Below are 144,179 nucleotides of genomic sequence, written 5' to 3' on the forward strand. Positions count from 1 at the left end.
TGCCTTTAAATCATGGTACATTTTATCTGAGCCAGGGTGGATAGAATATCGGGACTTGTGAGCTTCGTCCATCACTAGAGTTCTCAACTCTCCGCAGCGTGGAACCCAAATCCGGTTCTCAAAATATCGGACCCCGTCCGATCTGGTTTCAAGTTGCTTGTTCATGCCCCGCATGAGTTCTGATGGGAGATTATCATCTTTCAATGCTTCAAATTGCGCATCGCGAATCTGATCGGGTAAGCTGGCATGAATCGTGAGTTGCAATGCTCGCACTCGTCTGGGTTTATCTGTTTCTTTTCTGCTGAGGGCGTCGGCCACTACATTGGCCTTGCCAGGGTGATACTTGATGGCACAATCATAATCTTTAAGCAGCTCGACCCAACGACGCTGTCGCATGTTCAGCTCCTTCTGATCGTAGATATGTTGGAGACTCTTGTGGTCAGTGTAAATGGTAAACTTGGTACCGTACAAGTAATGCCTCCATATCTTAAGAGCAAACACCACAGCTCCAAGTTCCAAATCATGGGTCGTGTAGTTCTTCTCGTGAACCCGTAGTTGTCGAGAGGCGTAGGCTATAACCTTGTATAGATGCGTCACAGTGTACCTCAAAATTTTCCGTTCCCTCGGGGAGGGCTAGAATAGGGGCGCTGCAGAGTTTGGTTTTCAACAGTTGAAAAGCGGACTCTTGCGCGTCACCCGAATTGTACTTAGTACCCTTGTGAGTAAAAGCGGTGAGGGGTTGAGCAATCTTTGAAAATCCCTCGATGAAACGCCGGTAGTAGCCGGCCAGTCCTAGAAATTGCCGCACCTCAGTCGGAGTCTTAGGTGCTTCCCAGTTTTTGATGGCCTCTACCTTACCGGGATCGACATGGATACCATTCTCGTTGATCACATGTCCTAAAAGGTGAACTTTACGAAGCCAAAATTCACATTTCGAGAGTTTAGCATACAGTTGTTCCTTCTTCAATAACTCCAGAATTACCCTCAAGTGTTCTTCATGGTCAGCTTCGTTCTTGGAGTAGACGAGAATATCGTCAATGAACACAATCACAAACTTGTCGAGGTACGCCTTGCATACTCGATTCATGAGATCCATAAATACGGCTGGTGCGTTGGTTAGGCCAAAAGGCATAACCGAAAACTCGTAGTGACCATACCGTGTTCTGAAAGCCGTATTTGAGATATCTTCTTCGCGCACTCTCAGTTGGTGGTAACCGGATCGCAGATCGATCTTCGAGTAGTAACTCGATCCTTGAAGCTGGTCAAACAAATCATCGATTCGGGGTAAAGGATAACGGTTCTTGACCGTCACCTTGTTCAACTCCCGGTAGTCGATGCACATGCGGAAAGTCCCGTCCTTCTTTCGGACAAACAAGACAGGGGCTCCCCATGGTGATGAGCTAGGTCGGATAAAACCCTTATCCAACAAATCTTGCAACTGAGTGGACAGTTCCTGAAGCTCCGCCGGTGCGAGCCGATACGGGGCTCGTGCTATGGGTGCTGCACCGGGTGTCAACTCGATTTGGAATTCGACTTGACGAATAGGAGGGAGTCAGGGCAAATCCTCCGGGAAAACTTCCGGAAAGTCTTGCACAACCGGTATATCTTCAATTCGTTTCTCCTCCGCGGGTTTCTCAACAATCTGCGCCAAAATTGCCGGATGACCCTTTCGTAGATACTTTTGCGCCTTCATAAGGGTAATGACGCTGGTGGTCATGCCGCTTCTCTCACCTCGGACCGAAATGATCTCGCCGGAAGGGGTAGAAATGTGAACTATCTTGTCGTGACATATAATCTCCGCTCGGTTCTCGGATAACCAGTCCATGCCGTCAACGACATCGAAACTACTAAGCGTAAAAGGAATAAGGTCGATATCAAAGACATGACCTGACAGTTTTAACTTACATCCCGCTAGTACATGAGTCGTCACTATAGTCTTACCGTCAGCTAATTCAACAGGAAACTTAGCATCTAACGGAGTTGGAGTTAAGTCTAAGAGTTGACTAAAGGCTTTCGACACAAAACTCCTATCAGCTCCAGTGTCAAACAATACAGAAGCAAAACAATCGTTTACAGGGAACTTACCAGTCACCACGTGCGGATCATTGCGGGCTTGACCCGACCCAATTACAAACGCTCTTCCCTTGCCATTGCTTCCACCATTACTGCCACTTCCATTACCCCCATTGTTGTCGTTCTGTTTCAGCTTGGGGCAATCTTTTCTGAAATGACCTTCCTGCCCGCATTCAAAACATCCCTTCGTCATCATAGGTGGCTTAGGAGCACCCTTTTCCACAAGGTCTCCTCTACATTCTTTCGCTTGGTGACCCATCTTTCCGCATCTCTGACACTTGACACGGTCACACTGGCCAACATGATGATAGTTGCACCTGTTGCACTTTGGATATTTCCCAGCATATCCGCTCGAAACCTGCCCGCTACCGTTGTTGTTGTTGTTGTGATTCTGAGTGTTAAAGCTCCGAGTGGATTCGGGCTTACGGTAGTGTTGTTGCGGTGGGAGGTTCGAGGATGAAAATCTGGTGTTGTCAAACTTCCTCTTCCCGCTGCTCGGGTTGCTGTTGCTGTTGTTGTCGTTACTCGGGTTGTCACGGGCTTTAGTGGTCGAACCCCTAGGTGGTAACGCACCTTGGGTCACAGCCTGATCCGTCAGTTTGTGAGCTAAACGGATCGCTTGTTGTATCGTGGCTGGTCTGGAAGACGTCACCATGCCCTGAATCTGCGGTGCTAACCCATCAATGTACATTTCGATCCTCTTGCTCGGCGGATCCACCATCCGCGGACACATCACGGCCAACTCGTGAGAACGAGTAGTGTAGGCTTCGATTTCCGAACCCACCATCTTCAGTGACCAAAACTCCGACTCCAACTTTGAAATCTCTTCTCTCGGACAATACTCCTCTCGCATCATGTTTTTGAACTCCTCCCAGTTCATCGCGTTAGCCAGTTCCAATCCAAGGATCTGGACGTTCGAATTCCACTAAGTGAGGGCGGAATCCTCAAGTGTTCCAGCAGCGAATTTGACCCTACTGGCAGGGGGACAATTACACATCTCAAAGGCCGACTCGGCCTTCTCAGCCCAACGCATGAAGCCTATAGCTCCCTCAGTGCCCTTAAACGTACTGGGCTTGCAGTCAAGGTAGTTCTTGAAGGTACACGTTCCACTTGGACCTCCAGCTTGATTCTGAACGTGTGCGGCTGAAGCGGCTGCTGCATGATCGTTCAGCAGAGTTTGGAGTTCAGCTGCAGTCAAGTTGATGTTACCACGTCCTTGTCCAGCGTTTCTTCCAGCCATCTAAGTATTATCATCCCGAGATGTCGTCGCCTGAGGACACGTCCGAGTGTGCCTCTGGCTCAGCCGGTCCTTCCTCCGGTTCCTCTTCGGGTTCCTCCTCGGGATCCTCCTCAGGCTCCTCTTCGGGATCTCCTTCGGGTTCGGCCTCAGGCTCTGCCTCAGGTTCGGCTGTGTTCTGAGAAAGTTGCATCCGTAAGACATCGCAACGCTCTAGAGCTATCTCGGTTCGGGTCCTTGCTTCTTGGAGTTGCTCTTGCAAGTCTATCATCTCAGCTTGCATCTTCATCGTAATTTCATCTGTTGATCACTAGCCTCTTGCATTTCCTTCATTGCCGCTGCCGTGCGGGCAATCTCCTCCTTAGTCTCGGTTCCGTCTTTTAACAGTCCGGAAACGTTCGCTCTCGTATAGCGCATGTAACCAGCATCACGCTCCAAACAAGAAACAACAGCTGCGAGAACTCGCTCTACAGGTTCGGTTATGGGTGGTAGGGTGTTGGGATAAGCAGGGTGGTTCGGGTAAGGTAACGGGGGAACTTGTTCGCGATAGACCATACGTCTGATCATGTTAGGGTACCAATCCCAGCTAACGTCGTTTTCGTATATGCCTCCGGATAGGCGGTACCTCTTCGGTGCGGGAGCTTCGAGTTCCGGGACTACTCGGGGCGGCGATGCGGTAGGTATCTACGGTTCTTTCCCGTGAGCATGAGTCATCGGATCGGATGATGATGATGATGATGGCGGCGTCGACATTCCTTCAGGTAAGCCGTGTATGCGCGCGCGTATGAGTGAAAGAGGTAAAGAGATAAGATTACAAGACTACACAAATCTATGTAGTGCGTATCATTATAACTAATGGGTCGTCGCGGTTATAGTCTAGTATGCATGCAGCTTCTAGTTCGCTATAACCAATGGCTCTGATACCAATCTGTCACACCCTCAAAATCCACTAACGGAGTTTTACCGTCAGAGGGTGTGAACTAACAGGATCGGAATCATCAGTTATAATCAAACCATAAAAACGTTTAAATGAAAATAAGTGCGGAAGCGTAAAACCATAGAGAACAATGTTACGTCACGCAGGACGATTTAAAACCAATGATAACAGTTAATAGTAAGTTTGCACGGTTAAAAGTTTTTCAAGCAATGCATGTTCCTAAACCGCGCGCCCGCCTCGGCTACCTGAGAATAACATACTAAAAGTGTCAACACAAGGTTGGTGAGTTCACAAGTTATATAAAAATAAATCGTTTAGCGTTTGTGTTTAGCGTTACAGCGTTTTGCGTTAAGCGTTTTGCGTTACAGCGTTACAGCGTTTTGCGTTAAGCGTTTTGCGTTACAGCGTTTTGCGTTACCAGATAGTGTTATGTCAAATTATATATCGATAGGTAGCTAGTCTATACAGCAAGTATTACTAAGTGTTCGACACCGAAGCTGACTCGTTTATTAAGTGCCTTGTCACCAGGTCCTCCAGACCATGGTACGTGTTAGCCAAAATTACACCCGCTCGACCTCCAGTCGAGTTTAGCGTTGGGTGGGGTTTGTCAAACCCAGTAGTACTACTCAACAGTAACTCGCTATTCTAAATATTAACCGGTTCGATGTGTAGGACTTCAAATGTTCCGTTTGCCACTTAGCCTTTACAAGTGATATATAATTTATAACAAAATCTTAAATGCGTTGTGGAGTATGTTATCTCCCCCAAGTGAAAAGCGTTTGAAAACAGTTTAAAGAGGGGAAAGTGAAACTCACTGTTTGCGAAGAATTTCCCAAATTAAATCACCAAGATGCGCGTCACAGAAAAACTCTCTCTAGCGTTCTAAAACAACAAAGAGATTTTTCTAAGTGTCGGAATATTATCGAGTCTCTAGACCCGGCACATAATACCTAAGCACATAACATGTTTCGTGTTTCGTTTGTGAATTGTGTGTGACTTTAACATGTGTATTTGTGACACATTACATGTGTAAGCAATCATATACGTGTCATGTATTCATAAAGTACATCACTAGCAATTATTCCCCGTAAGGGCATTTTGGTCAAATCATGACAATTAACTAGCCATTATTCCCCATAAGGGCAATTTGGTCAAATTATGACAATCAATTAGCAGTTATTCCCCGCAAGGGCATTTTAGTCAAAACACGACAATTATCTTGCAATCATTCCCCTCAAGGGCAATTTGGTCAAAACACGATAATAAATTAGCAAGTATCATATTTCATGCATTTTCACAAAACTCAGCAGCTAGTTTCACCGAGACAGAAATTCTACTTAAAAGATTGTACTATTCCACCAATCATAGCATCTCAATTAATTTACCAAAAATCATCACAGAAGCATATATGTCTTAGGTTTCCAGAACATATTTTATTATATTTTTATTCCACATAGTTTTCTCACAATCATCAAATCATTACACAAACTCATAACAGTCAAATTCATGCGCAACAGAATGTTATTTGCAATTCCCGTTAAAAGAAAAATCCAATAAATGCAAGACCACTTGGGTTAGGTTCCTAACTCAATAATTCAACTTCCAGAAGTGGAACCAACCCAATTGGTCTCGTAGTTCATGAGATATAACATTTACAAAACAACCTAACAGCAGGTCTAACAGCTCAGCTTTGCACAACGGTTTTGTAAAATCATAAAAGTTAACTTCTACTTGTCCAAAAATTACAAATTTATACTTTATAGAAACTAGACTCAACCTAGTTTACAGTAGTACCAATAATCTCAACCAATTTTCACGTTTACACTTCGTTACAGTCACTTAAACATCATATAAACATTCTGTCCAGAAACTGTTTGCATCCAAACTCAACAAAATAACAATCTATGAACTATCATGCATTCATATAACCCTCTAGACTCCACAAACACCATCCATGCACATCAATTACCCATTACATACATTATTAGGGTTTTTGTTTGAACTCAAATCATAGACACAACAATCAACATGTAACAACATCCAAACTAGTTATCAAATCATCAATTAATCAACAACAATCATATTAACTACATATACATATAGAATCGGCAGCTAGGGTTTACAATTAACCCAACAAACATCAAAATCAAGTAATAAGAATGTATAGGATAATCAATTATACCTTCCTAGCTCCTAATTCTTCAATCAAAGCTTGAAATTGATGGTGTATTTGTGTGTGTATGTCGACGGCAGCCAAGGGAGCAAAGGGAATGGGGGCTGATCGGTTTTGAGTGGGGAAAGAAAAGAATAGTTAGGGTTTAGTTAATGATGTATTTATAAACATAACATGTTACATTCAAGTCCCTCCACTTCTAAGTATTACTTTTCTAGCCTAACTAACTTGTTTACATCTTGAGTTAACGTTTATAATCATGTTATCACATAACACATAAGTCTAACACATAATTATCACATAATTACTGTTTTGACGTTTTTCGTTTATTCATCAATCGTTTGCGTCAACTCGTTTGTGTTTCAGTGCAAATCCCGAAAGACTACGCATGTAGTAAGTGTTAAGCGTCATTTAAACTGTAATGAAGTGTGCGTTATAGATTCAATGATCTTTAAGTTTGAATTGACGGAGTTGAGTTAACGGAGTTAACCTGAAATTGACGATTGTCACAAACATTGTACATTTCTAGCAATCTTTCCCCAGAAGGGCAATTTAGTCGAAAACATAGCAATTATCTAGCAAACAATCACGTTTCATGTATTTTCACATAGTTCAGCAGCTAGTTTTATCAAGACAGATTTCTACTTCAAAGATTACACTATTCAACAGATTATAACATATCAATTAATTCACCAAAAATCGTCACAAAAGCATACATGAGTTAGGTTTCCAGAACTATTTTTATTGTATTTTTATTCCACCTAGATTTCTCACAATAACCAAAACATTACAGTAAACTCACAGCAGTCAAAATCATGCGCAACAGAATGATATTTGTTATTCCCGTTAAATGGTAATTCCAATTAATGCAAGACCAATTGGGTTAGATTCTTAACTCAATATGTTAGCTTCCAGAAGTGGAACTAACCCATTTGGTCTTGTAGTTTATGAGATATGATAATTACAAAACAGCCTAACAGCAGACCTCACAATTCAGACTTACACTTTAGTTTTGTAAAATAATAAAAGTTAACTTTTACACGTCCAAAAATTACAAACTTGGACTTTATAGAAACTAGACTCAACCTAGTACACTTTAGTGTTAATAATTTCGACCAATTACCAAATTAACATTCAGTTACAGTCGTCTAAACATAAACTTAACAATCCGTCCAGTGCCAGTTTACATCAAGACTCAACATAATAACAATCTATGAACCATAATCCATGCATATAACACTCTAGTCACTATATTTACCAATCATGCATATCAATATCACATTACACACATAGTTAGGGTTTTTCTTGAAAGTTTAAATCAAAGAACAAGTGATTATCAAACAACAATAACACAACTAGTTATCAATTTCATTAGCAATCATCATCAAGCATATAATCAAACCCTAACACATCTTAATCATCAATTTCGTGACTTAGGGTTTTGGATTAACCCATTCAATATCAAAATTAAACATATAGAACGCATAGGGGAGTTGTTAATACCTTCCTAGCACCTTAATTCTTCAACCAAACTTGAAAATCCTTGTATGTATGTGTGTGTAGTGTGACGGCAGCCAAGGGAGAGGGGGGGGGGGGCGATCGGGTTTTGGGAGGGGGAAGGGAGGTTAGGGTTTTTGTTATTATTTAATAATAATATGTTACACAATAGTCCCTCCTCTTTTAGTTATTACTTTTCTAGTGTAAACAATTAGTTCTTGCTTCTTGTGTTTAGCATTACACATAACATATCAAGTAACACATAAACCTAATACATAATTATCAATTACTTATTGTTTTGATGTTTGTCGTTTGTTTACCAATGGTTTGAGTCAACTCGTTTGCGTTTCGGTGCAATCCCGAAAGACTACATGCATAGTGATTATCAAGCGTCATTTAAAACCCTAGTTTAAATGTAATGAGATGTGCGTTATAGATCAAGTGATCTTAAGTTTGAATTGACGGAGTTTAAATTAACGGAGTTAACCTGGAATTGACGAGTGTCACATGCACTTAGTTTAATATAGTTTAATTATAAAACTACTTAGTAATACATTTTCCACAAACTCCTTGTGTTCGATATCCGCTTACCGCTATCTAATTAGTTGTATTCGGTTTATTTTTGAGTGAGTCTTCGACCTCACGTCAAATTTTGGCGCCGTTGCCAGGGAGTAGTGCGCAACGTGTGTTAGCTTTAGTAGTTTTTGTGTTATTTTCGGGTTTACACTGGTTGTGTTAGTGTGCAGGTATTTACAGGTGTATACATACTAGAGGCTCTAACAGGTCATCACCGCTAGTAATTGATCCCGAGATTGACAGAACACTTCGAAGAAACCGAGTCCTACTTAGGGGAATAAGCTTCTTGGTTCTCCAACCGCATCAAACAACATGGATTCACCAGTTCCTACTTCGGGTCAAACGATCCCAACTACACATCCACCAAATCCACCTCCACCTCCACCAATCACTACTAATATATCTACAACATCAAGTGAACTCCAACCACAAACCACAACCGAACCCATCAATGCCCAATTTACCTATGCAACATCATCCACATTGCCACCTATTACCAACCTTTTTCCTACATTTGGTGCATCGTCATCTCAACAATATCAACCACCAACCTTTCAACCATCACAATCAAGTTACCAATATCAACCCCAACCTTTCATGCAACATTCAAGATCACAAGGTGAAGGATATGGATATGGGTTTGATAGTGAATTTGAGGGGTATGAAGTGGAAGGTCACTACGTGGGAGGTGATGGAGGATAAATGGTAAATCCGGGAACTTTTAGTTATGGTCAATGGCAACAACCACCACCGGTTACTCAACAACAACCACCACCAGTTCAACAAGCTCAACCACCAGTTCAACAACCGCCAGTTATACAACAAGCTCAACAAAAACCACCGGTTGTTGTTAATCAACAAGTTCAACCGCCACCAATTGTTCAACAACCCCAAGGGCAACCTCAAGAACAACAATTCCAACCACAAATGCCCCAACCACAGTTTCAACAACAATATGCGCAGCCAAGGCCCGTTTATAGGCAAATGGGCCAACCAAGAGTACCAATGGGGGTACTAAGAATGCATGCAAGAGAAATGGTAAGGGGGATTGAAGCCCATTTCCGACCCATAATTACTAATAATCCGTCTCCAGTGGTTATCCCTCTCAATAATCAAGGGAGGACATTTGAAGTAAGAACAAATTCACTTCAAAGTCTTCCGAAGTATAAGGGTCTAGCAACGGAGGAACCTTACTTCCACTTGGAGGCATGTGACTCCATTTGCAACACAATTGGGGGTCAAGGTTTTACATCGGATGATGTGAATTTGGTTCTATTTCAGTTTTCATTGGAAGACAAGGCAAAGAGATGGTTTTATACTTTGCCTTCCGCGTCTATTTATACTTGGGCCAAAATGCAACAAAGATTTTTAGAAGAATTTTACACGGCCCAAAAGACCAATGATGCGAGAAGAAGTTTGAGAACCTTCCAACAACAAACGGGGGAAATGTTTCATTAAGCATTCGAGAGGTTCAATATGATGATAAAAAATTGTCCTCATCATGGTATTGCGCTTTGGGAATTGTTAAATGCGTTTCATAAGGGTTTGAGTATGGAGGATGAACGAGATTTGCGGTCGATCACTAATGGTACATTTGGTACCAATTATGAACAAGATGATTGGGCGTATTTGGAACAAATGGCGGTTACCTCAAAGAGAAAGGCCCAAACCGGAAGAAGAGCAAGATCGACGATTGGTAGACCGCAAGTGCAAGCCGTGGAAGAAGGAAATGTACAAACCACTAATCAAGTAATCAATGTTTGTATAAATTGTAACGAATTGGGTCATGCAACGGAGGTATGTACGGTAGGTCAAGCACCGGCGGAAGAGGTGAATGCACTTCAAGGGGGAGGTGGTAGAAATTACAACATGAACTCCAACACCTACCACCCCGGGTTAAGAAATCACCCGAAATCTCGTTATGGAAATCCGGCCACTCAATCTAACCCGAATTTTCAAGGAAGTCAAAGCAATTATGTCCCTCGCCAACAATATAATAACCAAGGTAATTATCATGGCGGGAATAATCAAGGATTTCAAGGTCAAGAGGGTGGTGGTCAAAGTGGGTCAACGGGTCAAAGTTCATCGAGTGGAAATGAGGTTATGGACATGCTCAAGGTGATGCAACAAGACATGCATAGGAGAAATCAACTTGATGAAATTCGCATGCAAAAGGATGAGGTCCATGACAAAGCCATTCAATCGTTGACCACTCAAATGGGTCAACTTGCAACCGATGTGGCGAATTTGAAGAAAAACAGCTCGAGCCTAAAGAAGGGGAACAACGTTCATATCAATGCGGTAAGTCTTTTACCCAATTTTGAAATTTCGAGTGTTCAAAGTGATCCAACACCACAGTTTGTTGAGAGGGTGGTGGAAGATATTAGTGATGAGATTAAAAATGTGGGTAATTATGAAACAATTTTTCAAAATAACTCTGAATTACAACCAAATGAAAAATCTTTTTGTGAAAATTGTTCTTGTGATAAATGTTTAAATGACAAATTAACCAAAATAAGGGATGAGAGGGTTGATAATAATATTATCCCGAGTAAACTTTAAGACCAGGTGTGCCCCTTTTATCAATCCAAATTGGTGAATTTAAAACTAATCGGGCACTGCTAGATCTTGGAGCTTGTGTTAGTATCATGCCTGGTAGTTTATATGATCAGTATGAGTTTGGTCCGCTACAAAAAGTAAACACCACCGTGGTTTTAGCGGATCAAACCCATACACTTCCCCGAGGCATGCTAAATAATGTGATGGTACATGTGGATGATTTCTGTTACCCAGTTGACTTTTTAGTACTTGATTATGCTAAAAATGTAACTAACACGCAACCCACTGTCATATTGGGTAGACCCTTCCTTGCCACTTCACTTGCAGTGATTGATTGTGCCAAGGGGACACTAGGAATAAAGTGTGGGAATCGTGATAAACGATTATTATTATTTGAAAATAATACTAACTCTTTTGTTGACAAGGAAAGCCTAAAGACGGATTTTGTTAAGAAGTGTGTATCCTTGAGCAAGGATCACACGAAAGGAGTGTCTTGTGATTGACAGGTTAGTTGAGAAGAAAGAAGTTGAACATCAACTAAGTGAGAAGGCGGTAGAAAAAGGTAGCCGACAAAAAAAAAACGAAAATGAGACATCCACCTAACCTAAATGATCCATGGTGGAGGATGAGGATGTTCGGGCCTGACCCTGGTTTGCTGGAAGACTGGCAACAATTGATTGAAAATGAGCGTGCTTATAACGAGAAAACTGCATGAGAGTGGGCCAGTCACCCACCTTGAATGTTATAAAAGTTTCAAAAAGGTGGTAATTGTACATTTTGTATATTTTAATTTTTATTTTGCATTATGATTTCTAGTTTGTTTGTTATTAGTGGTAATTTAAGCTACCATCTTAGCAAAAACCAAGTATGGGGAAATTCTTATGGATTTCTCTTCGACACTGTGTTGGGAACAACCCGGGTTTTTCATGGAAGGAAGTGGAGTTTTACTTAGTAGTGTCTTTGTTTTTATTTTCTCAAAATCATACACTGGGGACAATGTATCCCAAGTGTGGGGATGGGGGAATTGGAATTTCCATTTTCAAAATTTTCAAAAAAAAAGGTATTCCTTTTTCAAAATTTTCAAAAAAAAAAAATTAATTAAAAAATTAATAAAAAAAAATCAGAAAAATAGAAAATTTTTTAAAAAATGTGTTTAAAGAAACCGGAAAGTGGTAAGATGGCGGGGTAAGGTTTTGGTCCCTTTTCATGGTCACAATTCCCTAAATAACATGTGCCAAGTTGTTTTTAAAAGGAGATTATGTAGTTTTCTAATCAAGGTTAGCATGTTTTCGGTGTAATAGCTTGCATAACACGTTCGTTTACACTTGAAAATTGATAAAGTAAGGCTTGGTGAGAAGGTTAATATTCTCCGATATGACTTGTACAATTAGTGCATTTCAAGATCTTAGCGTGGCATGAGTGCAAAAGTGATAGGGGCACTTAGGTTAAGCCTCGTCTGGATGAGCGAGAGTGTGGGTTTTGGAGAGTTGGGGCCTCATACATTATACATATGAGGATGGTTATGTGAGGGGCGGAGGGTTGGTTCCTTTAGAAAACCTTATTGGGCCTATTCTTTTATTTAATCAACCCCGATGTTATATTGCGAAACGATCCGACTTAATAGGTTTCTATGTAATTGTTTTAGTATTTATCAGTTAGAGATGTGAATCATTATGTTTATCATGCTAGTATGTAATGTTCAAGTATTATACTAGAGCAACCAAGAGGCGATTTTGGAGTGCAAGAACAATATTTTGAGTGTGGTAATCATTAAAGACTCGTTTTTTATTCATACGCAAACTATAATCGAAGGAATGATGAACTGAATCATGCTCGGCTAAACTCCTTATTGTTTTCCCTCGGATTGTAAGGTTTATTTATGAATGTTTTGTTGAATGTTTATGCAATTTCTGAGATAATTATTGATCTTATTGATTTCATTATTATGGTGTTTATGTATTGGTTAATAGATTGTTAGTTTATCGAATTTGTGTTCTAAACCGTCAGTTCTTGGTGCTTTAAGTAATCGAGATTAATCGGGAGAGATTCGGGGTTGGATAAACTAATTGGTTTTTGAGTGATTACCTTGCGTTTTATAATCCAAGTACTTGATCCTCAATTATCGCAATCGTTTACATAAACACGAACTTTATTTATTGTTCATCTCAGTTAAACGTTAACTTTGACATTCATAGAAACCTAAAACCGAGGGAAGGCATATTGTCTCATATTGATTAAAACTCGTTTATTGTTTTAGCTATTTTTACAAAACCCACAACCAAATTTTTGAATTTATTTTTTGCACTTAGTTTAATATAGTTTAATTATAAACTACTTAGTAATACATTTTCCACAAACTCCCTGTGTTCGATATCCGCTTACCGCTATCTAATTAGTTGTATTCGGTTTATTTTTAAGTGAGTCTTCGACCTCACGTCAAACACCCAAAGTACCTTAATTTGAGCCCAATAAGTAAAAAAACTTCTCTAAAAAAAAATATGATGGAATTTGGTAAATACAAATTAAGGTTTGATAAACAAAAATAACTATTTAAGAACTTACATAAATCGTTAAAGCTTCTAAATAAAGGTAAAGACTTCAGATATGAAAATTGTGATCTGAATTAATTAGATCGCTAAAGTACATTTACAAAGTAGTGATTACATCGAAACAGAAGACAAACGAACAACAAGTTATGTCGCTACCCCCTTTTGAATTACGAACCCCGATATTTTAAAAGCTACATTGGCTGATTTGAATCAAACTCTAATTCGAAATATAGAAAATAAAGGATAGTCATTTGTTTTAAGGGCCTCCTAGTGATTACATATGGTGATACGGGGACGGGAATAATATTGCCTACAATATCTAGGTAGAATGAAAGCATGTGGTAGTTAAATATGATTAGCATATGATCATTTGTTGCGACTATTTGTAATAATTTGTTAGTCATTTTTTCGATATAGTGTTTTAAATATAGTTATTTCAATTTCACATCATATGTGTTTCAGTTCAGCTCGGTTACTTGAGATATAACGCACCTACAAGATTCAAAAGACATGCCATTACAACACTAATTGTGTAACACTATTTGTGATGGTGTGATTAGTATACCAACCTCACTATTCGTTCAATACCAAATGTGATATGAGGCATATATATGAAGGCGTATAATCAGGGCGGATTTAGATAGGGTTTAGAGGATAATCATGGACAAATTTAGGTAGGGTTTAGAGGATGGTTTGGTGGTGGTTAGGCCCACTTCCAACCTTCAAAAACAAGATTGATCAATTAACTATAAATTGTTTGTAAAATTAAATTACCAATAGTTTCAAAAACAAATTTTAGGATACCCTTGAACATTTTCTTTTAAATCCGCTAGTACATACCATCCCTAATATATGACTTATTTAGTGGATGGTTGTGTGGTGGTTAAGCCCAATTACAATCTTGTGATTAAAAAAAACTTATATACAAATTTCGATCACTTATGTGTCAACATATACTTATATAATGCATTTTAGCTTATAGCTTGAATACTATGTATTTTTAGAGTATATCCACACATGACATTGTTTGAATTTAAAAAACAAAAATTACAAACCATTTCCTCCATTAGAGTGATATCATCTTGACATCACTAGTTTGTGAGTAATAACAAAAAACCAACAATTGAGAGTATATCCCACTCACAATAATTCTATACTAAATAAAGAAAAAAAGTAGGTGTTCAGGTGCCAATTTAAAATAAAGACGGATATTAACCACCCAAGAAGAAATAATTTTTTTTTGTAAGTTAGTTTAAAATCTAGTGTTGCATTCAAAGTTGATAGTATAAAACAAGAACCGATGTGTTGCACTCGTGATGTTATAATAAAAGTTTGGATTATTCTGAAACATATGTTTATATAAGACAGTGTGTTACTAGTCGTGAGTGGGGGTGCTAGCCCCTCACTTGCTGCCACCGTGGTCAGGTATACCACAACGTGGTGAAGCGCGACCATAGCAGAGAGAGAGAGAGTGAGTTGTGAAGATATATTGAGATTTTGCAAGGTAGTATTTGAAATATAAAATTTTTTTACGACAGAATATCGTTCACTTTGTCATAAATTGCAAGGTAGTCCATGTACTATAAAGATTTTGCAAGTTGTATGTATAAATTATACATATTTAGATTTACTTTAATAAAATATGGTATTATAGTTTTAAAAACTCATAAGAGATAAAAAGAAATATAAAATATGGTATTATAGTATAAAGATTTTGCAAGCTATGTATTATAGTTTTAATTTTACCGTAAATTTTTCTATCTATGTTAGTTTACAAATTTAGAAAGAAAAGATAAAATAAAAAATGAAAAATTGTTAAAGCCTCCGCTCGTCCGAACTATAACAGACCCAAATGACTTCAACAAAGACTTTATCCAGTATTCAATAAACTTCTAATAAATGTAAGATAAAAAAATAATAAATGATGAATTCCGATGTAACTTTAGGCCTTTAGCCACAACTAGAGGTGCACAAATCGTTTTTTTTTTTAAAACCGGTTCGGTTATTAACCGGACCGGTTTTTTTCGTCCCGGAAAAAAACCGGTTCGGTTAATAACCGGACCGGTTAATAACCGGTTTTTGTATGTCAAAACCCTAACCGGTCTAACCGGTTAGGACCGGTTTAGAAACCGGTTAGAACCGGTTAATAAACCGGTTTTTTTATTAACCGGTTTTTTAATAACCGGTTTTTATGTTAACCGGTTTTTTTTTTTTTTTTTTTTTAAATAACCATTATTTTTTCACAGTATAAACAAACCGGTAACTACAAGGCAAACCGGTAACTACAAGGCAAAACGGACTGACCGAAGCCATTCTTTGCTTTCGTTGTTAGGGTTCTTTGCTTGGAAGATTAAAAACACATAACTTTCATTTATAGTTTTTACATTAAAAATACAAACATTAAATCGTTATCGCATATTCGTAACTCAAAAATACAAACATTAAAGAATGCTTAGACACGATTACATGAACAACTTGCTGTTTCTTACTCATTATTTGCCTCCATGTTTGCTGTTTCTTTAACTAATTTTCTTCGCTACCCGATCCCGAGCTATTCCTTAGGTAATCGTCGTACGCGGCTTCTTCATCGGTCATTGGTTGAGTGTGTCCTTGATTGACCTCGTCTTCATACAAGCCCGCCTCATACTCCATTTCCCCCTCGAGTGAGCGTTGATGTTGTGCCCTATCTAAAGAGTCCAAGTAATCCTTGTAGCAAATCGACATCTCTATAGCTGGTGGAGTGAGTCGAGTCCTCCTAATCGATATAACCCTGCCAGAAACAGAAAAAGCAGACTCCGAAGCTACCGTGGAAGCTTGGACCGTTAGTAAATCTTTGGCCATGGCGGCGAGGATCGGAAACTCATCCTCCTTACCTCTCCACCAAGCCAGCAAATCAAGACTTCTAAATTCATCCGGAGTCATGTGTTTCACAAAGTTGGTACCACCATACCTTCCAAGTTCACTGCTTGGGGTGTTTACCTTTTGACGTTTACCGGCGTCTTCCCAAATCATGTAGTACATCCCCATTTCAAGGTCGGTTTGGGATTGGGATTGGGCAACAGCTCTTAACGAGTCATGAATTTGGGAAGACGACCCGTATTTTGTAAGGTAAACATCATACATGTTTGACAAGGTGGTGTTGAAAGCATTCTTTAAAGTTTGGCTATAATAGGGGTTTTGATCGTCGTTTAACTCTAGCTCATCACAAATTTTTTCTATTAAAGCTTCAACACCACCAACATTGATGCAAGGGTTTAACGCAGCAGCACATGTCAAAACAGCGGGTAGTTCTTGAAAATATTTTCTAAATTTTTCTTTCATTTTTACACCCATATCAAAATAAGGTGCACCCCTACAATGAAGTTCACTCAACTTTGTGCACATGACAGCAATTTTTGGTAAAGCAATGGGGCTTGTTGGATAGTAAACCCCGGATAAACTAGTTGTGCAAGATTTAAAAATTTGAAGGACCTCCGTAACGATCTCAATCAATAACCAGTTTCTAGGATCGTACGGTGCACATTTACCCCTACTTGACAAAATTTGATGAAACGCAATTAATGATTCTTTTTGTTGGATGGCTTTCTCAAACATATCACAAGTCGAGTTCCATCTTGTTGGACAATCCCAATTTGGCCCCAACCATTGACAATTAGCTTCTACACAAAATTTTTTGTATCTTGAAAATGTTTTATTGTTGCTAAAAACATCTCGTAACATTCTTTTAAAATTGTTTCTTCGCGTTTCGATCACGTTTAACCCATCTTGCACGGCCAAGTTGATAATATGTGCAATGCATCGGCTATGAAAAAACGCTCCATCACAAATAGGTTTATACTTTAATTTTAAATGGCCAACCGCGGCCGTATTGTTGGACGCGTTATCAAACGAAATTGAAAAGATTTTATGTTCAATCTTGTATTGTCGAATGACTTTATCCAAGAGTTTAAAAATATTTCTACCCGTGTGCGGGTAATCAAACAATTGAAACGCAACCGTTCGTTTCATCATTTGCCACGACTCGGGGTCAACCCAATGAGCCGTCACACAAATGTATGAGTCGGGCGAACCATGAGGTACCGACCACACATCCGTTGTTAAGTTTACACCAGTTTGTAAGTTTGAAAAGTATGAAATTAGTTCGGATTTAGCGTTTTTCCATGCTTTAAGACAATCTCTTCTAAGGGTCGAACGACTTACGTGTTGGTAGCGTGGTTGAACATACTTTTGCATCATCTCCGTGAATTGAGGGTTATCGAAGTGGTTGAAAGGAAGTGTTTGTTGAATCACAAAGTTTGAAAACTTTTGACGTACCGCTTCAAGGTCGTACGTAAACACCGCTCCTTGATTCGTCATCTCCGGCTGCGAACTACTTCCCGATTCGTCCTTCAAGGCCTTGGCAAAGCGCCTTTGTACATGCGCTTTTAAAGTGGAGTTTGCATCTTTGCCATAAAACTTCAAACAATGTTTGCATCGAGCTTTTTGGCTACCGTTAGACATTTCGCATAGGTCGAAATGTTGCCAAACATCTTGGTTTCGTTTCGTGGGGATGACCCGAACGACCGTTTCTCCCGTGTTCGAGGCACCCATGTTGACGGATGAAGCAGCACTTTGGGAGGCCATGATAATCGACTACGAAATAAGAGCGTATGGAGTGGTAATGTGGTATAATTGAGCGTGAGATAACAAAATAATCGCGTATGAAATAAACGTTTAGAGCGTTTGGAGTTGTATAATCGAGTGTGATCTAACCAATACCCAACCTAAACTATATATAGATGTTTGTGGGGGTAAAATGGTAAAAAAAAAAACGTCAAAAAAAAAAACGGCCATATAGCCGTTATACAACGGTCAAAAACCGGTTTTTAACCGGTTAACCGGTTATGGAGAAACCGGTTAACCGGTTTTTCCACAACGGTCAAAAACCTGTTTATAAAAAAACCGGTTAACCGGTTTTTCCATAACCGGTTATTAAAAAAAACCGGTTTTTTCCATAACCGGTTTGTTAACCGGTTTTGGCTCTAAAACTTGTAACCGAAATACGAACCGGCGGTTTGTAAACCGGTCAAACCGGTTTTTAAAAAACCTGTTTTCGTAAAAACCGGTTTCCGGTTTAAACCGGCAAACCGGTTTCCCAACCGGTTTTTTTGACCATCTCTAGCCACAACACATAGTCACACATTCTTATCAACTTTAACAAAAGTTTTCTACTTAATACGGCATTTGATTAATAAAATAAATTGGGACCCACCATAGCAAGTTGCGCATATGCAGCAACACACAACAGTTGGATAGCACAAGGTGGACCCCTTGATGTTTGGTCATATTGACTCATCCTCTTTTACTCTAATGATGCTACATATCACCATGAAGGGATATTACAACCTTTGGGCCCCCACCCATCCATCATTCTTTTATGTATTTGCCCTCTCAAAGGATGCAAGAGCCAATCATATTATTATCTCATCTCCTAATTTACATTTTTGCCATCATTCGTTCCTTTCATATGTTGTTCATTACATAGGACACAAATCAATCCAACCCTCTAAATCTAAACAACTCAACATGTTTATAAATGAAATCTAAACGGTTGAGTTCTCGTTTTGGTTTTGACGGTTTATCTATTAAAAGTTCCATCTAGTTTAAAACTTGAAACTAATCGTTTAACAAATCAGCTCAAACCGTCAACACATTGAGTTTGCCTTTCTCCAAAACCGTAGTTAGGAGTTTAACCTAAAATTCTCATAAAATCATAAAAGTCACACAAATTAGATCATAAACACACTGACAAAACCAAATAAAACTTTAATGGTTAGATTATATATTTTTCGAAATCATTTTCATGCAACATCTCATATGGATCGATTTCTTAGCCGGAAAAAGAAAAACAAAAAAAGAAAATAAAACTTATGGTGAAGAATAATTAATTAGCAAGTGGTAATAATCTTTCATCCTTCACAAAAAGAGTCTCAAAAGCTTGGTTTCACTACAAGAAGATTCCTCCGTCGTTGTCTCCGACGCATCCGACGGCGTCACAGCTCTCCGATCACTATCAGATGACGTCAGCCCAAGGTTCAGATCTTCTGGCCTCAGTTTCGACCCATCGAAGTTACAGTTTACCGCTTCAGACGAATCATCATTCTCCGTCATCCCATGCGTAGTAGATCCGACCGAAAACAACTCCAGCATCGCACTTATACTTCCTCCACGTAGGACTGTCTCGACCGCGAACTGACACACATGCCAGTTCCCGGTCCAGAGCAGTCCTACTGCTCCGTTGACCGGGTTGACCGTACGGCCACATGCTTCAAATAATAAAGACTGAAATAAAGCTGAATAAAAAAAAGTATAAGATAAAATACAAAGGAAATCTAATCAAAATAATATTTTTTTACTGCAGTAATAATATTATTATTAATGCAGTAAACTCTAACTAATATATTCTCTCTCATAAAAAAACGATCAGTGTTAATTAAATTAATTAAATACCTGGTCGTTGGGAGTCTGGGACGGAGGAGAGGAAGGACATGAGGTCGGCACGGCCGAAGAATTTAGCGACGAAGACGGTGGCGTTGGCTTGAGCTTGAGGGGTACAGATGCCCTGGAGGCTATGTCGAAGAATGCAATTATCGTTGCAGCCTTTGCGAAGAACTCGGCAGCCATTGCAACTCATGGTGGATCATATAACAAGTTTAAGATTGTTGTGATGATATTGGACAGGATGGGTTATTGATGGAAAGTGTGAAAGAAGTATGTTCAGGAGAATTAGGATGGGAAATGGGGGGATATATAGACTAGGGAGTTTGGAAATGATTGGGTCGTTTGTTGGTGGATACAAATTCGTATAAAAGTTAAATAATATAGTATGGTTTTTAGCATTAAAAACCAATTTTATGTGGGTAAAACATTTTATAATTATTTATAAATAATATAATATTTAACAAATTATTTATTATAATAATCTATGATAACAAAACATGTCTAATGATATACCAAACTAGCACTTTCGTTAGGAAGTCTCGCTTTAATAAAAACATAAATGTGTCTATCTTTGATGGACAATTGACTTAATTTTATATCAATCAGAATTTCATAAAATGTTTTGAAATGATACAAATGAAAGGTAAAAGGATAAATATTTATTTATAATTAGAGAGAGATTGCCTTAAAAATGAAAATGTAAGTTAAAAGTGTCATTTACGTTGTCAGAACGAGACAAGTTATAATTTAAATAATCAAAACTTATTTTGCCAAAGTTTAAAACATTTTTTCTACGATTGGATTGAATGGATGGTCATTATTTTTTCGTTTCATATTATAAGTTAGTTAAGTTATATTAAAGCCTAATTGAAATATCAATGACTATATAGCATTTATTTTTGAATTAATAATTTAAGCAATTAAAAAATAGATGTAAAAAGAATAAAGTTATAAAAATAGAATAATTGGTTGCGGGTTTGGGTAGGACTAGGTGTGGTTGAGTTAAGGAGTAAGTAGAGTAAAGTAAAGTAACCATGGTTGAGTAAAGTTGTGAGGTAGTGTGTGTGTGTGATGGTGTTCCAAAGGTATTGGGGTGGAGCGGCTGCGTGTCTCCACAAGCATGGGTGGTATTGGTGTGGGAGTTCGATTCCGTTAATGTTATTGGACTTCGTTTTCTACGCCCTTTGCTCTCTCTCCATATTTTCTTTTACACCCCTTCACTTTTCTCCTAGTATCCCCTTGGACCTTTCACTTTTACAAAACTTACTTCACGTGACTCTATTATTATCCATAGTTAAGCCATACTTAAATATTAAAATAATGTAATGACTTATCTAAACTATTTATGTAAACAACTTGAATGGTTAGAGTTGTAAACGGATTGGTGGTTTGTACTTTGTACTCAAAATCTCAAATCATAAGTGAGTTGTTAGGTTGTGATAAAACTACAAACGGGTTAACATATTGTAATCAAGTAGTAAACGAGTTGGTTGACCTTATAACTTTTGTGCTCTAATTTAAGCTAAAAAAGAAGCCCCTGTAAACTTTCTTACGGATCCTCAAGAAGGAAGATCTACATTACGACCGGCCGATATTCTTGTTTTTGGGTGGGTAAGGGGAAAAAACGCTTGTGTTGACCTCATAGGAGTGTCCCCTCTTGTTGGGATTAGGGACAATGGGTTTGTAGCAGGCCAGGCAGCATTGAAGGCGGCATCGGGCAATGTTGCTAAACACGAGAGAGCTTGTTTGGAGAATCAACACTTGTTTATCCCCTTTGCTTTTGACACTTTTGGTTTCTTAGCTCCGGATGCCGTGAACCTTTTGAATAGGGTTCAGAAAATTGTGCATGGTAACGTATCGGCCCATAAGAACCGAAACTTTGTTTTTAGTAGGATTGGGTTTACTATCTAAAAGGGGGTTGCGGCGCAGCTTGTTGCCCGTTTACCTGCCACTTCATTGTAAATCGTTTGGATGTTTCTATGAAAACTTGCTTTAAATGAAATGCTAAAAAACGAAAGCAACAAGTTGTTGAAATGCTTAGTTAAACCAACTAAATGTGTTAACTCGACCTCTACATGGTTAACTAAACATTTTAGACATGTTAAACCAAACATGCTAGTTTATCAAATATTTGTTTACATATTTCAAGTTATATAAGTGGCATGGTATCGCCTAATTAATTAAGTTGATATAAGAAGTGTTACTTTTTTACCAAGGTGGTGAGGAATGTGTTGTCGTATCATTAGCTTATGGGTTGTTGTAATCTTAATTTTCATTCTTCTATAACTAAAAACTTCATAACCATATCATCTTCCATCTTTTAACTATCAAAATACCCGCCATTCACTATTTTTAAATATTTTAACATATATTAAAGGGAGAGGCTACACCACCGCAGCCCCTTCACCACACGCTGACTTGAAGCACATTGCTACATCGGATCCTAAAACGCAACAACGAGGGCATATGGGTTGGTCTTAGGCAATGGATTGTTTAGCTTGAGTTATTCTCATCTAATGTTAAAAAAAAACATTTGTGTACCTATCTTTAAATAAATACTCCATTGAAGTATGAAAAATAGTACTTTACAACAATAAAAAGATGGTTAAAAATGTCCCTTGGAAGACATGTAAAGATATGTGTTATTTATAAGACAAGATTCCACCTTTTCAACCTTCCTTGCTTGCCATGACTCATCATTTCACTTTCATCTTATAAAAAATTCCTAATCCACTCACTTTTCCTTTTGTTTTTAAATAAATTATCCACTCTTTTTATATTCTTTTTATTTTAACTCTTCATTCTTATATTTTTATGCAATGTGAACGACCAATAATTGGATACATCGATCGACGATAAATAAAAACAAACGTAAGTGATGCACATATAATACCGAATCTTATCAAATATAAATTAATATATTTTATTTGTTTCTATTTTGTTTGTCTATTTATAACATTTCCCCATTAAAAGCCAAATTTGGTATTATGGTTTTTTCTTTGTGTGAGAAGGTAAAGTTAAATTTCTTGTTTGTAATTGATTGGTTTTTCCAAGAAGATTATTACAATTTAAGCTATGGTAAAATGCTTGTTTTATATGTACGTACTTTGTAAAACCAGCATGTCGATAGGGGCAAGAAAGTTTCATCGAAGTTAAAAGTCTTAGTTATGAATACGTGGCAAATCGATCTTCACCACACAAGATATGCTTATCTTTTAAAAGTACTAACATCTTAGTTTTATTGAAATCTCAATTACATTATCATCTTGTTTGTTACGAAATTAAACTAAGAAAGATTGGTATAACTTTATAAATTATAAAATTATAAATAACGTAAATCATCATGAAACGATTGTCAAAACATATAAACCATGAGAAATTTTAAGACCTCACAAACTGAAGAACTAAAACCGTTCATGTATACGGGAAGAACATGTATTAGATCAAGGGTGATCGCGAGTTGAATGCAAAAAATTTCGCTAAAATACGTGAGTCTTCGATTGCAACCAATCATATAATTGATTATGGCTTCCATTTAAATTATATATCTGGCGACATATAATTATCATGGTTTGTCAAAAACACTAAATGATTATAAAATATTGAGTTTGTTGTATTAGTCATTCAAACTATATTGTTCAGAATCATCAACCAACTTAGTAATTACTTACCGCGTAAAATATAATTTTTCTTGAAAATTCATAAACACGCTTCATAAATTAACAACAAAATAGCGGCATGGATGCCTGTTTTTATGATTAACCACTTATAATATTTTTACATTTTTTCCATATTAAAAGAAATGGGATTTTTTGAATAGGAAGATGTATAAAACACAAACTTAATAAGCAATTTACAAATATGAGTTTAGCCAAAGCGGGTTTGGGTCTGGGCCATGGTTTACATGGGGGCCAATTCATATTTATACATTTCTACCACTATATTTATTTTTTTTTTGCAAAATGCCTTGTTCTTGAGTTTTTTTAACCAAAGAAAGAAAAGGAAATGGAAGGGAAGGATAAGAAAGGGAAGAGAAGAGAATTAATTTTTTTTTTAATTATTGAGTTGGAAGAAAATTAGAGGAAAGGAAATGATTCTTAAGTTGGATGGAAAGAAAAATAACACTTTTACAATTTTACGCCTCATCCATAATGAAGTAATGAAGAAGATGAAAAGATTAGTGGGTAATATTGTAATTTGGTTTTTATGCTTAGTAATCAACCCATTTTTAGAGGATAATTTATTAGGAAAAAACATCAATTTAATCCCTCCTAACTTCTCATACTCCTTTCCTTTTCATCTTAAAAAAAACTCAAGAACACCCATTTTTTAACTATCCTTAGTTTTCATTTCCTTTCCCTCATTTAAAAAAACTCAAGAACATGGCGTCTATGTCAAAAGTTAAAAGCTAAAAAGATGCAACTCGACACGTCAAACATATAATCTTTATAAACCATTGGGTCTTTTACCATTATTTGTTCTTTTGAGTAATAATATGGTAATGACATTGATTAAATCAATTTTGTTCGTGTCACACATGAATTACAAAGCCATGTTTAGATTCATACGCGCGACTCCATCTATGTCTTATATCCAGGGGCGGAGGTTAGTGAGGGGGGCGTAAATGTAAATTTATTTGTTTTCGTCCGGAATATTTTATACGTAGTGTAAACTTAGCCGTTTTCGGCCGAAAATTTGAGCCCGGCCCCCCTCCGTTTTTATACATTTTGAATCTCCCCCCCCCCCCCCCCCCGGGTGTCTTAGTCCAAGCTTCGCCACTGGTTTTATCACTACCACAATTTTCATGTTTAGATTCATGCGTGTGACAGTATTTATGTCAGTAACACAGTTTTCGGTTTTAGTCTTGTCCATCTGACACCCATTTTAATAAAATGTATTAAAAATTGGCTGCTATGCAAGATTTCGGATAAGGATAATAATATAAAGAAAAGTTTATTGTTTAAACTTCGAATATATGAAGTTAATAAAGTTGGGATTATCGTCTTTCCGATGAAGTAAACAAAAATGGTCGCATCTGTCAACAAAAGTTCTGTACGCACATTGTATTGTTCTTTCTTGAAAAAAAAAACATATTTTTAAAGAACACTCAAATAAGTGAGATTGTTGTTGAATAAATAAACCATAAGTTCATAACCATTAAAAACAAAAAACATTTTATTAGAATTTTATTTTATTTGGCATAAGATGCAGCGAATTGAAAACTTGGGATATGTCATGACTGACGCTGGATGGATTGAACAACGATAATTCTAAGGCCTTTTGTTTGTCTTTTGGGTATTATTTAACCATTTAAGATATATGTTTTATTTGTTTGAAAATAGGAAACATTTTCTTTATATATTTATTTAGAAAACAAAAATAATATAAGTTGGTTGTGGCTCAATGGTAGAGCACTTACTTTACAAGTGAGAGGTAGGGAGATCAAACCTCACTATCACCGACTTATATGGGAGATATGAGGGATGACCAGGGTTCGAGTCCTGATCTCACCCGGTTTTACCGGCTCCTCGCTGTCGTGCCGTTTGGCGGGCGTGAGGGTCGGGTTTTATCCGGTGAATCCCTCAACAGGTGGACCGCTAGAGGCTCCGTCCGTCCGGACTAATGGCCGGCTCGGGCTACCTTTAGCCAATGGGGGCCACGTACGGGGTACCTGGCGTTACTTAGTTGGCCGTTCAAAAAAAGAAAACAAAGATAATATTTTAACAAAGTCAATTGATAACGTAGGTACCGTCTTAAACAATTAACCAGAGCTTTAATGCATGACCAGACCTACATGGTCCAGAGGTGCTACTGGGCCTATATGCGGAAACACAAAGTGATTGACCACCATGAAGTGGAGGTGTTAAAAAGTGGTTTGGATTTTCAAACAGGTTCGTAACCTGACCCATTGCTACCTATAAAACTGGTTTGAACCGACACAAACATATTGTACTAGGTTCAAATATATTCCCCCAAATCTGGTTTTGTGATCCGAAACGACGTCTCCTCAAACAGATTATGACCAAACTAGACCAAGCCGAACTGGTTTTTGAAGGAAAAACCGTTTTGTACACCTCTAACTTAAAGAGCAGATAACAGGAGATAAATTTGGAACACATATCGGTCATCTCAGCCTCATGCACATTGAAACAAAGTGGCATGCATGTTAGGTACCTGATTACTCAATGCACATCGGGTTAACCTGCTGGTATTGGTTATAGGTTGTTTGCTAAAGTATATCTATATAGATTTCTGTTTGTATTTTGTAATTCGTACTATCTAATTTTATTTAATTTCATCATGTTTGAAGATTTCTCTACTTATAAAAAGGAAAATAAAACTAACTCTAGATTTAGAAGTGACCTAAACACAAAACTAAATAATAATAATAATAATAATAATAATAATAATAATAATAATAATAATAATAATAATAATCGCAGTCCTAAAGAAAAGGATCTCTATTTACAAAAAGCTTAATTAAAAGAATATTAGAATCTAGCACTAAAAGTCATTAGATTTGAGTGATTTCTCTTAACCTCGTAAATTTATTAAAACAATCTCATACCCAGTCTTATAATTGAATAACCATTACGATGTTTCAAATTTTAGATTTAATCTTCGGGTCGAGTTTTGTTTCCCAGCCGATCAAGGTATCTACGTTCTCATGTTTACAAACTAATGTGACATATGGAGCGGATTGGGGATGCTTATCAAGCTAGACGAATTACCAAACCAGTTTCAACATGAGCTCAAAGTTAAATGAGTTGGCACGACTTGTTTGGTTTTAATAAACTGAAACTTAAGCTCGAGATCGCCTTGTAAAAAGCTCAAGACAGCTCGTTTAAGTTAAAACTAACATTTAAGTAACAAGACATGTATCCTCTTTAACTTCAAACGTTTCTATCATTTTTCAAGTATAAAACATCGTGACACATAAACCTTAATCGGATCAAAAGATATTAAGGATCATAAGTTGATGCCATACAACAAAGATTTAAACCTCAATTTTTGTTACATTTCATCAACTTCTAGGGTTCTTTGTTCTTCCCATTCCCTAAACATAAAAGACCCAACACTACACTTATGAGATCTCCTAACCTAAAACCACATACCTACTAACATAATCCCATCAACAAAAGATAATAAAATTCAGACCCTTTTCGTTTCCAAATCTTTCTTTTAAGACACCGAATGCCGCCCTTTTCGCGAGGGTGTCCTCGCTAATTTCACATCCTCGGGGTTACCTGACCCGAGACTCTCAGACGAATCCGACCCACTATTCTCCCCGGTCCCACCTTTACTCGACCATATCTTCGTTAGCATCCGCTTTGTGGCTAATAGACCTTTGACTTTATTGACCGGACCCTTATCGGCTAATGGGCTCCTTGCATGACTAGCGGTTCGTTCTAGCCTCAATGCGGCTAGCTCACCCCTCAAGGACCGGAGCTCTTCGGCTGAGGCCACCGCGTCCCAGTCTTCTTCTGGGTTAGTTGTGGTTGACCATGAGCTTCCATGTGAGCCACTGTTGAGGTCCTTGATTGCTTTCGGTAGGTCCGGTGTGCTGCTTCCAGATGTAGCTGTGGCTCGAACCTGTTCAAAGAAAAGAACTTGAACCACTACACGCAACGGGAGCCGCTCGTTTTGAACCGCGTGCATGCAGGCCTCCACTGAAAGCTTCTTGCAATCCATTAATCTGCATATTCTTTTCCTCTCACTTTTACTTATCCCTGGATGTGCCTGCACGGTTTTAGCCCCCGATAAATCATATAATACTCTAGTTAAGTTAGACGATTCCTGATATGAGAACCTATAAAACAGATCCGTATCCGAAAAACCAAATGACCAAACCCAAACAATAAGCGACGGTTTCGTTTCATTTGGGTCAAAATTTTCCGGCCCAAAAATTTCAAGCCCAAACAATAAAGCCAAGACCGAACGGTTTTCAAAAACTCAAAAATTGTAATCCTGACACAACACGAAAACACAAAAATTATGCAGGTTTGGGCTTTAGTGTAAATGGGTTCATGTCAAGCCCGTGGAAGCATTTAACTAAACAGGTCGTGCGTGTGTCAACCAGGCCGGTTTGTGGGTTGGCCCGTTTATCTTTCGTTTATAACTTTTAAAACGTGCTTTATATCATAATTTAAATTGGTTGGGTATTTTAAGCTAGATTTTAAAACTTATTAAAAGATAGAGTAACATAACACTTTCTTACTAAAATGTGATTGTTGCATATACATTTTTTTGGTCGTTGTAAAATCGTAGTTTTAGAGTAAATATTATGCAACAATATACAAATAACTAAAACAAATTCAGGTTCAACGGGTCGTTTGCCTGTGAACTTGATGGACCCGTCAACGTGCGAACACGACCCGTTAGGACCCCTAAGTCTAGATAACAATTTACAAGTAACAAGAACTATGTGTACCTTGAGATACATATCAATGGCCCGGTATATCCCATCGTGTGCGGGTCTAGAAAACCCAGAAACCGTTTCAGCAAGATCGGTAAACATTATTAACGGTAGGTTCGGGTCCTTAGCAATTTCAGCAAGATAAGAATCAACAAGTTTAGCCACCATTAACTTTGAAGCTTCGGTCAACAGCCCACCCGTTGACCGTTTCACTTCTTGAATCTCGTTTCCGTTGACTTCAAACTCACCTTTCGCCTCATGATCCCGAACCATAAACTCCTCAACTATCTTTTGAACCAATTTCACATCATAAACTGTCGGTTCACCGTCACCGGCCCGAATCAAAAGATCACTAACCGACGCCTCCTCAAGCTGTTGACCAATCTGTTTGACCAATTTGACCTTCCCACTCTCCCCCGACCCCACTAAAACCGCCATTTTCAAAATCTTCAACAAAAACCCACACGAAACACTTCCTTTTTCAGTTGGCAAAAGGGCGATTATAATCTCAACTACCGACCGGGCTTTAACAACATCACCACTCGCGATCACGCCTTTGTTAAACCCGGGCAACCTTCTAGAAGCAAAAGCTTTTAACGCTTCACCGATCACCTCACCGTGCACCAAACCCTTGTTTTTAATATTAACGAGCACCCGTTTGAACAAATCGACCTCCAGCTCAGCAAGATCCTCCACCCACCAATCGGCTGGCACGGTCATGCTTCTAATAACCCCGTTTAACATATGATTATCCTTTTCTTCGGGAAGCTTCTTACGGTTGTAAGTGTAAGACCAGTCAACCTTAGAAACATCAACTGATACCTTGGAAGCTATAGCATCAATACAATGAGTAACAAGCTTTAATTCCTCACACAACATCATCATAGATTTAGTTGTTTGCAGAACTATGATTGAATCTTTCCAGCTTCGGAAAATACTCGAGCTTAAGAAAACATCGATTTTGTAAACGAGGTTTCCTCTATCCATTGTTTCGTGCATCTCAAGATACTCGGCTGCACAACGAACACTGACAACATTGTATGCGTTTAAGGTTATTGTCATGCCATAACAGAATTTGGCGCACGTTTCGAATGAAGCAGGACCGCCTGGAATGTCGGGAATACTAATCTCATCCCCGTGCCCAGTACCGTCGTTTGTGTCTGCTACTAACTTTTGTAATCGCCCGCTCTTTGACAATAATGGAAACTGCATACATGATTATCGATTGTTAAATATCATAGGGCGTGCACAAGTTTAATGCTTTAATTTACAACTCGGGTTTTAGTACCTTATGAAGATAGAACTTTGCATCTCCTACATTGATGATGATATCTGTTGCTAAATCTGAATTAACATACCTGTAATAACAAATAAATAATTTAAGCAAGGTATCGATAAAAATAACCAATAATATAATCTGCTAAAATTATCTAATGAGGGATTATTTACATGTTTCGCATATTAAACACAATGATTAACAGAAAGCAATAAAAATTTACCAAACATTGTTGTTATCGGTCTGAAACGAGTCGGGTTTGGATCCAAGTTTCATGAACTTCATCTTGACCAGCTTCAAAACCCCAAATCACCTTCACTTCATAAACTATTTATCCCCAAATTTTACCACCATTTCACCCTAAAAATGCAAAAGAAATCAACTTCAAGATTGTTTTTTTTTCAAGATTTCTTGAATGAAACTTTAAAGGGGTTTCAAGATTCAAAATTTCTTGATGGGTATTCTTTTTCTGATGATTTCTTGATGAAAAACTCTTGTGGGTTTCTTTAAATGATGTAAAAGAAATAAGATGGAATGTGATTTAAGAGGGTGTGTCCTGGTTAAGTGGCAAAGCCCACAGACTCCGGGCTAACCCAGGAGACAAACCCAACAGTAACACACCCTCCTCTCACTTTCTCTCTCAAGAAAACCAGTAGAGAGAGAAAGAAACATGAAATAAGACACACCCACAAGCACAAATCTGACTCCAACCCCCCTTCCTATTTTGTATAAAATCTCTCTAGAAACTATCACTCTGCATTATGTTATATCTTTTTATACAAAATCTTGAAACTTTATTAAAAAAATAAGTTCAAATAATAATTTTAGTCATTACCTTTGGAGATTGAGAAGCCCTGCAAAACAGATGGAAAACAGCATCTTGGAATCAGTTGCAATAAGCCATGGAAAGGGCAGACAACAAGCATCTAATGATCTGTTTTGGTACAAAATAAAATAATATTAAAGTAATGGTAGTAGATTGAGAGCCAAAAAGATCCCAAAAATCAGTTATTTAACTAACTAGATTCAACCCATAAATATATATTTATGCATTTATCATAAATGAAACAAGAACATGCATAAAAATCAAAACTTTAACTATATAACCCACATGAACAGTTGTTTGAGATGATAAAAATGAAAGCTTTTAGGGTTATTGTTGTATAAGCATGCAAAAACAGAGACAATAAACCTAAGTTATCCCCACCAAACCACCTAAAGAACACAAACACAGACACAGACACAGACACAGACACAAAGACAGACATGTGTTTAGAACAAGACAAGCTGTTTTCCATATTCTGTGTCCTCTCAAAAGCAGAAACCATTTTACACTAAAATCCAATCTTTAGTGCTCACCCAGAACAGAACAGAACAGAACAGAACACAGAACAGAAGCACTACTAGGCGTTTTGCTTTACTTTAATCTCAAACCTCTAATTTGATGTTTAAAGAAGAAAGATTTGAAAGATGTAACATGGGTTTTGAAGATAAAATCTTTTTGGTTTGGGTGAATTGAATTGAATTGAATTGAATTGAATTGAATGATTTGAGTTGTGTGTTTTGCAGAGGGTTATGATCAAGATGGCCAGCCAATCTACTGCTATGTTATGCACGCCAATACTGACAATCTGCTTTTTTTGTTCCCTCCTTTAAATGTGGACTTTGTACTCTCCATATGTTTTAAATTGTAATTTTTTTTTACCTTTTTACCATTTTTTTTACCTTTTTACCAAGTTATGGTTCTTGACCACCTTCAAATCTACTGAATTCTGTACCAAATCTTTTATTACCTCACTTGATATTATGCTCATTATGTTAGGCATAGGTATTGATTTGATTATCCTTTTGAAATGACGATTTGATTTGATTTATTTTGACCGTAGATAATTGAGACGTATAATTTAATCTAAATGGTAAATAATATTTAAAGTATAAAATATTCATCGGTGTTTTGAGATTAGTTATAAAATCTTTTGTGAGACTATCCGTGGAGGCCCGCTAATCATAGCGCTAGCCGGTGGCTCGCTTTATGCTAGTCGCGAATGACACAACGGTGTCATGTGATCCAAGGCGCTAGCGAGTGGGCGTCAGTCGGCTAGGGGCACCTTTGTGATCGTTGGCTTGTGTTGGATCTTGTGCCATTGGTCGATATAACCGTTTATAAATTTAAAAAAAATAACTTGATGCTATTGCATGTTTACAAGTCACGATGAAGAAGAAGGGTATACACATATTCGACCTTAATCTCTATAAGTTTTACCAGGTTAGGTACATTGGTTTTTTTAGTTCAAAATTTGGGTTGTTAGAGTAGGCTTTAGCCTGGTAAACATAGGGAAAACCGTTCAAAACTTTTTCAAACATTCAGATATGATAGTACTTGTTAGGAATCAATGAGAACAACAACACATCAACGTTACACTATCATACACACACACACACACACACACAAAAGCAAATAAACAAAACACAAGAAATTTATGTGGTTTATAAATGATTCTACAGTTGAAAGAATTAGAAACATCATCTTGGAAGCGCTAGAAGTAACTACGACAAAGAATACTTGACGTAAAAACTTGATTTTAAGAATCCAAGTTAGGTTTTATACTGATTTTAAAAGGGCTTACTCAACACCTGATTACATGTAAAATTGTACAATTAACATTGAGTTTTGCTTGTGTAGTTATGTACCTATGAAGCGAAAGTAATAATCACAAGACTTGTTTGTATGAGGTGAAACTAGAATAATTAACCACAGTCCATGCTTAGACCGAAACTAATAGGCGTTTCCATGAAAACTTGTAACACAAATAAATAATCCATGAATTTAGTTACTTAAAATGTTAGGATTTATATGGGACAAATTGTGGGTGTTTTTTTTCCTCAATATGTTGAAGCAATAATGTGTTGCATGAAACTCAAATTGTAAGCACCATGATATACCACTATAAAATAAAGAGAGAAAATAAAAATAAACATGGTTCATATGGATTCATGGTTGTAAAAATAGCGTCTAAGCGCCGATTAATCGCTAGTTGGCACTCCACCTACTAAGCGTCGATTGATCGCTATTTGGCCAAAGCCGGCCAAAATTGATAACTTTATGCATGAAGTTGTGTGTGTGTATTTAAGAAATCACATATAAATTTCTATCCAATTAATTCCGATTAATCGCTAGTTCATACCCTATCGTTCAACTAACATCTAACGAGTTCTACTACATTGTCTGGATCCATGATGGACCTTGATACTCATTTTAATGAAAGTTCATATGCAAATTTGATTTGTGATGTGATTCAAGTCATTTTAGAGGTACACGATCCTATCTTAACTATGCTTCCTTTTGTAAATGAATTTTGATCATAAGATACTATAATCATTAGACTAGTGGGAAAAGGGGTTAAACTGAAGTGCCAAGTAGCACATGGGTGGTGTGTTGATTGACAAGTAATGTAAAAGCGAGTTAATGTATAAATTTATAGAGGTCAACCATGTGGCTTATAATTTTTTTTTTCTTTTGTACTATTTATATAACAGAATGAATAGAACACATGTTATAGATGTAAGCTTTATGCAAAGGTTTAAAGTAAAATGTTAGGCGCAGTGTTATAATTTAAAAGCAGTTAATGTTTAGTGCTATGTTAAGCATTGATGGCTCATAGTAAAGAGCACTTAATGTTATGTTACACCTTGTTGATACATAGTACAGACCACCTAGCCTTGATTAGCAAGCCTATAGATGCATTTTTTTCAATAGCGTTTTGAACTACTCTCGGTACCCGAATGAGTCTTCCTCAGAGAAGATGTCTAGCGTCAATACCGATTTTGACATTATCAAAGTTTTGTACGTAGATATTAAAAAAATTTAGATCAACCTTTAAAGAAAGTTAAAAGGGAGATAAAATGAGAAAGAAAAGTCTACAACAACTTATTTATAAGCTCTTTTCTGATTTGGATTAAATAACCGTTTTATACAATATGAATTGGTGGCAAAGTAGTTTACATAAGTTAAAAGTGTTGTTAAATATAAAAATGTGATAAAAATTAAATAAACAATGTTTTTTAAAAAAATATTATATATCTTTGTTATATTACTTAACCCTAAAACTTATAATTATATAAATTTTAATTATAAAGATTGTATACAAATCATTAAAAAAATTTTGAACCAAAAGTAGTTGAAGCCACAAAGTCAAATATAAAAAGTAATTAATCTTGAATTGCCCCCGCATCCCCATAGACTTAGCCTTACAGAGGGGCATATTATAATCGAACAAACAACACCGCTCTTGTAGATAGTCTTAGTAATTAGCATCGTGTTTCCTATATTTAGTTTATACAAGGCATGTTATACGCTTTCAACGTAAAGTTAATAATATCTTATTTATCATCTATATAAGCAAAATTCGTTTTATTTACATAGTAAACAAAACATAAAATGGTCTTTAGTTTTGACCTTTAAGACTATGGTTATCAAACGATACAGAATATATCTAATCAATCGCTTTCTTATATCGTAAACCTTAACTCTATTAAACACAAAAGCATATAAAAAGGGCTAGAAAATTTTATTTTCTAAAAAACTAAATTAAACATGTGGCTAAAATCGGAAGAACGTTTAAAAAATTAAGATATCGTTTCTTTTTCTTTTTTTTTTATATGAAAAATTAAGATAAGTTATAATATTAAAAAAATAATAATAAAAATGATATTTTGCATTTCCAAGGTGAGATTAACTGAATGGTGGTGTAAAGACATGTCCTTCCTCCATCTCTGTTAAGTTATGGAGTACATTCATGTCACAAAGAGTAAATGTGAAATGTACCTTGGCTTCTTCTACTGTCCGGCTCTTTTAATGTATATTTCTTTTAAAGTGTTTATATTAGAGATAGTAAATGGGACGTTTTTTGAGCCGGTCATGACTGATATAGAGGTGATGGCAGTCGACGTAAAGGGCGCGGAGGGGGAGGATTGGGGGTGTTTGTACATGTTCATTCGGTCTATCAGGATAGTGCTTACGCATCATTTATTGAAGAGGCTCCCGCAATAATATATTCCGTTCATTACAATCGAATGAAACAAGAGCCATTAACATGTCAGACACGAAATGATAAGACACAGTGACTTGTGCTACTAACAAGAACACGACACGATAACTAATCATGTCATTTTTTTCAAACACGGACACAAGTTTGTTTAGCTACAGATTAACCTGCTAAGACATGTTACAGAACCTACTTAAAAAGACACAAAGAATTATACATATGTAATGAAACAAAAACTTTCAAAACAAACATAAAATTTTTAATTAATACATATTCCATAATATATTTGAAACAAATTAAGAACCACAAATCCATAACATATTTAAAACAAAAGACGATAGAAGCAAATCATAATATCCTTTAAAAATACATCGGTTCTGACATGCTAGTGAAATGTCTTATGTAAGTATGACTTTAGTTTTAGGACTGTAGGAGTGTATATTTATTTACTTTTTTAAACTTAAAAATTTACACATGTTACTAACATATAACATGTTTTTAACATGTTAGGACACAAAATTAAACATGTTGATATGTTTAAGATACGAAACATGTTAAACTCAAACTTAAACATGTTAAAACTTGGGTTGTGTAATGTTAACATATATGTGTTATAAATTGGTGTCCCTAAATGAAACATTATGTTCTAATAAAAATGTGATAATAATAATACATATAAAAGGAAAAAAAAAATTTGCTCTTTGACTATGACTTTTTTTCTTACTTCACTAAAAAGTGAATAACATATGCAAGTGTTTGTTTTGTTGTAAGTTTCTAACACCTATTTATGTGTTGCATGATTAATTTATTAATAAGTAGAGAGAATTACCAAATCTAGATATTATGATCACATCCCAAAATATACCACACCTGTAAGATACGATATCTCGAACTCGAAGACAGACAAGTGAAGAATGAAGATACCTTGTGATCGATCAATAAATGTGTGTATGTTCCCAAGGGTATGGGTATCCTAAACTAAAACACATGCCGCTGACTATGCCACTAATAATTCATTATCTTCAACATGATAAATAGATCGATCGATCATTCATCAATACCATTTCCTTAAATTTATTATCTTGTTTTTTTATTTGATGGCCCCTATGCTACAGGAGAGAGCATATACCGGAATAACGGAATGGACCGACTCCATATCAGATATCATACCCGATACTTGCCAGATATCCGGATAAGTTTTATGTTCGGTTATTGTTTTCGGATATTCCTGACTGCTATAGCATTTAAAAAGTAGAAAACTAGCCATCAAAACAAAATAAAGATTAATTTTTAGGTTTTCGGTTATAAACATTGACTAAATAAGCCATATTAACATTTTAACACCTAATACGTATGAGCACCACGTATAGATTTTGTCTGTGACACAAAACTGAAAAAGGAATGATAAAATCTTGTCACGTAGGTAATTAAGCCGGCGGGTTGAGATCTTGATCTTCGGTTGAAATGTGCCAACAAAAAAAACAAAGAAACCTTGCAGTTATGCCCTTGGGAATTTGTGTGTGTGTATATATGTCGTAGTATTGTTTCCAAACAGTCCTCTCGTTGATGCATCACGCCCAAACCTTCCTAGTAGCACGTTTTCAAGTGGTCCACGTGGCCGGCATATGATTCACTTTGATGAATGAAATATTTAAGCATTATTTTTAAAATTATCTATGTAGTCAATGTTTATTACTGAGAAATTGATAGTCAATTCTTGTTTTAGTTAGTTAAATGCTTACTTTTTTGTTATATTTCCTAACAATAACTATTAAAAGTTGTTCATATGCGCTCAATATTCTAGTTTTGTATTCGTATAATAAAATGTGGAATGTAACAGGCGAATGATAGCTTCAAATAATACCGTACATTAATAGAAATAAGTAGTTGTAGAGCCTCTAGAGTTCACTTTTGGCTTAATCAATAGCAACTTTTTCATTATTAGCAACTAGGCAATCAATTATATAATCAGTAGCAACTTACTGATCAACACTAACTACACGATCAACAATAATTGAGTGATTAGTACGAGCTATGCTTTCAGTAGGAACTTGTTCTTGTTGCCAATTTCGAAAACAAGGATACTAAAGTCTCCCGATACACGTCGGTTTAGGATGTTAGGTTTTCTTTCTATTATTATTTTCCTATTGCTTAGTAATCTAGTAATCTTAATTAGATACAAACATGTTTAAGATTGGTCTATATAAACCGTGTTGGTTTTATTAATTTTAATAAAGTTTGAGTAAGTTTCTTGGTTATAATAAAACGTTTGGCTATTAGCCAAATCTCGTGTATATACCATTTCTTATCTTGAGTTCCTAACAAAAGTAACTAGTTAACATGATTAACCACTAGATGTTCTAACCATGAGAAAAACGCAATTTTATGAATCACCGTGTCATTTTAACAAAACGCCGTTTTGATTCGCAACCAATAAAACAAAACTTTAGGTTTATTCCGGGGTACAACCTTTCCTAAAAGAAAATACATACTAGTGCGTAACTTTTTTAAATTATCAGATTGAGATTTCGAGTGATCAATAATAGTAGTACAATCACACAAGGATAAACACAATAAAAAATTATCATTCTATAAAATTATACAAAATGTAGTAATTTTTAAAACATATAACTGAAAGTCGATTAAGATTGCATATTGTGCAACTCTGACTTTATCTCAAAAAAAGAATGTGTTTGTAAACCAAAAGCGATGGAAATGGAAGGAAATTAAGTAAAGGGGTTGGGGGGTAGTTTAGGCCCATAAATGAGGGAGTTTATGAGCCACCCTCACATGTCCTTTCTTTCTAGACCAGCAGCAAACTAAATGTACTTCACCCTTAAAGTTTAATCCCCCACCATAGAACCCTACACTACACGTAATCCATATCCGCCATCTCCACTTTGGTGGGATGGTAAAGGCTTAGGCCTTTGGGTGAGAGGTCCAGGGTTCGATCCCTGGCAATGGCGGTTTATTGTAAATAGTAGGAGGCAAGCTTAAACATTCAAAAAAAAAAACGTAATCCATATCCATTACATGAATGAATAATGGTCACTCGTATTAGTTATTACTTATTACAATTAAAAGATGGTCTTCTTATATAAAAGTTATACTTTATATGAATCTTATAAACTAATTGGATAACAACAATCATACCCAGTGAAATCTCACATATAACATAGGTGTAAGCAGTGTCTTGGAAGAATAGAATGTAGGAAATTTATACAGCTGTTTTAAAATATAGAGAGTTTGCTTTTAGATAGACCCTTAGCCCTAAACCATGCGCAAGAGACAATAAAAAAGAAAGACAGGTTCAACACAAGACCTCTAGACATTAGAGAATAAAACAAATTGGATAACAAGTCAACAACCAAAATATTACCATGACTAGAAAAATGATTATTAGGAAATAGTCGTGTTTTGTTTGGTTTGTACATAATATATCGTTGATCATTGGCTAACTTCAACATCTGGGATTAACCTTTGACGAACAAAAGTTAAGTTTGCAAGAATCAACTCAAATTGTTTTGACAAGCATACCAATGCAAAATGCTTGCGGAATTATGTGTATGCATATAACATTTTTCTGTCACAATGTATCAATAACTTATAGCTTTAGGGATCTAGAATAAGTAATGAATATACATAAGTTGATTTGTTCTCTCTTTTTGATATTGTAATTCATATTATAATTTTACTAATAGAAGATGTTTACGAGGTTCATTAAGACAATGCAAATTCTGGATCATCGAACAGTTACACCAAGAGCATTGCATATGCTTGAACGAACAAGTCCTACTTAACGATTGGACGTGTCCAAGTATTACGTTGGTATGTACAATATATTTCTTAGACTGATTTTTCTCCTTTTCTGCTTAGAGAGAAACTCAAAGTCCATTGTCACTCATCTACAAATCCCTTCATATTGTTGTGTTTAGTATATAACTAGAACCGACTACAAATTGGTTAAAAATGGTTATACATAATTGAACTAGAACCAACTACTAACCAGTTAATTTTAATAGGGTAGTAACATGTAAATTAGTTACTAATGTTAGCTTTAGATTTTAAATAACAACCGTTTTCTAAAGGCTATATAGCCGTAAGAAACCATTTATTGACTGGTCTAACCCTCCTAAGTTAGTATAGATTTTCGAGTCTTCCTCATGACAACATTCTAGTCCACGTTGGGAGCTCATTTGGCAAAATATTGTAGGGCAATTGAACAATAAATATAGGAGAAGGTTCAGGAGCCAGAGGTGCCGAAACTACAAATTAAAGACGAAGCCTATGCGACGATAACGAATAATGATGATTATATATCATCAGATAAAATGTATTGTCGTTTGTTTCCTATGTTTGTGTTTTAGTTTTATATTTATCTATGTTTGTTTTAACTTTTTTTCAGTTTGATACTTGATGGGAGTTCATTTAACATTGTAGTGTTTAATTATTCTTAAATTTTAATTTCTTTAAACCGAAACCACTAAATAACTAGTGATGAGTAACTGGTTTGGTTAATAACCTAACTGGTTTTCTTGGTTATGGATTTCAATCATAGAAACCGATTACTACCCGAAACTGGATTTGACATTTGACCGAAAACTGGTTTGGTTATTAACCGGTAACCCATGAATTGGTTAGCCGATATTTGCACCACTATTTACAAATATAATTGCAAATTCATCAAAAGGCCAGCAGAAGTGATAGTGGGCTACTGGGCCCAAAAACCAGAGAAGCAATCGAATCGGGGTTTGTTTGAAAGATTTTAAGCCTAAATTGGGCTGCTGGCTACCTGGGTTGAAGTCATACCTTGGAACGCAAGTGGGCTTATCCTACTTACCTACTATAGTCTTCCTAAATCCTACTTACCTACTATTGTTGGTGTAACTTTTATAAACTTCTATGGGAAGTTATCTTTATATATATCACAACTGTTATATTTTCTATTTGACCCGATTTGTTATCACCCAACCCATTTTGACTATATCTATTTTTTTGCCCTCACTTAGAGCATTCTGATCCTATCATTCAAAATTATGTGAAGTAAGTTTGTAAATTATAGGGTGGGGTTTTGAGTATAAATTATAGAATATATAGATAAAATGTAATGATTTTTTTTTTAAAAAAAATTTGGGGAAACAAAGTTTGTCCTATTTAATTTTTAATATTTGTTGGATTGGTTGTGCGTAGAGAAGAGAGAAAACTGTAATAATAAAAATACAAAAAATATTATTTAATTGAATATGAGAGAGAAACGTAGAGTTTTTTAGTGTAATTGTTGAGATGAGAATGTGAGATAAGTTGAGGATGCTCTTATGTAAATTATATTGTATTTGCCGGTGCTTATACAATTGTACTAATCAATTTCTCATAAAACTTACTTTGGGTATTTATAGTTCAGTTTTGATGTTTATGGCTCTAGCCATGAGATTCTTTTATTTATATCGTAAATTAAAAACCAAACCGAAAGCTAAACTAAACCAAAATAAACCATTAAAAACGGTTTGGTTTTAAGTTTGAACATATTGGACCTTTATAATAAAAATGCATAAAATACTAAAATAATAATAATAATAATAATAATAAAGAAAAACTATAATGTTTCATGAGTCATATGTTAAAAGAATGTCTTATTGTTAAGCAACACCTAATTATGTGTAATGTGTATAACCCAACTCAATATAAATAAGCACTCCAATAAAAAATACATATAAAGAAAGTCAAATTGGCCAAAATCCTACAGTTTGGTTTAGTTTTTCCGGAATGGCTTGGAGAACAAACCGTAAAATCGTTTGATGCTGCCCTGAAAATCCCTAAGAAAATCGACTAAAAATCTTATGAAAAATAAACCTTGAGCAAAACCGGTTCAAATAGTTTTAGTCACAAACACTGTAAAGTTTTACTAAAAAACAAACTTCCTCACATTTGTAATCCATATCTTGACTTTTTTTATTATTATTTTAGGTAAAGTGATTTTACTTGAAATTTTTTAAGTGTGTTAAAGACAACATAGTCTGGCCAGAATAAGACATTAGGCTCATCAAATTTAAAAAGTACGATAACTTAAATACAAAAAAGACACCGTTCTATAAAAATATTTTAATCATAAGTTCCCCAAAATTTCTATACTAATCACCCATCATTTTAAATGGATCATTTCCAACCTCACTACATTAATGGCAAATGTTATTCAACTTAATAAATATAATCTGGATTTAAATAAGTAAGTAGATGGAATATTCTTACAATCTATGTAAATTATATCATTTAAAATAACACTACATGATACTAATTAACGTCAAATGTAGATCATGCCTATCATGTTCTAATTTCTAATGTTTCAATATCCGGAGACAAACACTAAATAATTGAGAAAATAGGAATTAAATATAAGCCAAAATCGAGTTCTAAACCAATGGGGAGTGTGCATCTTTTTAATTAAACAACTTGTAATTAATATTTAAAAAGGCTACAAACATATATTATGGGTCTGATTTCGATAATCTTTGTTTACATATAAAATAACAATAATTTTTTGATACAATATATAATAATAGCTAATCATAGATGTTAGAGAATATTGTAGAACAATATATTATTAGAGTTTTGGTATAATAGTGTTACCTTAATTAGGAGATTGTATTGGATTATGTTTCCTTGTATTTATCTCATTGTAACCATATATATAGTTGATCAATAATACATTACACCTTACGGGGTTTTCATTATTCTACATAGTATCACAGCCTTAGGGTTCTGGCCTATTTCTTTCTCTTTTCTTGTTCTCGTCATGCCCCGGGGACACATATATCATTGACTACGATCTACCCGCTGCCGTTTATTGATCAACCGCTCTAGATCACCATTTTTTGTTATTCTTCTAGTTCAGTTACGAGTAGAACCCCTCTTTGGTTGGAGCTACTTGCATATGCTCCTCTTGTTCGAGTACCAACACACCGACAATCCCAATTTTTTTCTTTTTCTATCCATATTTTTCTATTAATATTTACTTTTTTTTTCCTTCTTTTTCTTTTCATATTTTTTTTCTTTTTCTGTTTAGAGTATTACACGATTGAAAATTTTTATTTATATTTTATTTAGTTTTTTCTTTGAAAAAAAAAGTTTTTTTTATTTTCTTTTTTAGTTTTATTCTTCGGAATATATAATTTTTTTTCTTTGCCATCAAGTCGTTGTTTCGGCCGACTCAATCATAGCTCCTGCCATCGCAGTCGTAGCTCTTATCATCATGCTTAGCCGCCTGACCACGGTCATGCTACCAGTGATCTTTTTAGATCTATAACAGATCGAGTTCCTGCTCTACGTGACAACCGATCGTGTATCTACAGAAGCTTCGCGCTCCAGTCTGAGCGTCCGATTTCCTACCGCTCTGACTGCGGGGGAATGTTAGAGAATATTGTAGAAGAATATATTATCAGAGTTTTAGTATAATAGTGTTACCTTAATTTGGAGATTGTATTTGATTATGTTTCCTTGTATTTATCTCATTGTAACCATATATATAGTTGATCAGTAATACATTACACCTTACGGGGTTTTCATTATTCTACAATAGATTTAACTAGAAGAATCCATTATTGTTTATTTTATAAATGGTTGATGCATCAGTTAATAGGGGCATGGATGGTTGGATAAAATATTTGTTTAATAAAATTTCATATTAATTGTTAGGGCACAGAAATTTGACACTGTGGATACGTTATCATAGCATATGCCTGGATCAGTTATCCTTAGCATGTATTCCAGATCATATCAGGGTCAAGGATCCTCAGTATTTATTATTAATTAACGGTTGTTCTCATGTGTAGTCTTGTATTTAGCAGGTGTAACCGTTAGAAAACTCCGTCTATCCACTAACTCACAGTTAAGAAGATATGACACGTGGTCAAATGGTTGTAACATGTTTAGTGGGGATAATGACGGATTTATAGGACTTCTTGTTGAGTCACAAATAACTGAGTAATGAGGATATGTTATTCTTAAAGACGTGTCTGGATCAATTATCCTTCTGAAGAGTTCCAGAGCTATGTCAGGATCAAGGATCCTCAGTAATCGGTATTGTTAACGATTGTTTCTTATGTTCAAATTAATATTTGATAGATATAACGGCTCCAGGACCTGGTCTACAATATATTTCTCTACAAGGCACTTGCAGCACGTGGTCAAAACTGAAGACTAAGCTAGTGGGAGAAGTGACATAAAAATAGGAGTTAGTTTTTATTTTTATTTATAACTGGGATTATGATCAGTTAGAAAACACCTTGTATTCACACACACCTGACCATTCTCTAATCACAGCTCGTTCACCTAGCTATCATTGTAATACTGATCAATATCTCCACCAATTGTAACCTCATTTTTTGATTAATAAAGTGGTGATAGACGATTTTTCATCACCCGGGGTTTTTTCTTTGATCTGAACAAGATCAAGGGGTTTTTTCTCGCAATAAATCACGGTGTTCATCTCTATTTCGTTCATATAATCACTGTTACCGTTTTAGAACTAAACCTTACATAACAGATTTGGATATATTATCCTTAATATATTTTTGTCCAAAATAATAATGCATTGTAAATTTGTAATTACATAAATATATATCTACCGTGCAAACAAAAGTTTACATAAATATCTCGTTACACGCTGGATTAAATATCATACAAATAGTAAATTTTTAGAACCTGGTCTAATATCAACAACATGATACTACATGATAACTACAAAAAGAAATTGACTTTCTATTTATAAATATCCCAGCTGGTATAAAAATTAACAACCATTTCATTATTTACAAATTTGAAGTGTCTTAATAATTAGCTAATTTAAAAATGAAGATATTTCCGACATTAGAGCCGAACATTTGACCTCTTTGTACGTGAGAGAGAGTCAGCTACCAAATATATCGACGACATTTGCTCTTTAACCCCCGACAGAAGGCGGTTTTTGAATGCTTACAAGGTCCTCATGCCCAAGATTTTCTGACCGTTATCCCGATTGATGGCTTGGGCCAAAGCATGTCTGCGGTTGAGTATAGGGCCATTCTTAAGTACCGTTTGATGGTCCCAATGTACCCCGAAGACGAAACATGTCCGATCTGCCGTAAGGCCTGCCTGGATAAATTCGGAGAGCATGCGGTTCATTGCAAGGAGATGCCTGGGTTCAAATACCGACATGATTGGGTGCGGGACGTTCTTTGGGACATCTTAAGGCGAGCTGGGATATCAGCTAAAAAGGAAGCCCCCGTAAACTTCCTTACAGACCCCACGGAAGGGAGATCCACTCTACGACCGGCAGATTTGCTCGTCTTTGGTTGGGCCGGGGGAAAACACGCTTGTGTTGACCTCACAGGGGTATCTCCCTTAGCTGGTTTGAGGGATAATGGGTTTGTAGCTGGGCAAGCAATAAAAAGGGCTGAAACGAAGAAGGTGGAGAAACATGCTAAAGCCTGCGAAGAGAACCAACATGTTTTTGTCCCTCTGGCTTTTGATACATTTGGCTCCTTGGCACCGGAAGCTATCCGTTTTCTAACCAGGGTCCAACAGGTTGTGCATAGCAATGTGTCGACTCCAAAGGGGCAGGGGTATGTCTTTAGCAGGTTAGGGTTTGCAATTCAGAAAGGGGTGGCGGCGCAGCTTGTTGCCCGCCTACCTGCTATATTGATGTAATATCTATGTTTCATCAGTAGAAATAAATAAAATTTTATTTAAAAAAAAAAAAAAAAAAAAAAAAAAAAAAAATTATGAACATCGAAGATCAAATCTCGGTACCTGTATCTTTTAAATTTTATACATTAGCTATTAACTAATAAGTCAATCTTTTAATATACATATATAGTCATATAAGGAAAGCAAGTTAGATTTCGAATTAAAATAAATAATTTACAAATCTTTTCCTAGCTGTATACAAACGAGACTTGCCAATTATAACCCGTATAATTATAATTCATCATATATATGCTACTTTAAAACTAATATATATACATAGTAAAAGGTTCAAATAAAAAAGAAAGAGTTTTCTAAAAATAATAAGAACCAAAAGATTTTTGACAAGTGGCATTATAACATATGGTGAAAGAACATATTTAAGAAACTATGTCGGTTATAGTGGTGAAAGAGTAATTATAGGAAACTATGTCGGTTTTTGGTAATTTTAAATCTCAACTATTGATTAACATGATTCAATGACTATGATTTATTCTTAGTCTTTCTAGGAAACTACTTCTTCTTAGTATAACTCTCCCCTATATACATATACATATATATATATAGGATAAGGATCCTAGGAGAACCTTTTTTCAAATTGAGAACTTTGAGAACCATTTTAAACCACTAAAAACACCTTTAAAAACATATTTAAAAAATCATAAAACAAAAAATAATAAAAATTTAAAAAAAGTAAAAAAACCAAAATTCTTATATTTCATTCCGGTTTCATTAAAAAAAATAAAAAAATAGAAAAAAAAACAAAAAAAAATGTGGTATTATACACATATGTATAATTTTATTTAATCTTTAGTTACGTAATATACACATATGTACAGCATCATTTATCTTAAATTATACACATGTGTACAAAAAAAACATATAAATGTACATATATGTATATATTATACATATGTGTATATAATTTAGCTAAACCGAGGGTTTTTTTATGAAACTGGGATGATAAATAAGAATTTTGGTTTTTTTACTTTTTTGATTTTTGTGTTTTATTTTATTTTATGATTTTTTTTTATTTTTGGGTTTTTTGTGGTAAAAAATGGTTCTCATAGTTCTCAATTTAAAAAATATTATCTCATGATACTGATCATATATATATATATATATATATATATATATATATATATATATATACAGGATTGATTTCTTTTGAGAACCACTTTGAGTTTTAAGAACTCGAAAGAACTCAACGTAACAATTTTTTTTTTCGAATTTTTTTTACACATGTGTAATACGTAAGTGTAAGTAATGTACAAAAAATTACGATATTTTTTTACACACCGAATCGACTTTTTACACATGTGTAACTAACGTTTAAACTTGTGTAATTATCAAAAATACTTATTCTCGCTCATGCTTTATTTTTTAATCAAATTTAATCTCAGCAACACATTTCATATCATTTAATTAAATGTGTGGTTCAAAAATTGAGTTCTTAAAGTTCTTAAAACTCACAATGGTTCTCAATATATATATATATATATATGTATATATATATATTGAGAACCATTGTGAGTTTTAAGAACTTTAAGAACTCAATTTTAAACAACACATTTAATTAAATGATATGAAATATGTGGTTGAGATTAAATTTGATTAAAAAATGAAGCAGGAGAGAGAATAAGTATTTTTGATAATTATAAAAGTTTAAACGTTAGTTACACATGTATAAAAAGTCGATTCGGTGTGTAAAAAAATACTGTAATTTTTTGTACATCACTTACACTTACGTATTACACATGTGTAAAAAAAATTCAAAAAAAATTGTTACGTTGAGTTCTTTCGAGTTCTTAAAACTCAAAGTGGTTTTCAAAAGAAATCAATCATATATATATATATATATATATATATATATATAACTTTGATCACCTAAATCGTAATAACTAATAAGAGAGATGGTAAAAAGATTAATTGGATTTAAGTGGATTGACAAGACTTTCTCGTTGAGCATAACCTCAAATAAAACATCATGCATGAGGTTTTCTTCAAATATAAAGCTAAGAAATATAAATAAAGAGATAGAGTTAAAATGGCCAATCAAGTTAAATATTTATATATATTAAAGTGTAATTTGAGTGAAAAAAACCACCATATCGAGACGTTAAACCTTTGGTAATCTAATAAACATGCAACAATCGGAACATATCGAACTTTAAGAGTCCGTGCCATATCTCTTATAAAGTTAAGGTCAATCGATCTCAAGATGTTTTATACACCCTTGGTAATAAATAGCTTAAGTTATGAATTCTCGTGGTATTTAAAAGTCAACCATTTGAAGGATTTCCATTCCAATCTTCCTATATATCAATAGACCAACTTACTTTAGCATCATATATCATGTACAACCTACGATATATATGACAATGTTTAATTAAAACAGACTAGAAAGTTAAAACGCAATTATAGGCTTACTTAAGATATTTAAATATGAAAATGTATAGTTACACACTTACACGTATATGAGTATATTTAGATAATTTACATGTGTTATAGAATATTACAAGGATATGTGTGGACACCCGCATGTATATGTTTATTGTGTCCAAGGGGTGTGGTAGACACACATAATTATTTAAAATTTTAAAAATAGTAATATAACAGGATATACTTCGAGTTTATTCTAATTGACTTCTAAATAAGAAATTAGAAACATTTTATTAACTATTAATTACTCGATGTTTATTCTTCTCTGTCTTCTTTCTGTGTCATCAACATCCACTCATCCACAAACCATCAACTCGACATTAATAACTATTAACTAGCTTGTTGCTGCACACTGCGGTGTGAACGCCGGTGTGAACTCGGTCGGTATCGACTTGGTTCGTTACGGTAACAACATTCGTTATGATAGAGAATAGATTACCATGTGTGTAAAAGAAAATGACTTGAATAAAATTTATATCGAAATCGTTTGTTTGGTTATTCCTCTAGCTCAATATATACAAAACTGGTGGTAATAGCATAAACTTTCACATTACACTATTTATAGTTAAAATAATAGGCATGTTTGATCATTCAATCCATTAGCTTGTTAGACCGTCAACATGATTCTTTCCTAGGTAGACGTTTCCTCCATTGTCAGTTAAGTTTCTAAGTTAGGAAAGTTTTGTCTGTCAGTTTCATTAGTACAGTTAAGTTAAGTTTATTAATTTAGTTAAACTAATTTAAGTCAAGTAGTTAATTTATTAAAAACCAATTTAAAAAATATTATTCTTAGGAAGGTCTTGTCTAAGGTTTAGTTATCATAGGCGTTCTCGTGTGTCCTTGTGTTCGATACTCGGACTTCTTAGGTCTATACTTCTTGTGATCGGTACACTTGCCGGTTGTGTGTGCATTCATTAAGAGTTTCGTTTTAAATTTAAAGCTTAGTTGTGAGTTCCATAGAAAAAACACTCATTAGGAGTTTCGTTTTAAATTTAAAGCTCATGAGCTACTTTACACGAGCCAAATAAAAGTGAGAACTAAGTCAAACTTAAATGAGCATATGCCTCTTTTAGAGCTTATTTAATAACTATGTGCCTAAGCTTCATTTATAGAGCTCGACTAGACTTGCTAATTTGAAAAAAAACTTATTATCATATATTAAGGTCCATGGGTATGCCTCAATGCTCATGGCATTTAAGCTGAGTTTGCACTTGGCAAGGGTTAACGAGTGGCGTATCACTTCCTTTATGGGCTAAGGTGCTTTTAATACAAGGTGAGTTAAAATGTTAACGAACTTTACAATTCTCTATACGCACACAATAAATTAAGAATCAATTTTACATTAAATAAACAGAGGTAGGGGTTGTGAAGGGGAGGGGGGGGGGTAAACAATTTCCTTATAATGAGGTGGAGTGAAATGAGGTAGAAAAGGTGATCTGATGACTACGTGAAATTAAGGAGCTTAAATGTGTATATATATACCCCATAACCTAAAAGGTGATGTATGAAGTTTTCGTGTTTATACTTTTGCCACTGACTTATTTTGCAACTTAGTTAAATAGTAACATGAAAAGTTTAATTCATTATGATTTTGTCAAAAAACTTTGCTACATAAACATTTTTAGTCCTTCAACTTTAAGTTTTGCATATATATGTTTTTGGCACCTAAATTTTTGTTTCACAAGTTTTGTGTATATATGTTTTTGGCTAGGGCTGTGCAACGGTTCAAAACCGCAAGAATCACAAGAATCGAACCGGAACAAAAAATGACTAAAAATTAGAACCGGAACCTTTTATAGTAAATCGGTAAATTCGGTTCTCGCTAATCGGTTCTTGACAGAACCGTTTCTGTTGAATATTCATCAAATATGTTATGCAAACTTTACAAATTACAAAACAAATTTATATAATTGTATGTCTTCTTTCACGGTACATTAATTTAGATTACAAAATATCCATTATTTTTTTTATTAAAACCTAATTTTTGAAGTTAAATAAATCATTAGCAACGATAAATTTAAGGAAGATCATATCATTTTATATTAAATTACCTTAATAGCTTAAATCAAAATTGATCATGGTTGTTAAGTCTTGAACGCAAAGAAAGAAGATTTAAATTAAATAATGATTGAATGGATGCAGGTTTATAAGTTACTCTATAAAAATTAGGTATTGATAAATTTTGTTAAAATGTTTTTAATATTCAGGTTTTTCGGTTCCAAGTCTAGAACCACCGGTTTTACCCGGAACCGAACCGCGAACCGTTTAATGCAAATTCTGAGAACCGAGAACCGTAATGTAACACATGTTAGCGGTTCTGAGGCACCCGTTAGATTCCGGTTCCGCAGTTCTGAACCGTTTTTTGCTCACTCCTATTTTTGGCTCCCCAACTTTTTTTCGCATATATATGTTTTTGGCCCCTCAATTTTTGTTTCACACATTTACTTATTTGTCCCTCAATTTTAATAATGAAACATTTTACCTTTCAACATATATCTTTACTTTTTTGGCCCCTTAATTTTTGTTTCACACATTTACTTATTGGTCCCTCATTATTGATAATGAAACTTTTTAACTTTCAACTTATATCTTTACTTTTTTGGTCCCTCAACTTTGGTAATAAAACTCTTATCACATCTTTTACCATAACGATTCAAACAGACTTCCCATAACGTACTCACTGCAATGCACGGTAGCTTTGGAACATGCTACACAAATACACAATTTTTACATATACACGTTTTTGGCCCAGCTCCACATATATCTTTTTTGGTCAATCAACTTTGTTAATGAAACTTTAGCCACCATTTTACCATAACGAATCTGATCTATGCTGGCCAATATTTCCGCTGCGTACGCCCAATGCAATGTAGCTTTTGAACATTTAATGCATTTAACCCACTCCACCGCAACACATGGGTATAAATACTTGTTATTTGTATAAGAAATATATTTACATAATAGTTATAATATATACATTTGTGATAAACTGACTAAATAATGTGTGTTATATATAAAATTATAACTATAGATATTAAAAAGTACGTATAGTAACAAATACATAATAAAATTAGTTATAAATGACAATCAAGCCGATCTGAGCTAAATTCAAGCTTGAAAACCTAAACATTTAAAATAGAGCTTGATCCCTCTCAAATAATAATACATGAGCTTAGCTCAAGCTTAAACAAATTACTTATGTTTAACTCGATTCGTATTCACGTTTTTTATGATAATATGACACCCACTCTTTTTTCCTTTCTCTCACAAATCAGATCTACCCACATATCTTGCAAGAATTACCTCAGGGCTACCGTCATTATTTACTTATAATTAAATCTTGAGTCTGCCAGTACAATTGTGCTACTCACCTTACCACACCGTATAACACGTCATCAGAATCTTCAACTTTGTTTCTTGTTAGGGCCACATCACCCACCCAACGCCTGAGCGCTCTCGTGGGGTGTGATTAGGACGTTTAGGCAAGGGGTTGAGGCGCGTGACAAGTGTGGGGCGCTCCCCTTGCGAGATTAAGAAACTATTTTTTTTAATTTAAAAATAACAACCAACCTTTAATTGAAACCCTAAATCAATCCGTTTGATGGGAGAATGAATATAAAAAGCTTGAAACCCAAATGAGAATTGAAAGAATAAAAACTCTCTCTTAATTTCATTAACAAATTTACAACATTATAAATAGGAAAACTAGACTAGTTACAAGGAGATAAATACGGTAAGTTACAACTAATCTTTGACTATACAATTTGAATTAAACGTGGTAAAGAGTGATTCCAGGAGATATTGGTGGATGGTTATTGACTTTGGTGATTTGTTTTATTTTGGCAAATATTACGGTTGTTACCCCCCGGCAAGCGAAACGGCGGTGGATGAACTCTAAGCAAATCTCGAAAATGTTCAAACAAAGGTCTCGGCAAGCTTTTCGTAAAGATATCCGCAAGTTGAAGTTTGGTAGGAATAAACTTGGTGTGTAGCTTCCCGGACATGACTAGTTCCCGAACAAAATGATAATCCAAATCTATGTGTTTAGCACGCTTGTGAGAGACGGGATTTTGAGACATAAACAAAGAACTTCTATTATCGCATAATAGGGTCGGCCGAGACTTGGGTAGAGCATGCAGTTCCTGTAATAAATGAGTAATCCAAACTATTTCAGCTGCAGCATTCGCCATTGCCCGATATTCTGATTCGCAACTTGAGCGTGACACTGTTGGCTGTTTCTTTGCACTCCATGAGACCAAGTTTCCACCGAAGAAAATTGAGTAACCATAAGTTGACCTTCGGGTTTCAATGCACCTAGCCCAATCCGCATCCGAGTAGCCTAAAATGGAAGCCGTGGTTGGTCTAGTAAAAACTAAACCGTGAGAGATTGTTCCTTTGACATAACGAATAATGAGTTTAACCAGTTGAAAGTGATGATCGGTTGGAGAATGGAGGTATTGACAGGCTTGATTAACGGCATATGAAAGGTCTGGACGAGTAATAGTGAGGTATTGGAGAGCTCCCACAAGAGAGCGGTAAAGGGTAGGATCGGAAAAAAAGGTTACTGTGTTTAGTGAAGGAATCGGTTGATGCAAGAGGAGTGGGTACGGGTTTGGCTTCTGTGAGGCCGGCTCGAGTGAGAATGTCATTTGCATACTTGGTTTGAGTGAGGAAAAGACCCTTGTCATCGTGGATGACTTCAAGGCCGAGGAAATAGCTTAGCAATCCAAGGTCTTTAATGGCAAATTCATCATGTAGACGAGCCGTAAAGGAGGTGATCAGTGAGGTTTTGTTTCCCGTGAGGATGAGATCATCAACGTAGACAAGAAGATACAGGATGGAGTCTCCTTGACAGTAGATGAAAATCGAGGGATCGGCACGACTGCATGTGAAACCGAAAGAAATGAGAAACGAACTCAACCTTTGAAACCAAGCCCTAGGAGCTTGTTTTAAACCATAGAGCGCTTTGTTTAATTTGCACACATGGTTTGGAAATTTGGGATCGATGAAACCGGGAGGTTGCTCCATGTAAACGGTTTCCGAAAGGTGACCATTTAAAAACGCATTTTTGACATCTAGTTGACGTAGAGGCCAACTATTGATGACGGCTAAGGAGAGGACAATGCGAATGGTGGAGGCTTTCACGACCGGGCTAAACGTATGATTAAAGTCAATACCCGGTATTTGAGTGAAGCCTTGGGCGACAAGACGTGCTTTGTGGCGGTCAAGTGAACCATCAGAACGGAATTTGTTTCGGAAAACCCATTTGGATCCGACAATGTTTGTAGAAGGAGGACGAGGCACAAGAGACCAAGTGTGGTTTCGAGTAAGAGCCGAAAATTCATCCTGCATGGCACACATCCAATGAGAGTGTTTAGAAGCACTTTTGAAGCCTTTGGGAACACTGTTTGTGAGTAGTGCCGCATGAAGGCAGGAGTGTTTTATGGTAGCAAGATATGAGGTGTGTTTCGGATTTGGTTTAAAGGTGCCAACTTTAGACCGAGTAGTCATGGGATGAGACGGAGCAACTGGAGGAGGAGAGGGAGAGGGTGCGGGTAAAATAATAGGTGGAGGGCAGGGGGTGGACTGGGAGGGTGTTGATGGGGTTGGTGATGGTGATGGAGAGTGGTGTTGTTGTACGGGTTGAGGGTGAACGGGTGATTGATGGACCGGTGGTGAATCGCAAATGGAACAGTTTGGTGGATGGGTTGTTGAAGGATGTTGGGCCGATAATGAGGAGAGCGTGTAGGTAGTTGTTGGGCTTTGATGAGGTGATTGTGAATGGACCGAAAGGGTCGGTAATGTGGGGTTGATAGAAGCGGACTGAGGAGAAGGGTTGGATTGAGCCGAAAAATGAGGTGGTGAGATGGGTTTATTGGACTTTTGCTGATCAGTGGGTTGAGGTGTTGAAACAGAATCATTGAATGATGATAAAAATAGAGATGCAATATCTGTTTGCGAGGAATTATCGACACATGGAAGTGAGTTTTCATCGAATAGAGCATGCCGGGTGACATACATACGTGAGGATGCGGGATCGAAGCATTTGTAGCCTTTGTGCTGGGAAGAGTATCCCAAAAAAATACATGGTATGCTTCGAGGTGCGAGTTTATGAGGAGCATAGTCACGTAAATATGGATATACACGACAACCAAATACCCGAAAATTAGAATAATTAGGTGTCGTGGAGAATAATAATTCAAATGGCGATTTGTCATTTAAAAGTTTTGTTGGCAAGCGATTTATGATGTAAGTGGCGGAACTAAAGGCATCATTCCAATGAGTGACAGGAACACTTGCATGGAAGAGCATAGCAAGACCGGTTTCTACAATGTGTCGATGTTTCCTTTCGACTCGACCGTTTTGAGCAGCGGTGTATGGACACGAGAAACGGTGAAATGTGCCATTCTCATCAAAGATTTTTCGCACATATTGGTTTGTGAATTCCGTGAAAAACTTTAATTTTGCGTGAGAGTTGGTTTTGAACGAAACGCATGAAAGTTTGAAGAACTGAATAGAAGTCGGTTTTGTGCTTAAGGGGATATAACCAAGTAAATCTAGAAAAATCATCCACAAACACAACATAGTATTTAAAGCCATCGGAACTAGTTATTGGTGATGGTCCCCAAAGATCACAATGGATGAGATCTAAAGAGTAAGAGGCACGTTTTTCATTTATAGGAAAAGGCAATTTATGTGATTTAGCAAGTTGACAAGAAGAACATAAAGTTGGCTTCGTTAAAATAGATGTAAAAGATAAATAACCAAGTCTTTTTAATACAAACATAATATCAAAAGCAACATGGCCCAAACGATTATGCCACAATTCGAAGGGGGCTTTATTAGACGAAACAGAAGCAACGTAAGCAAAAGACTTGTCCCGAAGTACGTAAAGACCGTTTTCACACCGACCTTGAGCGAGAGGTTGGCTTGTTTTCCGGTCCTGAATCACAAAAAAAGAATTAGAGAAAAGAACATCAACGGGAAAATCATTTGTCAACTTGCTAATGGATAGAAGGTTACGAGTTAAAGATGGAACAACCAAAACATCATTCAATTTAACATGTTTGGTTAAAGAGACATGGCCCTTATGAGTAACAAGCAAAGACTGACCATTACCGAAGGTGACCGACGACTTGCCTTTGCAAGGAGTAAAAGACGTTAAATTACCAGTGTCATCGGTCATGTGTCTATCTGCCCCAGTGTCGGCAGCCCAGTCCGGAGCATCCTCGTTTTGAACATGACATTGAGCGTGAAAGGCACGAGCAATATCTTCATTACCAGAGGCTGATGCAACAAAAGATGAGAGCTTTGGACACTTGTTTGCATAGTGACCATTTGTTCGGCAGAGTTGGCAGTGGGGAGGACGACGAGGGGCGTTGGAAGAGGAGTTGTTTGAGGAGCTTGATTGTTTGCCTCGGTTATAGGAACCGGTGGTCTGTCCTCGGCGGAAACCACGGTTTTGGGAGGAGGAAGTGTTTCGTTCTTGATTGTTCTGGGCAACAAAGGCAACTGAAGGGGTAGAAGGAGGATTGATAGCCAAGAGAAATTGCTCTTGGCTTTCTGCTTTAGTGAGTAAATCGCGGAAGGGGAGCGGATCACGGGTGGTACGAATGGCAGTGGACCAACTTTCAAAAGTGGAACCAAGGCCACAAAGGAACCAGTGGGTTTTGTCTGTGTCCGTAACGGGATGACCAATGGCCGAGAGTTGATCGCAAATGGCTTTGAAGCGGCGACCATAATCAGCCACGGTGGAGGATCCTTTTGTCATGCGACGAAGGTTGTCTCGGAGCAAATGCATCCGTTCAAGAGAAGTATTGCTATAGGCTGCTTCAAGGGCGGTCCAGATTTGTCGAGCCGTGGTTAGACCAAGGATTTCAGCAACAGCTTCTTCGGTGAGAGAGGAGTTAAGGATAAGAATGGCCTGCTGATCGGAGATCGACCAGGCCGTGAAAGCGGGATTAGGTTGCGCAACGGAGGCGACGGTAATGGTTTTGGGTGGTGGGGAGAGTGAGCCATCAACATGACTGAGTAGATTTTGATTAGCGAGAAGAGGAAGTAGTTGGTTTTGCCAATATAGGTAGTTGGTGGAGGAGAGCTTGATGGTGAGCATGTGGAGAATAGTGGCCATGGGTAGCTTAGTTTCGGTGGTGTTAGAGGAGGAGGAAGAGGTATTGATGGACATGATGATGAGAAGGAAGAGGATGAACAATGGAAGTGAGTTACAGGGAGAAGGATCTTGAGGGTGATACCATGAAAGAATAAAAACTCTCTCTTAATTTCATTAACAAATTTACAACATTATAAATAGGAAAACTAGACTAGTTACAAGGAGATAAATACGGTAAGTTACAACTAATCTTTGACTATACAATTTGAATTAAACGTGGTAAAGAGTGATTCCAAGAGATATTGGTGGATGGTTATTGACTTTGGTGATTTGTTTTATTTTGGCAAATATTACGGTTGTTAAGAATGGAGATACGTGCTCACCAAATTATAAAAACAATTGAGATGTGGGTATTCGTATAATAATATTCTAGCTTCTACATGTACAAGTTAATTTCAACCTGATTAATTGATTTGGTAGTAATATATATATATTTGTAGGTCAGAGATCGTGCACTTGAAGATATTATAATCACTCCACGATTAACCAGTCATTGTCAAAGCCAGATCCATGTAGGATTTATGTGAAGAACCGTCAAAACGTCGATAGAACTAACTCATGAACTATTAAATATTAAGGTTATGTGTCCCTCAAACATCTCCATTAGCTAGACAAACCAAAACATCGCCGGGAATATATGGCGCACGCATTTTTGACAGTGACAGTGACTGCTGTGTTTTATTATTATTATTTTTTATTAATTAGGGAACACCATTTAATCTTTGTTTTGTACTTGAAATTATAGAGTATGGATTGATAGATATTGGTATATATATTACTGAACTGGATAAAATGGCTCGTTGATCTTAATATTGTATCGGTTTGATCACCTAAACACACTAGAAGATTATGATTAGATAATGTTTGCTTACAAGTTACAGTAGCAGCTAATTGGATTGGATTTTGTTTTGGTGCATCATTATTAGAGATCAAACATGAAATCATAGTATCTTACAAGTTTTGGTCTCTAAGATTGTCTCCTGGAGGTCACAACTCTCAAGAACAAAATATAGATCAAGATCGATACGTTGATATCAGATTAGAAGGATAATCATTGAAGGAATATGGGACTAGCTATGAAGTTAAAGTGTTTGAAGTTTTCTTGGACCTGAATCTGTAATCACACGTTAAAGCGCAGATGGTTATATATTTAAGTTATTAATAAAGATTTTTGTATGAAGTATGATGTAACTTTTGTACTTAGTTATAAGATATTTTGGTTTATATGTTAAGTTACAAACTGACAATTAAGGGTGGCTGGCTTCATTTATGTGATTGATTCTTGGAGTAAACAAATTAATCCTTTTAATCGATTTAACTATTTTTCTATGCCAGTATAATGTGGGATATTGCTAGATTGGTCGTCAGTGTATTGACAGTATTAGCAGTAATTTACAACTTCCGTTATTAGTACTTTAATATGGTTGTTTGTTGCGGTTTCTCTTAGCTAGCTACATTTTATGTTATACGGATTAATATACTTCAAACTGTAGACGTAGAAAAGAAAGTTTTGAAGACTATGAGATCTGACTACGATGTTTTGCCTCCATCACATGCACTCTCCCCAAGGCCCGGACTTTACCAATAGCTCCGTTATGAGTGGCTAGCTAGCTCTATATATGAGATTGCATCATGGAGTAAACAAATCCTTATAACTCATCATCTATCTTTTTATGTCCTAATAATGTGAGATATTATTAGATTGATGATCATTAGTCATGTATAGATCGATATCCTTGAAGCTATGAGATCTGATTAATTATGAGTTAATACTAATTTAAGTTTTATCAACCAAAGATAATTATGATTTGAACCTCTTCACATCTTCATAGTTTATACATTAAGATACCAACAGCTAAAGATACACAGGTAGCAAATACATGTCTCCCCGCGTTAAACATATAATCCGAGTCAAACAAATGACATATATTCTCTTCTCAATGATTGCCCTTTCGATAATCGTGATTATGTTTTCTAATCAGTTTAAAAACTTCTGAAAGGTTGAATTTAAGCCCGACGACGATCTGCACAGCTGTGTATTACCTCCTGACAGCCTTTCAGCAGTTGTTAAAATAATATCGAATCTCGTCTTTGATATAATTTTCCTCTAACTTATTACAAGTAACACATCCACTCTCCTTACCTATAAATATCTCTTTTCATACAATTTCTTTTTTCAACCAATTTGCAAACATCAATCAACTTCATTTACAAATATCGATTTCTTTCACCAAGAAACATGGAATCTGTGAATGCCCTCTTAGGAGAATGGAACTCGTTTAGTGGAGTAAATGTTGCTGAAGAAGCCAATTTTATGGCACAATTGCTTAATAATTTCTCTTCGCCTAATGACTCATTAAACACGTCTACATTTTGTCCACATGAAGAACTAATCATGAACACTAACGAAGTTGATGAAACTTCGGTTTATTTGTCAGATGACACCAAAATCAACCCACATTGTCTGTCACAAGACTATATTTCTTGTGATTTAAGTGAATTATTGTCTGCAAGTTCTAGGAAACGGTCTTGTAGCATGGCAGATGTAAGCTAAACATGCTGCAAGTATATAGCCATATATGTGTAATGTGCTTAAGTTTTATCCGAAGTTTTTTATATTCTTTTTAGGTTGATGAGAACAGGGAAAAGATTAAGTGTCGAAAAAGTCAAAAACTTGGTTATAAAAGCAATGAAGATGAAGGTGACCATGACGCGGATTTTGGGCAAATTATTAAAATTTATGGATCTGATGGTGAGTGCAATCAAGATTCAAGTATAAGTTCAAAAACATCAAAAGGAAAGACAAAAGCAAATAGGGGGTCAGCAACCGATCCACAAAGTGTCTATGCACGGGTAAATAATATTACAATTAATATTTCGTGTTTGATGATATAGAACTCATCAATGAAACTGGTTAATTCTGTCTTTTTTCAGAAAAGAAGAGAACGGATTAATGAATGGTTAAGAATATTACAGAAACTTGTCCCTAATGGTACAAAGGTTGATATTAGCACAATGCTTGATGAGGCTGTAAACTATGTGAAATTCTTGCAGCTCCAAATTAAGGTTAGAAAACATAAAAAAAAACAATTATTCTAAATAAATTTGGATTTTAGAGGAATTATGTTGAACAAGAAACTTAATGATGTTTGCAGCTATTGAGCTCTGATGATCTATGGATGTATGCTCCAATTGCATACAATGGAATGGACATTGGGCTTCATGACTTAACAATTCCATCACCAAGATGATGAACATTTGACTATCCTAAGGCCTAACCTCAGCTGGCACATTTTTCTTGAATGAGTATTCTTTTATTACTATTTTTTTTTGGTGTGTGAAAAAGGAATAATTTCATCAAAAGATGTTTGTATGCTTGAAACTCAGGCATGAAGTGAGAGGGGTTTCTCTTTTCAGTCGGAAGCGATTGTACATTCATGTAAATATTCGACGATACCTTGTATTATCATCACAAACACGAGTTACATCGACATACTCATTTTGTTTCGAGTTATATCACGAGTTAGCATCTTAGGTAGGGTCCCTTTGTTCAAGATGATAGAGAGGCTAATCCTGGTGAGAGACCCTTAGCTCCAAAAAAATCTCCGGGTGTGATAAACTAGATAAAACAAATAATATAAAGTGTAGCCAAGAGAATTGGAATAAGAAAATAATAAATGTTAATAAATAGCGGTACCCTATTAGTAACAAAGGTAATGTGAAAGCATATATATTGACAGCTAAGCGAGCATAACACAAGTGAACTAGAAACGATTCACGAACCCTTTAGAGCACCTATACGCTCTACTTCCTAACTCTTCATCAAAGCAAAACTAAGGCAAAGCAAATGTAAGAATATATAAAAACCAATATGTACACTTCCTAACCATAAGCTCTTATCCTCGATCGACCATGCCCTCTATGAGGTGCAAGTCTATCGAATCATGTCTAATACGCCCATTCAATGTAAACATGGGCATGACTATGTTCCTCCTTCCCTCCACTGTCAACGCTTTCATAGTACGTACTTGGGCCTTCAGCTAACTCTCAAATTCCCCTCCATAATCTTATCAGAGCTACATGTCACATTGTCAACCCCCCCCCCCCCCCCCCCAACCCCCCCACACACACAATTTTTCAAAAACCCCCATATGTTATCCGACCCATCCTTGCGTGCCCACACATCACCTCAACATTCTTATCTCAGCTACCCTCATCTTCGCACTTATGTATTCTTATTCAACTAAACTATAACATATTTTTCATATTTTTATTGTAACATACAACACAAATAAAAATTGATAACAAATATATTCTATATAACATAATTATATTTTTTACATAACTTTGTCTAATAATAACGACATCAATTAATATAAACATATGCATAGATGGTTTTATGGACGAGGAGATTTGGAGACATAACCTCACTATGTTAATTCGTTAGCAGCATACGTACCCACATTGTTAAAATGAGAAAACAAAACCGTGTGTGAATAACATAGCAACACAATTATATTGAACAATGTATTCCGTCTTTAAAAAGTCACTTTGTATATATAAAAATAAATATAACAATATCATACCTATGTTAAAGAGAAATACGCTCGATGTTATTTGATTAAGAGGTCCATATATTACTTTCCATACTTTTTATGCAAAAATCACTATCTAGTTATTCTTTTCTTTTATATATATGCTTCAAATTTGTTAAGGGGTAATTGTAAGGCCCCGTTACCGGTAACCCTACTTTCTGGAACTTCATCTCCGTTCTTTCAACCTCGGTTCTTTCAACCTCGGCATCCGCACAGAACTTCTTCATTACCAACTCTTTCAAATCTTCCCACTTCATCTCTTTGATCTCTTCACGGGTCTTCCTCTGCTCCACACTCTCCCACCAATACATAGCCTCATCTACGAATGACTGAGTAGCATAACCCACAGCTTGGTCGGGACGGCATTCGCTAATGCGGATAACCTTGTCCATAGCGGTTATCCACTGGAGAGTAGCGATTGCGTCTCCTAAACCAGTCAGCTTAGGCGGGTCACAACCTTTGAAGGACTTATAGCTGCACCCACCTTGTCCTCCTCTCCTATCATCGACTTTCACAGACTTATCCCCACTCGAGGCCCCTCTTTCACCTTCCCCATCCTTTCTACCATCACCACCCGCCCCTTCAGCAGTTCGCTCACGGCTTCCAGCAGATCCTTCGGGATTCAGGTTCTTCACAGCAGCAACTACAGCCTGAACGATGGCTGCTTGAACTGCGGGGCTAAGTTGAACTTCTTCGTTGTTGTTCTGGTCTCCTCCAGCTGCGCTTCCTTCATCTTCGGTGTGGGAAGCTTCTTCTACCGAAGGTTGCCGGACAAGACGAGGCCTGCCACGACGTCCAGTGCGACCCCCAGTTTCAACAAATTCTCCATCTCCAGCCATTAGTATTCTAAAGGGGAAAACACAAACATCATCACTCAAGGAACTATCTAGTACAAGGATAGTAAGGCTAACAGGTAATAACAGTGGCCAGTTGTGATTAGCTGATCACGTTACTTTCCGTGTCCTATACACTTCCTTTTATGAGTCTATTTGTGCTGGTTCTACTTAAGTAGTTAGTCAATTCAAACAATCAATTATTCCTATCCGTACCATTCTCATATCTTTTCTTTCTCATTAACGTATATCATTTAATCATACCTTTCACCTTTACTGATCTTGCTTGAGCGACACATGGCATTCTTGAACTGGCATCTTCTTTCTTTTCTTACTTAAATCACATTCTCTGTTCGAGTCTAAGCATGTAGGATGCTTAAATCTCTCGAACTTTGCTCTGATACCAACTTGTAAGGCCCCGTTACCGGTAACCCTACTTTCGTGTTGGATTTACTCATAAACACAGTTCTAAATATCAGAGTTAATTAAAAACTTTACGCGGAATATAAAACTTTCATAAAACATTACATATCGATTCATAATCATGTCTTAAAACATTCCTCTTGTCTTTCAAAATCAAAACATAACTTATAAAACATATCAGATCTTCAGATGCCAGGCTTTAGTCTTCTGCCATGTGTCCTCCACTCAAGCCAGCTGTCTCAACCTACTCACCTGAGTGCATACTAAAAGTCAGCTACGCTGAGTGAGTTCTAGTTAATCATACAATACCTTATTACATACATACGTACTTAACCTCATAACTTTCTTTCATACACACATAAGTACTCATGCCTTCATTCTTACTTACATACTTTCTTTCTTACTTACATACTTTCTTTACATTCATAATCATACGTTTTAAAGAGCCTTTCGCCCTATAACCTCACAGATATTATAAGGGTCTGGTCCCTAACATCACAGATATTATAAGGGTCTGGTCCCTAACATCACAGATATTATAAGGGTCTGGTCCCTAACATCACAGATATTATAAGGGTCTGGTCCCTAACATCACAGATATTATTAGGGTCTGGTCCCTAACATCACAGATATTATTAGGGTCTGGTCCCTAACATCACAGATATTATTAGGGTCTGGTCCCTTGTTTTCGAATATTAGTAGGGTTCGATTCCCTCTTCGTTACCATACAACCATACATCATACCTCGAGTATTATTAGGGCTCGGTACCCTTTTCGTAACCATACAACCATACAACCGTCATTTCCTTCTTTTATTAACTTTATTACGTTCATACACATAAAGATACATATCATACTTGCCATATTTATAACGTTACAACCTGACAGTACGTGCAATATCCGAAGATCGTTCACGTACCATCAAGCAATCGTTCATACATATCATACTTACCATATTTATAACGTTACAACCTGACAGTACGTGCAATATCCGAAGATCGTTCATGTACCATCAAGCAATCATTCATACATATCATACTTACCATATTTATAACGTTACAACCTGACAGTACGTGCAATATCCGAAGATCGTTCACGTACCATCAAGCAATCGTTCATACATAACATACTTACCATATTTATAACGTTACAACCTGACAGTACGTGCAATATCCGAAGATCGTTCACGTACCATCAAGCAATCATTCATACATATCACATATATCACATATGGCATACACTTATCACTTAGGATAAATGTATTAACAACACATCAAGTATGCACACAGCCCCGAAAACATAACAAGGAATGGGGCTAGAAACTCACCCGGATCCTGTTACGCTCGCCGTTGATCGTAATTCCTTTCTTTAACTGGGCTCGGCTAACTGTATAATATTTACACATATCAATTAACTACTACTACTCGTTTTGTATTTCTATCTATATATGACCCACAACGAACGGGGGTCCGGGGGCAGCGCCCCTGGCAGCGGGGTTCTAGGGGCGGCAGCCCCTAGCGGGGTCCAAGGGGCAGAGCCCCTGGCTGGGGTTAAGCTGCCAGGTCAGCTTGGAAAAATTTTATTTTCGATAATTGCCTTAACACATTTTCCATTAGGTTTTTAATTTATTTTATAAACGAACTTCGCTTCAGGCGAAGTTAAACCTTAGGCGAACTTGGCTTCAGGCGAAGTTAAACCTTAGGCGAACTTGGCTTCAGGCGAAGTTATACCTTAGGCGAACTTGGCCGTAGGCGAAGTTATCCTTAGGCGAAGTTATGCTTGAAGGCGAAGTTACGCTTGAAGGCGAAGTTCATCAGGCGAACTTAATCTTGCAGGCGAAGTTATCGCGCTGCAGATCTGTTTGCCCATAAATCCTTCGTTTCTTAGCCAAATAACTCGATTTTGATACCCACGGAATCGTATGATCGGCGCCTACAAATCCCAACCATCAAATCGGCCTAAAATCGACGTTTTAGGGGTCCGATTTGGGCAGTTTGGGTTTCGGGTCCGGTTAACCCATCAAATCCTAACCATTTTCAGTACTATAAGCTTTGGTGGATTTGTTCTTACCTTACCAACTCAGATCTATCAACAAAATCTCGGGTCTCGGCTTCGAATCTTGATCGGTTAGTATGTGTGTGTTTTGAGGAGTGTGTGGAGTGTGTGTGGAGTTTGGTGAGAAATGAGATATTTTGGGATTTTGGGGGTATTTATATCCCTGAAATCCCATTCTCATTTATCCTATCTCAAATAATCCGAGTCCATGACCCGCTCCTACTCGATATTAATAATTAAAACGCGAAATCACTAACATAACTTTCTTTATTCAACATTATAAATTTTAGGATGTTACAGTAATGAGGTTGATCATGTTTTAATCAATCAAAAATTCAAGTAAAAATTAGTTTTAAAAACTTTCAAAATAGAACAAATAATTGAACTTATTAAATAATAGTAATAAGTAGTTATCTAAGTTAAGTGATAGATATAAATGATTTAGCATGTGAGTTGACATTAGTTTCTTCAATTTATTTTCTAGAAACAAGATCAAATACATTTTATTCTTAACACGAAAATGATGAGAACCAATTTGTTGTTATGATTAGGTTTATTTTTATAGGTGTTTGCTGCTATTTTTTGTTCATATTTGCTAATTTTCGATTATGAGACGTTATAAGTATTTGTTTATTTATATTTTGTTGTTATTATTAGATGTTTTCTTTTGCTGTTATAAGTATTTGCTGGTATATGCTGTTATTATATTGTTCTTGATTTTGATTTTTTTTTGTAGTTTTTAGGTTCTTTTCTTTGTTATTATAAGTCATTGTTTATGTAGATTGGTATTGTAGTTAGTATTGTTTCTTACGCTCGCTTTTTTAAATAAATTGACATTATTTCATACGTACTCATGTTAAGATCAAAATGTACATGAACCATCCCCTTATTTTCTAATGACATTTTAATAAATTAATCCTAGCTTGTTAAACTAATACATTATTATCAACCATTTTTTACAAGGCACGCGCTTGGATATTTTGCCTATTTTATTCCACCGTGCCTATTAATGAAGATTTTGGATATTTTGCCATTTTGGGGGGAGTCACTGGAGTGAGATGCCCCGTAATCGACATATGCGGTGTTTAGAAAAACCAAAAACCGGAAAAAAACTGAGAACCAAAAAGAAGAAAACCGAATTGTATATGTAACCGGACAAACCGATTAATCCGAATTAATATTTCGATTTTCAATTTAGTTATAACTGAAAACTGTATTCCGAATTCAATTTGTGGATCTAGTTTTTTTTAATGCAATGTGTTCGATTTAACCGAATATGACCCGATATTTATTAAGCACATGTCTAATATGTAGTTAGTAGTCCATATCCATATTTCGATTTTTCATTTTGGATAGGATGGTTATTTTATGGTTGATTGTTTGTGTGTTTAAGACTATTTAACGGCTCGTCAGTTTGGATGTTTTATTATGACCTTTAACTTTTGGTTTTAGGATGTATGTTGCATTGGTTTGAATATTTTGATGTAGTACAGAACCCAAATGGTTGTCCGAATCTGGAACAAAAACAGAAAAAGTTGTTGTTTTGGATGAATTCGATCGATTAATAGGGTTTGAATCTACGTGTTCGGTTTAACCGAAACCGAACCATAATCGAATTAAATTTGGATTGATTATAGTTATAATAACCCCCTTTCGAATTCAATTAGGTTCAATTTTCGATTGGGGTAAAGAAAAATCTCATAAGCAAACAATCAAATAAATCGATAACTGAACCACTAATTATTTTGATATAAAGTGGCATTTTTATATATTATTAAGGCTTCTTTATATTGTCGCAAAGCCATCAGTACTCGGTAGGCACCGACAAAAAACAATTGCCAATATCATGCAGTCGGTGATACTATTTTGTTTATAAGAATCAAAACACTAACACATGACGGAACATGTACTCGATTGAATATTAGAATACATCATAGTTATATTGTGTTAGGAAGGACTCAATGATGAATACTAGAAGTTGTACGTCTTCCTCAAATATCACATGTCGAAGTGATAATAATTTTAGGAGTAACAAGATCAAGGCAACAATGCCTTCCGTGATCATCATGTTCTAATAAGTGTGGGCCAAGGAACATTGTCGTATTGTACATGAATTAGTCAATAATAACATGAATTAGTGGTTAAAGGATGAGAATCCATAAAAAGTGAGGTCTCAAAGTCAAACTTGGAAATCACATAGTATTTCACAACCATTTACAAGTTGGTAGCATGTTTCAAAAGCATTTACAAATTGGTAAGTCGCACAATTTTTTAGTTCGTAACTTATCTTTTTATGTTCATAGACAACCCACTATTCACAAAGTCAAACTAACATTTTAACAACTCTACATGTCAAAAGTCAAACTTCCCCTATATATATTACACAATTTGTAACATAGAACTCAAAAAGCATTAATTCATATCAAGTAATACTTACCATTTACCATCTTCAAAGACCAGCAGCAATTCAACAATGGAAGGATTGATACCATTTGTGATGCATGCCATGAAGAAACACAAAGTTCATAAAAGCTATCGTTCTCTCTCCGCCCGCTACCATCTCCTGGAGTGGTCTGTGACGGTAGAGGGTTCGTCACACCGCCGCACCAGGTCGGACTTTCAGCCACCAACGGCGGATTACTTGCAGCAAAGATCAGGGTTCGGTTATGATACGCAATCAATGAACTTCAAGAAAGATTCCACCTCTTCAACTCCAAACACATTTCATTCTTCAAAGATAAAAGGAAACTAAGTTAAATGCAAGTGTATTTTTTATAATGTTAGATTTTAAGAAAACAATTCTTTGATTGTTTTGTAATCTGTGATATGGTTGTTTGATTCTACAATTATCATGTACCCAAAAAAATTGTACACATTAAATAAATGGTGCTTGTTTAAAAATCGATTTGTTTGCCTCTTTACAAGCATGAAACTCATGCGTTCTACCATGTTTTAGTGTTCTTTGTTTGCATACAATTAGCTAGATACAATAGTTAGGTTAATTAACCCCTACTGAATGAAAGAATATAACATTATTCTAGTTGGTTGATGTATGGCATACGACCGTGGCCAATAGGGATGGCTCAAATGGCAGTGAAATAAAGCAATGATTTTAGGTCTTTACTTCTCTAAGCCGGGCTCTCAAATCGTAAAATATTGTAGCCTATTACATATAAGTAATTTTGGTTTTGAGATTGTTCGATGACAAGGTTTATGGTCTAGAATCAACGATTGATGCGCATAGATCAGATGAAAGTCATAAGATCGAAATCAACTTTTCTTATGAAAATAGCCCCAACTTTATTATGCGTTTTGGGCCCATATATAACTGTGACCCCAAGTATTGAATTACAGGACTATGCCAAAGAAAGGTTCATATATAGCCGTGTGACTCATTGTCTAGAAATTGAGTTTTGGTCTTGGTCTTTGACACTAACATGGTATATACTTATTTAGCATCTTCAATAGTATTATCTTCTATTCGATGAATGATCCAAACTAACCAAATCATCAAAGCCATAAAACAAGTCTACCAAAAATTATGATTATTTAATGTAATTGAGTATAAACTGAAGTGCCTAATAGTTATTGTATAGCTCACAAGCCTGAAGCCTCAACATAAAAAATTAAATTTGGAAATAGGCAATAACGATTGATTTGTAGTCGAACCTTATATTAACGTACCTCTAAATTTGTTTATTATTTTTTTAATAAACTTTACAAGGATTAAACAATTGACCTCCTATTTTACAATTCACATCTTAACGACCTTACCACCCCACCAAAGTGATCATAATCCTTAAAAATTTGTTTACTTGTTAGATCTTGTAGACAATTGGTATAATTATGAATGTAAAGCATGAACTGTATTCATATATTTACTATTGTGAAATCATGATAAATTGGCTGGTTAGTGGATATGTCCTCGCAACTTGCACATGTGATGGTCGGACTGCCTTAACGATTCTTCGTGCATACATTTTTGACTAACCTTAGTGCCAAAGTTTGAATTTGCATGAATAAATCGAACACAACATAAATAATTATCTATGTTATACAAAATGCCACGTTTAAAAGGTTTAGATTGAATTAATTCATACATTTATTAACAAAATTAAAATATCATCTCAGCATTCGAAAGTCAAGATATAATCGGTTGGGCTAAAAGTCTAAAACTTGAGATGCTACTTGCTAATCCACACATAGAAAATATTGGCTGAATACCACTTTACATCTTTAGACTTTACCTCTTTCATTCCACCCTACCCCAGTCAGTACCCTGCTAGCCTGTCAATTAACTTGAAAACGTGTGAGAAACATCTAAATTTGTAATTAAATTTCTTGCAAGTGAAAGAAAATTTAATATATTAGATTAAATTGTTTGTAATTAAATTGGATTTGCTATCCAAAAGGGGATTGCGGCGCAGCTTGTTGCCCGCGTACCTGTCACTTCATTATAAATCGTTTGAATGTTTCAACATAATAATAAATATTATTTAGAAATTTTTTTAAAAAAAATATTAGATTTTATATTAAAACTTCTGAAAGATGTCAAGATATTTAGTTATGAACAAAAAAAATGACAGTTCACAGCTTGTATTTCTTTAAAAGACCCAAGGGGTGATATTATGTCGGGTTTGACATGACATTCCCCTATTTGAATACTAATATTGATCGTATTATAAACATGTTTAATTTATAAGAGATATTTCTAGCTTTCAAAACTACCAGTTGGGATTCCCGTCACTCGAAACTCAATCCCTAGCGCATCTTAACTCCCATTGTTAATTTTGAGTAACATTATATTATTCTCCACCGTTTTTCATGTTTTTCGTTCTTGTGAGTTGTGACTCAACGTCTATTTTTAGGTATAGAACAAAAAAACATTGTAGGAGTTTGATTCGTTGTTCCAACTACAATATATAGAAACATAGATATTACATCAATATAGCAGGTAGGCGGGCAACAAGCTACGCCGCCACCCCTTTCTGAATTTCAAACCCTAACCTGCTAAAGACATACCCCTGCCCCTTTGGAGTCGACACATTGCTATGCACAACCTGTTGGACCCTGGTTAGGAAACGGATAGCTTCCGGTGCCAAGGAGCCAAATGTATCAAAAGCCAGAGGGACAAAAACATGTTGGTTCTCTTCGCAGGCTTTAGCATGTTTCTCCACCTTCTTCGTTTCAGCCCTTTTCATTGTTTGCCCAGCTACAAACTCATTATCCCTCAAACCAGCTAAGGGAGATACCCCTGTGAGGTCAACACAAGCGTGTTTTCCCCCGGCCCAACCAAAGACGAGCAAATCTGCCGGTCGTAGAGTGGATCTCCCTTCCGTGGGGTCTGTAAGGAAGTTTACGGGGGCTTCCTTTTTAGCTGATATCCCAGCTCGCCTTAAGATGTCCCAAAGAACGTCCCGCACCCAATCATGTCGGTATTTGAACCCAGGCATCTCCTTGCAATGAACCGCATGCTCTCCGAATTTATTCAGGCAAGCCTTACGGCAGATCGGACATGTTTCGTCTTCTGGGTACATTGAGACCATCAAACGGTACTTAAGAATGGCCCTATACTCGACTGCAGACATGCTTTGGCCCAAGCCATCAATCGGGATAACGGTCAGAAAATCTTGGGCATGAGGACCTTATAAGCATTCAATAACCGCCTTCTGTCGGGGGGACAATCCAAAAACTTCTCCCAGGCTCTGAGCGATTTTGCCAAAAAGGGCATTCGCCAAAGTTTTTTGAGGCTTTGGTGGGGCGGTGTCCATATTAGAGAAACCGCCAATGTCAAAGTCTGGGAGAGCGCCATTTAGGCATTCCAGGGCCTGCACGTAGCCTGAGTCCAGGTCGACAACTCCGCTATTCCTTAAGATGTGATTCTGTAGCTTCCAAGACTGAGCCCTCGACGCTACAAAAGCGTAAACCCCAACATCATGAGCCGAAAGAAGGCCTAAGATAAAGTTAGTGCCTCATGATGACCCATTTTGAGAATAATCTTGAACATCCAACGAATATAGGATATGAAAAACTCCGTTCGCTGTCATGTTGAATTTGAACAAAACCAAAGACCCGTAGTCGCCACTCTTAACAATATTAGGCATTTAGGCTTATCCAAAAAAAACCCAAAGAGTCAATATCTTGTTTTGTTCAAAAACAACCTCCTATCAACAAAAGTCCACATAATACAAAAACATCACATTCTAACATAAAAACTAGCTATGTGCTTACGTATATTATAAAGCTAGATGTATCTTCACACACATGTGTATATATAGATATATTTATTTCTCCAAAAACATTCATCAAATTCACATCTACAAACATCATACATTAACTTACCATCTCACATAAACCATCAACAAATAATGGAAGGACTGATACCATTTGTGATGCAAGTCATGAAGAACCATAGAGTTCATAATAGCTGCCGCTCTCTCTCCGCTAGCTATCACCTCCTGGACGGGTCTGTGGCAGCAGAGGGCTCGTCACACTGCCACACTAGGTCGGAGTTTCAGCCACCCAATGCTGATTACTTGCAACAAAGGTCGACGCGGTTCGGTTACGATACGCAATCAGTGAAATTCAAGAAAGAGTCCGCTTCTTCAACACTAAACACCTTTCATGCTTCAAAGCTCAAAAGCAAGTGATGCATCATGCATACAAGAAAAAAAGATCGAGTTGTTTGATATTTTAATTTCTTTGTAATTGTATAAAGTACTTGTTCTTTAATTGTATGCAGGTTATGTGCCAAAAGGTGCATTATTATTAATATTGTTATTATTAATTAGCTACTGAGCTGTTCATACTTCATAATTTTCTTAATTGCATAAATATATAATGCTAACGGCAAAATAAGGATTTTTGTCCTAAACAAGGACATAACAAAAGCAAATCGTTTGAACATTAACATAAACAAGATGTTTAATTGTTGTCGGTTTTAGCTATTTTTGGTAATTGTGATTAACTTAGTGACCAAATGATACAAACATCAAACAAGTAAAAAAAAATATATGGAATGTGCAATTGTCAATATTATGATTTTGATCTAGTTCAAGGGGGAAAGCCCACTAAACAATGGGTCGGAGATAACGCCCGCTAGGGGTAAAGGGACAGAAGTCGCTTGAATTCGATGATGGGTTAACTTTGATGATTTGTATAAAAAGTGGTCTTCAGTATCAAATATGGTCCTTGGTATATATCAAGTTTGCTCATCATTAGCAACTTTGTTAATCAGTGGCATAACTAACAAGTAGCAAATGTGGTGTAACTGTCAATTGACAATTATGGTAATTATAAGCGTCAATTGTCATGACGTTTCACAAAGGGTTGCAATGATCGATTGCTATGTTTATCCTATAAATAGAAATGATTGGGATTACTCCATAGAATAGTAACCAACTTTGAAAGTTATTTCAATTAGGTAACTGATAAAAACTTTTGTTCCAATCAGGTCACTGAACTTTCATTTTTGTTCCAATCCTAGATATTTTACCTGGATAGCAGGTAATATAGGTTTTTTTTAATATAATTTAAAATTTTCGAAAATTTGCAAAAAAAGTTCGGAAAATTGAGGTTCGGGTTAGAACGGGTCAAGGTCGGAACGGGTCAAAACGAGTTTCGGGTCAGTTTTTTTTGAACCAACGAATCAGCGCGTTTTCAACACGTTACAGCTCGTTTAAGCGATTTTTCAGTTCGTTTCGGCACCTAACAGCTCATTTATGCGATTTTTCAGTTCGTTTCAGTACCTAACAGCTCGCTTAAGCGACGTTTTAGTTCGTTTCAGCACTTAACAGCTCGTTTAAGTACAAGAGAGAGAAACGGTGAGTCCGACTTAAGCAAGTACCATGTAGGCATCCCAAAATTACAAAAAGAAACATCATCATTGTTGATGTTCTAACACAGGGCTCATTAGTGTACATGTTAACATGCACATGTCTTTAGTATCAGAGTGACTTGTTATAATGTAATGTGGCTTTGTGTAACCTAAACCAACCATGACACCCATGGTCATGCCCATTAAGATCCATCAACGTGCAATTAATCTTACAATACGAATTTAACACTAGAAGGACTTGCTATAACTTAGTATGACCGGTCTATATGCATCGAAAAGAACCGATAACGGTAATAAAATGTTGGGTTCGCCAACACAAACATCCACACATAATATCACATTTAAAAGATTTAAACTGATTTAATTAATTAATAATTCATTAGTTATTAACTTATTATTATTCAAAAGTCAAGATTCAATTGGTTAGGCTAAAACTTGTTGTTGGTCGGCACATGGAAAATTTTGGTTGAATACCGCTCTAATTCAACCCTTTCTCAGTTACTGCCTTGTTGCTAGGCTACCAAATTCAAAACTTGTGAGAAATATCAAAATTTATAAATTAAATATATCCTTTATATTACGAGGTTTGTTTTATATTATTTATTTATAATACTTATTTATTTTTTGAAAATTTTTTATTGTATTAAAGTTAATAATATATTTATTATTTGATGATAAATTTTCAGAAATAAATGAGATCCCGGTTTAAAAGTTATATGGGTTTGATGATACCCAAGACCTGCTTGTTTTTTTTTTACTACAAAATTGGTTTTTTAATTATAAATAGTATATATATTTTTTTAAATAAATCAGATATTAGTTTTAGTATATCCCTACTTTATAAGATTTTTATATAAAATATTTAGTAAGATTATTTTTTAATTTAATGAGATGTTATAACCCGTTTAAGAAATATATGGGTTTGATGAGACTTATACCCGTGAATTCGGGTCAAATGCATGAGAAGTCTACAACTAAAAACTAAGCAAATCTGGTAGCTCCAAAAAAGGGGGAGCGACCACATCGCGACACATGATTTTTATGGTTTCATTTATATATATTATAGATATCTTGAGAATGAAAGAAAATTCAGTTCAGATGTTTATCTTAAAACTTTTAATTATTTAATTTGAAAGATGCCAAAATATTAAGTAATAAGTTATAAATAATGATAGTTATCAAGATCGAATTGATACAACTCATCAAAACAAAAACAATGAATTTAGGTTGAATAACTCTCAATCTTAAAAAGAAAAAAAAAACAAAACAACTCTATAACTAATTACAAACTCATAACCATAATCACAACTTTGATTGGGTTATATGAACCATGGTACAATAGTAGAGACAGGCTCGAACTTCTAGTTGGATGCTACAACTCATTTAATTAGTTATCATAATTAAATACAACTCATTCGATTTACCCCTAATTAATTTAATTAATTTACCCAATTTCCGTAACTCATAAATTACGTCCGACAACTCAACAAGTTCACATGCTCATATTATACGTCGGGATTGGGACGGATTTCCTATATTGGAATACAAATATCGCATTCTAAACGTGTTTCACTAATATTAGATATTTGGTCGCCCATTAATTGTCCACTTTACTCGTTTTCTCAGTGAGATCTCATTTTAAATTTCTAAAGGTCTAAACTACCGATTGAGATTCTCGTCACTCGAATCTCAATCCCTAACGCGCCTTTTCCTTCATCGTTCATTGTAACATTATATTATTCTCGACCGTTTTTTATATTGTTAACTAGTATTAAATCAATCGTGCGCCATGCATCACCGGACTTGGTGCCTCGTAAAATGACCCGTTTTGAGGTAAACATCTCGAACATCCAGTGAAGATGTTACATTGTTATATAAGAGCATTCCCAGCCCATTCCATATAATTTAGCTAAAAAACACAATTCCATAAATTTATCTATCATTCTTCAAAAATCTTCCACATTCTATTCTCTTTTCATATCCACAAATTATTTTTTTATTATTTTTTTCTCTTTTGTCTTATTATATAGTATATGGTGATTGGAAGATAGTTGATATATTATATGGTATGGATCAAAAGTGAGTCCCTTTATTTAGGGTTTTACTTTAGTTGCCATATAACTCATCCATATAATAGGGAATGGATTGGAGATGTGATTTTGATGGTTTTCTTAAAATTTACCCTAAATTATATGGGTTTGACAACTTTAAAGAATGGGTTAAGAATGCTCTTAGTGTCTCGCGCCATGACCATGCACACCCCCCCAACGTGCAAGCTACTACGACTCATGATTTTGGCCTACCTATTCCTAATCTATAAATTCACTCAACTCCCCCTTTTAGCATAGTCTAGGGTGTGCAAAAATTCTGGATCCGAAATTTCTGAAAACTCAATTTCAAAGGAATGGAGAGGTGATTTTGATGGTAAATTTTAGGGTAAATTTTAATAAAACCATTCTCTAAAGTTGTCAAACTCATATAATTTAGGGTAAACTTTAAGAAAACCATCAAAATCACATCTCCAATCCATTCCCTATTATATGGATGAGTTATATGACAACTAAAGTAAATCTCTAAATATAGAGACTCATTTTTGATCCATACCATATAATATATCACATATCTCTCAATCATCATTTATTATATAATAATACAAAAGAGAAAAATAATAAAGAATTAATTTATGGATATGAATAGGGAATAAAATGTGGAAGAATTTTGAAAAATGATAGATAAATTTATGGAATGATGTTTTTAGCTAAATTATAGGAAAAATATATGGAATAGGATGGGAATGCTCTAAGGGGGTGTTTTTATGCAAGGAAGAAGGATAGAGTCAAACTTAGAAGAGAATTGAATGAGACATGATGCAAGCACTAGAACAGGGATATGAAAACCTCTGTTCGCTGTCACGTTGGATTTGGATACAGCCTAAGAGCCGTAGCCACCACTCTTTTAACAATATTATAGTTTATCCATAAAAAAACACGGACAAGTCAATATCTTGTTTTGTTCAAAAACAACCTATCAACAAAAGTCAAAAGTAAAATTTATGTGCCACCATATTCACACACACACAAATATGCATATATATATATATATAGATGCATGTATCCCTCCAAAAACATTCATCAAATCCACATCCACAAACATCAAACATTAACTTACCATCCCACAAAAACAAGCAAAAAAAAAATGGAAGGACTTATACCATTTGTTATGCATGTCATGAAGAGCCACCGGCTTCATAACAGCTACCGCTCCCTCTCCGCCAGCTACCACCTCCTGGAGGGCTCTGTGGCAGCAGAGGGCGCGTCACACCGCCGCACCAGGTCAGAGTCTCAGCCACCCACCACCGGTTACTTGCAACAAAGATCTGGGTTCGGTTACGATAGCCAATCAATTAACTTTAAGAAAGACTCCACCTCTTCAGCTTTAAACACTTTTCATGCTTCAAAGATCAAAAGTAACTGATGCAGATTAAAAAAGTTATTTGATATTTTGATTGCTTTGCAAGTGTATAAAATTGTTGTTCTTTTAAGTTCATGTTATGTGCCAAAAGGTCCATTGTTATTATTAATAAACAGTTCATATATATTGTTCTTGAAGGCATGCCGAGTCCAATAAACCAAATGACAAAACAAAGATTGTTGTCATAAACCAACGAACAGAACACGTGATCTAAACAAACATTAACATAAACAAAACACAAAAAACAGTTAAGATGCAAGTAAAGCTTCCACCTTTGCAATTTGATCCTCTTCGTTCTTTGAGGTTGGGCTTTTATTAGCTTCATCATAAAGATCATGCTTCCACTTTTCAGCTCTCCAGCCACCCTGTCGCTGCTCGTTAAACCCATCCCTTCCTCTAAATGAACCACCAAATCCACCGCCGCCACTGCCACCATACCTGACTCTTGATTGAAACTTCATCCTCTGTGCTTCATTCCTGTGAGGGTCCCGTCCCCCTGACACCCGCCTGTCGGGTCGGTCCGGTGGCGGTTTCTCTAGCGGCTTTCTTCTTTCCTCTTTTCTTTCATTTCGTTCAACATTAGCTGATTCTTTTGCACCTTGTGTTGCTGATTCATTAACCGGTAGTTTTGTCTCACGAAACGATGGTCTTTTCTTTGAGAGCTGCTTTGAATCTGGTTCCACTTTTTCATCTCTCGGATTCGTGTCCTTCCACCAGTCACGTTCTAAACGAAAATATTAAAAATATTATTTAGAAATAATAATTCAGGTGCCTCGTGAAACAGAGAAAAGGTAGCAAAGAATGATAATCTCACCCGTACGTTCCCTGTGTCTGAAGCTACGACCGACTTGCCCAGCACGTTCATCATGCTGTTATAAAGACAAGCACATGCAATCCCATAATGGTTATTACATACAGGACCAACTGAAGGAAACGGGACAAATTAATATTTTACATCAGCCAAAAGTAAACAAACCGAACATTCAACGAGAAGCTCGTTTATGTTCAAACACGAACAACAGTTTTCTGTTCATGCTAAATGAACGACACGAACACATGTCATGTTCGTTCATTTACGTTTATGGACTTTCTTTTATGTTAAATTATAATATTTATTTTACGTTTGTTTAAATTCAATTGTTTGTATATTCATTAAAAAATTTTGGGCCGTTCCAACTTAGTCTAATTTTATGAAATTAATATACCACATGTTATTAGTCAAACTTTATAAATTTTTTAGACACGGTAAATTGATGCTCACATTACTTTTAACTGGTCTTCGCCCAAGTATGTTCGTCCACATATGTTCATTCGTATTTGTTGGTTTACGTTCATAAACTGTTCGTTTATATTGTTAACGAACGAGCATATACAAACACGAACAAGAAAACACTGCCCGTTTCATTGTTCGTGCTCAATCATAATTTCAGTTAAAGTTAAACGAACGAACATGAATATGCCTCGCTCGTATTTGTTCGGTTCGTTTACACGCCTAATTATATTCACATCACTCGCAAAAATGGGTATTGCACAGCAAGAATAAATACTTTAATTTTTTGAGAGCTAGTGATATGGAAAAAAGAAACCGGAGTCAGTTCATCATCCTAGTATCTAAAAAGGAATATTACACGAAATTATTAAAAAGATCCCAACATAATCATCTTAAAAAAAACCTGTAGGTGAGATCGGGACCGAGGTGCTTCAACATTATCAGAAGAATTCTTTGTTCCGTCACGGTACCCATTACTTTTTCTGTCATGTTCTTTGCTCAATGACGCGGTTTCTTTATTTGAACCAGAATCTTGCAACCTAGGATGGTGTTTTTTGTCACGATCAGTAGAATTAAGGTTGTTGGCTGGTTGTTCGGTTGTTGTTCTTCCATCCCTTTTAACTCGCTTAGGACTGGCATGGAACAATAGTAAAACACACACAAGGTTCCATCAAGATGAGTATGAGTTAGCATAAAAAAGGTAAATCAATTAGACAAACAAATGAAAAGGAAACCTATATGAAATTACAATGTGTCATGACAAAAAAGCAATGTTTTAAAAACCAGGACGATCCGTCCGGTTGAACCGGATTTCGCACAGCAGGCCGGTATTTTGAACACGGTACTTTTGGCCGGTTTGTAGAACATCGAACCGATGGTTTTTTCAAAAATACCGATTTGTAACGGCAAACCAGTTTTAAGCCCAAGAGATTTTTTATATTTGTGGCCCATATTTTTTAAAAATTACTCTTAACCTAGCAACCAACATCAAAACGAGTAAACTTTTGGATTATTTTTGAAAATATAGTGCGTTTGTTGTTGGGATCCAGTGGTGATCAGTCAACGGTTTAACAATTAAACACGATTTTAATAATTGTCTCATAATTATTAATAAATAGACAAAACGCAGCGGAATAAAATCGAGTAATCAACACTTTTAGGAACCGTACAGGATCCGGTTACAAACAATACGAGTACGATACGAAACAACCAAAGAAACATAAATATTTAAGTTTACCTCGGTTAATGAATAACCGGTTGAGACACCGGGAGTTAACGAGCGACGATAGGTGACGAACTAACAAACCGACATCCGGTGGTGGTGCGCAGAAACAGCAACTACAACAGCTGTTGCGATGGTGTTCAGATAGTGCAGTGGCGCTGCGCGGTGGTCTTTGGCGTCCAGCAGCGATGGTCGGTGGCTGTTTGCAGTGACCGACGATGGCCTTCTTGGTGGTGCCGTGAAGTCACGAGAGAGAACCAATTATGGAGAAAATTGTTCTCCAAATATATTGGAGTTTTGGCGACTACCATTCTTGTCACCCAAGAATTAGTGTTTTACGTATTTTATATATAAACATATTATAATAATAACATTTCATTATTAAATCCTAAACGGGCCCCAAATTCCAGCTCGGTCCAAATCTCGTTTAAAACCCTAACCAGTTTATTTATCTAATAAATAAACTTTAAGGTATTACTATTTATATTTAGTATAAATAATAATAATCTCGTTATATATTCGTCAATACCGGTTAACTAATTTAAGCGGATTTTATGCTCGTTACCCAAGGTGTAACTCTTACGGGTCATAACTCAGTCGGCCACATTATGCTAATCAAACCGCTCCATATTTTCCAAGTTCCAACAGTCTCCCACTTGGACGGCTTTCGATTAAGCTACTTAACGAGCATAAAATCCGCTTAAATTAGTTAACCGGTATTGACGAATATATAACGAGATTATTATTATTTATACTAAATATAAATAGTAATATCTTAAAAATTTATTTATTAGATAAATAAATTGGTTCGGGTTTTAAATGAGATTTGGACCAAGCTGGACTTTGGGGCCCGTTTAGGATTTAATCATGAAATATTATTATTATAATATGTTTATATATAAAATACCTAAAACACTAATTCTTGAGTGACAAGAATGGTAGCCGCCAAAACTCCAATATATTTGGAGAACAATTTTCTTCATAATCGGTTCTCTCTCGTGACTTCACGGCACCACCAAGAAGGTCATCGTCGGTCACTGCAAACAGCCACCGACCATCATTGCTGGACGCCAAAGACCACCCCGCACCACCGCGCAGCGCCGCTTCACTATCTGGACACCACCGCACACCGCCGCTGCCATCACAACAGCTGTTGTAGCTGCTGTTTCTGCGCACCGCCGCCGGATGTCGGTTCGTTAGTTCATCACCTAGCGCCGCTCGTTAACTCTCGGTGTCTCAACTGGTTATTCATTAAGCGGATTTTATGCTCGTTACCCAAAACTCTAACGGTTCATAACTCAGTCGGCCACATTAAGCTAATCGAACCCGGCCCATATTTTCCAACATTTGTATTATTATTTTTTATTACGAATTAACTTTCGGAATTATTTTTATTATGTATTTTTGGGTTATTTTTTGAGTTAAAATTGCATTTATGTAAAATTGCATTGTACCATTTGTTAGCACAATCCTGTACTAGTTAAACACCGGTTTTTAAAACATTGCATTAAAGAGCTACATTGTAAATTAGGGTTTGAAACTTCACAAACAGAGTCACTGATTACAGATACAAGCATCACTAGCCTAAAAGTTGCAATTAGAATGCAGGATCAATTATCTAAAGCACCCACAGATCAGTAAATAAAACAGATAACCCTAAACCCCCAAATTAATCACACAAAACATAAAAAATATTGAAATGATTCACATCAGATCACAAGAATCATAAAGATTCAATACTAAGGGCGTGTTCGTTTCACAGAATTCGTGGGAATTCAAAGGAATTGGAATTAAAATCCCATGACATGGCGTGCTCGTTTCGTTGGAATTGGAATCTTAATTCCATTTTGGTGTGTTCGTGATGCAGTTTCGACTAGCAATCAAATGGCTCAAGAACACATTGATTTCATTCAAACGATTCAAACCGAATAATTCGGTGAACAAGCTTAAAAGCTTACAAATATTTTAATTAAAAACAATCAACTAACTAAACAAAAGACCTAACAACCCTATTTATAAATTATAATAAACATTTGGGCCGGGCCAATCTAATGGACCGGATGCTCTGCATCAGTTCGGTTCAAAGAATTGGAATTGGAATTCAATTCCTTCAAATTCCTTAAAATACAAGGATTTCAAATCCTCCCAACATGTGGAGGAATTCATTGGAATCTTTTCTCGAGTTTTTTTTATTTTTTGCTAACGAAGACAACGAATAAAACATTTTAGCTTTTTTACTTTTTTGGTTTTTAATTTATATTTTGATTTATGAATTTTTTATTATTATTTTTAATACTTTTTTGAGGGGTTTTTTATCTTAATAGAAAACCCATTAAAAAATTCAAAAAAATAATAAAAAAAATTATAACGCAAAATATAAATAAAAAACAAAAAATCTAAGAGACTAAAATGTTTCCGCCGTTATCCTCGTTTAAAAAAAAAACTCAATTCCGACTCATTTGTCAAACGAACACATCAAAATGGAATTGGATTTCAATTCCTTTCAATTCCAATTCCTATGGGAATGTTTAGATTCCAAATCCAATTCCAAATCCTATGCAAATTCCAATTCCAATTCCATTCCATTCTGTGAAACGAACACGCCCTAAAGGTTAAATTTTTATAAATATACAGTAAACAAAGATGAATGAAAGCAGCGTCTAGTTGTTGTACTTCCACAGTGAGGTCATAATAATAATAATAATAATAATAATAATAATAATAATAGTAATAGTACCTGGGTTCGCGATCTAGACGAGATCGATGGTGTCTGGAATCGGAATCACGACGAGACATTGCTAATGCTAACGAGATTTGGGTCAAGTCATCCACACTAGGGTTCGGCTATAATAATGATTAATGATGTGAGCTTCAATACCAGCACAATCAAAATTGTCTTTTTTTTTTTCTTTTTTCTTTTTTCTTTTTAACCTAGTTATTGACGGTCGTTAACCCCGATTAGTAAGGGACATTGAATTTTGAAGTGGTATATTTGAAATTAATATATGGGTGCTGCTAAACGTACCCTTATTTTTCTATTTTTATTAAATATACTCCCCTCCTAAACTTATTACATAAATTAAAATTAGCTCTTAACATTATTTATATACATATTAGTCCCTATAGCATTACTTTCATTTGATAACCTCCACTACATATATCAAATTAAAAACTATCAAGTACTACTATTAATTTATTTTTTTTAATATTAATATTATAAATATTTATAATATCTTTTTTTAATTTTAATAATATATATATTTATTTATAATATCCTTATTTTACCACTTTATCGTTTACAAAATAAACCCAAAACCCTAAACCTCAAACCCGAAACCCTAAACCCGAAACCGAAACCTAATCCCTAAACCCGAATCCGAACTCTAAACCCTAAACCCGAAACCGAACCCTAAACCCTAAAACCGAAACCCTAAACCCGAAACCGAACCCGAAACCGAACCCTAAACCCTAAACCCTAAAACCGAAACCCAAAACCCTAAGCTCGAAATCATAAAAAGAAAACGCAACTTGTAAAAAAAATAATATTAAATCCTTACTTTTGTGCTAATTTAGTAATTATATGATTTCAAGGGTTAATATGAAAGTTGGTTTTTCCAAAGTGTGGGGGGGGGTATGACAAGCAACCAGGAGGGGTACATTTAGCCTAACCCTTGGTGGAAATATATATTAAAAAGTGAATTTCATACTTCTCACAAAGTCACTATTCATTTTACTATTCAATTTTTAGTTTATTAATTATAACTACTAAATCACTAGCTATATTTCTATAAATAAAAATAATGATATTTATTTCAACTAATTAAAATATCTAACAAACTATAATTTTAAACACTAAACTTGAGAAAGTATCGGTTTTACATATTTTGTTTGTTGGTTAAACGATTCTTTTAAACTTTTCTTTCATATTTTTTATAGTTCGTCTTTATAATGACCGAAACTTTTTCATGATTTAAAAATATATAATTGTCGCATGTTATATATGCGTTTCAACGTTTGACACATGGCTTTTAAAATATTTTTTCTGGCTTACTAATTTATGTTTACGAGTTTGTGTTGGTACTGCGTATACTATTTGACTTTGTGTTGGTTCACAGCTGTAACGTGATGGGTTTTTTGGTTCTACATATGATAATTTGTTGTATTCTGGCATTGAAATGTTTATTTCTTTTGTTTAGTTTCGATGTCGTAACTTGATACATGCTAACTTCGCGTTGATTTGCAGCGAGCTTATGGTTTAGCATTTTTACTTATGTTTTTGTTCGATTTAACGGTCCCGTCGCGAAGCGCGGGATGTTAACCCCAGTATCTATTTAAAAATGGGAAATTTTGGAAATTTTTTCTTAAAAAAATATACGACGATCTCAATTTTAACATGTTTTCTTTTGTCAAAGTTTTTTTCTTTTTCCTGTAAGACCATCCTTTGTCCCTTTCACCATGCCACATCAACGCAAATGTAAGCACCGGGGGCATTGAAGCCTCATCCAATAATACTCCGCTATGGTAAGGACGCCCATTATATATATATATATATATATATATATATATATATATATATAGTGTATATATATAGAGTTAGTATCATTGAGAACTCCAAAAAATTTAAGAACTTCTAGAAACTCATAAGAAATAAACATTTTTTAAATTTTTTTCATATATTAACATTGTTTGAATCTAGTTTTACCATATTTTATATATAAATTTGTTATTACATATATAAATCATAAGTTTACATATGTGTAAAATTAATGTAATAGCAAATTTACATATATGCAAAAAAAAAGTTTAGAAATGTGTAAAAACTAATTTTTATAATTGTAATCGTATTTATAGATATAAAAAATGATATAACTACACTCAAATAACACTAACATGCAAAAAAATTTATCGAAAACGTTAATTTTTAAGGGTTCCTTCAAGTTTTTAAATAATTTAAGAGTTCTGTAATGATACTCATTCTATCTATACACACACATATATGTATGTGTGTTTGAGAGATAGAGAGAGGGCCCCACCATCCAAGCCCCATCCACGCCCAGCCGTTCCAACCACCTTCACCACCGGCGCCCCACCACCAAGGGCGCCCTTGGTGGTGTTGAGCGCCCAAGGGCGCCCGCCATATCACCCGTTGAAGACTCATAGCGTATGGTGTAACAGAGTTTAACTCAGTTAAATTTTTATGACGTAAATGCTAGTGGGCCCCACCAAACCGAAATACTCAAATAAAAAATAGATAGCGGGGCCCACCTCACCACTAACATATATATTAAATTAATATTCCGCTAGTGTTTGGTATATCGAACAAGTTGGAGATGGACTACCTTTTTTTTTTTACTTTTTGACCAGCTAACAATTATTTTTGATGGCCGATAAGTATGGTTTAAATGCTAGAAAGAAAATACATACTAGACTCATTAGTATTGGTATATATATTAAAAAGAAGATTAACTTCCCTCGCTAAATTACCATACAATTTTGAGTAGTGTCATTTGTTTATGGCACCAACTACAAATCCACTTCATATTCATTTTTAACCATCCTTTTACCCTTAAACTTTGGAAGACAAGCATATCAATCTCTTAGCTTATTGTTATATTCAACAATACATGAAAGTTAGGATAGAGTATGGCATTGACCATATTTTATGATGGTGTAAGAAAGGCTCATTAGATATATAGATAAAAATCAAATGGTTGATGCCACAAACTTTGTAAAAACTTGTTGTTAGATGTTTTAGTGTATTATTTTGAAAGAATAGCAAATATAATGTTATAGTCAACTGGTTGTTTTCAAATTTCTGAACTTTGTATTGAGAAAGGGTGTTCAAGTTCAAGTCTCACTTGTTGCATCTTTCACCAATTCTTTAGTTATTTAAATTATATGGTAAATAGTTGTTCTTAAAATGACCCTTCTTTATTTTTTTTATACTTTCAAGTTTAATAAATCTTAGTTAATAGCTAATCATAAATTTATTATATATTGTTATACTTTTAAATATGCTTATTAAGTTATTTTTAATATATATATTCTAGGCTTACTAATTTATGTTTTTATCATTTGGTTTCGATACCGTCGATACAGACCGAATTTGCATAGTTTCAAAGCGTCAGCGCACGGGTTTTGTTAATGTAATTATTTTTTGGTTTAGTTTCGGTGATGTAACCCAGTACCAACCAAATTTGTGTAGGTTCCAATGTGTTGTTTTAATATGCTAATTTGTTGTATTTTAGCATTTCCAAACGCCCCGGGAGTATTACCTAGTTTAAATACAAAATTGATGTAAATTTAATCGTAATTGCAAAAAACCTTATAGGAAATTATATAAAAGTATTCGATGTTAATTTATTTTAACAGTTAACGCTCTTGTTTGACGTATGTTTTTTTTATAAAGTTTCAAGGATAGTGATTTTTTAACGACTTAATGCACCATGTCATGTTTTAACGAATTGACTCTCTTAATGTAAATGTTTCCTTATTTTCTATTCAAAAGCAAGTCATATTTCCGTCACAACAAGCGAGGTGTTTAACCCAAGTCGCAAACATGAACACCACTTAATTTGTCAAACTTTACATGTTCATCATGCTCTAGTTATCAATGTAGATTGTTCTAAGATAATGGATACCGTGTATAAGCTTGTTTTTATATAAATTCACTATTAGACGGGTGCCCGTGCGATGCAGCGGGTGTTTGAATCTGTTAATCACGTACAAATATAAGTGTTTATGGTTCGGTTAAAACCTTGAAATCGTTTAAATCGGTCATTGGTTTGACTTCTTTTTCTTTTTCTTTTTTACTTTCGGTTTGTTGGTCGGTTTCAAAATTTTCAAAACGTAGTGAACGGATGTTCGCGGTTTATATCGGCAACCGACCATATGAAACCAGAAAAAAATGTAAATTAACCTAATTGCAATATGATTCACTTTGTAATCTTTGTTGTTATTAATATTTATCATTTATGTGGTTAAAATTATCATTTTTTATTTATGATCATCTCAAGTATCATATTATGTTGGTTTTTAGTTAAAATTGATGATACCTTTAAATTATTAATTATTTTAAACTAAATTTATTATTAAAGTTTAAACTGTGAAACCAAATTGGAACCAGGCCGTTAGTAACGAGTCAGTTTCAACTTTCAATGGTTGAGTTTGGTTTTGGACGACAAAAAATCAGTATTAACAGTTGGACTCACAAGTTTAACTTAAAAACCATCAAAACCGACACTGAACACCCATACGTAACATATTAATTTATTTAAAATGAAAAAAAATTACAACAATATCATATCCAAATTAAAGAGAATAAAATGCTCGTTTTTATGGTGCACTTTGTTTATAAAAATATTAACGTATGAAAATGCTATAGTCGTTTAAAAATCATGAGTGGGAAGTTAGTTTACAAGTTAAATTAAAAACATAATATGGTTAAACATGAGGGACCAAACTTGTAAGTTGGATGGATTGTGTTTAAAAGACATATTTACCCTTACTAACACATGTACCTCATGCTTTAAGTGTTGTAAATTACTTAAAAATGGGTCTCTTAATTTACCCTTGTTTGGTGTATTATATATAGTATAGATTATAAACCAAAAATGAACATGGGTGGTTGTACTCTGATGGATGTTTATATGTTTAAACATTATATTGATTTATAATTGCATATTTGAGTTGTACATTAATGCTTTAGTGACTTGTACATTATAATATGTTGCTCGGTATTGTATAAATTTTATGTTGAAACGTCGACAAAAATAAGTACGATGCATTGGTAAGCTCAGTTTTCTTTTAAATGAAATATATTTAGAGATATATAGAAGAATACAAGAAAATATATAAACTTTTCAAATACATGAGGGGTAAAAGTTGTAACAATTTTGTAAATTTACAAAAAGTTAGTAAAGTTTGGAGGACAAAATTGTAACTGTTTTCTAACAATTTAAATTTTCGGATGAACATATTTTGTAGTGGGAGGACTGAATTTGTAAATTCATAATTTATAAACTAAAAATGAACATGGGTGGTTGTACTTTAATGGATGCTTATGTGTTTAAACATTTTATTGATTTATAATTGCATATTTGAGTTGTACATTAATGCTTTAGTGACTTGTACATTATAATATGTACCTCGGTATTGTATACATTTTATGTCGAAACGTCGAAAAAAATAAGTACGATGCATTGGTAAGCTCAGTTTTCTTGTAAACGTAATATATTTAGTGATGTAGAAGAATAAAAGAAAATATATAAACTTTTCAAATACATGAGGGATAAAAGTTGTAACTTTTTTGTAAATTTACAAAAAGTTAGTAAAGTTTGAGGGTCAAGATTGTAACTATTTTCCAACAATATGAATTTACAGAAGAACATATTTTGTAGTGGACAACATTGCCCCTATACTACATGCTTTATTGGTTGTACATAATGCTTTGAGTGATGTAAATCCCTTAAAATTCTAGCATCTTAATTTGACCCTCTTTAGTGCATTATATATAGTAATGATATAAGTTTAATACACAATTATTGATACTACCCATATAACAATGGGTCAAGCCCAAACCTCATGAGCCCGGCCCATTAGAGACATCAAAGCACCAGCCCGCGGTTTGTTGGATTAGTTCGTGGCAGCCAAGGAATTTAAGTCAACAACCACCTAGCATTAATTTAGGAAGTAATCCCATGCTTCCATGATTTTGCATGCATGCAGGTAGTGGTAGCAGTATTTCAAGCTAAAAGAATAAAGTGCATTTTAGGAATTTTTAGTTTTTTATTATTTAAAGCATTGTAATTTTCATTTTGAAATATAAGAAAATCGTTCCAAAATTTTAATGTGTTGTTAATCTTTCTTCTTGGAGATTTACCCCCTCTACGGGTAGCTAATAGTTACACACTTAACAAAAATATGAAAACTAAACACTACGTACAAGGTAGCTAACCGAGCTCCACTTGTAACCACAAAACTTTAGTACAAGCCGAACCTCAATTCATATGTCCCTTCACCTATGGTCACATCTTAAAACGCATACGACAACATATATACTACACGACAACATTCCTTGCAACCATATATAAGAACAACACTGTTTAAATAAAAAAAGTGGTCCTCAAATTTTGTTTTAGTTTTTAACAAACAGTGATTGAGTTAATTCAATAATCAATAGCAAACAACCATTTGACTTTCGCTAATTTTATACCGATCCAATTCATAACAAGTACGCGAACAAGTAGAAATGTGTACACTGTTAGATGCACCATAAACATGGGAGGCTTGGAGGGTGTGCGAATCGCACCATCGGCAAGGGCACATAAGTTTCAGGGGCACAAACTTTTTAATATATATTACATATATATATATGTTTTTTGGTGTTAAAAATAAGGTTATTTGCAATGATTTATGAGATAATTACATGCTCATGATTGAATCTGCTTATATAATTCGGTCGATAAAAGTTTTATCCATGTACATTAGCGAATAAAAAATTTTCGTTAAGGCCTACGGGCCTTTTTATTTTGACTTGACCGAGGTATTTAAATTCTCAGAGACGGCCCTGACCATAAAACACTCCCTATGATACATTAGAAGTTTGGAACTACATACGTTATCGTCAATTGGTTGGTCTGACTTTGCATGCTTGATCTGGCCGGTAAGGACATCCTCATAATTAAGCGGGACCCACTTCGCTGTTCAATCTAAAGGCAATGTTGTATGAGGGATGTGTTCTTTATCAGAGTTAGAGTTCTTAGGTAAGGCAATGATTGCATCTCTCTCAAATGTGTTCTTGATTAAAACCGTGCAAAAAATTTCAAAGCGGGTTGTCATGTTTTGGGCCATCCCAACAGCTATATATATACCTGCTAATCTGATGCATACCCTGCCTCGTATCCTTAAAAGTTTATATACCCAACTTTGGTTGTTAGTTTAGTTGCAACCACAAGAAATGAATACATAGAAGCAATTTAACAAATAAAAGCGTTTGTAGTCCAACGGCTAGGATAATTGCCTTCCAAGCAATAGACCCGGGTTTGACTCCCGGCAAACGCAAGCATTAAAGTCAACTGCTGATAGATTTTATATAATTCACCCCGGCCAACCACATTTACTATTTTTTTTATTTAGTTCATCCCAAATCAACCTCTAAAATTTCAACTTGAATGTTTTTGTTTGCCGCAATATCATCAAATTAAAAGGTGAAATCATTTCCAATTTTCCTTTTTCATCTTCCCTGAAATTATGTTTACAATCCGGCTTCCATGTTTTCCGAAAAATTCCCTCGCCCTTTTTAGCTAACTTTCAGACGCTTCAATTTAATTTTCTGGCATCGATACAAAATATGTTGAACACTATGTTTGATTTGAACATTTGTTGCAAAAAAAGGTATTGGGATTTGAAGACAAGTCTATTGATAGTATACATTTTCTAGATTTCTCACAAGTCTGTGAAGAACTAGCTAGGCGTTAGTTGGGCGGTGTTGTACCAACCTGCAATTACAAGGGATTAATGAGATCATAATTATATATATATTTTTCAAAACTTTATACATATACAAAAGTTTATATAATTTTAAGAATAAGTATACTTTTAAAAATGCTTCAAAGATTTTGACATTTTTGACCAAATAAGTATGCGCATAATTGTTATTTTAATGTAATGGCACTCTTGGGTTTGTTTGCATAATTGAATATGACAATGCGGCAATGTTACAAGTTCTAAGTACAGAATCTTGTCAGATTACAAGCCTTCCATTGATCTCGAATGGAAAAAAAAGCTCTATTGAAACCTGGCATGTTTCCCGAGGGATTCTTGGAGAAAGCGGGTGAGAGGGGGATGCTGGTCCAATGGAGCCCACAAGCACAAGTGTTGGCCCACCATTTGGTGTCTTGTTTTGTGACTCATTGTGGGTGGAACTCGACAATGGAGGCCTTGTCCAGTGGTGTTCCGTTGGTGGCATACCCCCAGTGGGGGGATCAAGTGACTAATGCCAAATACTTGGTTGATGAATGGAAGGTTGGGATCCGGATGTGTAGGGATGCGGCTGAGCACGGGGTTATTGGAAGAAATGAGGTGGAGGAGTGTTTAAGGGAGGCTACAAGTGGTGTAAAGGCGGCGGAGATGAAGAAGAATGCAATGAAGTGGAAGAAAGCAGCCGAGAATGCCGTGGAAGGTGGAACTTCTGATCGAAATATCCACGAGTTTGTGGATGAGATCATGAAGCTAAGTTCGAAGAAATCGGATTAAGCACACCAACAAATGACCTGATGATTTAACTTTTACTATGTTTACGAGTGGTTATGTGTGAAAAAAAATAAATATTAAGAAAAATAAACAAGTATAATTTGAAAATGAGGATAGAGATAAGAAATAAGTTGCGTGGAAATAAATTTAAAAAATGGAAAATTTCGGTTAAATTATTGAAATGGGAATAGAATATCTTTTGGTTGATACCTAGTTTTGCGATTCTACATTTTTGTTTCATTATCCTAGTTCATTTTAAATCCCAGTGGAGAATCTCTAGTCACCTACCAGCATAAAGAAACCGAAAACATTTAAATTTTGAAAATAATAATAACTTTCTTTCTCTAGCCACCTACTAGCATAAACAAATCGAAAAACATTTAAATTTAAAAAAAAAAATAATAACTTTCTTTTTCACGCTATATGTCGTGATTTAATAAAAAAAACAAGTTCATTATGAGGTCTTTTTTTTTGTCCATGGTTTTATAGCCTAATGACATCTTGGTGGTGGGATAAGGCTTAAGGACCATAAGGTCCTGGGTTCGAATCCCACAAGGGGATTTTCTCAAGATTTATTGGGTTTCCTCCTGAATTGGTGGTTAGGCATTATTGCCTAGTGGAGATGGATATGATCACGTGGTTCTGCTGGTGACACAATGATACTCCAGTGGTCCGTGAGTGATCCTAATTTGCCGTTCAAAAAAAAAATAAAAAATTATGAGGTCTTTTTTATTGAACGACTAATTACGAGGTCTTAATCACCTGTGCTTATTATAAGATTTTAAGGTTGTTATTAACAATTTAGCAGGTAGATCTGTTTTCTAAGTTTTGAGTTGACCTTAATGCTTATTTATAACTAGCTTTTATCCTTCGTATTACGAGGGTTTTACATTATTCGTTTATAATATATATATATATAGGGGAGGATTATCCTAAAAATAAATAGTTTCCTAGGAAGCCTGAGAATAAATCATAGCCATTGGATCATGTTAATCAATGGTTGAGATTTAAAATTACCAATAACCGACATAGTTTTCTAGAATTGTTCTTTCACCATCATTTGTAATGCCAAATGTCAATTTTTGTCTTGGTTCTTACCATTCCTAGGAAACTCCTTATTCTTATTTGAACACTTTTCTATATATATATATATATATATATATATATATATATTGGATTTTAATTTAATTTATCGTACAAAAGTTAATAATATACTTTCATTTGATGATGAAGGGGTTCTACAAATAAATGAGATGTTATAACTCGATTTAAAAGCTATTTGGGTTTAAAGACCCATGACCCGTTTATATTTTATACTATAAAATTGTTTTTTAATTATAGATAATATATATCTTTCTCTTTTTTTAAAAAAATAGATATTATAGATGGATATAAAAATTAGTTTATTTCCACAAAAATTTCGTTTTTATGTGCTTTTTTATATTTATACTATATATAAAAGGCATATCTAAAGTTACGATAACCTTGAAGTTTTGACAACTTTAGTCCTTGAGTTTTAAATTATGTCAACTTAGCCCATTAAAGTTTTAATGAGCCGAATCGACACAAGCCAAGTTCTTTTGATTTTTGGATAAACTCTTTTTGTTGCGTCGAAGTAATAGTCGTCATGATGTGTTTCTATATACATATTAATATTCGAGTTTGTTGCCATATTAATCGCGCAATGCGCATGGGTACACTAGTTACTTTAGTTACAATCCTTGATATATGAGTTTCCTCTCGTCTTAATAAAAAAAAGTATAAAAGTAAATATATAATATATATATATATATATATATATATAAGATTAGGATCATGTGAGAATCATTTTGAAACTAAGAACTTTGAGAACTATTTTGCAAGACAAAAAAATTCTTTTTAAGAAAAACAAAAAAAATATATAAAACAATAAAACATGTGAAAATAAAAAGGTAAAAAAACCAAATTTCTTTTGGCTTTAAACAAACTTTCTTTTTTAAAATATTCAAGGCTAGCTCGGACTCAAATAGTATGGCTGGGCCGGATTCAAATAACTTGGCTGGGCCGAACTCAATACATTTAATATTTTTTTGATTTTTTCAGAAAAAATACACTACCGAGCGAAAAACGTGATGGGTTGCGGCCCATCTTGGCCCAAAGAAACATCCGTCATTGTGTGTGTATGATTTGGAATGGGAGAGAGGACAAAAGAGTGAAAGTCACTTGCTATAGGGGTGGTTCATATTGTGTTAATAGAGAATCTTAACAAGATAATATGGAGTTTTTATAAAATAGGTCTCCTACACTTGTGATTTTTATAAAATTATTGTAGTTAATATATATCTTTATATAAACTAGGTGATTATATAAAATAATATGTATGCATGAACAGTTATAAGTTGTTTGGAAATTTACTTAATCTTAAAAATAATACTATATGTGTACATATATACCAAATAAACACACTCGTAACATGAGTTATTTGCACAAGTGCTATGCAATTATGTATATATTTTGATACGATTACATAATTTGAAAATTAGGTAGATTGGTTTTGTATTTGTTTTACATGCACATACATGAACTAAATAAATGTTGTTAGGTAAATATTTTTAGTGGGATTAGTAATTGTGTGGGCTTGCTCAATAGTGCGACTTTAAGTGCAAATGGTTCTAAATTATATTCATGGTTTTCCTACTTTTTCTTCAATCTAATAGTTCGTTGTAAATCAAATACTAAATAGATAACATTTAAAGAGAAAAAAAATTAGGCCCAAAATCAGGATTGTTACAACCGAACAACCAGTTAAACCTGTTTTTGACGTTTACACTAAGTTGTATTCAGATAATATAACACCCCGACCAAAGGCGGATTATACATCGGGGCGCCACATATTGTTTCATTACTCGTGACACTATTGGGTGTCAATATTTAATAAATACATTCATTCGCGCACGCGCAAAGTAAACAAGATAACATAAATCATCATAAATCAATATATTATAAATCATAATATTCGAACAGCAATAACTTGTCTTGATACATTTTAATCTAGGTCCAAAATAAAGAAAACTTCCTACGTGTCCACAAGCTCCAAAACAGCTACTGCAAACCTGAACATGTGTTAAAATAAACGTCAAACACTTGCGTGTTGGTGAGAAATCAAGTTTAATACAATACATAGATAACAATAAATCTGCGCGCAACACGTGTATGTCTGGTGTTTAACAAGGGTGCAATCAGATTGTGATCAAGCCTAAATAGATCATAGCTCATAGTTCATAGTTCAATCCGTGCTCCCAAATGAGCACAAAAACGAGAAAACATCTGTGCAAGTGTAAACAAAGAAAACCGTAAACGATAGGTCTCCCGTGTTCATCTAATGGATCCATGAAAACTGCGGAATAGGCCGAACAAAGCGGTTAATGATACACACATACAAATAAACAGCCAAGTAAACGTCCTCAACACATGGGATACTGCGCGACTAAAGTTCATAAACAAGTTTAAGACTCAAGTTTGTACGAACACATGAACATCCCAAAACATTAAAAATAAAAAGGGATTAGGTACGAGATTACTCACTTGATAAACGATGCGGTGTAAGATAAAGCAAGAATCAACTTTAAACAAGCACAAGTTAACCTATAAACAAGATTATTGTTTTAATGATTTGTTTTAAGTCTTGATTACAAGTTAGCATAATTAATAAGTAAATTATTATATATAATATATATTACCGGAAAAGCAGGGCAGAACAGGGAGGAAGACGGAGGCAAAGAGAGAGGAGACGGCAGAGGAAGAACAACGGCAAGGAGCAAGAGAGGACATGAGAGATTAAGTGTTTGTGTGTGTAGTGTTAGGAAAAATAACATTATTATTTATAGAGAAACCCTAGGGAACACAATCCCTAGAAAAAGGGGAAAATATCTCAAAAAGCAAAAGATTCCAAAAGCAAAAGATATCAAAAGATATGGCAGTTGCAGGGGGCAAGAGAAAGCTGACAGGGAACAGTAAACAGGCATGGGCGGGTCAGATAAAGGTACTGGTCAAGCATGGAAAAGCAGATCTCAAAAGATAATGTCAGTCACTTTTTCTGTCAACCAATGGGGTTGGTGTGCATGCTGCGCCAAAAGTGGCTTTTTTAGACATAAAGCAGATTAGGTCAACGGCTCAAAAGATAAGATAACACAAAAGTAAACAGCTGGATTAAACAGAAGAAAAGACTCAAGACATAGCGCGAGAAAGCTTGAGCGCGAAGGCAGACAGAACCAACCTTTGCGCGCCGCGGAAAGAACTACAATTCTAAGCGCGCCGCGGGAAGAACTTCAATTCTAAGCGCGTCGCGAGAAGAACTATATTCCTTAGCGCGTCGCGGGAAGAACGGTATCCATAGCGCGCCGCGGGAAGAACTAAAATCCTTAGCGCGCTGCGGGGACAGTTCGTCTCGCGTATCGCAGTAACAGGTGGTCTTCACGCAGGCTTCCTTGTAAGGAGTCTGGCGCGTGGAGCTGCGCAGACAACCTTAGGCGGGAAGGAACAAAGGACAGCAAAGAGTAAGGAGAAAATGAGGGAAACAAGGCTTAAGGGCGGGACGGCGACAAGAGGGAAAAGAAGGCGGAAAGAGAGAAGAAGAGGGACGGGACGGCGGAAAGAAAGAGAAAGAAAGAGGCGGGAAGGAAAATATATTATTATTATTAAAAGTAAAATATAAGTATAAATAAATATTAAATCATAAAAGAGAGAGATCGGATCAGAGAAACGGGTACCTGGGTCGGGTCGGATCGGGGCAGATGTCACAGTCTCCCCTACTTTAAGAAATTTCGTCCCGAAATTTATCTCGAAGTAGGTTGCGCAGAGAACAGGTGCGGGTACTTGATCTTCATTTGATCTTCCCTTTCCCATGTAAACTCGGCTCCGCGCTTGGACTCCCAGCGAACTTTCACGATAGGGATGCGACTGCGCTTGGTTTGCTTAACCTCGCGATCCATAATCTCAACAGGCTTCTCAACGAAATGCATAGATTCATCAACTTGAACTTCATCAAGTGGAATGTGAAGGTTCTCGTCGGCTAAACACTTCTTGAGATTGGATACATGGAACGTTGGATGCACATTACTGAGCGCGGGCGGCAGGTCAAGTCTGTAGGCAACTTTTCCTACACGCGCGAGAATCTTGAATGGTCCAACATATCGAGGAGCAAGTTTACCTTTCTTCCCAAAGCGGACAACACCCTTCCAGGGCGACACTTTGAGGAGAACAAGATCACCAACTTGAAATTCGAGAGGCTTCCGCCTACGATCTGCGTAACTCTTCTGTCGGCTTCTGGCAGTCAGCAGATAATCACGGATCTTGGCGATTTTATCGGTTGTCTCTTGAACTAGTTCGGGTCCTGTGATTTGAGCTTCTCCCACTTCGCTCCAACAGATCGGGGAGCGGCACTTACGACCGTAAAGTGCTTCAAATGGGGCCATACCGATACTTGAATGATAGCTGTTATTATAAGAGAACTCAATCAAAGGCAGGTGCGAATCCCAATTACCTCCAAAATCAAGAACACAAGATCGGAGCATATCCTCAAGAGTTTGAATAGTTCGCTCAGACTGTCCGTCAGTCTGAGGATGATATGCCGTACTCATGTCCAAGCGAGTTCCTAGCGCAGATTGGAGAGATTTCCAAAAGCGAGATATAAAACGGCCATCGCGATCGGATATGATGCTCAAAGGAGTACCATGGCGGCAGACAATTTCCTTGACATAAAGCTGCGCGAGTTGCTCAACACGGTAGTTTTCACGAATGGGCAGAAAGTGAGCAGACTTAGTCAAACGATCAACTATTACCCAAATGCTATCATGTTTGCTTGCTGTCAAAGGTAACTTGGTAATGAAGTCCATCGCTATACCTTCCCATTTCCACGTAGGAATTTCTGGTTGTTCGAGCAAACCAGATGGGCGTTGATGTTCAGCTTTTACCTTAGAACAAGTCAGGCATTTAGCTACGAACATAGCAATATCCTTTTTCATACCGGGCCACCAATAAGTAATGCGCAAATCCTTGTACATCTTATCAGCGCCGGGATGAATAGAATACCGAGATTTATGCGCTTCACTCAGGATATCAGCGCGAAGATTCTCATCCAAGGGAATCCAGATGCGATTAAGATAGCAGAGAATTCCACTCAGATTAGGGACAAAGTGCGCTTCCGCGCCACACGCTAACTCGGCGCGAAGGTTACCATTACTGATGGATGCGCGCTGCGCTTCACGAATACGCGATTCAAGGTTGCTTTGAATCGGCGCGAAGTGAAGCTGCGTGCGCGGCAAGATACAGTTAAGCTGGCAGGGTTTTCGGCTGAGCGCATCGGCTACCACATTAGCCTTACCAGGATGATACCGGATCTCACAATCGTAATCGCTGATGAGTTCGTTCCATCGGCGTTGTCTCATGTTAAGTTCCTTCTGATCAAAGATATGCTGAAGGCTTTTATGGTCAGTGTAGAGGATACACTTAGTACCATAAAGGTAGTGTCTCCAGATCTTCAAGGCAAATACGACTGCACCAAGTTCGAGATCGTGAGTTGTATAATTCTTTTCATGAACCTTGAGTTGCCTTGATGCGTAAGCGATAACCTTGCCTCGTTGCATAAGAACACAACCGAGACCTTGGTTGGAGGCATCGCAGTACACGACAAAATCATCATTACCCTCAGGTAGCGCAAGGACAGGAGCTTCACACAACAAACGCTTGAGCGTCAGAAAGGCTTCTTCTTGCTTCGAGCCCCAAATATACGGTTTACCTTTGTGCGTTAGAGCTGTTAAAGGCAAAGCGATTTTCGAGAAGTTCGAAATGAAGCGCCGGTAATAACCAGCTAAGCCCAGAAAGGAACGGATCTCGGTAGGAGTGGTCGGCGTAATCCAGTTCTTGATTGCTTCAATTTTGGATGGGTCGACATGAATACCCATCTTGTTCACAACATGGCCAAGAAACTGTACTTCATCAGACCAGAATTCACACTTGGAAAGCTTAGCATAGAGCTGCTCGGTTCTAAGCTTTTGCAATACCAATCGGAGATGTTGCTCATGCTCGGCCTTGGTCTTAGAATAAATCAGAACGTCATCGATAAACACAATCACGAATTTATCCAAGAAAGGCCTACACACCCGATTCATTAGATCCATGAAAACGGCGGGTGCGTTGGTTAAACCGAAGGACATGACCAAGAATTCAAAATGGCCATAACGAGTTCGAAAAGCAGTCTTCGGAACATCTTCATCGCGGATGCGCAACTGGTGATAGCCAGAGCGGAGATCAATCTTCGAGAAACAAGAGGCACCTTGGAGTTGATCAAAGAGGTCGTCAATACGCGGTAAGGGATACCGGTTTTTAATGGTGAGTTTGTTCAACTCGCGGTAATCAATACACATGCGAAACGAACCATCTTTCTTTTTAACGAACAACACCGGAGCACCCCAGGGCGAGGAGCTAGGGCGAATGAATCCTTTAGCAGTCAACTCTTGAAGTTGGCTTGCCAATTCTTGCATCTCAGCGGGCGCAATGTAACATCTGCCCGAATCCGACCCGACCCAGATACCCGTTTTCTGATCCGATTCTTTTTATGATTTAAAAATTAATTATAATCTTTATAAATCTAACCTTTAATAAATCTTTATGTATATTTAAAATGTTTCTTCCGCCTCTCCTTCCTCTTCTTCTCTTTTCTTTCCGCCGTCCCGCCTTCTTTTCTCTTGTCGCCATCCCCCCCCCCCTTGTTTAACCCTTGAGCCTTGAACCCCTTTTTCTCTAACTCCTTGCTTGTCCTTTGGCTCTTCCCGCCTAAGGATGTCTGCGCAGCTCCACGCGCTAAACTCCTTACAAGGAAGCCTGCGTGAAGATTGACTGTTCCTGCGCTACGCGCTAGGAACTATAGTTCTTCCCGCGGCGCGCTAAGAATGATACTTCTCCGCGCGACGCGCTAAGAATTGTAGATCCTCCCGCGACACGCTGTAAATTTGTAGTTCTTCTCGCAGCGCGCTAAGAATTGTAATTCTTCCCGCGACGCGCTAAGGATTTATGTTCTTCCCGCAGCGCGCTAAGGATTTCAGTTCGTTCCGCGACGCGCTAAGGATTTGTGGTTCTTCCCGCAGCGCGCTAAGGTTTGTCTGTGTCAGCCTTCTGTGTGTGCCTTCGCGCTCGCACACTCAGCTTTCTCGCGCTAAGTCTTGTGTCTTTTATCTTGATTTATCCAGCCGTTTACCTTTGGTGATATATTATCTTTTGTGCTGTTGACCTAACTTGCTTTGTGTCTGAAAAGTTACTTTCGGCGCAGCATGCGCGTCAATCCTATTGGTTGACAGAAAAAGGTGACTGACAATATCTTTTGAGATCTTCTTTTCCTTATCTTGAACAGTGTTTGCCTGACATATCCCATGTGCTGTGAACAGTAACCTGACAGCTTTTTCCCCTTTTCCTGCTGCCATATCTTTTGCTTAGATTTGGTGAGATATTTTCCCCTTTTTCCGGGATTGTGTTCCCTAGGGTTTGCCTATTTATACCCAGCCATTTTCTTTAACATTTCACACGCAGACACTTAATCTCTTCTCCTTCTCCCTGCTGAAGATCCTCGCAGCGCAGCCGTCAACATAACTCCAGCTCTCCTTGCCTCTGTTTTTCTTTCTCTTCTTTTCTGCCCAGATCTCGGTTAGTAAATGTTTATAATTTGTTTAAGTAAATCGATGCATATTACCTATGGTTAGTTATAATCAAGACACTAAAACCAATCGTTAAACCGATAATCTTATTTATAGGTTAACTTTGCTTGTTTGGTTCTTGCTTTATTTATCTTCATCGCACCGTTTATCATGTGAGTTATCTCGTACCTAATCCCTTTTTGCTTTTAATGTTTTGGGATGTTCATGTGTTCATACAAACTTAGTCTTAAACTGTTTATGAACTTTAGTCGCGCAGTATCCCATGTGTTGAGGATGTTTACTTGGCTGTTATTTGTATGTGTGTATCATTAACCGCTTTGTTCGGCCTATTCCGAAGTTTTCATGGATCCATTGGATGAACACGGGAGACCTATCGTTTACGGTTTTCTTTGTTTACACTTGCACTGTATGTTTTCTCGTTTTTGTGCTCAATTGGGAGCACGGATTGAACTATGAGCTATGATCTATCTTAGGCTTGATCACAATCTGATTACACCCTTGCTAAACTCTAGACATACACGTGTTGCGCGCAGATTTACTGTATTGCATTAAACTTGATTTCTCACCAACATGCAAGTGTTTGACGTTTATTTTAACACATGTTCAGGTTTGCAGTAGCTGCTTTGAAGCTTGAGGACACATAGGATGTTTACTTTTGTTTTGGACCTAGATTTAAAATGTAACAAGACAAGTTTATGTTATTTGAATATTATGCTTTATAATATATTAATTTATGTTGATTTATGTTCTTTATTTTCCCCGCTGCGCGTGCGCGATAAAATGTGTATTAATAAATATTGACACCAATAGTGTCGCGAGTAATGAAGCAATATGTGGCGCCCCGATGTATAATCCGCCTTCGGTCGGGGTGTTACAGATTGGTATCAGAGCTCGTTGACTTTAGGATAGGTGGTTAGACGTAACGACCTAGAAAACTTAAGTCCCCTCTCGCGCATGAGAGAAATCTCGTGTTTGCGCGCTTATTGTTAATTACTCGTTATTTATTATGTATGCTGGCGCTTACGCAGCGTGTGATTTTATGTTTTATTCCGCGATCTTTCGATTTTTATTTATGTTCGTTTGTTGAAATTGAAAATCCGAGAAGTCATGGTGATACATGAATAGTTGACTTTCAATTCCCATTTACTTTATATTTTTAAGTTGAAGATTGAAAAGTCATGGTGATACATGAATTGTCAATCTCCAATGCTTATTTACTTGTATATTTTATATTGAGGATTGAAAAGTCATGGTGATACATGAATCGTCAATCTCCAATACCCGTTTGCTCGTATTTTTTTAAATTGAGAATTCGGAAGGTCATGGTGATACATGAATTGTCGATTCTCGATTCGAATTAGTTACCTTTATTAAGTCTGCATATAAAGTCATTTACTTTACCTTAACTTTTGTTAGCAACTAACTTCGCGAAACAAACTTTAACAAGGTTATACTTTGCGCTAAAACGGTTTCTCATAACATGATATTAACTAAAACTAGAACTTTTATAGAATGCCTCCACTATCAGCTCGTTATCAGAGGAGAGAAGCCGCGCGCAGACGTAGGCAGCAACGTTCCCAGGAAATGGCCGCCGCGATAGCCCAAGCCTTAAACCAAAACAATATCAACCACTCTGGTTACAATATTAAATCCTTTAATGCGGGTAACCCTCCGAAATTCAAAGGACTTGAAGGAGCCACCATAATGCTCCAGTGGCTCGAGAAAATTGAAAACACTTTTCTCCATACCCATTGCCCTCCAAACCAACGAACCTTATACGCCTCAAGTGTCCTGGAATCTAGAGCGCTTACTTGGTGGAACGGAGTAGCTCATGCGCGTGGCGCAGGGGTTGCTTCTAGCATGCTCTGGGAGGAATTCAAGGAACTTCTGACGCAAGAATTCTGCCCTCCCAACGAAGTCAAGCGCCTTGAGGAGGAATTCTGGAACTTGAAGCAGTACAGTGGCGAAGCGCGCGAGTACGCGACGCGCTTCCACGAACTAAGTTTGCTTGTCCCTCACCTTGTTACCCCTTCCCGCCGAGCCATCGAAAAATTTCTTGGGGGTCTTCCCATGGAAATTCAAGATTCTGTATGGGCGAGAAACCCAGTAACCCTCTCTGACGCCATCGAGTTGGCCGCTGTGCTCAGCGACAACCATGTCAGAGCAGGAACCCTGTTCCTGCGGGGAACTGAAAAGACCAAACCCACCAAGACTGACCCAGAACCAACAGAAACCAAGCCAGAACCCTCAAACCATAAACGAAGGCGCAAAACCAATCATCAAGCTTACGCGCTTTCTAACCCACTCGTTGTCCAGCAACCCCTTTACCAACCTCCAGTATACGCGCCTAACCCACTGTCTACCTACCCAACTCCCCCTGTAGTCCATAACTATGCCTTAACTAATCCTGCACTCCCTACCCCGCCAACTAAGAAACCCTACACAGGAAATCAGCCCTTCTGCCCAACCTGTAAATTTCATCACCCAACTCAAGCCTCGTGTAGGCAATGTAACCAATGTGGCCGCGCTGGTCACTCTGCTGAGTACTGTAGAGTCCCTCCCGCCAACCCAATTGTGCAAACACCACCAACCTACCCGCTGAACCCACAACCAACATACCAGAATCCCCAACCAAGATCGTGCTTTAACTGCGGTGATCCCAGTCATTTCCGGAACGCGTGCCCGAGGCTACAAGTACAGATTACGCAAGCGAATCCGGTGAACCAAATTTCGAACCAAGTGACGCGCTGACAAACTTTTAATATAACCGCGCACCAAGCGCAAGCGATTAATGACGTAGTTAATGGTACATTTTTTTTTTTTTTTAACGAGCATTATGCATCTATACTTTTTGTTACTGGTGCCGATAGAAGTTTTATTTCTCGCGCGTTTGAGCAGAAGCTCGCGCGACCGCGCATTAACTTAAGGAAAACTTGTTGAATTGGCTAATGGCGAAACTATTTTAATAAACTTTATAATCATGGATTGCACGCTTAACCTTAATGAAAACGATTTTTTTTGATCGACCTTATCCCCGTACCTTTTCTTTGCGCATCCTACTTCGAGATAAATTTCGGGACGAAATTTCTTAAAGTAGGGGAGACTGTAACATCTGCCCGAATCCGACCCGACCCAGATACCCGTTTTCTGATCCGATTCTTTTTATGATTTAAAAATTAATTATAATCTTTATAAATCTAACCTTTAATAAATCTTTATGTATATTTAAAATGTTTCTTCCGCCTCTCCTTCCTCTTCTTCTCTTTTCTTTCCGCCGTCCCGCCTTCTTTTCTCTTGTCGCCATCCCCCCCCCCCTTGTTTAACCCTTGAGCCTTGAACCCCTTTTTCTCTAACTCCTTGCTTGTCCTTTGGCTCTTCCCGCCTAAGGATGTCTGCGCAGCTCCACGCGCTAAACTCCTTACAAGGAAGCCTGCGTGAAGATTGACTGTTCCTGCGCTACGCGCTAGGAACTATAGTTCTTCCCGCGGCGCGCTAAGAATGATACTTCTCCGCGCGACGCGCTAAGAATTGTAGATCCTCCCGCGACACGCTGTAAATTTGTAGTTCTTCTCGCAGCGCGCTAAGAATTGTAATTCTTCCCGCGACGCGCTAAGGATTTATGTTCTTCCCGCAGCGCGCTAAGGATTTCAGTTCGTTCCGCGACGCGCTAAGGATTTGTGGTTCTTCCCGCAGCGCGCTAAGGTTTGTCTGTGTCAGCCTTCTGTGTGTGCCTTCGCGCTCGCACACTCAGCTTTCTCGCGCTAAGTCTTGTGTCTTTTATCTTGATTTATCCAGCCGTTTACCTTTGGTGATATATTATCTTTTGTGCTGTTGACCTAACTTGCTTTGTGTCTGAAAAGTTACTTTCGGCGCAGCATGCGCGTCAATCCTATTGGTTGACAGAAAAAGGTGACTGACAATATCTTTTGAGATCTTCTTTTCCTTATCTTGAACAGTGTTTGCCTGACATATCCCATGTGCTGTGAACAGTAACCTGACAGCTTTTTCCCCTTTTCCTGCTGCCATATCTTTTGCTTAGATTTGGTGAGATATTTTCCCCTTTTTCCGGGATTGTGTTCCCTAGGGTTTGCCTATTTATACCCAGCCATTTTCTTTAACATTTCACACGCAGACACTTAATCTCTTCTCCTTCTCCCTGCTGAAGATCCTCGCAGCGCAGCCGTCAACATAACTCCAGCTCTCCTTGCCTCTGTTTTTCTTTCTCTTCTTTTCTGCCCAGATCTCGGTTAGTAAATGTTTATAATTTGTTTAAGTAAATCGATGCATATTACCTATGGTTAGTTATAATCAAGACACTAAAACCAATCGTTAAACCGATAATCTTATTTATAGGTTAACTTTGCTTGTTTGGTTCTTGCTTTATTTATCTTCATCGCACCGTTTATCATGTGAGTTATCTCGTACCTAATCCCTTTTTGCTTTTAATGTTTTGGGATGTTCATGTGTTCATACAAACTTAGTCTTAAACTGTTTATGAACTTTAGTCGCGCAGTATCCCATGTGTTGAGGATGTTTACTTGGCTGTTATTTGTATGTGTGTATCATTAACCGCTTTGTTCGGCCTATTCCGAAGTTTTCATGGATCCATTGGATGAACACGGGAGACCTATCGTTTACGGTTTTCTTTGTTTACACTTGCACTGTATGTTTTCTCGTTTTTGTGCTCAATTGGGAGCACGGATTGAACTATGAGCTATGATCTATCTTAGGCTTGATCACAATCTGATTACACCCTTGCTAAACTCTAGACATACACGTGTTGCGCGCAGATTTACTGTATTGCATTAAACTTGATTTCTCACCAACACGCAAGTGTTTGACGTTTATTTTAACACATGTTCAGGTTTGCAGTAGCTGCTTTGAAGCTTGAGGACACATAGGATGTTTACTTTTGTTTTGGACCTAGATTTAAAATGTAACAAGACAAGTTTATGTTATTTGAATATTATGCTTTATAATATATTAATTTATGTTGATTTATGTTCTTTATTTTCCCCGCTGCGCGTGCGCGATAAAATGTGTATTAATAAATATTGACACCAATAGTGTCGCGAGTAATGAAGCAATATGTGGCGCCCCGATGTATAATCCGCCTTCGGTCGGGGTGTTACACGCAAGACGGTAAGGAGATTTAGCTACTAGGGACAAGATCAATACGGAACTCGACTTCACGAGCGGGAGGGATACCAGGAAGACCATCAGGAAAAACTTCAGGGAAATCACGCACAACAGGGATATCGCGAAGCTTCTTCTTTCCTTCATCAGGTTTGACCACATGGGCTAAAAATGCAATACACTTCTTCCGCATGAGTCTTCGGGCTTCGGCGCAAGACATAAGTTTAAGACCGCGGGAGGGTTTCTCGCCGTAGATATGAAGATCACCATTTTCTCGAGGTATGCGAATCATCTTCTTGGCGCAAATAACTTCGGCGCGATTATGCGTAAGCCAGTCCATACCAATGATAACATCAAAGCTTCCAAAAGGCATGGGGATGAGGTCGATCAGAAAATCGTTTTCGTTAAGGTTAAGCGTGCAATCTTTAATCACTGAGTTAATTAAAACAGTTTCACCATTAGCCAATTCAACTAAAAAATTTTCTTTTAAGTCGTTGCGCGGTCGCGCAAGCTTCTGTTCAAACGCGCGAGAAATAAAACTTCGATCGGCGCCAGTATCAAAAAGTACAGAAGCATAAAATCCGTTAAGCAAAAATGTACCATTAACTACGTCATTATTTGCTTGCGCTTGGTGCGCGGTTATGTTAAAAGCTCGTCCGCGCGTTACTTGGTTCGAAATTTGGTTCACCGGATTCGCTTGCGTAATCTGGACTTGTAGCCTTGGGCACGCGTTCCGGAAATGACTGGGATCACCGCAGTTAAAGCACGACCTGGGTCGTGGGTTTTGGTAGGTTGGTTGTGGGTTCTGCGGGTAGACTGGTGGTGTTGGCGCAATTGGGTTGGCGGGAGGGACTCTACAGTATTCGGCAGAGTGACCAACGCGGCCACATCGGTTACATTGTCGACACGGGGTTTGGGTTGGGTGGTGAAGTCTACAGGTTGGGCAAAAGGGTTGGGTTCCTGTGTAAGGTTTCTTAGGTGGCGGGGCAGGGAGTGCTGGATTGGTTAAGGCATAGTTGTGGACTATAGGAGGTGTTGGGTAGGTTGATAGTGGGTTAGGCGCGTAAACTGGAGGTTGGTAGATGGGTTGCTGGACAATGGGCGGGTTGGTAAGCGCATAGGCTTTGCGCCTGCGCTTGAGGTTGTTACGGTTTGAGGGTTCTGGTTTGGTTTCTGTTGGTTCAGGAACAGTCTTGGTGAGTTTGGTCTTCTCAGATCCCCGCAGGAACAGGGTTCCTGCTCTGACATGGTTGTCGCTGAGCACAGCGGCCAACTCAATGGCGTCAGAGAGGGTTACTGGGTTTCTGGCCCATACAGAGTCTTGAATTTCCATGGGGAGACCCCCAAGGAATTTCTCTATGGCTCGGCGGGAAGGGGTAACAAGGTGAGGGACAAGCAGGCTTAGTTCATGGAAGCGCGTCGCGTACTCGCGCGCTTCACCGCTGTATTGCTTCAAGTTCCAAAATTCCTCCTCTAGGCGCTTAACTTCGTTGGGAGGGCAGAATTCTCGCGTCAGAATTTCCTTGAATTCCTCCCATGTCATGCTAGAAGCAGCTTCTGCGCCACGCGCATGAGCTACTCCATTCCACCAAGTAAGCGCCCTTGATTCCAGGACACTAGAGGCATATAGGGTTCGTCGGTCTGGAGGGCATTGGGTATGGAGGAAAGTGTTTTCTATTTTCTCAAGCCACTGGAGCATCACGGTGGCTCCTTCAAGACCTGTGAACTTTGGAGGGTTACCCGCGTTAAAGGACTTAATGTTGTAACCAGAGGTGTTAGCATTGTTTTGGTTTAAGGCTTGGGCTATTGCGGCGGCCATTTCCTGGGAACGTTTCTGTCTACGCCTGCGCGAGGCTTCTCTCCTCTGATGACGGCGGGATAGCGGAGGCATTCTATAAAAGTTTTAATTTTAGTTAATATCTTGGTTTTAGCGCAAAGTATCATCTTAATAGGCTTGGTTTCGCGGAGTCAGTTACTGTCAAAAGTTAAAGTAAAATAAATGACCCTAAATGCAGACTTAATAAAGGTGACAAATTCGAATCAAGAATCGACAATTTATGTATCACCATGACTTTCCAAATTCCCAATTTAAAATATACGAGCAAACGAGTATTGGGGATTGACGATTCATGTATCACCATGACTTTTCAATCTTCAATATAAAATATACAAGAAAATGAGTATTGGAGGTTGACAATTCATGTATCACCATGACTTTTCAAGTCTCCAACCTCAGAACATAATCGTAAATGGAAATTGAAAATCAACTATTTATGTATCACCATGACTTTTCGGATTTTCAAATCCAACAAACGAATATGTAAGTAAAATCAATAAAAATCGAAATTCAACAAAAATCGAAATATCGCGGAATAAAACATAAAATCATATACTGCGTCTGCGCAAGCATATTTATAAATAACGAGTAATTAACAATAAGCGCGCAAACATAAGATTTCTCTCATGCGCGAGAAGGGACTCTTAGGTATTCTAGGCCGATACGTCTAACCACCTATCCTAAAGTCAACGAGCTCTGATACCAATCTGTAACACCCCGACCAAAGGCGGATTATACATCGGGGCGCCACATATTGTTTCATTACTCGTGACACTATTGGGTGTCAATATTTAATAAATACATTCATTCGCGCACGCGCAAAGTAAACAAGATAACATAAATCATCATAAATCAATATATTATAAATCATAATATTCGAACAGCAATAACTTGTCTTGATACATTTTAATCTAGGTCCAAAATAAAGAAAACTTCCTACGTGTCCACAAGCTCCAAAACAGCTACTGCAAACCTGAACATGTGTTAAAATAAACGTCAAACACTTGCGTGTTGGTGAGAAATCAAGTTTAATACAATACATAGATAACAATAAATCTGCGCGCAACACGTGTATGTCTGGTGTTTAACAAGGGTGCAATCAGATTGTGATCAAGCCTAAATAGATCATAGCTCATAGTTCATAGTTCAATCCGTGCTCCCAAATGAGCACAAACACGAGAAAACATCTGTGCAAGTGTAAACAAAGAAAACCGTAAACGATAGGTCTCCCGTGTTCATCTAATGGATCCATGAAAACTGCGGAATAGGCCGAACAAAGCGGTTAATGATACACACATACAAATAAACAGCCAAGTAAACGTCCTCAACACATGGGATACTGCGCGACTAAAGTTCATAAACAAGTTTAAGACTCAAGTTTGTACGAACACATGAACATCCCAAAACATTAAAAATAAAAAGGGATTAGGTACGAGATTACTCACTTGATAAACGATGCGGTGTAAGATAAAGCAAGAATCAACTTTAAACAAGCACAAGTTAACCTATAAACAAGATTATTGTTTTAATGATTTGTTTTAAGTCTTGATTACAAGTTAGCATAATTAATAAGTAAATTATTATATATAATATATATTACCGGAAAAGCAGGGCAGAACAGGGAGGAAGACGGAGGCAAAGAGAGAGGAGACGGCAGAGGAAGAACAACGGCAAGGAGCAAGAGAGGACATGAGAGATTAAGTGTTTGTGTGTGTAGTGTTAGGAAAAATAACATTATTATTTATAGAGAAACCCTAGGGAACACAATCCCTAGAAAAAGGGGAAAAAATCTCAAAAAGCAAAAGATTCCAAAAGCAAAAGATATCAAAAGATATGGCAGCTGCAGGGGGCAAGAGAAAGCTGACAGGGAACAGTAAACAGGCATGGGCGGGTCAGATAAAGGTACTGGTCAAGCATGGAAAAGCAGATCTCAAAAGATAATGTCAGTCACTTTTTCTGTCAACCAATGGGGTTGGTGCGCATGCTGCGCCAAAAGTGGCTTTTTTAGACATAAAGCAGATTAGGTCAACGGCTCAAAAGATAAGATAACACAAAAGTAAACAGCTGGATTAAACAGAAGAAAAGACTCAAGACATAGCGCGAGAAAGCTTGAGCGCGAAGGCAGACAGAACCAACCTTTGCGCGCCGCGGAAAGAACTACAATTCTAAGCGCGCCGCGGGAAGAACTTCAATTCTAAGCGCGTCGCGAGAAGAACTATATTCCTTAGCGCGTCGCGGGAAGAACGGTATCCATAGCGCGCCGCGGGAAGAACTAAAATCCTTAGCGCGCTGCGGGGACAGTTCGTCTCGCGTATCGCAGTAACAGGTGGTCTTCACGCAGGCTTCCTTGTAAGGAGTCTGGCGCGTGGAGCTGCGCAGACAACCTTAGGCGGGAAGGAACAAAGGACAGCAAAGAGTAAGGAGAAAATAAGGGAAACAAGGCTTAAGGGCGGGACGGCGACAAGAGGGAAAAGAAGGCGGAAAGAGAGAAGAAGAGGGACGGGACGGCGGAAAGAAAGAGAGAGAAAGAGGCGGGAAGGAAAATATATTATTATTATTAAAAGTAAAATATAAGTATAAATAAATATTAAATCATAAAAGAGAGAGATCGGATCAGAGAAACGGGTACCTGGGTCGGGTCGGATCGGGGCAGATGTCACAGATAAGACATGGGTTTCACTTAGTAACTAAATTATTTAAGTTTTATTTCCATTTTCACATTTTGGTGAAGTCAGAACCGAACCCGAACTAATATCGAGTACCGGATCGATAATAACCAAATACTCGCTTAGCTATTAAATTTGGAGGTTTCATTTTCGGATTTGTGCACCATACACCAAACCGAACCCAATACTCGATTAGAGTTATAAATATCAAACGAAACCATCTAGACTAAAACTAAATAGTATAGTACCATATTTTCCAGGTTTTCTTTTTAAGAATTTATACATAATAGTTTCTTTACACTTATGAACAAAACCCCCCAAATTTGAATTCAAGTTTAGTTTATTTACTTTTATTTATTATTTACCTTCCCTCACATTTATAATCCTAAACTCATTTATTTTTCGGGCTCGCTTGTTAAAAACCAAACCTTCCGGTTCGCCCGCATAAGGACCGGCTCGTCTATCTCATCACTCGCCTCATTTCCAAGTGAGTAATCACACTCCCCTTTTTACATTTTAAACTTTTAAGGGTCTCATGCGTACCATATTCAATCTTACATGTTTTGAGACCTCAACACTAAATTCACAATTCCTTAATATGTATTCATATGAATTTTGCACTATTATTGTTTATGCCTCAATGTTATTACATGCTTATGTGTTTATTTTTATGGTTTGGTTTCATCCTCATCCTTATTAAGTATGATCATATGGCGTCTAACTATTTTGGTTTTGTGCTAATAAAATGGGGCCTCATTTATTTAATCCGAGTATGTTGGTTGTTACCAATTAGAAAGGAGCCTCAATTATTTATATTGCGTATGCAATGGTGGTTGTTATGCTCTATTTACACATATGGATTGTGATTTTGCCTCATTATATATATATATATATATATATATATATATATATATATATACAGGGGAAGGATATTTTAAGAACTTGATAAGTTTTAAGAACTTTAAGAACTCGATTTTTGACCACACATTTAATTAAATGATTTCAAATTTGTGGCTGAGATTAAATTTGATTAAAAAAATGAATCAGGAGAGATAATAAATATTTTTGATGATTACGCAAGTTTAATGTTAATTACACATGTGTAAAAAGTCGATTCGGTGTGTAAAAAAATACTTTAATTTTTTGTACATTACTTACACTTACGTATTATAAATGTGTAAAAAAATTCAAAAAAAAAATTGTTACGTTGAGTTCTTTCGAGTTCTTAAAACTCAAAGTGGTTCTCAAAAGAATAAAAATTAACACTAGGATCAGTTGAAAGAAATGGATATCATGTGAATTCAAGAGATGGAAAGGCTATAGTAATTAAAGAATCAATGGTAGTGTCACACCTCGACCAAAGCGGCGAAACATGTCGGGGTGCAATGTTTGATTGGACATGAACAAATAATACTATGAGGAGAAAATAATTAAACTTATTTTAGTTATTCAAAGAATAAAAATTAACGTTGAATGGACATGAACAAATAATACTATGAGGAGAAAATAATTTTTTCAAATTAGGTATGTACCTATTGCCCATCTTTAAAGTTACTGTGCCAATGCCAAGTCTCTGGCAAGTTCTATCATCTCCCAACTTGACAAAACCAAGATCTTCTTGCATTCTCATGTCTTTAAAGAACTTCTTAACAGGAGTCATACAAAATGAGCATCACTAATACAATAGACATCAGCACAGCACAGCACAGTCATATCCCTCAGATTGATCATCATTAGAAATATGACTATCATGTCCCTCTTCTTTTTGAATATGAGGTAATCTCTCTTAAAATGCTCATCAGAATTGAATTACACAGATAACACCTTTTCTTGAACTAAGACTTAGACTTAGACTTAGACTTAGATTTATTCTTGGGCTTAAACTCCCTTTGATCTGGTCTTCCTCTAACAAACAGACCCACTCTACCATCATATTTGGAATATGATCTTTTCTTCAATTTTTTAGAGTTTAGAGCAGCCAATTCTCTGCCATACAAGTGTTGGCCCATACGGAACAAACAACCATATCAAATAAACAAACACGAGATATTAAGGTGACAAACCTCGACTATTTTCATATAATCAAATGAACTTAACAAACAAATTTCACGAACATACAAAGAAAGAGACTTAATGACGGCAATAATCTAGACCCCTATTTATTTATAGATATACAAAGCTTGTTTTTCAAGACAAATACTAAACTTTCTCTCCAAGACAAAACATTTCTTAAACTTATCATAAATAAATTAACTAAAATAAAAACAAAAAGTTAAACCCTTAACTTTAAGATTAACTGATAGAAATTATTTTCCTTGCCTTTCTCTCATTCATTATCTCCCTTATATAATAATTACAAAGTATATCTCCTATTATGAGATAAGATTTACAAAAATTATGATAATGTATTTGACATATATAACTCTATCACACCCCCGCAGTCGAAGCGGGAGGGGGTTGAATGCAGAGACTGGATCTGAAGTCGTCAAACAATATCTTCGGGAGACCTTTAGTGAAAATGTCGGCTATTTGGTAGCGAGTTGGGACCTGTTGAATACGAACGTGGCCACGATGAACCTGTTCCCGAACAAAATGGATGTCCACTTCGATATGCTTCGTTCTTTGATGTTGCACTGGATTGCCCGAAAGGTAGATAGCACTGATATTGTCACAATATACCAATGTGGCAACTGATAAAGGACAATGTAGTTCCAATAACAAGTTACGTAGCCAACAAATTTCCGCTACCACGTTAGCAACGCCTCTGTACTCTGCCTCGGCACTAGATCTTGAAACGGTTGTTTGACGTTTTGATGACCACGATAAGAGATTGTCACCAAAATAGACACAGTAGCCTGGCGTGGAACGTCGAGTGTCTGGGCAACCAGTCAGCATCAGTGTATGCTCGTAACGCATGAGAACGCGTAGGGCCGAGAGTTAGACCGAAGTCTGATGACCCTCGAATATAACGAAGGATACGTAAGATGGCATGCCAATGTGATGATTTTGGTGAATGCATGTGCATACAAACCTGCTGAACCGCGTACGAAATATCTGGTCGTGTAAACGTTAGGTACTGAAGTGCTCCGGCCAGACTGCGGTATAAGGTTGGATCTTCAAAATCGGTTCCGTCATGTGAACTCAACTTTAATTTTGTGTCGACGGGAGTGGGTACTGACTTGCATGCGGACATACCAGCTCGTTCCAATATATCAGCTACATAAGACTTTTGTGACAAAAACATATTGTTACTGTTTCGTTTAACAGAGATCCCAAGAAAATAACTTAAAGGACCGAGATCTTTCATCGCAATTCTGAGGCGAGCTTGGCCATGAGGGTGACACGGAGAGCATCGGATGAAGTGGTCAGAATTATGTCATCCGCCTAAATTAGTAAATAAGCCGTTTCTGCTCCATGTTTGTAGACAAATAGAGAGTTGTCGCACCGGCTTTGAACGAAGTCCAATGTAGTTACAAAGTCCGTGAACCGTTGGTACCATGCACGTGGTGCTTGCTTGAGACCGTAAAGAGACTTTTTGAGCCGACACACAAAATCGGGATAGTCTCTATGTCGAAACCCCATCGGTTGATACATATACATGGTTTCTTTAAGAGATCCGTGTAAAAAAGCATTGGTGACATCTAGCTGGTGAACTGACCACGACTGAGTTAAAGCCAATGATAAGACGGCCCGAATCGTTGCCGGTTTGACAACGGGACTGAATGTTTCCCCACAATCGACACCCATTTGTTGATTTCTACCATCACAAACAAGTCGTGCTTTATATCTTTCCAATGACCCATCCGATATACTACGTATGACATTCATGTCTGGTGTTCGTGGAACCAGTTCCCACGTCTCGTTTTTAATAAGTGCATTAAATTCAACTTGCATTGCTTGGCGCCATTCTGGTGTGGGCAAGGCAATATTGGGATTACGAGGAATGGAAGCGATGGAGGAATTGTTGAGGTTAAATGGTTTTCTCGGTTTAACAATTCCATCCATGGACCGGGTACGGACGTTTCGTTGTGGGACAGCGGGGTCGGGTTGGGTGACGACATTAATGGGTTGAGGTTAGGTTGTGGTTGGTTGATAGTTTTGGGAAGCAGGAGGGGTGGGAGTAGTGTTTGAAGTGTTCTGGATGTTTCTTGGTCGACGAGAATAGACAATAGGAGGTTGGGATGGGGCTGCCGAGAATTGGACTTGGTGAGGTGAGGATTGGGTTGTCAAAGTTTGGGCTTGGGTAGGAGCAGTAGGTGGGAAGGTGTGGTCCGAAGTGGGATTGATTTGGGATGAAGATGTGGGGATGTTTGTTTGAGTATTGGAGCCAATGTGAGGCTAGAAAGTAGGATGGATAGAATAAGTTAGAAATTGATAGTTTTGGAGGGCTGGTCGGACCACATTCTTGAATGGGAAAATTGTTTCGTCAAATTGGACATGACGACAAATTATGACTTTGTGGGTTGATAAGTCAAGGCACTTGTACCCGCGGTGTTGGTTGGGGTAACCGAGAAAAACACAAGGTGTGGATCGGCTTTGAAGTTTGTGTATGGTAGTGTGAGGGATGAGAGGATAGCAAAGGCATCCGAACACACGAAGGTGGTCGTATGACGGGGCTCGATTGTAGAGGAGATGTGTAGGTGTTTTGAGTTTAAGTGTTTGGCTAGGAAGAATGTTGATCAGGTACGTGGCAACTTCTAAAGCATGGTGCCAAAAATTGTTAGGTAGGTTGGCTTGGGCAAGGAGGGTGCGTATAATATTTTTTATTGAGCGGATTTTGCGTTCTGCTTTGCCGTTTTGTGAAGAGGTATAGGGGCATGAAAAGTGGAATATCATTCCGTTTTGGTGGCAGAATGTTTGAAAAGCGCGATTAGAATATTCTTTCCCATTATCACATTGAAATTGCTTAATTTTTCGTTTAAACTGGGTGTAAATCAAGGTTGAGAATTGTTTAAATATTGTATAAACTTGGGATTTGTGGCTAAGAGGATAGAGATCTCCGGAGCTATTGCTGCGTAGGATACGAGCCTTGGTCTTGAGATCCTTCACAAGAAAACCATACGGGTCAAATTTAATAGAGACTTGGTTGTCGGTTGTTAGGCGACGAACCGACAAAAGATTTTTAATAATATTAGGGGCGAAAAGAACATTATTTAATTTTAGGGGTGGATAAGGTGGGTTAAGGGTTTGATTGCCTTGTCCGATCACGGGAATAGTATTACCGTCGCCCACAATAATGTTGCGTAAAATGCCATTAGTAAAATAAGACGTAAAGTTACCTGGATTGTTTTTCATGTGGTTAGATGCCCCAGTATCCATGAACCAAGGTTGCTCCGGTGGGTTGAGAGCCATTGTGTGCAGTGCTTGCTCAATGTCGGTAGGAGTATAACCCATGGGATATGCTTGAGCGGGTTTTGCACCAAGAATGCCTTGACCCAAGGATGGTGGCAGCCCATTGTTGCCATTGGGATTGTGACTGACCCATGTTGGGCCAGTACCCAAGAAATGGAGCCCAAGGAGTGTATGGCTGGGGAGAAAAAGAAGTTGCTCGTCCTCTGCCAAAGGAACCCCGCCCACGTCCTCTGCTGCGTTCGCGACCTCATTCAGATGTCGGATCGGACCTGTAAGTGGGTCCATTGTCATGTTGTTGCGAACCCGACTTCGAGGCCGACGCTTGGAGAGCCGAACCGGCTGTTTGAGCGGCTTGGAGAGCATGGCTGTTCATCTCAATTTCTTCTTGACATAAGCGAGAGCGGGTTTCGTTGAAGTCCGGTAGAGGATTGGTGGAGCGTATGACTGTTGCAATTGTCCGGTATTGTTCGGTTAACCCACCGAGAACTTGCAGCACCAACTGGGTTTGCGACAACGGCACATCAACATTATACAACTGATCAGCTATTATCTTTACCTCTTGACAATACGCGGCCATGTCTTCGAAGCTTTCGAGACGCATATGTGTGAGCTTTGATTGGAGATGTAGTGCCCGAGAACTTTTGTTATCTTGAAAGAGGTTTTGCAAAGCAGTCCACGCGTCATAGGCCGTGGTATTCTTCTTCATAATGGTTTGTACTAGGTCAATGGAGATCGTTCCATATATCCACTGTAGGACAATGGCGTCAAGCCGTTTCCAGGAATCTTTGGGTGGAGGGGCTGCCGGATCTTTGTCTTTGTCCTTCGCCGGTGGTGTAGAGGAGGAGGAAGTTATCACCCGTGGTTCAAGGTGGTCAGCCAACAGATAGGCTATGCAGTGGATTTTGAACAACTCTGACCATGCTACATATTGGGCACTTTCGTTGTCCAAGGTGATTGGGATGAAGGTTTTGATGTTGGACACGGTTATGGCGGGATGTATTTTGGTCTCCATGATCGAAGGGAGAGGAGAGGAAGTTAGGCTAATGATACCATGATAGAAATTATTTTCCTTGCCTTTCTCTCATTCATTATCTCTCTTATATAATAATTACAAAGTATATCTCCTATTATGAGATAAGATTTACAAAGATTATGATAATGTATTTGACATATAATATCTCTATTAGTTTCTGATTAATATAAACGAGAGTTATTCACGTAGGAGAATTCACGTCTTTTGAGTTCTCAAAATTTTGCACGAGTGAAGGAATCACACGACATTATTCCGCCTCATACACACCCCAACAAAATGGTGTGGTGGAGCGGAGAAATCGAACCGTGATTGACACAATTAGAAGCATGCTCCATGTCATAAAAGTTCCAAAACGGTTTTGGGGAGAAGCGGCGAGACATGCTATTTATATCCTAAACCGAGTACCAACGAAATCACTACCGGAGAAGATTCCCTATGAAGCCTATAAAGGTGTAAAACCCAATCTTGATCATTTGCGGGTTTTCAGGTGTGTTGGTTATGTGAAAACACCTCCAATTACTTTGGTTAAAAAGCTTGACGACCGAAGTACCCCTATGGTTTATCTCGGTACCGAACCCGGGACAAAGGCATACCGGATGTACGATCCGGTTAGACATCAAATTCATGTTTCTCGAGATGTTATTTTTAATGAGAAACAAGGTTGGAATTGGTCTAAAAGTGGTGAAAATTCGGCTGAAAATTTGGTAGTTAATCTGGAACAAGTTGGTAACGTTATAAACTTGTTTGACGAAAATACCCCTAGTGAAATCAGCCCAAACAGCACTGTTTTTAGCCCAAACACCACCCAAAACAGCCCAAACAGCACTGTTTTCAGCCCAAACAGCACCCAAAACAGCCTAAACAGCACTGGTTTCAGCCCAAACAGCACCGAATTCAGCCCAAACAGCACCGAAATCAGCCCGAACAGCCCACCAGGTCAGTTTCAGCAGCCCGTTTCAGCAAACTGCGCGCATCAGCAGACCGGTTCGTCTAGTTTACATGCTGACCCAGGTCCATCTACCCCAAGACGGTCGAACCGAACCTCAATTTTACCTAAAAAGTTGAATGATTATGTGTTAAATGTTGAGAGGGTAGTCACTAACGTTTATTTTATTCCAAGTTTAACGAGCAATATTTTAAGCTTGGGACAAGCAACCGAAAACGGGTGCAAGGTGATTATGGAAGATGACCAACTTTTAGTGCTTGATAAATCGAGAAAGGTAATAACGAAGTCGGTTAGATCAAGGAATCGGTTGTATAAGGTGCGGCTTCGGGTTGGAACACCGGTATGTTTATTATCAAACATTGAAGATCCGGGTTGGTTATGGCACGCTCGTTTAGGCCATTTGAATTTCGAGCCAATGAAACTTCTAACAACTAAGGATATGGTACGTGGTGTTCCTTCGTTTATTGCTTATACTAATCTGTGTGATAGTTGTTTAGTAGGTAAGCAAACCCGAAAACCGTTTCCCGATCAAACACGTTTTCGAGCCAAGAAACCACTTGATTTGATTCATGGCGATTTATGTGGTCCGATTTCACCGAGTACACCGTCGAGTAAGAAATTTATTTTTCTTATTGTTGATGATCACACGAGGTTCATGTGGGGATTTTTGTTAAAATCAAAAGACGAAGCTTTTGATTATTTCAAAAAATATAAAAGTGTGGTGTGAGGTGTAACCGAGTTAGGGTTCATCCAAGAGGCACACACGAGATGTAACCTAGTTAGGGTTCATCTATGATGAGTTTGGTGTAACCGAGTTAGGGTTCATCAAGAGTCAAACCGAGTTAGGGTTTGAGGTTTGTAATCAGTTTTTTGAGTTAGATTTTCTGATTAATATAAACGAGAGTTATTCGTTTAATTTGTGTGTTGATTATCGATCTGGGACTTGAACTGATAGAAATTATTTTCCTTGCCTTTCTCTCATTCATTACCTCCCTTATATAATAATTATAAAGTATATCTCCTATTATGAGATAAGATTTACAAAGATTATGATAATGTATTTGACATATAATATAACTCTATTATTAACCTTCACAAAGTATCTACAAAATGCTTGTATGATAAGGGTAATGATGTCAAGAATATAATGGCTTGATCTTCTTCATCTAACTCCGCCTCTATATTCTCAAGATCTAACACAAATTTATTAAATTCATCGGTGTGTTCTTAGTCTATTGCCATTGATTTGGTCATATACAGGGACTCTAATTTTGCCCAAATCCCTGCAGTTGTGAGTTCTTTAGAAACCTCACGAAGAACTATGTCACCAAGAATAAAAATTAACGTTGAATGAACCTTTTGAAAAATGTCTTTTCTTTCTTTATCGGTGAGTCCTTCTAGCATGTTTGACTCACCCAACAGGGCATCGGAGATGCCTGGTGAACAAGAAGAACCCGGATCTTGACTTGCCAAAGGCTGAAGTCGTTACGGCCATTAAATTTCTCAAGATCAAACTTCGTAGTCACCATTGATACCATTCAATTGCGGAAAGAATGATTGTGTTCTTCAATATTTCGCAAACACCCCTCCAAGTTGTGTTGACCCATATATGTTCACTTAGTTAATTTGGCCTTTAATACTAACACCAAGAATTGAACTCAGGGCCTTTCACACCCTAAGCGAGAATTATACCACAAGACCAACTGCCCACAAGTTTATACCATCATTCTTTAGTGTATGTACTTAGTGCAGTTAGTTGAAAACTCAAAAGATTCCATCAATGCACAAAATATAATTGCTACCACAAAGATGTTAATCTGAACGTCCATGAATCCTTTAATGCCTTATCAAAAGTTTGAAATATAACTAGTGTCAGAAAACGCTGTTCACTTCATATTTTGTAGAAATTATTAGCTATTATTAACTCGTTTTGAAGTAGGCTAGTTGAAAAGATACCATCATACTCATGAACAAAGACGTTCAATTACGATTTAATCATCTCTTTATTGCAGTTAACAATTTAACTTTGTTTGTAACTTTTAAATTGTAAGTGCAGTCACTTTTTCTAATGACTAGGAATCTTTTGCAATCTCATACGCACACTCATTTGTGAATTATGAGTTTTTACTAAATTTAATTTTTCAAAGAATGTAGAATGATGACCTGTGAGGCTGTGAGGTGGTTTTACCTTGGTATTAGACTTTTCTTTTCCTGTAAACTCAGTTGTAGAATCTCTGCTAAGTTTGCATATATTTGTAACTAGTAGTTGACCCGTCCGATGGACGGGAATATCAACTTAGGAATGGGATTCCCACATTAATTTAGTAACAAATGTGACACTTTGGTTACCTTCTAATACATTCTCTGGGAGGTACGGGTTCACGGAAATAGCAAATAAAACTGTATTACTTATCATATTTATATAGTTGTGTGTTGCAACAACGGGCCATATAGGCTAGCGATTAGTCAAATAATATTTACACAATCATTAACAAAAATTCATTAGTTAGCAGTATCTAAAATAACACAATTTTCCAACAAAATTTGTTATCTTTTCATATTAAAATTTCTAAAAAAGTTTAAGCTAGATGTGTCATACACTCATACCCAACATGCCCTTCTGCAGTTTTGTTGGTATTGCATCAACCAATGTTCATTACATGTCAAATATGAAGATTCAAATTGAGACATGTCTGCAAGTCTCTTCAAGATCATTTCAAGAACTTTTAACAGTTATAATTCTATTTACAAATATAGAACCCCCAACTAAAAGAAGTTTAAATCAGCAGCCCCCTTTTTAACCTGAAATCAAAACAATTCAAATTAACAATTTACCAATGAAGAATTACTCAAAGGTTACTTACTCAATAGCCGTTCAGATGAATCACTGGTGCCTTAATGGTGTCTTAAGCGTACCACTAACATCGTTATGCTAGAAAAAATTCAGTTTTTTACATCATGCTCACTGCATACCTACTAATATTGTCTTAATGAAAATGGTAACTTCAAATATAATATCACTATAGCAATTTCAAGTGTTCATAACTAATGGCTTAACCACATTCTGTCAACATGTTTACACATAACATTAAGTTCAAAGGTAAATTCCTGAATTAGAAAAAAAAAATTGTATCATAGGTAAAATGACTGATAATAAAACACAAAAGAATCATCAAAATAAACAGACACAAATCAATTATGGTGAAAAAAGAAAGCTCTTGACTTGCCAGTTTTTAATTTGTAATTAAACTTTATTTTAACCCCTAAATATCCCTAGATGCAAAACACATCTATAGCCAATAAATGAAATTCTTTGATCATCTAAGCCCCCCCATTATTTAGCAATCCAAACCTCCCTTTTCATATCTTTGATGATCAAACCGCTCAAATACGCAACAACATAATTCATAGCAGAAGTGACCCAACAATTGGTCCATCATAATTTGACTTTTGGGTGAGTTGTGACCAAAAGTGTTTAATTTCTGGATTTCTGCTTATCATTTCTAATGACCAAATTGCTCAATAAGTTGGTGATGACAGTTTGAATCATTTGATGCTTTTGACTGTTAAAATCCATATCAATTTGAATCATTTGATGACTTTGACTGTTAAAAAGAATTCCCAAGTCATTGTTGATTCTGTAAATAACAGGTTCATCAATCTCGCCAACTCTGTGGTGTCTAACATTCACAAGCTATTGACATTCAAGATAAAAATCTAGTAAGTTTTCAATGAAGTGGGATACATAAAATGTAACTTATACATTACTAGATTACAATACCTTTAAACGACGCTCAGTAACAAACTGCTATTGCCAGCAGAAACGTTTTGTCAGCAAAAGTGTTTCTACATACAAATGCATACTTGTTGCTTAAGAGATCTAAAGAGCCAGAAAACACAGCTCTTGCACTACTTCTAGCCTAGAATATAAAAAGCAAAGAATAATAAGAGATAAGCAATATTGGGTTCAATCATATATGAGTGAGTACCTGAACTGAAACTAATGAAATGGAAGATCTAGAAAACGATGATGGAGATGACAGCTTGGACTTTAAGGTAGCAGAAGATGCTGATGGAGAAGCTGGGAGAACCTTTAAAACCTGCAACACGAGTTAGATATTAAAACAATCATACGTAGGGCTATAATTAAACCAAACCGGACAACATCCCGTTCATGTTCGTCTATCAAGCTTTTATTGGACCAACAATTAAGAAAAAAAACTAACAAACACAAACTAAACCTATAACACCTAAACCAAAATATGAATTGTTATATGAACACCCTATAAAAGTCAGGCGTCTAAATGTTATCAGATTATTACCTTGGTTTAAAAAAGCGCGCCTGAGGCGAGCCGAGGCGAGAGGCGACCTAAGGTGAGAGCTTCATCGCTTTTGCCTACTCAAGGCGAGCAATGTTCAAAAGGCGAGAGTGAGGCGCTATTTTTAGGCAAAAAGCGGTCTGAGGCGAAGCCGAGGCGAACCCGAAGCGAGCGCCTTTCGTATAGATGTCGTTTTTATGCATCAAAATGTTGTAAAACATGTTTTTTAGGTTGTACATGCAGATAATTTATATATTGAATCATAAATAACATCTATTTATTGCTACATTTAGAGTTGGGATGCTAAAAACATAAAATATATATTTAAAAAAATTATATAAAAACCTTACGCCTCATATACGAAAAGCTTTCGCTTTTTGCGCTTCAGTTTTAAACCTCAACGCTTTTGTTCGCCTCTCGCTTTTTAAAACCAAGATTATTACACAAGAACCTTTTTATTTTATGGATTAAAAACATGAACTATTAGATGAAAACTATGAAATATTTAGAGAAATTGATGTACGAACACACGATATATGGCGTATGATACCTATACACGTCGATTATAGATTCAAAGAAGTGAATCGAGTAAGTCACCGGTAGAATTCGAGAGCTTGGTCATCGATTATGGTTTTTTGTTGTGATGGATATGGGTGAAATACTACTGTATGTATATTGGAAGAAAACAAAACCGTAAGTAACTGCAGGGGATGTGGAACTGCCATGGTAACTGCCATTTATTATTTTCTAGGGACTAGGGCTAAGATTTGATTTCAGGGTAATCTAGGGCCGAGAGTTATTTTCACTCTTCTCTGGCCATATAATATAATTTTACAATACTTCAAATATGAGTTTACTGACATTACATTCTCAAACATAGTTATTTGATGAATAGGACAAACCTCAACGGGAAGATCCTTGATATACCAATTTTTCTTATCACCTATCAGACTTTACTACTCATGATTAAGGTGACACTCTTTATAGATAAGCTTCTTGACAGATCTCAGTTTCAATTTCATTTCCAGCGGGGCGTTACAACTACTTTTTAATGCCTTCTACAACCACCTCAGAATCTTGGGACGGAAACTGGATCGAGTATTATGTTTTTTTGCCACCTTTACTAAAATAACAAAAATAGCCTGTTCTCACCAATCACCATCACCCTTAATAATTGTCTTGAAAAAGTAATTAACTGCTTGAGTCAGTTTTAAGAACCAAATACTTTATTTTAGTGTGCAAATGTCAGCTTATCTCGCAAAAGAATTACTCTTTAGATGCTTTAGTGAACAGCCTTGGGACCATCAGGATTCAAGACATGTGTAGTATAAGCATATAACAATAATAACGGTCATAGACATGTAGAATCAAGATACTTGGAGCTAAATGAACTTAAATCTCTCTTTAACACTAACAAGGGGAGGATTTGTGTATAACTTATAATCCACAAATCATGCATTCAACAAGCATCTTACTACTGTCTTCTGGAATCTGTTGTTTTGTGTCTGGTTTTTAGCTTGAGATGTTGGGTTATGTGTTGCTTATTCAGCTGGTTGCCAACTTTTCACCAACTTGGTGCATAAGAATCTTGGCAAAAAGCAATGCAGTTACATTTCCTGATAAGGAAGTTGAGTTTATTGAGGATCTTTTCAGATCCAGAAGCACATGTTTGTGGCATATGAGATCCCCTAATTAGGTAGTATTGTTTTTAGAAGTACTAGAATATCAATCAATCAATCAATCAATCATACACAGTAAAGTCCCACCAACAGCAAAGCTATAGGTAGGGTTTGGGGAGGGTGGGATGTAGGCACACTGTACCTCTATCCAAAGGGATAAAGAGGTGGCTTCTAGAGAGACCATCAGCTCTAAAGTACATATATATATAAAACAATACAGAGGAAATCCAAGTTCAACAGTAATAATATATATATATATATATATATATATATATATATATGGAAAGAATATACTAATATTATATATATGGGAAGAATGATACTAATAATAATACTAATACTAATACTATACATGTGGCCAAAATAAGGTAAATAGAAGTCTTAAGGAATTTCTTTCTTCCTAAAAATCCTTAACCTTAATTCTACTTCTCCAAGAGTTCCTATCTTCAACCATGTCCTTGGAAAGGTATAATTCTATCAAATCATGTTTAATCCTCTCATCCCACATCAATTTAGGTCGTCCTCTACCCCTCCTCCCTTCTATAGTAATGTTTTCTACGGATCTAACATGATTCGTCGTTTGTCTTCTCTTCACATGTCCAAACCATCTTAATCTCCACTCTCTTATCTTGTCTGCTATGTTCGCCACCTCTAATCTCTCCCGAAACACAACGTTTCTTATTCGGTCTAACCTTGTGTGCCCACACATCCAACGTAGCATTCTCATTTCTGCTACCTCCATCTTCTGCACTTGTGCCTTCTTGATAGCCCAGCAATCCATTCCATATAGCATTGCAGGTCTAATCGCAACCCTATAAAATTTTCCCTTTAGTTTAGTTGGGAAACTCTTGTCGCACAAAATACATGTGGCTGCTTTCCATCTACACCATCCTACCTGAACTCGATGGGTCACATCACTGTCTAATTCCCCATCACTCTGAACAAATGATCCTAGGTACTTGAACTTCGTTACCTGCGGAACCGCTTGCCCTTCAATGGAGATCTGTACATCCTCGTTTTCATTTCCCCCACCAAAATCACAGTGGAGGTACTCCGTCTTAGAGCGACTAATCCTTAAACCTTTTGTCTCTAAGGTTGTTCGCCACTCCTCAAGCCTCATGTTTAGATCTTGTTTTCTCTCAGCAAGTAACACAATATCGTCTGCGAACATCATGCACCACGGAAGCGTCCCCTGGATCGACTTTGACAACTCATCCAAGACTACTGCAAAAAGAAACGGGCTCAGCGCTGACCCCTGGTGAAGACCTACCTCTACTGGGAATAAATCAGTATCCCCCACTGGCGCACGGACACTTGTTGCGCTCCTGGTATACATATCCATAATTATCTCTATGTATTTCCTTGGTACACCTCTACCATCCAAGCACTCCCAAAGCACCTGTCGTGGCACACTGTCATAGGCATTTTCTAGGTCAATAAACACCATATGCAGGTCACGCTTCTTCTCCCTATACTTTTCCATCAATCTTCTTAAAAGGTGTATTGCCTCTGTGGTGGAACGCCCCGGCATAAAGCCAAATTGGTTCACCGTAACCTGAGTTTCCCGTCTAAGTCTAACCTCAATCACTCTTTCCCATAGCTTCATAGTATGGCTTAGAAGTTTGATTCCTCGGTAGTTACCACAGCATTGGGCGTCTCCTTTGTTCTTATAAATAGGAACTACGATGCTGCTCCTCCACTGGTCTGGCATCTTACCAGATTTGAGGATAATGTTGAATAAAGTAGTTAACCATATGACTCCTTCCTCCCCCAGACACTTCCACACCTCGATGGGTATGTTGTCTGGGCCAACCGTCTTAGCCCTTTCCATCCTCCTAAGTGCTGTCTGCACCTCTTCTCGTGTGATCCGTCGGCAGTAGCAGTTATTCGGTTGTTGTCGTTGGACGGTTGTGTTGTCATGTTCTTCTTGGTAAGCTTTCCCATTGATAAAAAGATTGTGGAAGTAGCTTTTCCATATTAGCTTGATGTCCTGCTCCTTGACCAATACATGCCCATCTGTGTCCTTTATGAACTTCACGGGCCCTAGATCTTGCCTTCTACGCTCCCTGGCTTTGGCAATCCTAAACATAGCATGTTCCCCCTCTTTTGTTTCTAAACGTTCATACATCCGTTTATAAGCTGCGTTCTTTGCTTCCGCCACTGCCTTCTTTGCCTCTCTCTTGGCCGTTTTGTAGATCTCCCTCAATTCCACTCGCTCCTCCTCATCCGTGCACCTCATAAGCTCCCTAAAGCATCCTTGTTTGTCCTTATCTTGTCTTGTACGGCCTCATTCCACCACCAAGACTCCTTATGCCCACCTGTCTTTTCTGTTGTGACCCCGAGAGTCTCCTTTGCTATTTGAATGATCTTTGTCGCCATATCTTCCCATATATGAGTTGAGTCCCCATTTAGTCTAGCCCGCGTCTGCGGTATTAATTTATCCTTAAACAGTAAGAGATTTTCGTCATTCAAATTTCCCCATCGAATTCTTGGTGTACCTTTCTTCTGTCGAACAGTCAGCTTATTTCTGAAGCCTATATCTGTCACCAGCAGTTGATGTTGAGCCACAACTGTCTCCCTAGGTATGACTTTGCAGTCATTCCACCAACGTCGGTCTTCTTGCCTCATCAAAAGGTAGTCAATTTGCGTGTCGCGTCCGCCACTGCTAAAAGTGATCAAATGAGAATCTATTTTTCTAAAATAAGAATTTATAATACCTAGGTCAAGGGCCACCGCAAACTCTAGGAGATCTGTGCCGGTCTCGTTCCTATCACCAAAACCGAAACCCCCATGTACGGCTTGAAAACCATCATTAGTCTTACCAATGTGTCCATTAAAATCACCTCCTATACAAATCCTTTCACCCCCTAGGTATGCCCCCCACCATCGCGTCTAGGCAATCCCAAAATTCTCTCTTTTCCTGATCCCCTAAGCCTACATGAGGCGCGTAGGCGCAGACTACTGCCATTACTTCCTCTCCTAGTACTAATCTCAACACCATAATCCTGTCATTATGCCTAATCACCTCCACCACACTAGTGTGTAGTTCCTTAGCCACTAGAAACCCCACTCCATTCCTAGCTCCATCAGACCCTGAGTACCACAACTTATACCCATTACACTCAGCCCCCTATGCCCTTTCCACTTAGTCTCCTGGAGGCATGCTATCTGAACCCTGCATTTTTTGAGCACATCTACCAATTCTAGCAACTTACTATTTAGAGTTCCTACATTCCAAGAAGCCAAACGCAAAATATACTCCCTATCTTTACCCTTTCTTACACCCCTCGTTTCAGGACATGGTCTCAAATAATAGTCATGGTTCCTACGCTCTATGATTGCATCTACTCGCACAAACGCAAGCTATAGAACACCCGATCAAACTGATAATAGTAATAATAATAATAATATTAATAATAATAATAATGGGTAGTAATTATAAATAATAATAATAATGATGGGTAATAATAATAATAATGAGCACAGTGAAGAAAAGTTGATGGAACGGCAGATCTGTTGGGTTTCGTTTGCCGGAAAAAGAGAGCCGGTGGAGGAAAAGGCCGGATCACCAAAAAAAATCCCTCGAACGGTGACAAAAAACAACCGCAAGGTTCTCCTTTTAGAGCGACAGATGCTTCCTGCCGGTTGAAAAGTCGTCTGAAAACTTGGTCGTCTGGATCTAGCTTGTTCGTACGACCTCGATGCTTCGCCGTAACTATCTTTCTGGTCTGGAGATGGTCCAAAGATCACCTGAGCTTAGAGACCTGCACAAACAAGACCCACCTACCTTTTGCCCTGTGAAGCTTCTGGCCGACGCAAGGTCCAGCCGGAGAAGATGACAGTAACAAGCTCTAGCCGTAGTAGAGAGTCTTAGCAAGCTCTATCCGACGCAAGCTCTAGCCGTAGAATAAACCTTCTACCGGAGAAGATGGCCGGAGTAGAGGGTTGAACGGTCGTATGTACGGAAGGGTGGAACGGTTAGATGTACGGAGAGAAAAAATGTATTTTGAAAAGAAGATTTATAAAATGGCCTAAAGATTTTTTCTAAAAAAGTAGTGCCACTTTTAATTTAAGAGTACATATAGAAAGAGTAAAAATATTATCAATAAGGGAAATTCCGAGAATCGAACTCAGGACCTCTCGCACCCGAAGCGAGAATCATACCACTAGACCAAATGCCCATGTTGGTCGAATGTCTCGTATGGTCAACTAAAAGGTAATAAAATGGAGTTTAAATGATATGCAGGTGAGCATGTGAAGTCATGAGTGATAAATGTCAACTGTTAACTTTTATTGTATTAATAATAACTATGGTCTCTTTTTCTTGCAATAACTATTTCATCGATCATTACAATATTTATAACTGTGTTTAGGTTATCTCTTCTAACCTCAACTATAACGCTTTAAATGCGTGAAGCCTTGTGACTATCAGGACATGCATGTTTAGCATAGTAACAGTCAAAAGACACTGTTTGTGTGTGTAACTCATGCTTGAATTATATACTCAGACCTTACTAGGGGATGTTTGTGTGTGTAACTCATAATCCAGAAATCATGCACTCAACAAGCATATTATTAGAGAATCTTTTCAGATCCAGAAGCACGTGTTCGTGGTCTATGAGATCAGTTTGTTAGTATTATCTGCTAATACGAAGAACACAAGGGCTCGAAAGTCGTTTCCTTATCTCTATGTTCATTTTGTTGCTACTTGACATTAAATGCATTTACCTAATAATATGGAGCTAGCTTGTTGTTATATGTAATGTCTAGTCCTGAACAAAAGCTCATATCTTTGTGATGGGGGATTGATTGATCATTCGGATCTGCATTCTATGCTTATATAGTTATATGAAAACTTTAACTTACTAATAAAAACAAGACGCTTGTTAACCATATGTCATCATCTTCTTTTTTTTCAAATTGATGTTGCATATGATCAAATTTTTAACACACTAAAGAGAAGATAGCGAAGAGGCAGCGCTGATAGAGGATCAAACATATCAACCATACATTGATTTATGAAAATATATGTTCATATAAAGTAGCTTAAATGATAGTTTTTTAACTTGTGCATTTTTATAGAGAAAAATAATGTCTTTTTCGTTTCATCTTTTCTGCAAGTATCGTAACAGAATTACCTTGACATGCTGGCTTATGATTGTTGAATCTGGTAATGTTGTTACAACTTAGAGCCTAACAAAGGTTATAGTTGCCTAATCTGGTAATGAAGTTGCATGTGCCCATGACTTGAATTTATTGATAGAATCTTTTCTGATATACAAGCACATGTGTGTGGCATATAATATGTTTAGTATGTGTTTGCTAGTTTTCAAGAGACTTGAATTAACTTTACTTGATTTTCAGTAGTAGAATATAGAATTCCAAAAATAATAGCAGTTAAGAAACTTTATATAAGTTGAATAGCTTTTAAAAAAGATTTCAGGGGCATTCCGAGAATCAAACTCGGGCCCTCTCGCACCCAAAGCGAGAATCATACCACTAGACCAAATGCCCACTTGCTTTTTTTATGTGCTTGTTTTCTTCATAAATCATATGGAAACAAATCTATATATAGTAGTGAAATATTTAATACTAGGTTACCAACCCGTGTAGTACACGGGTGGAAATTAGAAAATTTGTAACGTAAAGAAATTTGATTATATATTTGAATATTATATTATTTATTTTTTTAACCATTATAAAATGTTTTTTTATAGCTTCATATAAGATATATTTTTTTCTATATAATTAAATAAATTTCTACATGTTAATTAACATAAAAATAAATTTAGATTGGGCCAAAGATAAAATTAATAAACGTTTGGAATATTAATAAACTTTTGGTGAATCCCATAAACAAATTAGAATCTTGAACTATTCATAAAAATTGGAATCACAAAACTGTTTGAAATTTTAAATAACAGATTAATGATTACATAATGTTATTTGAAGTTAAAAATCAGCCATTAAATATTTTTCAATATCAAAATATTATCAAGACTTTTTTAGAATTCCATTAAAATACCAATTAATGATTACATGATTCTAATTGAATTTGAATTCAATATTATACTATAATAATATGTCAATTATGTCAAAATTATTGCTTAAAATAAAACTCCATGTTCCTTAATTTATGCATAATTATGAATATAATGTTTGAAGGTTAAAACCTTTTAATTATGTTAAATTGAATGCTTAAAATAAAACTTCCATTACAAGTTTTTAAATCTTAAAATACTTTCCAGGTTAATGTTATTTGAATAATTTAAGATAGTATTAAAATATTTTAATTATTTCAAAAATGTTGCTTAAAATAAAACTACATAATCCTTTATACATAATTATGCATATAATAGTTGTAAAATGAAAATTTGAATCTTTTAAATATGGAAAAATTAATTGTAAAAATAAAACCCGTATTAAAACTTTTCCATCCTCAAAATAGTTTCCATATTTTTATTAAAATTTTATTTAAATACCAATTAATCGTTATATAATATTGTTAGAATTTTAATGCAAGATTATAATAAAGTCTTTTAATTATGTCAAAATTATGGCTTAAAATAAAACCATTTAGTCCTTAATGTGTTCATATAATAGTGGTAAGAAGATTAAAATATTTTAATTATGTCAAAATAAATGTTTAAAATATACACAAATATTTTTAACTGATCCTTAATTTATGCATAATCTAAGTATACTATTAAAACAAAATGATTTTTCCACATAGCATCATTATAGAGTGTTCACACTGGGATCCACATACGCAATTCCCTTAAATACATTTTCCACCTAATTAACATTTATTAAAATGTATAACAATTCATTAAATGCATAAAATCTTTTATCCATTGCTTTTCATTTAATTACCATTCTAAAATTATATTAACTTATTCATATAAATTTAGAAGACTAATCTTTGATCTTTTACAATTCTATATAAAATTCTTCATTAATTCTATTTTATAATCATTTAATTCAATAACTTGACTTATAGCAAATTTCATTTCCGGATTATATAATAATCAATTGAATTACATAAATTGTGAAAAATAAATAAATACATGAATACTAACAAAAATATACATCAATATTAAACAAAAATAAAAAGGCATCTTATCAAACAATCTTCAATCCATGAAATTAGCTATATCAAGTTTGGGACAATAACCTGAAATGATAAAGTTAAATATTAATATTAATATCACATAATAAATAAATTACAAATTATTGGAAATTTGAATCATGTGAAAAAATGTAAAATTGATGTTATAATTTACAACCGGAAAATTTGAATCGCGTTACCGTAAAAACGAAATAGTGAAGATCTCCATTGAATCTTCGATTTTGTTATATAACCTAAAGAGATTATAAGAAAAAAAATCATATAATTATTAATATAAATACAAACAAAAACGAAAAACAAAATTAATTGTAATTGATATAAAACCTTACCGAAATATATGATAAGAGTATCAAAAGGAGTATGAAATATAATTACTAGAATAACATATAACAAAACAATAGAACCTTACCGGAAAATCAAATAACAAAATCGGAAAACAATAGAACCTTACCGGAAAAACATATAACAAAATCTGCCATTACCGGAATATAAGAGACGGTGAAGGAATAAGCTTAATTTAGGAATTTACATATATATCGATGGACCAATCTTCTTCGGGCTTTGATCCTTGAGACGCCAAAGTTTCAGAATACGCACCTTCAGGATAGGTCACTGTTAAGAACATCCAATTGATTCAACACTGTGATGTTTGTTGGCTCCATCTTTCTGGTGGTGAAAATTTAAAAATAAACAAAACATTAATTGGTACAATAACACTTTTAACCAAAAAACTAAAAAAAACGAATGATATAAACAACAACAAATATAAACCTTAGAAACAAAAAAAAAATTCGTTTAAGCTATATTTGGTGTGATGGTGTAAGAATTGTTGTGTGAAAGAGAAGTATTTATATATAGTTCATAGTAAAAGATTGAATTTGAGAGATTTGAATAAAAAAGGAATGTATATAGGGAATGAATGAAAAATATAAAATTAGGGAAATTCAATTACCTTGAATCATGGACGAAAAATATGGAATGATGATTGCGGGATTTTCAAAATTTGAATTACTAGAATTTAATGTTGTTAAAGTATATTATAAATACAAAATAATTCAATTAACATCTTTAATCTTTAAATATATACTATATTTAAACATACAGAATTAACTAATTAATGTGGAAAATAGGTAACTAATATATTTATTTACATGAATATAACTAATCATCAATTCAAACAATTAAATAATTACCGTATATCTTAATGATTGTTAATTAAATAAAATTTACATTCATTTAGACCATAATTTAGACAATAATTAATTCAAATAAGAAGAAAGGAATATCAAATTTAAAAATTTAGAAATCCGTATTTATACCTTTCCTTAATAAAATGGGTCATACTTTCCTAATTTCCTTAATTTCCTTACGTATTTGACAAATTTAATTTAAATAATATAATATTTTAACAGAATTATAATATTTTATATCGGTATCTCTATGTATATAATATTTTATATTATATGTTATTATTTTGAGTAAATACATACAATTTTGGAGATTATAAACTATTTATCAATTTTGGATATTATCTCTATATATTATATATATATATATATATATTATCAGTAATCTCTATATTAAATCTGTAATCTCTTCTATTGATGAAATAACAAATAATTAATTAAATTATTTATTATATATTATAGTAAAACTTAATTCAAATAGGAAGGAGGGAATATCAAATTTAAAAATTTACAAATCCGTAATTAAACTTTTCCTTAATAAAATGGGTCATCCTTTCCTAATTTCCTTACGAATTTGACAAATTTAATTTAAATAATATAATATTTTAACACAATTATAATATTTTATATCGGTATCTCAATCTCTATTATATATATATATATATATATATATATATATATATATTATCCGTAATCTCTATATTAAATCCGTAATTTCTTCTATTGATGAAATAACAAATAATTAATTAAATTATTTGTTATATATTATCTATAAAATTAACACAGGCGGTGAACGAAATCAACCAAAAAATAACAAATGTGGTGAATGAAACAACCAAAAATAATTAAATTTTCAAAAAGAAATTTTGAGTATTTCGTATTCAAACTATAGCTACGATTTTAAAATATTACATAAATTAGAATATTTTGTCTTGTTATTTAATTAATCTAAATTTACACTTTTAGCTAAATGTAATATTAAAAAAATTACATTATTACATTATTATTTAAGTATTCAAAATGAAAAATTAAAAATTAAAGGAAAGAAGAAAGATAATAATTTAATAGCATTGATGAATCTTAATTTAATATATTATTGATTTATTTTATTAACTTGAAAATTAGAGAAGACATTGATATAATGGAAACTATGAGAATCAACCAATAAGAAGGGGGTATATGGACTTAAAGCTTATTGCTTTAATAGTATAGTTAGATTCTGTGCAGATGTTTAACAAATCTACAAATTACTTGAAGAGGAGGAAGGCCATGATTAAGTCCTTAACACACCATATTTTCTTATCAGATAGAGTGAATGTTTTCAACCTTTATGAATAAGCTTCTTAACCAATCTAGTATTGACTTAATTCATGTTAAGACATTAGAATACTTTTAATGCCTTTTACAACCACTTCAGAACATTACTAGATTTTTATGGATTCCTTCATATATCATCAAATCTTGTATTTGTATGCCACTGTCATTTGTCTTTCACTTCATTTTCGAATGTGAAAGTTAGGTCCCAATGCTTTTTTCTTTTTATATAAACATCATGAAACTTGTTTTCTCCATATAAGTATCATCATCATTATCTACAAACATTTTTGAACTTGTAAATTTAGTTTCACAAACCATTACTTAACTACCATTGACATTTAACAAAAACATAAACCAAATTTCCTGAGCACTTGAACTTCAATTCTTCATCCATCATTTCACCATGACTTTTACCTAAGCCATTTAAAACATTAATAGTTGGTACAAATTGTAAAAACTTGTAACAAGATTACACGTACCAAATCAAACCAATGAAAAATAACATCACTCGGTGTATCATATGCGAGTCTTTTATTGTTGATGTATTCTGTAAGATTTACACTGGGCGCATTATATGCCCCCCTCAGCTCCAAATTGGTCTTTTTGACTGTTAACGAATCAATCCGATTCCGTACAACTTGTTAACTCTTTTAATCATCATTTCAATATATCAATGATACTTAGTCATAGTCCAACTTTTTCAAATCACATAATCCTATTATCAAATCCCAATGGACCACAATTAAATCCTTGACACGATTTCCAACTTAATGGATCTCTTTAACAACTTTGTGACCTTCAATCCATCCATTCCACTAGTGATAAAAAATCTTCTGAGAATCAATATTAAATCGTTGTGATTCCCATTAAATCCTTTTGTAACTATGAACCTTGTGACTTAAAAATCATTCACTGGTGAATGTCAGTTAATCCACATGAATGCATTATCGCAACTACCATCTTATAATTCATGTTGTAATCACGAGTCACATAAAACTTTATGACCCAAAGCCTCTTTAGAGACTTTTAATCCATATTTCATTCTAAATCGCTAATAGCGTTAACCTACTCAACCTCCTAATATCAACACACATATGCAGAAGAACACCACTACTTCACACATAGTAGCCTCAAACTGATGTAAGTGATGATTATACACACTATAAACAAAAAACTAAAAGCCTACAAACTCCAAAAGATTTGTTGAATTGCAACACTAAAATAGTTGACCAATTGCATAGAAAATTGATTTAAATAGAGACATGATTAAATCATAAGTGAACATCTTGGTCCATGAGTATGATTGCATCTTCTCAACAAGCCTAGTTCAAAATTAGTTAGTCTTTTTTTTAGAAAAAAATTAGTTAATTATTGTTATTAATTTCGATACAGCATCAAGTGAACCACACTCAACTCATTTTCGAGTAATAGTTAACATCTGATAAGACATTAAAATATTCATTGACTTTCAGATTTTCATCTATGTGGTAGCAGTTATTGTGTTCATAGGTGCAATCTTTATGTTGTTAACCAACTAAATCAAATAAATACAATAAATAATCTAAGTGAAACACAAGTGGGCATTTGGTCTAGTGGTATGATTCTCGCTTAGGGTGCGAGAGGTCCCGAGTTCAATTCTCGGAATGCCCCATTTACCTTTTATGAAACTATATGGTGTTTTTATTTGAAAATTTTCTTGAGGTGTAGTTTTGTAAAATAACTTTACAATGAAGCAAAGTGGGCATTTGGTCTAGTGGTATGATTCTCGCTTCGGGTGCGAGAGGTCTCGAGTTCGATTCTCGGAATGCCCCTTTCTAAAAAAGTTTTTTATATCAAATAATTTTTTTCATTAGAAAAACGTATTGACTGATTTCGGTTTAATCTGCTCAGGTTATTCAAAATGATGATGTTTGTAAGGCTAAACGAGACAAATTGCCTGGTTCACACACAAACCTGATACATGCAACGCCTGCAATATGACCGAACCACCATGTAACATCTGATTTTCATTTATAACATTTGAAGAGCATATTAAAACCTGAAGACAGTAAGATAGTTGTGGAGACAGGAGTGCATGAATTCTGGATTATAAGTTACAAACACAAACAACATTCCCCAGTTACTGTTAAGATCTAAGCATCTCAATTCAAAGTTTAATTTACTGTTATTAATAAAAATTTTCAACCAAAAAAAAAAAAATTTACTGTTGTTTTTGTAATAAACTAATAATAAACTTTTCTGGTTATTAATTTAGTGAAGGTAGAGAAAACATTAAATTCCAGTTATCCTCCCGTTATGGCTTTAACAGTTTCTCACATTAGATGTCCCACCGGATAATTTGCAGGTTTGTTGAGCAACTGCACGGAATATTACAAATTTCAATATCAGAAATTGATGTGCCTCTGCATGAGCTTTGAAAATTTCATAAATAAACACTTGCAGAGATCCTAATTCCTACACGCGAGTAAGCAACATAAGAGTCTAAAACCTGCAGCACCTCAAATTTACTCATCTTACATACTTCGGAGACTGTAATGCCAAAAAATATATATATATATCAATCATGGTGAAGAGGTAGGTCCCAGCAGAGCCCAGTTGGACCCACAGGACTCACCTTGAAGAGAGACGTTTGCGCAGAAACCAACTGGATCCGCAGGACCCACCATGCTCAGAGACGTGACGTCCTTACGCGCAGTACGCAAGCTGTTCCCGCAGGAAATGCCTCCCAATTGTGAAGTACTCCGCCTGTTCCCGCAGCTGCGGATACAAGCCATCAGGGAAGGCCACCCGCGCAGCAAGGCTACACGCACAAGGCACTTAGCTCTCAATAATTCAGTAGTCACCTGAAGGAATGAGCAAAGCCGGGAACAATCCCGCACAAAGGCGGGAGGGGGAATACTCCCGCCCAAATGAGCCAGTCCGTACGATACTGGAAGATCTTTTGTACTGTACCTGACGAGGTATGGGCAAAAGATCTGACCAGAGATACGACAGCCCATTGACAACAGTATGGCGAGCAGCATGCTCTTGTACTGTATGTCACTATTAGCCGCTACCTACTCACCAACTCCTGTCATACCACGTGCATAGCCTGCAGTTGGTGGAAAAGGAATAGTACACAGCAGGCCTGGTCACTGTCAGCCGCTGCCTACCCACCCAACTACCAGCATGGCATGTGCGTAGGCCACAGTTGGTAGAACAGGAATACTATTCAACCGGCTATACCCTCTTGGAAACCTACCTTCGGCTATAAATACCCCAAATGGTATGATCATCTCATCTTGTATCTTACATCTTATACCTGATATCTGCTCTAGCAATCTCTTAATATACACTTATATTCAAGAGCAATCTAGTCTGATTCTCACGCCGGAGGGTGGTCACAAGGAGGGACCCCCCCCCCCTTCTCAGTGACGAGCTCACGGTGTCTGTTTTGCAGGTTATCAGAAGAACCATCTTTGCCGGGTCTAACCCCTCGTGGGAAACATCTATTTAACCCCCAGATTATCCGTAATCTGCCCGGGGTCGATTAGTGTTTCTTCACATGGTGATAACAAATATAAGGAGAGGCACATAAAGAAAGCAAATGGGCATTTGGTCTAGTGGTATGATTCTCGCTTTGGGTGCGAGAGTTCCCGAGTTCGATTCTCGGAATGCCCCTTTTTAATATGTCAACTCATTTTTTTTAGAGTTTTGTGTTAGTAATTTATTTTATATTCTACAAAATGAACTGAAGTTATTTTAACAATATAAGGGTTTTCCGTTTTCACCAAGGCTCTAGATGTCTTAGTAAAAAGCAAAACATCTTATTATATTTTATTTTTTATTTCACCAGGATTATATGTTAGTTTGCAACAACTAATACAATGCACTTAATGCTGTAAGAAATACAATATGCAGTGTTTCACTAAGCAAATGCCACAAGAGCAAATTAAATATAAAAGGCACCAAGAATTTATTGCTTCAGAGATTATAGCCTCAAGCTAGTGACAGATGAATGCATATGCAGTCATTCTAACCCAGAATATAAAACACTAAATGGAAACTTATACAGTCACATACAGTAAAGTTCAAGCGATGTGTGAAAAATAACACTGATAAGAAATAAAAGATTAAAAGCAGACGTGTGAAAATAAGCCAGCAAACTATATAAGATTACCTAAATTAAAACCCTGATATAGAAAAATAAATCAAATAAAAAGATGATTAAATCATAACTGAATATGATTGTATCCTTTCAACAAGCCTAGTTTAAAAACTATTTAATCATGGCTAAAATTTCCTAAACAGCATCAACTGATCCACAGTCAACACATTTTATGAAAGTAGTTATACTTGAAACATTTAACAGGGCATTAAAGATTATCTGCCATTCAGATTAAAATCTTTGTGGTAGCAGTTATTTTTATTGTGTGCATTGATGGAGTCATTTTAAGTATTCACCTAACGGCAGTAATGATTATAAATACAATAAAAAACGATGTTACAATCAAATGGGCATTTGGTCTAGTGGTATGATTCTCGCTTAGGGTGCGAGAGGTCCCGAGTTCAATTCTCGGAATGCCCCTTTTATGTTGAGAAACTGTTACAACTTTTTTGTCCACACTAAAAAAGTATTTTAAACATTCTGTAAATATCATTTTCTTTTAACCAACTTAATAATCATATATGTGTAAGTCTAACATACTGTATATCATTTATATCCATTTTATTACTTTCAATTCACCATATGAGACCCTAGAAAAATGTAATAGACTGACATGGGCATCTGTTTAGTGGTATGATTCTCCTTCGGACGCTAGAGGTCCCCGAGTTAGATTCTCGAAATGACCCTTTTTTTTAAATATATATATATATTCTAGGTTTATATATGTACTCTTAAAGGACCTCAACTTTCTTGTGCATTGATATTCTAGTACTGAGATCAAAGAGTAAAGTCAGATCATGATTTTTGGAAACAAAACTACCAAATAAAGAGATTCCATATGGCACAAGTATGTGGTTCTGGATCTAAAAAGATTCTCAGTAAACTCAGTTCATGAAAATCATGTGTAGCTTCACTACCTTATTAGGAAATGTAACTTCATTGCTTTTTGCCAAGACACTTATTATGTCAAGCTAAACCAGTTACCAAAGTGCAGAACATATAAAAACCTGAATAACTTATAGAAGGCAGAGTCAAAAACATTAAATTCAAGTTAACCTCCTATCATGGCTTTAACAGTTTCTCACATTCAATCATGAATAGTGCTTGAGCATAATCACCTTAATCAGATAAGAAATTTGGTATATTAAGAATCTTCCCATTGATTGTACCAAGGCTTGTAATGACCAATGAAGTTTGTCAAGGTATTCCTAGTTCCTACTCTTCAAGTAATCAAACTATGCTGCCAGAATGATCTCAAATTTAAGAATGTAATGTCATTAGGCTCTAATTTCACACATGGTGATTATAAATAAGAAAACAGGCACATAAAGTAAGTGGGCATTTGGTCTAGTGGTATGATTCTCGCTTTGGGTGCAAGAGGTCCCGAGTTCGATTCTCGGAATGCCCCTTTTTTTTCTGTAAATTTTACTCATTTTAATTATTTTTTTAAGTGTCTGTGTTATGTTTAATTTTATATTAAATAATCTGAAGTCAACTCAAGACATTTGAAATAATTCTACCTACTAAAATGATATTTTATAAATGCATCTAGCTAGCATGTGCTTCTACCGCCGCTTTACTGTGTGCATTTACTAATATGCATAAATCATGAGAAGATGCAACTCCATGGCATATATATATTGCTACTTTTACCTTGAATGGCTGAATAACCAAATGTAACTTCATTCCTTTTATCCATGATTCTTAGACACCAAGTTTGTGAGAAGATGCAACCGAATTACAAGACTAAGCAATCATAAAATGGCATGTCATGGTGCTTCTAACCTGCGAAAAAATTAAACGTGAAGGATAGTAAATGATTCTTGCTGACATATTAAACTAGTATACATGTATGCAGTATGTGCAGATGCATTTATATATAAATACATAGTATGAGCTACCCGTGTATCAGTATCACAATTATCACAGTGCCAAAATATTATGAACCCAACAATGTAAACAGCCAGCAAATGTTCATGTCTAAAAGCACAATAAAATATAAATATGAGGGTATATAACAACAGGGCATTTGGTCTAGTGGTATGATTCTCGCTTTGGGTGCGAGAGGTCCCGAGTTCGATTCTCGGAATGCCCCTTTCTTTTTCTTAATAACTATTCATTTTTATAAACTTATTCTGTATTTGGAATTTTATATTTACTACTTGTATCAATTAAATTAATTCATGACTCTTGAAAACAATAAAACACATAAACTGATATAATATGCCCCACAAACATGTGCTTGTGCATCAGAAAAAGATTCTATCAGCAAATTCAACTCAGGAGCAGATAACTTTGCCTATATGCAGAAAATGTGGCACATGCAACACCCTTTGACTGAAATTAATTTGTAGGGGGGAAAGTAGGGGCAGTTTTTATCAATTTCTAGCTAGTAGCATTGGTAATAATTGCTTTGTTTTTCTTTGTAATTCTTGTTCAAGTATTATCAATTAAAATCGTATTTTGTTTTGGAGATCTAACCTATCTCGAATTAGGCCACTTGTCTTATATTTCATCAATTCGATTCCAGGTTCTAACATGGGCATTCAATCTAGTGTTATGATTCTCGCTTTGGATGCGAGAGGTCCTCAACACGATTCTCAGAATGACCTAATTCAATAAAATCAACTCATTTTTCTGTATTTTTTCAATGATATTTTTTCATGTACTTTCATATTCTACCAAATAATCTGACATGAAATACAACTCATGGTTATGAAAGCTTTTGTTTAGGCACCAATTCAAGTCGGTGAAAAACACTATTTATTTACCAAAATACACAATCATAAATCAAGCCTGCGTAATCGACCAAGAACATGTATATGTATGTGTGTGCATGAGACTGAAGAGACTCCTAGTCATTTAAAAAGAAAGTGACTACACTTATAATTTGTAACAATAAACAAAGTTAACTTGTGAGCTGCAATAAATGAGCATTTGATGGTAGCAGTTATTTTTACCGAGTGCATTGATGGGACCTTTAAGCTTTCAAACAACTGCACCAACTAAGTGACCATAAACACAATAAAGAAAGATGGTATAAAGCAAATGGGCATTTGGTCTAGTGGTATGATTCTCGCTTAGGGTGCGAGAGGTCCCGAGTTCAATTCTCGGAATGCCCCATTTTTTTAGATATTGTCGCAACTTATTTTGACTTTTTTGCCCATACTAAGAAGATATTCTAAATTTTTACTTACTCTTGAGTCGAGTCGATCATGTTCTTTTTAATCATCTTGGTAATCATATGTTTCTATTTTCTAGATCTGACAATGTTGTCAGGTGTTCCTACATTATTTAGAAGTTATCAACCTAAATCAGGCAAGCTATGATCTGAATATTGCATACATTAAAAAAACTGAATACATCATTCTCATGAAAACATTTATGGAAATGCAAAAACTACAATAAACTGTTTTCAAAGAGTGACTGTTTTGTTGCCTGCAGTAGTCAACCACAACATTATGCCTAAAACAGCAAAACTAATGATTATAAGAAAGCAGAATGTCATATGATCACTTGAAATTGTGTAAATAGTTTTAACTACAATAATTTATTATTAACTCTGACACTTCCGTCCCTAAATCTTACAATATTGCAGCATTATCAATTTATCATCTTAAATTATGCAAACAAACCTAATAGAACTGTCGCATTACTATTATAACCAAGCACGCAGTTCAAATTTAGAGGTGCAAACAAGCCAGCTCGTGAGCTACTCAAGAGCATATCGATAACAATGCCGAAACGAGCCAAGCTTTTTCGAGCCCGAGCCGAGCCCAAATTTCAAAGAAAGCTCGTTTAATTATCGGGCCAAGGCTTGATCCTTGTACGGGAAGCTCGTGGAGCCTTGTGTATCGTTAAGTTTAACCTATTTTAGACTTATATGTATTAATTTCATACTGCACAGATTAAGCTTAGATTCTTCACAAAAAAAACATATGTTAATACATAAAAAAACGAGCAGAGCCGGAGCTTGAAAAAATGAGTCAGAAGCCAAACTCGAGCTCTCGGCTCGTTTACACCCCTAAGTTGGATGTAGGAGGCAAGAAATTAATATTTGTGAATATTTCTAGAACCACAGGTAGGTAGGTAGGTAGGTAGGTAGGTATATCATATATGCATTTGTGTTTTGATAGTTAAAACAAAATTTCTATCAGATTGTAACTAACTGACATCAAAATAAATAATAAATAAAAGGAATTGCAGGTATATATATTTAGGAATGGATAAGAGTAGAAATTATAGAAACACGTATATAGAGTAGTCGTATAGATATCAAATTATAGAAACACACACAGATGCTAATAATAATACATAATATTATTATACATATACCAAAAGTCACATAGAAGAACCCTAGCTAACTGAGGTTGTGCTTGGTAACAAATTAGATACCTAATTTTGCTACTAAAGTAATGCCGCGATGAAATGAACTTTTAGGCCAATGAGAAAGATAAGATAATTAAAGTGAAGCATTAAAAAGAAAGTTAGCGGAAAAGTGAAACATAAAACATGAATAAGCATCTGAAGAAGAAGAAGAAGTGATTGTAACCTCTTACTCTTAATCGATAGCCGTCCGTCCGATTGGATTTGTATCCGGAGAGCTAAAAGGCGTCCGGCGTCGATTCTGCTGCTGCTTCTGCATATTATAATATAGTTACTTCGTTTTCTTTTCTTTTCTTTTGTTGAGGCCAGAATACATGGAAGCTCAATCGTAATGCAGCAGCAGCAACCAAAACATAGATTTTATTTTATTTTATTTTTATATTATTTTAGAGAAGAAGATGAATGAAAAAACTAAATAGGAATCGTTTTCGGTCGCGCCAAACGAAAAGATCAAGTTGAATTTTTAGCGGTTAATTTTGAAATAAAATTAAGGCAAAAATAATATATATAAAAAAAAGATGCGTTTGCCGGGAGTCGAACCCGGGTCTATTGCTTGGAAGGCAATTATCCTAACCGTTGGACTACAAACGCTGACATACATATTATTACACAGAGATATCTATTAAATACACAGAGCATAGTTTGTTTAGTTTTATCATAAATTAATTCTACAAAGTAGGAGTTGGATTCATAGTATGTTTAGGAAGTTAATCAATGTAAATATATGGGTTAGGGTCACTATAAAAGTGTTAAGAATAATAATAAACATAAAGAGTTGATCTTTGTTGAGAACAAATTTGGTTCGTGTTGTTGGGCCTTATTTCCAACAATTTGAACCATGACTTATGGAAACAAAAATATCAATTAAAGTACAAATGATTAGGGATAATATATTATAATCGTTTTTTAAATAAGTTATTTACATGTTTAGGGCGTATTATTTAATTATGTTTCGTTTGTAATCATCCTCATTGTATCTCTATATATAACTTAACAATAATACATAATAGTTTATGTGATTTTCGTTATGTTATACAAACATGTGCTTCTGGAATTGAAAAGATTCTCTTGATATATAAGTTATGAGAGCGATCCTTATGAACCACGTCTAGCTCCTGGCCTCCATGCCACAAATATCGTAATGTGTCAGTTTGGAGTTAGAAGAACGCCCTTGAACTTTGGTGGCAATAACCTAGTGAAATGGCAAGGGTTTCCAAATACCTATGTAACCTCTTTATCACCATAAACTATCATTTGAGCTACTATATGTCTATATATACATGTAGGAAGAAACACGAATCCAGGTCTAACACGTTAGTCCGAGGGTAATGGTTAAGTATTCTACACGATGGGTTATAAAACCTTCTTGGCGCAAACAAGTGTAACCTGCAAAATAGAACACCGTAAGCTCGTTACGAGGAATGGGGGGATTCTCTCGTAACCACCCTCCGGCGTGAGAATCAGTACTTGATAGTACGAGGTAGTATAATTTGATAGTAATAGTAGGAGAAAGTATATGCTTTACCGTTTGGAGGTTTACTGGTATTTATAGCCGGAGGAGAGAGAGTGTAACCAACCACCTTGTCAGGTTTTCCACCAATAATATTCTCCACTCGTGCGGTCGTGGTAGTTGGTGGAAGTTGGTGGGCATCATGGCCTTTTGACAAGGACGTGGTTGTACTGTTTGTACAATCCTTTATGTGTTGTCCAATCCCCATTGGTTTGGTGTTTATCCCTATGTGGGTTACCATCTTTTTGTCCCATATTGGTGGGACCTTTGTATTACCATTCCCGAGGTGAAAAGTTATATTGGGCTACACTCTTCGCGCCATGCACTACGCCCGGCGTTAGTAACTTCCTGGCGCCTAATGTTCCGCCCATCGTGTGCAGTTAGTGTTATACTTTATCAAATGGTGGGTTTCCTACCCTACCTCTACAAGTCCCCCTAGTCCATAGTCGCCCTTCTTTCAAGAAGCGGGGGCTGTGGACTTATCATGGGCTTTTGGTTATGCACGTTATATGCTTTTCACTGATTTTCCCCGTTGGTTTGGTTTATTTTGGTGGACAATTCCGCGTATTTGACGGGTGATCTCATTAACTGTCTCTTGTATAGCCGCACTTTGGCGAGTGATTTATGTTAAATCATCCCGTCTGAGCTAGCTTTGGCTGGTGATTTATGTTAAATCATTCCACGGCGTAGCCTGTTTTAGCGGGTGTTTTATATTAAATTATCCCATGGCGTAGCCTCTTTTGGCGGGTGATTTATCTTAAATCATCCCATGGCGGAGCCTGTTTTGGTGGGTGATTTATCTTAGATCATCCCATGGCGTAGCCTATTTTGGCGGGTGATTTATCTTAAATCATCCCATGGCGCAGCCTATTTTGGCGAGTGATTTATCTTAAATCATCCCATGGCGGAGCCTGTTTTGGCGGGTGATTTATCTTAAATCATCCCATGGCGGAGCCTGTTTTGGCGGGTGATTTATCTTAAATCATCCCATGGCGGAGCCTGTGTTGGCGGGTGATTTATCTTAAATCATCCCATGGCGTAGCCTGTTTTGGCGGGTGATTTATCTTAAATCATCCCATGGCGGAGCCTGTTTTGGCGGGTGATTTATCTTAAATCATCCCATGGCGAAGCCTGTTTTGGCGGGTGATTTATCTTAAATCATTCCATGGCGTAGCCTGTTTTGGCGGGTGATTTATCTTAAATCATCCCATGGCGGAGCCTGTTTTGGCGGGTGATTTATCTTAAATCATCCCATGGCGGAGCCTGTGTTGGCGGGTGATTTATCTTAAATCATCCCATGACGTAGCCTATCTTAGCCAACACTTATCATCTTTGCTTCCTTTTATATGGATAACGTGTGATTTGGCGTGGATGAGTGAATTAAATGCAAGTCAGTGAAACGACGGCTGGACGTGACAGTTTGACGACAGTTGCTCTGCCCTGCAGGCTTTCTGCATGTGTCAGGCGAGTGGACGAGAATCCCGGTGACGCGCCCAGCTGTAGTACATATCCTCTGCCATCCTATTATCGTGGTGTTCTCTGATTGGGCCACGTGTTAATTATCCTTTTTGTATCCCCCCTCCCTCATTAACTGCAATTGGTATAAATACGGGGAGGTTACACCATTTCTCACCGTTTTCTTTCCTCCAAACCTTCTTCATTTTATGGCTGAATCATCTCAACCCTCGAAGACTAAGAAGAATAATACCATGGAGTTCATCGGTTGTCGCATGTCTGCCGACGACTTCAACAATGTGGTCAGGGTCTATAACCTTGGCCCTGAGTACGAGCCCGAGTTGCCTGCCTCTGGCAATACGGCTCGAGAGGCTCCTACCGGCAAGATTGCTGTGTACCGGGAGTACTTCTTTTTGGGCAACTTCCGGTTGCCCTTTACCCGGTTTTGGTGGACGTTCTGGGTGTGTTTGGGCTGCATCTCAGCCAGATTCATCCATTCGGAATGGCTCGTCTTCGCCATTTCGAATATACCTGTCATTGCCTCGGTATTACTCCGACGGCTGACAGATTATCTGCTTTCTACCGGTGGCGTTTCGCCCAGGGGTGGTACAACTTGCATACTCGCCCTGGTGCCAAGGCTATCGCCTTAGATGTGCCACCTACTTTGCATGAGTGGAAGAGTGTGTTCTTCTACGTCTCCGCGCGCGTGGTTCCACATCCTATGTTTTTCACGGATGTGAAAGATCTTCCTGAGCCGAAAGTGGCTCCTTATACCGGTTCAGACCGGTTCAACACTTTGCAGGCCAGCCTCTCTCCACTTCGTCATTATCCGGAGCGCGCGTTGGTGTTGTTCGGTATGAGTCGTATCTAGGATGATGCGGCATTAGTACCGGTTATTCTTAACGGTGGTCAAGGTTAGTATTCTCTTTTTATTATTTTTATTATTATTGCTCAGAGGTGTATCTCGTTTGGCAATAACTCGTTTTTTTTTCAGAGGTGGACGACCGCATGCTCCTCCTGCAGCCTGCGCCTGAAGGCGTTAAAATGCTGGGGCGGAGGGAGTTAGGTTCCCGCGAGGAGTCAATCCTCACTCAGACCGCTCGAAACTTTGTGTTTCCTCTTCCTATGGGGCGATCACCTGCCTCGCGACCGCTGCCACCTCCTAACTCTGTTACTCTTCAGAGTGGTAAGTTCAACTGCCTTTATCATTTTTCTTTCTGTTTGCTTATCTTGCTAACGTCTTATTTTCTTTTTCAGGTAGACGATCTAACGTTGTGCGCCTTCCTAAGTGCAGTGGTAGGGGCGTACAACGCAGTGTTGGGGAGACGGTTGCGTCTCCGATAGACGCCGCCGCAAGAGACGCCGTGGATGATGATGACGATGTCGTCATGATCTCTAATGTCCCTTTTGAAGATCCGGCGTCTTTTTCCGCATCATTGCTTGAAGCACTCGGTGTGAGTGCCAGCATGGCGTCTTCGCCAACCACCTCCGCACAGGTTTCTGTTGGCTTCTTCACGCCAACAGTTTCACAGCCTATGGTTGTTGTGTCTGCGCTGGCCACAGCGGTTGTCACTCCAATTTTGGTGGCGACTGATGTGGTTTCTGCAGCTGCATCTTCTTGAACCGTTGTGGATACGAATTTCGTATCTACCGGTCCATATTCCTCTTCCTCCTATTCAGTGGGTGGGGCGTTCACTGTTCCACCCCATTTGGGTCCCACCCTTGTGATTAATGAAGATGATAAAGAGATGCCCCGTGTCTTCAAGAAACCTCGTCTTGGCGGGTTTGTCAAGCATAGTCTTGTGAAATCGTCAGGTATAATTTTTGCTGCTCTTTCTTTTGATTCAACTTGATCTTTTCTAAAATCGTTTGTTTATTTCAGGCGTGCTGGCGATTTCTTCATCGACTGTTTCTCCCGCAACTTCTGGCGTTGCTTCTTCTCTGTCGACCCTTTTTGCCAGTTTGCCGATGATGACAAGTGTTGGCAGCTTGTCTGAGGCTGGGCCTACTGTACAGATGTTGAGTTTGCCTATAATGACGGGTGTGGTTGGCCCGTCTGAGGCCGAACCCATTGTGACGACTGTTCATGCGTCGACTGGGTCAATTCCAGTTGTCTCTCTACCAGCTTCGTATGCTCAACCTATGAAGGCGATTGTTGACGAATCGCCCAAGGTTAGTCTTGAATCAGCGAGCCTTTCTGTCGCTGATTTTTTGAAATCAAGACAGTCTTCACCAGACAAGGATTTTATTCTTGACGGTGATGAGGTTGTGTCGCCGCCTCCTTTTCGCCTTGGCGCGACGGTGCAAGGTAAATTTTTTGAACTCCAAGGCAGCAGTAGTGGCGGGTTTAGCGGATGCTTGAGTGGGGGTGTGCTACATGTGGATATGGACCCCTGCGATTCTATGGAGGCGAGCCAAGTTTTCTGCCCTCGCTGGAAGGTTAATTGTGGCGCCAATTTTGAGGATCCTGCCACTTGTTCCGAATTTTTGGAGTATGTTGTTCCTCCTGGTGACCGCATTGCTCGCAAAATCCAGCCCAGGGGTACCTTGTATTCCGACGCCGCTTTTCACCAAGTCCAGGCTATCTCTTGTTTTGCGGAGTTGCTGCGCGAGAACCGTGCCCTTCATGAGGACAAAATTGATGTCGGTGCTCGCATGAGGGGATGGAACAAATGGTGAAAGATGCTGAGGCCGGCGTCTGGAGGGCATGGAAAGAGTTGGCTGACCATCGCCAAGCGTTAAGCGCTGTTGAAGCGAAACTGGCGAAGGCTGAGCCCGATCTTACGGAGTCTGCCCGCGAGCGCGCCGCTCGTTATAAGGAGTTCGAGACTGCGTGCAAGAAGTCTAATGCTGATCTTGCAGAAGCACGCAGTCGCGCTCTTGCTGCGAAGGAGGCTTCCACTCGACTCGAGAATGAAAACGTTGCATTCTGCAAGCGTATTGAAGAGTTGGAGGCGGAAGCTGCATTGAGGAAAGCATATGCTGGCAAGTTGGCTGACACGTTGGCTTCCAATGAGGAGGCCATCAAAGTTTTGACTTCCGAGCTTGCTGCCGCCGCTGCTGACCGCGATTGGTTGTTGAAGCATGCTATTCGCAAGGTATTCCCCTTCTTTTTGTTTGTTTCCTTATTCATTCTACTGACGCCTTTCTTTTATGTAGGTTGCCCAACGCATCATTAGCGATGATGATTTGACGCGTTGCGTTGGAGTCCTTGTCAATGCTTCCCAACAGCTTGGCCACAAGGCTGGTTTTCAGGATGCCATTACGCATCTGCGTGACAACCTTCC

The 144,179-nt window shown here is 36.6% G+C and overlaps 5 protein-coding genes, 11 non-coding genes and 1 pseudogene across 18 annotated transcripts; 10 read left to right on the forward strand and 7 right to left on the reverse strand.

The window, feature by feature from the left end:
• Positions 1-19,484: 19,484 nt before the first annotated feature.
• LOC143629418 (LOB domain-containing protein 37-like) lies at positions 19,485-20,535 on the reverse strand. Its single transcript, XM_077098699.1, has 2 exons — positions 20,091-20,535; positions 19,485-19,933 (listed from the first exon to the last, which is right to left on the reverse strand). The coding sequence occupies exons 1-2, from the start codon at positions 20,272-20,274 to the stop codon at positions 19,557-19,559; spliced, it is 561 nt and encodes a 186-aa protein (XP_076954814.1). The 5' UTR covers positions 20,275-20,535; the 3' UTR covers positions 19,485-19,556.
• A 6,506-nt stretch (positions 20,536-27,041) lies between these two features.
• LOC143629483 (phototropic-responsive NPH3 family protein NPY2-like) lies at positions 27,042-31,560 on the reverse strand. Of its 3 annotated transcripts, none has more exons than XM_077098750.1 (6): positions 31,133-31,560; positions 30,609-30,707; positions 29,997-30,133; positions 29,786-29,855; positions 28,513-29,703; positions 27,042-27,821 (listed from the first exon to the last, which is right to left on the reverse strand). In XM_077098750.1, exons 3-6 carry the CDS (start codon positions 30,056-30,058, stop codon positions 27,264-27,266), a joined length of 1,881 nt encoding a protein of 626 aa, XP_076954865.1. In that variant the 5' UTR covers positions 30,059-30,133; positions 30,609-30,707; positions 31,133-31,560; the 3' UTR covers positions 27,042-27,263. The 3 variants fall into 3 exon arrangements, with proteins under 3 accessions (XP_076954865.1, XP_076954866.1, XP_076954864.1); XM_077098751.1 differs by lacking the exon at positions 31,133-31,560 and adding an exon at positions 30,885-31,102; XM_077098749.1 differs by lacking the exon at positions 31,133-31,560 and having other exon boundaries at positions 30,609-31,102.
• Positions 31,561-57,386: 25,826 nt separating this feature from the next.
• LOC143629368 (transcription factor bHLH139-like) lies at positions 57,387-59,048 on the forward strand. Its single transcript, XM_077098661.1, has 4 exons — positions 57,387-57,692; positions 57,776-58,000; positions 58,082-58,213; positions 58,303-59,048. Exons 1-4 carry the CDS (start codon positions 57,387-57,389, stop codon positions 58,396-58,398), a joined length of 759 nt encoding a protein of 252 aa, XP_076954776.1. The 3' UTR covers positions 58,399-59,048.
• Positions 59,049-73,696: 14,648 nt separating this feature from the next.
• LOC143629484 (uncharacterized) lies at positions 73,697-79,707 on the reverse strand. Its single transcript, XM_077098752.1, has 4 exons — positions 79,591-79,707; positions 76,035-76,263; positions 75,176-75,230; positions 73,697-75,085 (listed from the first exon to the last, which is right to left on the reverse strand). Exons 1-4 carry the CDS (start codon positions 79,647-79,649, stop codon positions 74,610-74,612), a joined length of 819 nt encoding a protein of 272 aa, XP_076954867.1. The 5' UTR covers positions 79,650-79,707; the 3' UTR covers positions 73,697-74,609.
• A 7,136-nt stretch (positions 79,708-86,843) lies between these two features.
• TRNAG-UCC (transfer RNA glycine (anticodon UCC)) lies at positions 86,844-86,915 on the forward strand. Its single transcript has one exon. It is a non-coding gene; the product is annotated as a tRNA-Gly (tRNA).
• A 711-nt stretch (positions 86,916-87,626) lies between these two features.
• LOC143629369 (gallate 1-beta-glucosyltransferase 84A23 pseudogene) lies at positions 87,627-88,109 on the forward strand (annotated as a pseudogene).
• A 23,922-nt stretch (positions 88,110-112,031) lies between these two features.
• LOC143629370 (uncharacterized) lies at positions 112,032-112,796 on the reverse strand. The gene has a single exon (XM_077098662.1). The coding sequence runs from the start codon at positions 112,794-112,796 to the stop codon at positions 112,032-112,034; it is 765 nt and encodes a 254-aa protein (XP_076954777.1).
• An 11,074-nt stretch (positions 112,797-123,870) lies between these two features.
• On the reverse strand, positions 123,871-123,942 carry TRNAP-CGG (transfer RNA proline (anticodon CGG)). The gene has a single exon. It is a non-coding gene; the product is annotated as a tRNA-Pro (tRNA).
• Positions 123,943-125,203: 1,261 nt separating this feature from the next.
• TRNAP-UGG (transfer RNA proline (anticodon UGG)) lies at positions 125,204-125,275 on the reverse strand. Its single transcript has one exon. It is a non-coding gene; the product is annotated as a tRNA-Pro (tRNA).
• Positions 125,276-130,972: 5,697 nt separating this feature from the next.
• TRNAP-AGG (transfer RNA proline (anticodon AGG)) lies at positions 130,973-131,044 on the forward strand. Its single transcript has one exon. It is a non-coding gene; the product is annotated as a tRNA-Pro (tRNA).
• An 89-nt stretch (positions 131,045-131,133) lies between these two features.
• On the forward strand, positions 131,134-131,205 carry TRNAP-CGG (transfer RNA proline (anticodon CGG)). Its single transcript has one exon. It is a non-coding gene; the product is annotated as a tRNA-Pro (tRNA).
• Positions 131,206-132,982: 1,777 nt separating this feature from the next.
• On the forward strand, positions 132,983-133,054 carry TRNAP-UGG (transfer RNA proline (anticodon UGG)). The gene has a single exon. It is a non-coding gene; the product is annotated as a tRNA-Pro (tRNA).
• Positions 133,055-133,889: 835 nt separating this feature from the next.
• On the forward strand, positions 133,890-133,961 carry TRNAP-AGG (transfer RNA proline (anticodon AGG)). The gene has a single exon. It is a non-coding gene; the product is annotated as a tRNA-Pro (tRNA).
• Positions 133,962-134,877: 916 nt separating this feature from the next.
• Positions 134,878-134,949, forward strand: TRNAP-UGG (transfer RNA proline (anticodon UGG)). The gene has a single exon. It is a non-coding gene; the product is annotated as a tRNA-Pro (tRNA).
• A 615-nt stretch (positions 134,950-135,564) lies between these two features.
• Positions 135,565-135,636, forward strand: TRNAP-UGG (transfer RNA proline (anticodon UGG)). Its single transcript has one exon. It is a non-coding gene; the product is annotated as a tRNA-Pro (tRNA).
• A 955-nt stretch (positions 135,637-136,591) lies between these two features.
• Positions 136,592-136,663, forward strand: TRNAP-AGG (transfer RNA proline (anticodon AGG)). Its single transcript has one exon. It is a non-coding gene; the product is annotated as a tRNA-Pro (tRNA).
• A 1,783-nt stretch (positions 136,664-138,446) lies between these two features.
• TRNAG-UCC (transfer RNA glycine (anticodon UCC)) lies at positions 138,447-138,518 on the reverse strand. The gene has a single exon. It is a non-coding gene; the product is annotated as a tRNA-Gly (tRNA).
• Positions 138,519-144,179: the final 5,661 nt, after the last annotated feature.

This window comes from Bidens hawaiensis, unplaced genomic scaffold (assembly GCF_021521415.1).
Source record: "Bidens hawaiensis isolate Kalapana, Puna unplaced genomic scaffold, B.hawaiensis_p1.1 tig00005195_1, whole genome shotgun sequence".
Lineage (NCBI taxonomy): Eukaryota > Viridiplantae > Streptophyta > Magnoliopsida > Asterales > Asteraceae > Bidens > Bidens hawaiensis.

Coding starts and splice junctions, on each gene's coding strand:
- LOC143629418 (XM_077098699.1), bottom strand. CDS start 20,274: ATGAGTTGCAATGGCTGCCGAGTTCTTCGCAAAGGCTGCAACGATAAT. Junction 19,934..20,090: donor CCCAGACTCCCAACGACCAG/GTATTTAATTAA, acceptor TTTTTTATTCAG/CTTTATTTCAGTCTTTATTA.
- LOC143629483 (XM_077098750.1), bottom strand. CDS start 30,058: ATGAAGTTCATGAAACTTGGATCCAAACCCGACTCGTTTCAGACCGAT. Junction 29,856..29,996: donor ACCGATAACAACAATGTTTG/GTAAATTTTTAT, acceptor TTGTTATTACAG/GTATGTTAATTCAGATTTAG. Junction 27,822..28,512: donor CCATTGATATGTATCTCAAG/GTACACATAGTT, acceptor AAAACCGTGCAG/GCACATCCAGGGATAAGTAA.
- LOC143629368 (XM_077098661.1), top strand. CDS start 57,387: ATGGAATCTGTGAATGCCCTCTTAGGAGAATGGAACTCGTTTAGTGGA. Junction 58,001..58,081: donor CACAAAGTGTCTATGCACGG/GTAAATAATATT, acceptor GTCTTTTTTCAG/AAAAGAAGAGAACGGATTAA. Junction 58,214..58,302: donor TCTTGCAGCTCCAAATTAAG/GTTAGAAAACAT, acceptor TGATGTTTGCAG/CTATTGAGCTCTGATGATCT.
- LOC143629484 (XM_077098752.1), bottom strand. CDS start 79,649: ATGTCTCGTCGTGATTCCGATTCCAGACACCATCGATCTCGTCTAGAT. Junction 76,264..79,590: donor CGTCTAGATCGCGAACCCAG/GTACTATTACTA, acceptor GTTCCATGCCAG/TCCTAAGCGAGTTAAAAGGG. Junction 75,086..75,175: donor CAGACACAGGGAACGTACGG/GTGAGATTATCA, acceptor ATTTTCGTTTAG/AACGTGACTGGTGGAAGGAC.
- LOC143629370 (XM_077098662.1), bottom strand. CDS start 112,796: ATGGAGACCAAAATACATCCCGCCATAACCGTGTCCAACATCAAAACC.